Source organism: Mercenaria mercenaria, chromosome 2 (genome assembly GCF_021730395.1).
Source record: "Mercenaria mercenaria strain notata chromosome 2, MADL_Memer_1, whole genome shotgun sequence".
Classification (NCBI taxonomy): Eukaryota; Metazoa; Mollusca; class Bivalvia; order Venerida; family Veneridae; genus Mercenaria; species Mercenaria mercenaria.
The window spans coordinates 25492757-25614652 of NC_069362.1; the positions used below are offsets into that span (position 1 = coordinate 25492757).

The 121896-nt window shown below is 34.6% G+C and overlaps 2 protein-coding genes across 2 annotated transcripts; one reads left to right on the plus strand and one right to left on the minus strand.

Moving 5' to 3' along the window:
* Nucleotides 1-40261: 40261 nt before the first annotated feature.
* Nucleotides 40262-116505, minus strand: LOC123563556 (diacylglycerol kinase epsilon-like). Its single transcript, XM_045356410.2, has 10 exons — nucleotides 116339-116505; nucleotides 109347-110009; nucleotides 108814-108957; nucleotides 104815-104960; nucleotides 102986-103040; nucleotides 89077-89190; nucleotides 74719-74790; nucleotides 74045-74175; nucleotides 43710-43821; nucleotides 40262-41999 (listed from the first exon to the last, which is right to left on the minus strand). The coding sequence occupies exons 2-10, from the start codon at nucleotides 110007-110009 to the stop codon at nucleotides 41871-41873; spliced, it is 1566 nt and encodes a 521-aa protein (XP_045212345.2). The 5' UTR covers nucleotides 116339-116505; the 3' UTR covers nucleotides 40262-41870.
* Nucleotides 116506-116605: 100 nt separating this feature from the next.
* Nucleotides 116606-121615, plus strand: LOC123562623 (GTP-binding protein SAR1b-like). Its single transcript, XM_045355246.2, has 6 exons — nucleotides 116606-116763; nucleotides 118181-118297; nucleotides 118837-118902; nucleotides 119792-119895; nucleotides 120247-120378; nucleotides 120581-121615. Exons 1-6 carry the CDS (start codon nucleotides 116721-116723, stop codon nucleotides 120695-120697), a joined length of 579 nt encoding a protein of 192 aa, XP_045211181.2. The 5' UTR covers nucleotides 116606-116720; the 3' UTR covers nucleotides 120698-121615.
* The last annotated feature ends 281 nt before the right edge of the window (nucleotides 121616-121896 follow it).

A 121896-nucleotide genomic window follows, 5' to 3' on the forward strand; every position in this document is an offset into this window, starting at 1 on the left:
TATCAACATTTTAAAACTCTGAAACTTGAGCACGTGCTGTCCATGGCGCCACGTGGACCTTAGTATGGATCAGAGGTTGGGTAGGTATAAAGTTTCGGTGACAATTAGCAATAATTTAATTTCGACTGAAATTTATACAGCAAAGGGCAAACGAGTGTGACAAGATTCCACTGCTTTTTTTTCTTTTCTGTCTACCAAGCTTAACTTCGGGTTGTATTAAATGTGATAGGAGAACAAACATCTTAAAGAGTGGTGGTAACAAAATATATCAATAGGACTGTTTGGACACATCTACAAAAGCGGTGGCAACAAAAGTACTGAAAAGTCTATTTGAGTCTTCCATTTTGTTTAAAAGAACAAACATTAATCTGAGCATGCTGTCCATGGCATCAAGTGAACAAGAGAATATACAAACTTGCACATCGGTACAAATCGGTAAAGCAAGACTTTTGGCTGCTACTGCATCATTGTAAAGACGGTACATGCTAGATGACTACTTCAAAGATGAAAACAGGACCATAGTCTTCTTATCTTTCCATTCGTGTGCCATGATACAGATCAATGCAGCTAAGTTCGCATTTATTTCTTTACATTGCAAGCAGAATGTCACCTTCGTGATAGAAAATAATTGAGCCGTGCCATGAGAAAACCAACATAGTGGCTTTGCGACCAGCATGGATCAAGACCAGCCTGCGCATCCGCGCAGTCTGGTCAGGATCCATGCTGTACGTTTTCAAAGCATTTTGCATCTATAGAAACCGTTAGCGAACAACGTGGATCCTGACCAGACTGCGCGGATGCGCAGGCTGGTCTGAATCCATGCTGGTCGCAAAACCACTATGTTAGTTTTCTCATGGCACGGCTCAATTAACTTTAGTGCATCAGCAACACATTCCTGTACAAATACGAACAAAAAAAACACGATAATGTATAAAAAGGAGGACAGCTAAAGTTTTGCTCATATTTGAATTTCAAATTTCACATTGATATCTTGTGAATAATAAACAGTTACATTATAAAGTACTCTCATAACATTATCTTTATGAATAGAATATTTGTAAGGCACGCGCGTTTGACACCAGTTAAGTGCTAGACTTTCAATTGCACCCCACTTAACCTTAGCTTCATGCCGAGAATATTAATTTTAAAATGTATCATCCATCAATCAAGTTGAATAATAATCGTCATTTGACTCGACAGGGTGGCCAGGGAGGCCAGCAGCTCAGTATAATAGGACCACGTCACCTTAGCAATAATTGATATTTGAGCCGTGCCATGGGAAAACCAACATAGTGGGTGTGCGACCAGCATGGATCCAGACCAGCCTGCGCATCCGCGCAGTCTGGTCAGGCTCCATGCTGTTCGCTTTTAAAGCCTATTGGAATTGGAGAAACTGTTAGCGAACAGCATGGATCCTGACCAGACTGCGCGGATGCGCAGGCTGGTCTGGATCCATGCTGGTCGCACACCCACTATGTTGGTTTTCCCATGGCACGGCTCATTTAATTTAATATCCTCCAATTTGGTCTCCATCGTCCGTGTGTATAACACATTAAACTGCGGAAGTCCAATCCTTCTGAAAAAGATATAGCTCTTTAAGAAAAAGGCCAGAATAACTGTTTTGCAAACAAGAATTAATTATATGTCAATATAACAACTAAAGTATTAAATCATATATTGACAGCACTGTGCCAACTGGTTCATTTTCCATCCGGCTGGCGGAAGCCTTAACGAAGATATTGATGTAAATGAACAATCGCAGGGGCCTCCGTAGACGAGTGGTTATGGTTGCTTCAAATCAACTGGCCATCATCAATGTGGAATCGAACATGTGTGGAAGCCATCCGCTTGGCTTATTGAAGGTAGGTGGTTCTACCCAGGTGCCCGCCTGTGATGAAATAATGCCGGGAAGGGTACCTGGGATCTTCCTCAACCATCAAAAGCTGAAAGTCGCCATAAGACATATAACCAAGGAACAATCGATTGAATTATGAAAAAGATACATACAAATATGTGCAATTAAGAGGAAAATGGGCTATCTAATAAATCCCAAACATTGAAATTGTCTCACATATTTCACATTTTCAGCACTGGCGTGTTTGATTGCCTTTTGTATGATAACAAGCAGACATTCTAATAAAAAAAGGCTGCATTTTGTGGTTGCCAAACCTTCAATGCCATAAGACCATAAAGTTTAACCTTTCTCTCTCTACAGTGATTTAAGAATAAGGATTTTTCTCAGAAATATATATAAGGTATATACAAAAATGTATATCTAAAAAAAATCCCTTCCTTTGGCAAAGAATTTTTTTTAAAAAAACGCGGCGTTTTGCCACGTCTCAAAACTGTTTGACCTGATAGACTATTTATCAGTGCATTATGCTTGATTCCGATATTCTTTAAACATATACAATTATTTGCTGAAAATACAGTCAATTACAGACTGTTAATTCTTCTAGACAACAGGGAGGAAGAAATATTAATAATATTTTCCCAGGAACCAAGACTTTCCTTTTATCAAGCAGACATAAAATCTTAGTAATATAAATTATATTTGGAAAACACAAACAACAGAACAGCCTAATAAAACAGCATAACATAACAGCATAGCAAGAAGACAAAGTCTGAAATTGGCGACTTTTTTCTTTGAAAATGTTTTTCCATCTCTTATTCACAGGATTGACAATCCCACGGCTGCTTCTTTTTTGTTTATCAAGATCAAGAAAAAATGCAATCACTTTCGTGCTTTTGCAGCAGACGATCGCTGAACATCCCACCCTTTTCTTCATACAAAATGCGTTGGTGTGGTTTCTAGTAATTTCAAGTAGATCGTAAAAGATAACATTTCTCGTCAGTTGCTAAAGTAATCTGATTAATGTAATACGAATTCGTCATATTATTACGGAATTGCATTTAATTGGTGCAAACATTTGATACAATTTGTTTAACTTCTTCTCATTTATTACAGCAGGCAGATAAGGGCTCCAAAAATCCTAGAACACGCCGAGAAATGAAATAAATATCTCGTGAAATACTGTAAAATTATATAATAATTTGAAATAGAAATGTAAAATTTTTTGACTTGATGAAAAAATTTGATACTGCGTCAAATTATGATGTCGTCTGCATCTTTTATGGATTATCATACGGAGATTATAATTTGGATCATTATCATAAATTCCTTGCATAATTATGAAATTCTACGTGCAACAGTGTCACACAATCTCCAAATAAAAAGCCGTATGGTGGCTGGCTTACCAGAATTATTCGAAGGCGTATAACACATCCATTTCTGAATTAAAAGTTTGTTATCACAATAAGATAGTGTTAAACGAATGTATGTAAAACCAAAAGTACATATATTTGAGAAGCGTAGATCTAATGTTGTCAATGTATATTTTTAATGAATGGAGAAGAAGTTGAGCAAGTTGACAGCAGTTATGTTTATGTATACAGGTAATATGTCATATAAGACTCTACACGAACAAGCTTTGAAATTTTACACAACCAGTTGACTGATGATAAAATAAATTTGATGTTAAAACTATAAAATCATTATTTGAAGAAGTTGACAATTGCAAGCATATTCTTGGTATAAAACAACAGATTTTGAGTTAAGAAACATTCTTTAAAACTCTTTGTTGAAAATTATGAAAAAATACCAACTCTCCAGTCTATACTATGTACAGGAAGCATTTTAAGTATCATTGTAAGTTTAAAAATAGTTTTGATTTGAAAACTATCTTACTGTTGTTGAAAATGAAGATTTTAGAAAACGCTAAGCTCCCACACTAAATAAAGATTGAAACCAGTTGATATAATGGCATTGAGAGAGCAAACCGATTATGCAAATTATAAACCAAAATATGTTTGAAACTAAATTTCATTTTATGTTGTGTTGTAATAAATAAAGAAGGCTGAGGAAAATGTGTATGTTATGTATCGTGGCCTTGTATGAATATATTTAATCGTTTTATGCCAACTCAGAATAAAAAACATTATATAACTTAGCAAATTATATTAAAGATTCTTTTACCAAGAAACAATACCCTTGAAAATATCACTGTTTCTTTAAACGTGTTATACTTCTTGATTTATGCATGCATTTGTCTTTGCCATTAGTGTTTGTTTGTTTGTTTGTATATGTAAATAAGTAAATAAGTAAGTAAGTAAATAGTTGTTTATTAACGTGACTTGTGCATAGCAATATAAATAATACTTTGATTATATACCGTAGGCTAAATAAGGCACCCGGCTTCTTGTGCCTATAAGTTACCCATGTTGAAATATCATGTCAGTATACGTTTTTATATAGGAGCACATTATTTTGGATTTTATTATAGAACACAACAGTCGAACTTGACCAATGGCATTATTTTTAAAATTAAATAGTCGGTCATTTCATCGGAATAATGTCGAAACATGGATGTTCAGTTTCCTACAGGAACATCACATGACGCATGCGATGGATCTATAAAGATGTGCAAAGGAAACAAACAATCAGTATATGGTTAAAATGTGCCTGAATTTCATGTGAATGAAAATTGTGGATATGTCACTTTGCATTATTCACTTAATATAAAAAGTTGAGTTTCCAAGAAAACATTCGAATAGATGCAATAGAGACGGTTTACAGGCGTAGATCATTAAATCTACATAACGCGGACATGCATAGAACTATTTAACATGGCAATCTTTAAGCACTTTTACAGACAATACAGAGACTATTTGCAACTGCAGCACCCTGACAATAAAATGTAACCAACGTGTCGATATTTTGCGGATGATGAGTATATCATGTTAGCAATGCCCTGCCTAAAGAGTACTGACATCTAGCATGAAATTGACCTGTATAGTTAACATTGCTGGTCACAATCCATTGACCACTAACTACAGATATCTATATACCAGACAGCAGATATGCCGTATGTCTGTCTGAACTGAAATTAGCTAGAACGTGCATTTCTATGGTCAGAGTTTGGGATCGGAGATATGCCCACGATGTAAGACTTGTAGAAAGTATATATTAAATATATCCAATAGCCATCTATCGCTAAAATATTTTATCTTTAGATATTTACTTCAAAGGTATAAAATCCTAATCAAATGTATTCAACTTTACTAAATACATACAAGTTTGCATATAGAATTCACAATTAGATGCCATGCAGTAACTGCTGATTGATAAAAAACAACCATTTTTAGTGGTAGTACACATTTACACTGTGTTTATCTATACAGTGTGTACTATTTTAAACCTAATGCGTAGAACTGTTAATACACATACTATTGTTAATTTTATGTTTACATAAATTATATGAAGTAATTGTTCATGTTGTTTAAAATATGAAATTTGGATTCAAACAGCCGTCAGCCCTTTTATTGGACTTTTAAGGTTTAAGTGGAAATGTCACGAATGCAAAGAATACACGAAATAAACAGAAGCGGGTGGTGCATTGTGTGTGATTAGTAAAGCAACCAGTACACTGCTAGTACACAGCTGAGATCAAACCTGAACAACAATAACAAAACAATCCATGTGAACTAAATAACTAAATAATATGGTCAAAATAGTTACATTGGCAGTATCAAATTTACAATTCCAGGCTGAGCTTATTAGATTAATTGTCTCACCGCTGACTCTTCAGGATAACTAAACATAAAATTGTAATATATTTAGATAACGAAGATTTAACGGTTAATTAGATCTATGTGATAAATTCTATAGATAAACACATTTGTCAAGAAGGGCCATATGTTTAACATTTAATCTCTTTAATATATTTTATTTCCCGCCAACATTATACAGAGTTCATACGAAAACCTTTTTTTAAATCTATTAGAAAAGTTAAAACAGGCAAAATTTATACATTTAAAAATAGAAGGGAATTAACTTAAATCAAATGATTAGATTGGTTTAAAAGGAACATGTTTCAAGTTTCAAATTCACTGTCAATCAGCATGGTACATGCCTTTGAAAAAAAAGCATCTGTAAAACTTTACAAAATCATGACTATTTAATATCCTGTACGCTATACGTAGCGTAATGTTTATAGATGACCATGTATTTGATTATGATTTATGTTGTGTTGCAACTGAACATCCTATTCTTTACACCATATGAAATGGGACGACAATATCCTTTGCTTAAATCTAATACTGTATCTCCACCTCCGCTACGTATACCGTGAACTTTAGACCAACTCCATATCAAAACATCTTGTAATCAACCTTTTTTCTAAATTTATAAGCAATAAAATTAATGTTTACATGCATTGTGTAACAGTTTATCAAGACTGAAGATCTTAAAACGTTTTAAAAGTGTTTAACAGGGTCTGCCCACCTTCAAAAGAGTCTATCTTTTAAATTGTATTTGATAATGATTGGTCATTAAGATGTCTAGTCCCACTGCAACATTCAGTGTCGGGAGAGATTTTTAATATTCGACGGATGAAAAAAATCAGTCAGATAATGTAATACAGATTTAAATGAACAAAATGTTGCAAAGAAAAGCATTTTATCATAAAGTCACTTACGTTGTTGATATGTGTGTATCTATGACTTATTTAGTTATATCTATATTTTCTATATTCATGTTTTGTTAAGATAAAAAAAGACAAAGTTTAATTTCACCTGAATTTGTAATTGTAATTCTGGAAAGTATTCTGTAAAGCACTTTTGAGCGTGCAAATGAAAAGAGTATTATATAAATGCGGTACAATAATAATGATCATGATAATACTAATAATTTTGAAAGAACATGGTGTGTAATAAATATCAAGACTCTGGCATACTTTTAGCAGCGTTTGTTACTCCACAAGGCAAATTGTCCAAATGATGTCCCGCACTCTAAATGCTGACAAACGTTTTTCAGACATAGCAGTCAATAAATGAAACAAACACCTTAGCAGTGAATAATGCTTGAAAATAATTCACATATTCAATAAAGATTTCATCGTTTTTCACCCTTTACACATTTCAAACAACATAAAAATATTTTTGCAAAGTTTCTGTATGTTCAGTAGGAAGTCAACAAATAACTTTTGTATACAAAATAAAATTTACAAACGTACATCAAAAAATCTAATAAGAAAATAGCATTAGATAACACAATTTTATCTCAGTGGTCATCGAAACATTGACACAGCCTCTTTTAAAATTGTCAACAATGTTGTATGTGTCAATATAATTGAAGAAAAGAGTTAATAACAGGGTTGACACTAATTGACTGTTCATTAACAGTTTTAAAGTACCTTCCTTACAGACGGTCGTATTTCAACATCAAGGGTACGAACTAAATTATCTTTCCTTTATTCGTTGTCGTCATGGGCTGCTGACAATCTTGTGTATGTTCCAGACTCCTCAGAGCAGGGATCAAAGAAATGTAAACAAAAATGGGGTGGGGAAAGTAATTTACAAAATTTAGATTATTTGTCCTTTTGAGTATGTGAATGTTTGAACCGCAAGGGTCCCTTTAGGTCCATAACAAAGATGCTGTGTTTTACAAAACTGATTCCATGAGATATATAAGCACTTTTAATTAAATTCTGTTACCATTAAATGAAATAGTTATTTATGTATAAGCTCTTGCATGCCATAGTATAAAGGATGGCTGAATTTCTTAGAGCAAGAGACATGATATCCACACAAAAAGCACTTATACAATAGCTTATTTTTACACATTTTATTTTGTCTATAAATAGACGTGATCATAGAACTTACTTAAATTTGGTGCACACATTTCATTTAAACAAGAGCTGAAACTATTAGCAACAAATGCCCCCGAAGCGAGCCCAAGAATGCTACAGTTGTCTGCGCAAAATATGCCAGAATAGTTTAGGTGTAAATTTTAAGCCATAAGTATGACACTTGAAAAGGTGCAAGTGTTTCTTCCAGGAGGATGCAAAAGGATAAATATATGTGCTATGATTGAACTTAAATTTCAGTGTGGCAAAGGCAAACCCTAGCTGTGTAAGGTCAAGGCAAAAAATAAACTAGAGATGCTTTTGAGAAAAGCGAATGTCTCCCAAAATTGCCCAATGAAAAATGACCAGTTTCTCTGGATGGTTTAGACGAATGGATCCAATCAGTATTTCAAGGGCCATAATTCAAAAGTGCCCAAGCGGATTTGGCTAGTTATCGGACTTGGCCAAGGTCTTAAAGTCAAACACATCTTGTTCAAGTTTGGTGAAGATCCGATGAGAAATGTTCGACTTAGAGTGCGGACAAGCTTTTTGACAGTGCTGCCCAATGAAAAATGACTAGTTTCTCTGGATGGTCTAGACAAATGGATCCGTTTTTGGTATTTCAAGGGCCATAATTCCGAAGTGCCTAGGCCGATTTGGCTAGTTATCGAACTTGGCCGAGCACTTATTGGCAGACACATTTTATTGAAGTTTGGTGAAGATCGGATGAGAAATGTTCGACTTAGAGTGCGGACAAGCTTTGTGACAGACAGACACACACACAGACACACACACGCGGGCACACACACACACACACACACACACACACAGACAGACTTGAGTAAATCAATATGTCTCCCACACCATTGTGTGATGGGAGACATAATAAAATGAAAAATTGAATAATGACCTTAACCTTGATCCGAGAGACCCGGATCATGCACATACTTAGTAGCATATTCTCAGGCTAAAAAAGTTACTTGCACAAAATGACATCTAAAGCCATATATAAACAACAACAAAAAACAAGAGCTGTCCGTAAGACAGCGCGCTCGACTTTTCTCAGTGCTTGACTCTGAATTAGAGCTTTGCCAGTAAAAAAAAGAATATAACTCTGTCAAAATTCAAATCAGTTATGGGAATTGTGTCTCCTGGTGGAGACTTTAATAGAAAATAGCTATTTTGAGTTTCAAGTCAAAAGTTTTAACAGTAACAGAGATATTTGACTTTTAACAAAAAATTCTAAGTTAAAAAGGGGCATAATTCTGTCAAAATTCAAATCAGAGTCTTGGATATTGTTTCTCCTGGTGTAGACTTTGATGGTAAATAAGTATTTTAAGTTTCAAGTCAAAAGCTTTGATAGTAACAGAGATATTTCACTTTATCAAAAACTTTAACCAAAAATTCTAACTTAAAAAGGGGCATAACTCTGTCAAAATTCAAACAGAGTTATGGGAATTGTGTGTCTTGGTGCAGACTTTGATTGTATATAACTATTTTGAGTTTCAAGTCAAAAGCTTTAATAGTAACAGAGATATTTGACTTTATCAAAAATTTTAAGAAAATTCTGATTTAAAAAGGGGCATAATTCTGTCAAAATTCAATCAGAGTTATGGGGATTGTTTCTCCTGGTGTAGACTTTGACGGTAATTGAGTATTTTAAGTTTCAAGTCAATAGCTTTGATAGTAACGGAGATATTTGACTTTATCAAAAACTTTAACCAAAAATTCTAAGTTAAAAAGGGGCATAATTCTGTCAAAATTCAAATAAGAGTTATGGGGATTGTTTCTCCTGGTGTAGACTTTGATAGTAAATAACTATTTTAAGTTTCAAGTCAATAGCTTTGATAGTAACAGAGATATTTGACTTTATCAAAAACTTTAACCAACGGCGACGCCGACGCCGGGGCGAGTGCAATAGCTCTACTTTTTCTTCGAAAAGTCGAGCTAATGAGTGCATGCAGAAAACCGATATGTTAAATTGTAACCTTGACCTTGACCCAATAGGTCCGTGTCATTCAAAATCCCTCAATGTGCCAAAAAGATATGGACCGGACACTAAAAAAATCACACATCATTTTGTGACTTTGACCTTGGCCTGAGAGACCCGGGCCAAAAGCGCAGCACACCTTCTTAATATGGTTAACATTTGTGTCAAATTATTTTCAAATTGAAACAAGAATTTACACGGACGCGCGCACAAACACACGCGGACGGACAGTGCGATTTTAATATGCCTACCTTCGGTGACATAAAAATCGGCAGTGCAAAGGGGAGCATCATTTTACAGAAATGACAGGGTTAAACTGCAAGTGGTGCAAAACTGCTTCCCTTTGACAAAATATTTCAGAGCAGAGGGTGGAAAATGTTCATAGGCTAAGGAATTTAAATGCATCAACACCTGTTGTGATTCTCGTGATCTAAAATAAACTTGAAAGTAACCGCATTAATAGACAATAATAGATCAATGAATCATGCATAACTTCAGAGAAATGAATACAAATAAAATGAATCACTCATGATTTCATTGAAAATATAGACAATAAAAATTGTTGAAATTAATAACCTCACGAACTGATCATTTTGTAATACTTTAAGCTTTCAGCAAAAGATACATGACTTAGTTGTAATAGGAACAAAGGGAAACTATTTAGAAAATGGGAAATCTAGAATCGTCAACAGTAAGAAATAATATAATACACCACTTTCATTACAATATCAGAGTGCCATTTTTTTTAATATTAACGTTGATACCGTCATTAAATTCACCAGCCTTGAACTATATGAAAACCTAAAATCACTGACATCTCTTTCTGTAATTTTTACTTTCTTATAAAAAGTAAAGTACATCATTTTTTTTCAAAATTGTTTCATTGAAGAGAAATAAAACATGAGAAACAGTTTTCATTTTGAAAATAGCGGAGTAATTAAAGCTGCAAATTTTAATAATTCTGATTTGAAATTTAACGTTTCGTCACTCATGAATGAATTGTTAAAATTAAAAATATATAATCAAGCATTACACTTAAACCTTTGCAGTTAAAATATGCCTAACAACAATTCAAGTTTTTACCATACAAAAACAATTTGAAGAAGTTATAATATCATTTCAACCAGTAAACAAAACTTTCTTGCAAAATTCGAATAAACGCTTACTCCTTTAGTTGCAAGATAAAGAAATCTGAACCATATTGATATAGTGTGAGAAAAAACAGACTGAAAAAAAGCCTCTATGCGTATAAAAGCAATTTAAATACATTGCACATGTTTGCATTTTTATTTGCATCCAAAAGCAATGTAATACTATCACTGTGGGCTCCAGTAAGTTTGTTTTGCAAACATATGTCTATATAAAAAGTTCAAACTTGAGAAATACAAAAGCATGACATAAAGACAAAAGGGAAATGAGTGAAAAAAAGCTAGATGTATTCTTGAATTCGAAGACAAGTGGTGTTTGACTAGTTTTCTTATACCTCTCCTGTCTTAGAAGCTGTCCTATGTTAACCAGTAATTTACATTTACTCGTTGTATGACTTACGACTTTTGCATACCTAGTAAGGTACCTCCGAGAAACATCTAAACTTTTATAGATCTTGTCGTATCCTTGCTGCTAAGAAGCTGACTTGCTGAAGGAGCAGATTGTCGCCATTTTCGGTAGTTTTCCTCAATTTGACCGCCTTGCTAAAAAAACATCCAGTGTTTCACAAGTCGTGTAGCATCCTTATTAAAACAATATAATGCTCCCTTTCTTCACCATCACATTCTCTGGAACATTGCTGTCAATCGTGGTCATCTATAAAGAGAAATAAGATTCGTATCATGACAAGGTCTTTCTTATTCTTGTCTCTCTGAAAATAACACAGTTATACCCACATACAGATCACTGACCAAATTGTAACCTCAAATAAATAGGAATATATTCCACAGACTATGAAAACGATTGAGAATAGTTTGAAGTATAACAGTCATAGTTTTACATTACTTTAGCAAACATAGCATTTTACTTGCAATGGTAATGTGAACAAGAAAAATTTGGATATTTATCATATATTTAAATAAGCATATCTAAAGTGTCAAAATCAAAACTTTTGCTATTTTAAGCAATTTTCTATATCAATTATAAACATGCTTTATACAATAAACTATTAATTATTGGATATTATGTATCATCTTGCTCACTTTTTCCATGCTGATAATTTTAGAACCAACCGCACTTCCAGCTCGTGTACGTGACCATATCTCTATATTTCTCAACCTCTATCTCCACCACACTCTCATTTCTACCCTTTTTACTTCCTTCATATATCTCTTAGTCATAAACCAATGTAAAGAATACTTACTGTTTCTAAGCACGTTTAAATAAATGCAGTTATTACATTACCATTTTAAAACAAACAATATGAGATAAATAGTTGTCTAGCTTTGGTAATGTATTATTGATATGCATGTTTCATTTGCATGTTTTCCATAGTTTATAAATACTTTATTTTCTAAGTTACCAGCTATCCATGCTATCTATAAGGAACGAGTTTCTAAATAAGCTTAGCTTCCTACTCAATCCTTGATTTGTGTAAATATATGTTTGCTGTATACCTGCTGGAAAATAAATATTGTTTAAACCAAACATGCTTATACTATTGAAATCTTGCAAAATTTCTTCATTACTCAGGTGCTGGGGAAATATACTTAAAGTACTTGATTTATGTCATATTCCGTATTTGATTACATTTCAAAATGATCAGTATAATGTTATAATTGTCAAGGTGAAATATGGCTAGTACTGTAAAAGTTTGTCTATCACTGTTATCTCAGAACACAGTAATCATTATTTAAGAGATTATACATCAATTAAAACCTTAAAATTTCCACTTCCGGACACATAAAGTCACAATATCAGGTTCAGGTTGTTCACTCCTACATTACTTTTTCAGTTCGAACATGTATAAGGACACTTATTATTTTTCTTATCTTTATACTTCTGACTGTCACTGTTGTGTAGACTCCTAACACAAAAGACATCGGTTTGAGTCGCTGCTAAGAGATGCTATTTTACTGCGCTCTCTTAATACCGAAGTGAGAGCACTAAGGAAGCAGTCACTGAGCATTTTTAACATAAAATTTAAGAACTTTGTCTAAGACCGATGTAAAAGAAATTAGATTAAATTAAAATACCAGAAGTTGAACATTTTCTGCACTGATGTGAACTTTAAGCATGTCAAATTGTTCCCAACTGTTATTTTCATTTCAGTGGTCAGGTTTCACCATGTAACACATGTTGTTTGTTATCCACAGAAAAATGAGTGTAATGCATCTGCATTGCAGAAATTGAAACTTTTCTCACAGAAATTACTTATTCTCTAAATCATCAGAATAACTGATTGAGACCTGGTGAGAAAAATAAACATCACAACAATTCTAAGGCTGTCAGAATTTCTTATTTGTCTTTTGGTCTTTGTAAGATTTCCCACATGTTAACCTAAAAAATATTAATGAACCAAAATAAACCATAAGACCCCAATGACTTGATCAATGTCAAAGAAGTAACTAAATTGCCCAAGCAATTTGTACACGTTTAGCACTTGCCGTTATGAAAGATACTGTTTATTTTCCAAAGTCGCAAACGGGGCACTTGAGCACATCAATGAATCTTTATTCGATTCATCCAGTTCAGCTTAATTAAATGTTTTACATCATTATATAAACATTATATTTATAAGGAATTTACTCACTGGGACCTCAGTGTTACTAGGGACTGTGTGGCTCATGGTTAAAACTGCCCTAATTTGTAAACACTGCTTATGAAGTAGCAGTCTTTCAAGTGAACAAACAATAAAATATCATTGAACAATATAATGCATTTGTGTAAAAAGACATTTCAAAATTTATTCCGTATTTAAAATGTCGTCTGGGTCTTATCATTTCTGTTTTATTTGAATTTTTAAAACATTTATTAAAATATACTGTTATTTTTTTTTAATTAGGTGTCAAAATGCATCTGGTTAATGGTGATTGAAGAATGATAAAAATGACAAATATGTTTCTTATACCGTGTTCACACTAGCCGAACGGTTTTATTTTTATTAGGCACTAAATTGGCTATAATTGGTATTTTACATTCAAAACCCATCAAATATAATCCAGTTTGCGTCCACATAGCAAAGAAATGTGGGTTTAAATATATACATGCAATGTTGGAAGTTAACAGATATCTTGCAATAACAAAAAAGGTTACAAAGAATTGAAGCTAACAGAAACAAGAAGGGTCATCATATTAAACTTCTGTGTTCATCTAAGAATTTCTGTTCATTCCATCTATTGTCCATTTTGAGCGTCACATGACTCCATATCGCAATTTAATGTGTTTTGTTCAACAACAGTCCAATTAATTTTGCCACCACAGCATCAATTGTTTGATACAAAAGAGAAACACATGGTATTCTTCCTCCAAAAGGGAAGATCTGTGGATTTGGGATTGTAAACCAGTTATAACCCACATTTGCGTTCACATTTGTAAAATAATGTAGCATTACTTTTTAATGTAGTATTAAACCACCTCCTGAGTAGTTTAATGCTACATTACAGAAACCACTTGACCTTTACAAAATTCACGTTTTACACCACATATAGTGTGGACGCAAACTAGTTTAAAAAATAAACCCAAGTTAATGTAGGATTAAAAACGTAGTCTGAACACGGTATAAGATTAAACATTTCAAATGAAACAAATTTTTTCCGACTTTCAAAACATGTCTATAGAGTGTACGATTTTATCAGACATGTCTTTAATACATTGATAGTTGTCAGAAGACATTAATGGGCGCATTGATTAAATTATTTCCGTAGTTACTGACCATATTTCTGGTACGGCATCCATAAATTTCAATTCTAATCATCCAGTGCAGATGTGCATGTAGTTAACCAATATCTTTATGTTGTTTAATGGAAATTTAATGTATAAACATGTATTGCTTTATACCATTTTTTTTGCCTGTGATAAACTTCGAAATTAATTTTGGTGTAAGTACAAATCAGTTCCAAGCAAAACTGAAATGTTATTCAATAGAAGACTATGTAAGAAACCGTAACTTTTTTCTACCCTTAGTAATAAATATAGTTACAAATATTGTGAAATATTGAACGCATTATATATATATATAATAAGATATTTCCGTATTATAAAAATATTGGTTGAAAGTTAATGACAGTAAAAATATTATTATAAAAACTGTGTATAATCAGGCTTTGAATGATTGCAATATAGGTTATAAAAACTGAGTTACAAATTTTAAAAAATTGTTAAACAAGTATGGATTCTCGTATGTATTTGACAATCCAAATACAGTTTGTGCAAATGTGTATCAGTGAATTTAAGAGTAGAATTATTGACACATTTAAACAAGAATGGTATGGTAAACTGAATAGTAGTTCTGTTTTAGATATGTATAGAGTATTTAACACTTGTTTGGAATATGAAACATATTTAGATTTAATACCAAAGACTTTACGATTATATTTTGTAAAATTAAGGGTTTCTGGCCACCCTTTGAGTATTCAAACCGGACGATATTCACGAAACACTATTCGTAGAGAAGAAAGTTACTGTTTATGTTGTAGTCAAAGGGACATAGAAGACGAATTTCATTTTATTTGTATATGTCCTTGCTTCCGCCAAATAAGACAAAAATATATCAAAAGGGTATACTACGTCAATCCATCTGTTGTTAAATATCATTCCTTATTGATGTCAACATGTAAACTTATAAGTATTAAAAGTAGTCAAAACTACAAAAACTTTTTAAAAACAAGTCACTTTATTTTTAACCAACGTTTCGGCTACATCAGCCTTCTTCAGGGTTCAAAATAAACATAACAAAGGAAGTGACGTCAACGTCAAACGACGTCGATGACGACAACATCAAAATTAAACAAAGAGTTTGGCGTAAAAATCATAAACAGGATCATAGTATGATACATAAAAACTGGTGAAAAAATGCAGTATAAGTGCAATGATTAGGGAATGGCACCAGTAAAAACTGATTATAGAATACATACAAGTAATAAAATATACATATATAACAAGTATGTCAGAAAGGCATTAATACAGAATTTTTGAATTCATTCCTTGTGGAGACACAGTGCCCAAACGGTACATCCAGGAAGTCTCTTTTAAAAGCCTTTTCCAAGGATTAGTTACTTTATCAATGGGCATAAAAGAGAAATCCTGGATAGTATGTCCTTGAGAACTAAAATGTTCAGAAACATTAGTAGTAGTTTCTGGATAATGATTGATATCAAATCTATGACTATTCATTCTTTGTGAACATTGCTGGTGCGTTTGTCCAACATACTGTTTAAAACATTTATTACATGTTACTAAGTAAATAACATCAGTTGAATTGCATGACAGATCATGTCTAACATTATAACAAGATGAATTGGTGGAACTAGAAAATGAATTATCTTCATTAATATTTAAACAGTGTGTACAGCGACGTCTATAACATTTACTTACACTACAATTTTTGTCTTTCTTACTCAGCCTAGAATGAACTAAAACATCTTGAATATTCTTGGGTCTTTTGTAAGCAACAATAGGTTTATAGTCATATAATTGTCTAACACTCTCTGAGAATACTTTAAAAGATTCCAATATTGGTTTATTATTTTACCAATATTGGGCAAAGATGGATTGTAGGTACATACAAAAGGAATGACTTTATCCGTATTTTTGCTACTGCACGAATTAAGAGCATCTTGCATTGATAGAGAAGAGGCCTTCTTTAAACTTAAAATTGTTAATGTCTGTAAATATATAAAGGAAGCTCTTAAAATAAGAACTCGATCATTTGAAAATTAATACTAGTATTTATATCCTTACTGCCTTTGAAATAAATCTTTAACTGATAATTTTAAACATGGCAATATTTGCTTTGTTTTCTGTTTCGAAAATTCTTGTTCGCTTAATTTTTTGAATTGTAATTTGTTCTTGTAATGGATACATTGTTAAATATTGACACGTGACAATATTGTATATAAAAATGTATTTATTTTGACGATGTACATATGTATAAGTCATAAACAACTGTCTGTTCTGTTCTGTTCTTTAAAATACGACCGCACATTAGGATAATTTTGATACATGTATACCTTTTTTACCTTTAACTATAACAGTTCTGAACGTTTTACAATTATTTTTGCATTTCTGTACAGATAGCGCTGAATTTGCTGTACCAGAGAGACGAAGACTGAATATTCAAATTTTATCATTCGTAACAAGATAACTTAAATTTAAAATGTCTCTTTCACAGCTATCTATGTCACATATAGGTATGAACTTTCATTTTGCAAACTCGGTCCTTTACATGTTTTCAGCTCATTAAACATCTCAGTGAATAAATACAATCATGTGCAGGCATTTATGAGCATATGTAAAACGTTTTTCTTTTCAGTTTGATTTCATGTTATGGAATAACTTTAAACAGTCTGATAATCTTAAGTTAAGGTATGCAAATTATCTTTTATATATATATATGGAGTGTGACATGATTATTATATGTTTTATGTGAATGGATATAATCCTGCATTTATATCGAAGACGTGATAATTATTTTGGGAAACGTAAATCAGGAGGCACAAGGAATGTTTGAAGCCCGTAGTGTAAACCATGTAGAAACATTAATAGCGCGCATTTATTTACAAAAGATAAATGGTAAGGGTAGAGTTCCCGTAAGCACAGAACACCCTAAACACAGCCATACAGCCATGCATCGCAAAGTAGGCCCAACAAAAAGAAGCTGTAACGAAAAATAAGACTTAAATATTGTTATTACATGATGAAATCGATTACAAGTTTAACCTGCCCGATTTTTTTTTACTAAATTAAACGTCCTTTTGTTAAACTTAAACTCCATATTCGACTTTAATCTTTTAAAACGTATACGTTTTTTAACTGTTTTGTTGGGACGTTATATCGGTAGGTAGTGTCATCGAAATCCTACCAGACAGGCTGCGATTGAGGATTTCACGTTTGACACCATGATGAGAACGTAAATAACGTCAACGTCATCTACAGGTCAACTCAACCCTTTATCATGTATATCCGATTAAGGTAGTCGTGCATCGCGTAAGATGGACGGATAGCTCAGTGGTTTGCACACTGGCCTTCCAATTCTGAGGTCGGGGGTTCGATCCTTGGCAGCTACTCGGGAATTTTCAGAAACGCTTTTGAGTGTTTCCCACCCAACTAGAGGTGTACTGGTCATGAACCCAGGCAATCCTTGCGTGTATCAGTACTATATACTGGGCACGTTAAAGAACAAGGCTGTCAGTTAGCCGGACAAGCCTGTATCTGATTTCTGATCTCTCTGTGGGGGCTTTGTCTCACTCTGTCCCTCTGGTCAGATCGCTCTGTGTCTGTACTAGTAGAGGATGAATTATGCGTCCTGTGTGGCTGCATTTGAACTATGTAAAGCGCCTTTGAACGTGAAATTGATCATGAAAAGGGCGCTATATAATTCTGGTATAATAATAATAATAATAATAATAATAGAACAGAAAAAAATACCTTTAATATACTAACAGCCAGTTTCTACATTGTGAACGAAAAAAGTTTAACTACACGGTGGACTACACAAATGTCTAAATTTCAAATTTTGTGGTAATATGTAGTAAATAGTAAACATTTAAGAGATACTCTTGAAACATTATCTCTATCAATAAAGTGCATTATTCACACGGTACGCGCTTTCTGTGACACATTATAAAATGCATATTTCATCAATCAAGATTAATAATTACTTCTTTTAACTTGCCCGAGTACCTGGTGAAATCAGTAGCTACGTATAATAGGACCCCGTCACCGTTTCAAAATCTAATATCAGTATCTTGCAACTGACCGCCATCGGTGACATGCGGCTATATCTGTTCACAAAGATGACTGCTGAAAAAAAGACAACCAAATGAAAATATTCGCACCTAGTTTAATTAATTAAACGTAAATATAATTATCAACTTCAGTTACTTATTATATATTACCTTAAGTGAGACTATTTTTTCAACTTTTTACTGACAGAGATCTACGTTACGGAAGAAAACCTCAGTCCATACGTACCAAGGGCGGGTGGAAACATTAATTAATAAAAAATTGACGTAAACGAAAGTCTTTCTGTACAATCTGTTGAGATGGTGAGAAGACAAATAAAATACATGTTTGAAGCAGATAACGAGCGACTTTAATTATTTGCAGACTTTGAAAACTTTATTACATATTTTGAATTTTCAGCACCGGCATGTTTGGTCGGGTCGCACCGAATGTTCCAGCTTGACAAGACGGTAATGGTGTGAACGTCTGTCTTTTGCATGATAACAGCAGACATTCTCACAAAAAGCGCGCCATTTTGCGGGTACATTATGTGGTTACCACAGGAATCTCCCATGCCACAAGTGCACTGCTGTCTGTTCACACTAAAATCACGCGTATCTATCTAATTTGATTTGAAAATAGTGAATTTTTCAGAAAATAAACACGTGTCTAAAATCTTTCCCGAGGTAAATTGTTTACTTGATTGTCAATTAGAATGATTTATCAACATATATTTCAAAACAGGGTTTAATAAATCTACATCTAACTACTCTCCATCGTATATCAATTTTAATTACATGGACACCGACTTGCTGAAAATGTAGGCGGTTACTTCTTCGGAACTACGGAGAGTGAAAAAACGTTCAGAAAATAATATTGCATATTGAAAATCTTACTGATACAAAGTTCCAATAGATTTTTGAAGAAAAACAATGTAGCAGAAATTCACTAGACAAAAGAACTAAGTTTAATATTATTTCTACGGACTGACAATCCCACGGTTGCTTCTTTTTGTTCAAGAAAAAAATGCAACCACTGTGTTCATTCTTCAGCAGACTATAACAAACGTCCCGCCCTTCTCTTTGTGCAGTGAGCAGGGTTTTTTTGTGGTTTCCCCGTAAGCTCGAGCGGATCGTAAAAGATAGCATTTCTCGCCATTTGCTTAGTAATCTGATTAACTTAATATGAATTCATCATATTATGGCATATTTGATTGCTTTTAATAAATGCAGACATTTGACACAATTTGTGAAACTGATTCTAATTCATAACAGCAAGGAGATAAGGGCTCCACAAGTCCTAGAACACGCCGAGAATTGAAATGAATTATCTCATGAAATAAATGAAATAAAATAAAATTATATAATAAATTGAAATAAAAATATACAATCTTTTCACTTAATGGAAAAATTTGATACTGCATAAAATTATCCTGTCGTCTGCATCTTTTATGAAACATTATACAGAGATTATATTTTGGATCATCATCATAAATCCGTTATTTAATGTTCATGTGATATCTTGCGTAAATGTTACACAATCCTCAAAAAAAACGCATGACGCCTAGCTAACCAGAAACATTCGAGTACGAACGGAGACTTTCAGCATTTGTGAACACAAAATCTTAATTTATAATAAAAAACAGTTCATATGGATTGCCTGTTGCTGTTGTTCACCTATTATTTATACCGTGTTTGCTTTCAGTTCTTCAGCGGGATACTGGTTGTTTTACTTATCCTCCTCAAGGAATTCCAGCCTCTATCTCTTTCGCGCATTCTACACAGCTATATCATTTCTACCTAAATCTTAAAAGCACATATAAATCTGAAAAAGGTTCGGATGCCGGCTATTTGTTAGGAAACAATCTCTAATACATTATTTTCATACATTCTATATCTATCGCTCCACCACAGAATTGCATCGATCGCAAACTCCAAAATCTAGCAAATTTCAAGTCATATACAATTCGGCCCGACGTACGGCATATGTCTACGTAGATCTCTGCTGTTAGTGGCCAGTGGATTATGACCAGCAATGTGAAATATGCCGGTCAATTTCAAGCTAGATGCCAGTTCTCTTTACGCTGGTCATTTCTAAACCTGATATTCTCATCAGCCACAGGATATCGACATGTTTATATTTTATTGTCAGGATGCCACAGTAGCAAATAGTCTGTTCTGTCTGTTTTAGTCTTTATGATTGTCATGTTACATTGAACTACGCGTGTCCACGTGATGTAGAGTTAGTGACTACGCCAAGAGCTAGACCTCTGTAAACCGTCTCCATTGGACACTTTGCTTTCCTCGCTACGTTATGCCACGAGAAAAACAGCAACATTTTTATTAACGTTAAATTCAGGCTCATTTTAACCAAGTACCTTAGTTTCTCTGTATACTTGGCACACAATGTTAGGCCTACTGTTTGAACCATGCGGTGTTCCTACAAGAAACAAAACATCCATCTTTGTGTACTGATCCGATGAAATAATCGACTATTTCGTGGTAAAATATATGCCATTGATCAAGTCTGACATTCGCATTCTAAAACAAAACCCAAAAATGTGACCCGATGTGAAGAAAGGTTACTATCATAATTATCAGCTGCTTCACCCCCCCCCCCCCCCCCCCCCCCCCCCTCCCGGTATAACGAACTTGTACATTTAATACTCGTCAGTGTGACATACCATGAACTTTGGACCAGGTATAGATTACTATCTCCAGGACACTAATCTTAGGCTTTGAAATTTATGTCAAAACATCTTGTAATCAACCCCATTTTTCTACATTTATAAGTAATAAAAATCTAATGTTTTCATACATTTTGTAACAGTTTATCACAAATAAAGATCTTAAAAGTGTAATATTTTGTAAGATTAAACAGGATCTGCTCACCTTCAGAAGTGTTTATCTATTTAATTGTATTTGATAATAATTGGTCATTAAGGGATGCCTAGCCCCACTGTCGCCAAAAATGAAATTTACTGGTAAAAGATACTTAACATAATTTTTTATGTATGTAATAAAAACATGTCGAGTGTTGTTTTTTTTTTCTAGTAGACATTTTGTAACATTTGATCGTAGCAAAAAATAACATAGATAATGTACATGTATGCAGCTTTGAAATAAAGTTTTATTTGAACAAAATATTGCAAAGTAGACATACTGAATGTGAAACCATTGCCTTAAAGACTGTATAAATTATTTTAGTATGTGTTTAGACATATACCAGAGTGATAGATGATAATAATATAAAAATACAATAGCACCAGGATGTGAAAATATGATATAATAAATAAAACATTAACAGTTTTTTTCCCCATAATCATTTGAGCCGTGCCATGAGAAAACCAACATAGTGGGTGTGCGACCAGCATGGATCCAGACCAGCCTGCGCATCCGCGCAGTCTGGTCAAGATCCATGCTGTTCGCTAACAGTTTCTTCAATTCCAATAGGCTTTAAAAGCGAACAGCATGGAGCCTGACCAGACTGCGCAGATGCGCAGGCTGGTCTGGATCCATGCTGGTCGCAAACCCACTATGTTGGTTTTCCCATGGCACGGCTCATATATGTATTACTAAGACCTAATAATACCATAACTTGGATATACCTATATTTTGTTATCAAAACTCACATAGGTTTGATAATTTGAATACAGCAATATAAAACACGGTAAAACAATGCCACGCTGTTTGTCTTTAAATAATTAATTTAAAAATGCAAAACACTATAAATGAATATTCTGCAGAAATGTTATATCTGCTAAACAACAAACTTTGGAAGCTGTGCTACTGGATATGGCCAATTTTGAACATGATATCTATGAAGCCCCATGTTTTCCCTTCAAAATGTTGAAAAATGCTTGTCCTGGGATTAGCAATAAATTAAGCAAATACATAAATATATACACACACAATCATTTAACATTAATTTGATGATTTCCACCTATAAGGAATAACTAGCACAGTAAAAATGTACAAAATACAAGTTCTAAAATATTTATGATATTCAGTCCTATGAAATGAATTTAAGAGCAGAGCACTAGTACAGGAGATTTTGGATACACATAAAATACGTCCAAACATTAGGATAATTTTTATATATGTACACCTTTTTTACCTTAAACTAGAACAGGTTTTAATCTTTGCATTTCTGTACTGATAACGCTGACTTTGCTGTATCAGGGAAGCGACAAATATTCAAATTTTATGATTCCTAACAAGGTAACTTACATTTGAACAATCCCTATCTAGTCACATATAAGTATGAACTTTCATTTTGCATTCAACTCACAATAAATGCATGTACCGCCAATCGTGAGCGTATGTAAGACGTTTATCTTCTTAACTTGATTTCATGTTAATGGCGTAACTTCAGTCAGAGCCAAGAAAGATCGGCCAGAATATATAAGAGAAATTATCTTAAAAAATTAAAAAGATTATCTAGTCGGTTACCAGACTATATCGGTATGGGAGAGTCACCGAAAATCATACTCGACTGCAAGCTGCGATCTATGATTACACGTTTGACACCACGATGTGGACGTGAATTACGCCAACTTCAGCTACATTTATCATTCGAAATGCTGTCTTTTAATGGTGTAATGACTAAAATGTTCTTTTCCAACGACCGAATCTCTATATATCCAAATAAGTGGTAGTAGCACTTCGTGTAGAATAATATAATATTAAATACTAGCAGCCGGTTCCTACATTCCGAACGTTAAAAAAAAACAAACTGAAGTACATTGTAGGCTACACAAATGATTATTTCATCGAAATTTCAAATTTTATGGTAATATAAATAGTAAACAGCTACATTTTGACATTATGAATGCATTATTCGTACGGCACACACTGTTTGACATAAGTTACTGTCGGTGGCACTCGGCCCGATAAAAATAGAAATTAAAAATGCATCTTTCATCAGTCAAGTTCATTTGACTTGCAAGAGTACTGGGTGAAGTCAATAGCTACGTATAATAGGATCCCGTCACCTTTGCAAAATTAAATATTTGTATCTTTCAACTGACCACCATCGTCGGCCTGCGTTACATTGGTTCACAAACGTTATAGATTACTCAAAAAGCATAACTTCAGTCTGACTGTTGTTTCATTTTTTACTGACAGAGCTTTACGCTATAGAAAAGAAAACTCAATCCATACTGGTACTGATGATAAACCCGGACAGATGATAAAGTCGACCACCTTGGAAATATTCGATTGCAATCGGTTATTTATAAAATTGAACGCACCATCTAATAGTTTCCACTTAAAACACCAACTGGTGTAAACAAAAACAAAATTGGTAAATACTCTGTATAAATAAATGACTTACATTTATTTGTATAAAATATATTTATCCAAAATTACTGGGGAAGAGGGTGTTTTTTGCGCATGCTCACTGTCGAAACATGAAGGCCTGACATTTGGTAACTTTTCATCAGGAATGACTGTTGCGGCTTTTTGGGGGAAAGTTTCAATATAATAATACCAAGAAAATTTTGTAAATGACAAAGTGTTCGAATTTATCATCAGTCAACGTTCATACAGTCGCCATGTTACATACCCCTTTCTGGTTCTCACTTCGTGTGAGTTTGCTTATTAAATATAAATTTGAATTATGGAAAGTTTTCAGCAAAGGTTAAGCATTATTTTGATACCGACCATTGATTACAATTTGCAGAAATAAAAAAGTTACAGGTAAAAAACCTCATTTTCTGTTCGGGTTTATCATCAGTACCAGTAGGCTGGTGGAAACATAAATAATGATGTAAACGAAAGTCTTTCTGTACAATAGGTTCAGGAGGGGCAAAGAAAAAAAAAGCAGAAAATGAGCGGCTTAAACCATATCCAGACTATAAAAACTGTATTACATATTCTGAATTCTTAGCACTGACATGTTTTGGTCGGGTCGCACCGTATGATCCAGCTTGACAAGACGGTAATGATGAGAACGTCTGCATTTTGCATGGTAACAGCAGACATTCTCACAAAAAGCGCGCCATTTTGTGGATACTACCGGAGTCTCCCATGCCACAAGAGCATTGCTGTCTATTAACACTAAAATCACACGTATCTATCTAATTTGATTTGAAAATAGTGAATTTTTCAGAAAATAAACACGTGTGTCTAAAATCGTTTCCCGAAGTAAATTGTAATTTTGCCTGCTTTCTGTTACCATGCTTGATTCTGATTAGCAACTTGAATGATGTTTCAAAATAGTCAAACTAATACTTTTTTTCAAAATAGGGTTTCATAAATTTATATTTAACCAGTCTCGATCGTATTATACTAATTCTAATCATTTGCATGTACTGAAGATAATATTGCAGACTGAATATCTTGGTGAGACAAAGTTGTAATATATTTTTTTAAAAAAGCAGTAGAAATTCCGAAAACAGAACTAAGTTTCTGATTTCTCATTTTTTTTCTTTCAAAACTTTATTTTTTTTCCACGGACTGACAATCCCACGAGTGCTTCTTTAATGCAACCACTGTGTTCGTTTTGCAGCAGACGATAACACTCTCCCGCCCTATTCTTAGTGCAATTTCTGTGGTTTTCCCGTAATTTTTAATTTCAAAGCTCGGGAGGATCATAAAAGATAGCATCTCTCGCCATTTGCTTTTAAGTAATCTGATTAATTTATTACGAATTCATCGTATTATCACAGAATGTTTGATTGCTTTCAATAAATGCAATGATTTGATAAAATATGTTAATCTGCTTCTGATTCATAACAGCAAGGAGATAAGGGCTCGACAAGCCCTAGAACACGACGAGAATTGAAATGAATATCTCGTGAAATATGATAAAATTATATAATAATTTGAAATAAAAATATATAATCTTTTCACTTTATGGAAAAATTTCAAAAAACGGATACTGCATAAAATCATCCTGTCGTCTGCATCTCAAGTTTATGAATTATTATACAGAGATTATATTTTGGATCATCATCATAAATCCCTTATTTAATGTTCATGTGATATCTTGCGCAAATATTAATAAAAACCGCATGACGCCTAGCTAACCAGAAACATTCAAGTGCGAACGTAGGCGTAAAACAAGAACTTTCAGCAATTGTGAAGTGAACACAAATCTTGTTTGAAGCACTGATCAAAAGAATGTAGACTTTCAAAACCGAAGTATGGGAGATGTTTCTTTTCTGAAATATGAGATAAAAGATTAGTTAGTTTTGTTATTTCAAATGTACATTTTTGGCCTGTTGCAAAGAGATATCCTTCTAAGGAAATTTCTCTAACTGGAGATCTTTTGCATGAGCTCTGAATATCGGTATTTTGGCGGGAAATATCAAATATTTAACTATTAAATTATTAAACTACTAAACGTTTAACATTTGGCAGTTCTTGACAAATAGTTTAATCTATAATTTATCATATTATGCCTGTTTAATTCAAGTTATATTTCAATGTTAATAATCTTACTGAGAGTAAATTCAACCTGGAACTGTTCGTTGTTCTCGTCCCATTACTGTAAAAAACAGTTCATATGGGTTACTTAATTGTTGTTCGTCTTATATTTGTACCGTGTTTGATTTCAATTCTTCGGCGCGATACTGGTTGTTTTACTAATTCTCCTCAAGCTCAATGAACCTCAGTCGGCTTCTTTCTATACATTCATATCATTTCAACCTTAAAAGTACACTTTAAAGCTGAAAAAGGACCGGATGCCGTCTCTTCGGTGGAAAATATATATTTATCACTTCGCCTTAAAGACATAATACATGTATTGATATTGCATCGATCATACTTGAACTTACAAGTTCTAGCTAATTTCAAGTCATATACATTCGGCCCTATGCACGTACGGCACGTATCTGCATATATCTCGCTAGTTAGTGGCCGATGGATTGTGACCAGCAATGTGAAATATGTCGGTCAATTTCAAGCTAGTCGTCAGCTCTCTTTATGTCGGACATTTCTAAACCTGATATACCCATCATCCACAAGATATGAATATGTCAGGGTGCTACAGTAGCGTTTTAGACTCTATACTGTCTGTTATAGTGCTTAATGACTGTCAGGTTACATTGTACTATGTGTGTCCACATGATGTAAGGTTAATGATCGACGCCAAGAGCTACATCTCTGTAAACCGTCTCCATTGGACACTTCGCTTCCTCGCCGTGATATGCCAAGAGAAAAAAAATCATTTTTGTTAACAATAAATTCAGGCTCATTTTAACCATATATCGGTAGCTTGTCGCCTAGGTTTCTCCTGTATTCTGGCACACAATTTTAAGTTTACCATGTGCACCATGTGCAACAGAACATCCATTTTATGCACTGATTGGATTGTCTGATTCGATTAAATATTCAACCATTTCGTGACAATGATCAAGTCTGACACTCGCATTCTAAAACAAAACACAAAGTAATGTGTTCCGAAATGAAGAAATGTTACGATCATACCCATTGCTACACAAAAGGCCAAATAGCTCCCCCCCCCCCCCCCACACTCCATGACATAATGAACTTGTACATTTAATACCCGTCAGCTTGAAATACCGTGAATATAGATGACTATCTCCCGGACACTAATCTCTTGCCTTGAAATTAATGTCAAAACTATTGTAATTAACCCCCTTTTTCTTCATTTATAAGCAATAAAAAATAATGTTTTCATACATTTTTGTAACAGTTTATCAACAATAAAGATCTTAAATGTGTAATATTTTGTAAGATTAAACAGGGTCTGCTCACATTCAAAAGTGTCTATCTATTTAATTGTATTTGATAATAATTGGTCATTAAGAGATGCCTAGCCACACTGTCGCCAAAAATTAAATTTACTGGTAAAAGGTACTAAACATATGTATGTAATAAAAACATTTCGAATGTTATTTTTTTCTCGCTAAGAGCAATATATCCGGAGACATTTTGTAACATTTGATGGTGGTAAAAATCACATAGATAATGTAATTTAGCTTTAAAATCAAGTTTTATTTGAACAAAATATTGCAAAGAAGACATACTGAATATAAAAGCATTGACTTAAAAACTGTATAAATTATTTTAGTATGTTTTTAGACATATACCAGTGTGATAGATGATAATAATATGAAATATAATAGCATAAAGATGTGAAAATATGATATAATAAATAAAAACATGTTACAAGTTTTTGCAGTATTTATCAGATTATGAAAACAACCTCAAACTTTATTTCAAAGGCTGAGTCATTGTAAAACCTATTGCATTTCAAATATTTCAATGCTAAATCTTGCAACATGATCATTCGTTTATTATTCAGAAGTAATTACATAATACTATAATTTGGTCATATGCATTTTATTCATAATCTATACTTTTATCAAAACATACAGGTTTAATAATTTGAAAAAGCAATATAAAACACAGTTAAAACAGTGTTTTGCAGTTCACAGAATTTAAGATTTATGGTAGTTCTGCATGTTTGGGTCAAAATTTGGCCTACAAATATTGAATTTGTTTAAACCCAGAGTATATTTAGAAAGTTCCACAAATAAAAAAGATAGGGCTGTTTGTTTGATTTTTTTGTAGACTTTGAAAATTTGAACCCCACACCAGTTTTCATAATAGGTGCCTGAGGGAAAATCACAATTTTGATGATATTTTGCCAAAAAGCATTTTTTCTACAATGTAGATTATGATGAAACTTCTTATAGTCATACAAAAATACATGGCATATAATAATTATGGTGAAGTAAAATGTATAGGTTCATTTTTTTTGTGGTATTTCCCATAATCTGAGAGATTTGCACATTTCTAGCTGATTTTAAGGCATTATTTAGAATTATTTAACATGTTAACCTTTTTAATATCACATTTTATCTTTAGAAAGATATCAACTTTGCCGTTTTAGTAAATTTACTCAGTTTGCCATCAATCCATATTTTGGTATGCCTATTCGAGGCTTTATTTTATGCCATACGGATAAATGATGTTACACTATTACTTCCAATGTTTCAAATGTGCAGAACTACCTTAATACAAAATACTACAAATGAACATTTTGCAGGAAAGTTACATCTGCTAAACAACAAGACTTTGGAGAGTGTACTACAGGACATGGCAAATTTTGCACATGACACCTTGGAGACCCCATTTTTTCCCATTTAAAACATTCATAAATGCTTGAACAGGAATTAGTAATCAATAAATTAAGCAAATAAATTAATATATACACACACAATCATTTAACAATAACTTGATTTTTTCACCTATATGGTATAACTAACACATTAAAAATCTACAAAATACAAACTTAAGGAATGTTTCTTCTTTGTTTTCTTTGACAAATAAACAACAACAAATACCTTGTGTGTACAAAAAAAACATACACCCAACTTTTCTGATTAGGAAAGTAATATTAGATAAGACAAATTATCTTAGAAAACATCATAATGCTAACAAAGCCTTTTTTAAAATTGTCAACAGAAGTGCAAGTGTGTCAATACAGGAAAGAAAAGAGTTAATTACAGGTTTGGCACTAATTGACTGTTTATTAACAGTTCTAATGGGCCTTGCTCATGGTGTCCTATTTCAACATCAAGGGTACAATCTAAATTATCTTCCTTTATTTAATGTCATCATGGGCCATTGGGACATGCTCCCCACTTTCAAAGAACATAAATGTAAACTAGAAAAAAGGGCGGAGAAAGTAATTTACAAACTTTAAATTATTTTTGTCACATCTGTATGTGAACGTTTGGACATAAAATTTCTCTTCATGTCCCTAACAAAGATGCTGTGTTTTTCATGATTTGTTTCAGGAGACATAGAAAGGAAAACAATGTACAGTAAATAGGGAAAAATGTTTCAAAACAAATTTTTTGTTCAAACATTAGCTACCTTCAAAATCTTGTTATTTCAAGTTGTACATATAGCATTTCGCTATGTAATTAGTTTCAAAACGCATAAGAAACCATAGTTTCCATCTTAAATGTATGGAAATCTTATTTTTGAAATCAGAGACTGCAATCTCACTGTAAAACATAAATGTTGTAAAAAGATGGTACAAGCTATGATATGACCTAGATCTAATATCAACCAAGATAATATAAAACTTACAACTAAATATAAACATGAATATTAACTTAAAAACATTAATAAAAATATCAAAATTTGAATAAATATATAGAAACATATCTGTAACAAAAATCTACCTATCTTCAGCCATTTGAAACTTTTGGTGTTTTAATTATAAAAAAAAAAACAACCTTTCAAAAGACCATGAAGTGCAATACAGAATACACAACAAAACTAGATGTCAGTCCATAGGACACAGGTGCCCCCACTCCTGCCACTGTAACATGGTTTAATGACTCAGGTTAAACAATTTTTAAGATGTTTGCAACACAAACTTTTAAGAACCTTATGTGTATTTTTCACTTAGTTGGCCATAACTCTGGCCAAGCTGAGTAAATTCCTAAAGAGAACATTTCATAGGCTATAAAACAATCCTCTAATGTTTTATGATTCTAGGTCAAGTACATTTTAACAGACATGTTTCACAAACTTTTTTTTTTTAGTAAGTCTGGACAAGAAGTCTGGTCTTGTGTAGTGAAATAATGACTGTAAGTAAAATATTTTCGGAGCTACCCGCGACAAAACATTAAAATGACTATGTTTTCTTAAATCAGGGGCCATAACTCCTACAATACTGAATGAATCCGGACGGGAAACCCCAGGTGCACAACTGTACATGCTGAACAACATTCCTGTAAACTTTGGTGACTCTAGGTCAAATACTTTCGGAGCTAGGCGCGACACAACATTAAAATTACCAATTTTTAACTAAGTCAGGGGCCATAACTCCTACACGACTGAATGAATCCGGACGCGACACCCCAGGTGCACAACTGCACATGCTGACCAACATTCCTGTAAACTTTGAAGACTCTAGGTCAAATACTTTTGGAGCTACGCGCGACACAACATTAAAATGACCAGTTTTTTTACTAAGTCAGGGGCCATAACTCCTACATGACTGAATGAATCCTGACATGAAACCCCAGGTGCACAACAACAAATGCTGACCAATATTCCTGTAAAGTTTTGTTACTCAACGTCAAATACTTTTGGAGCTAGGCGCGGCACAACACTAAAATGACCAATTTTTACAATTGTTAGGAGCCATAACTCCTACATGACTGATGGAATCCGGATGCGAAACCCCAGGTGCACAACTACACATGCTGACCAACATTCCTGTAAAGTTTTGTGACTCTACGTCAAATACTTTTGGAGCTAGGCGCGACACAACATTCTCGGAAGGACAAGAGCAAATCTATATGCCCCACCACTCATGGGGTGGGGGGGTGGGGGGCACAAAAAAACATAATCTCTCATATTCATTTTGGCACTGCATAAACCATTTTCTACATCTCAACTGATATTTGTGTCACAGATACATCCTTTTTGGTATCTAATTCAGTATGGAGGTATTTCTATGAAAAGTTCCTTTCAATCCATTCCCACTTACTGAAACTTAGTAAATATAAATTCGATTTCAGTCTCAGAGCAACTGACATAAGCAAATGTTGTAATAATATACATCAAGATGGATTTCTTTATTATAATATAAGAGTAAGAGGCAGGTTGTCCTATAATAAAGCACTTATACAAATGGCTGATATATTCAACAGTTTGTTTCTATCTACAATCTTGATAATGGATATCATAAATAAAGCAATTTACTTTATTTCAAGGCATAAATTTCATTATCAAAAAAAGTAGCGCAGTGCAGTATGGAGCGCCATTTAACAAAAGATGAACATACTGCGTTCTTATGACAAAAACTTAAGCGAGCCGAAATAGGATCACAGAATAACAGAATTTAATGAGTTAATACCTGTAGTGAGGCTGATGGAATACTAAAAATAAACAGGAAAATAACCACATAAATGTACAAAAATAGATCACTGAATCATGCATTGCTTTAACAACATAAGTACACATCAAATGAATCACTCATGAAAATACAGACAATAAAAATTGTTGAAATAATTAAGTTTATATAGAGGATAATTGTTGGTTTCGGTGTAATATCACGTTATAATTTCATCGAGTGGGCACCAAAAGTGATATTTTCACGAGTGGCGCAGCCACGAGTGAAAATAACAACTTTTGGTGTTCACGAGTGAAATTACCGTGATATTACATCGATACCAACAATTTTTCTGTTTATTTTATGTCTAAAACTCTACTTTTGTTGTGTTTATTTCAAAAAAGTGTCGAAATCTGCGGGAAATTTTATCAGGAAGCATCGCAAAGATGACGTCATTTTAACGACGTCATCGTCATATTGTTTTCGGCTTTCAGTACGCTCGGTAAACTTTTTGACGTTAATCCGGGTATCAGATTTGATAATTTTCACTGAGTGGCCAGTGAGTTTATCAGGATATAATTCACCGTTATATTTCGATAAACCACCGAAAAACATGAAATAAAAAACCTGTTACTTTTATTATATTTCAAGCTTTCAAGAACTGACAACAAACAAAAATATGCATACCGATAGCTCAAGTTCTGTAGGCAAAGAAGGACAGATAGAGTGTGAGAAAGATGAAAATATTCATCAAGAGCTTGAAGCAACAAAATACAGCACTTTGATTGCAATATCACATTATTTGGTTTTTAGAATAATAATATAAATATAACTGTCCAGGACCTAACATGGATACGGATTTGGTACAAAACTGTCTTTTCATTGTAATCCCTGTGTTTGTCTTTGTTTTCATTTTTAATAAGAGATAATAGGCCTTGTATAACTTTTTTCTGCAATATAAACATTTATTATCATGGGATTTCAGTATTGTTTACAACAAAATTGAAATGCATCATATAAAATTAAAAACATGACAAAATTATCGTGGACATCTTGGAGAGAAATAAAAAAAGCACCATCACTTTTTTGACCCAGCTAAATCTATATATATCTTCATTAAAAAGAAACAAAAACAAGAAAAGATAGTTGCCACTTTGAAAATAGTTGCGTTATTAAAGTATAAATTTAAACAATCATTTCAATTCAGGTAATTCTATCTGCCAGATCTTTTTTTTTACAATGTAGAGTTTGATTAAAACCTGATTTTTCAAAACTTCATAATACACTAAGGAAATTCTGCAGGTCAAAAAACTGTGTTTTTGATTTGGAAAAGTTGCACCCTAGACATTACCTGGAATTAGTTCAAATGTCAAGTCAAAATTTGTGTTTATATTTTTTTCATCTTCAGAAGAAAGCAATGTTGCCATTCAGATGTATATGTGGGATGACATTTATAATTAAGATGACTTTCCTTTATACATACCTGCTCCATGGTCACAACATATTTTTTGGTTTCAGCTGAGTTTGAGACTTAAATTTTAAAAGCAAATTTTACCAGAACTTCAAGATTTAATTAACCTTTAGCCTGCTGCCGGCAAGTGATTCTGCCTCTGCGACCAGTGCAGACCAAGATCAGCCTGCACATCCGTGCAGTCTGATCATGGTCTGCACTGTTCGCTATTCAGTTAGTATATTTTCAGTTAACACCCCTTCAAATAATAAATGGTATTGCCTGAATTGAATGATGGACCAGTCCATTTTAGAAATTTAGCAGGCTAAAGGTTAAAAACTGAGACTGACAATCATTACTGAATAGTCATTTGAAAATAGTCATTAACATAAGGTAAAATTCTAAACATGCAACTTAGATATAAATGACAAATAAAGTTTCTAACTCAGCAGAGACTTAAAATCTTTTGTGAACCTAAAGCCAGGTCTAATTTTTATTCTATGTTATATGGAGAAATGAATTCCAGTTTATCAAACATGCCGAACCGGCCTTAATTAAAACAGGAACAGCAACAATATGACACAGAGTTTAAACCTGAAGTGATAAAAATGTATAATTTAAAATGTATAAATATATAATGCCATGTATTATATATAAACATATAATATTTATTATGAAATCATTAATATTCATGGGGCATTAATTTTCATGGATTTTGTGATTGCACCAATCCATAAAATTACCAGTTAATCCCAATGAACATGTAAAATTCTTATTCATTTTACCTTTAAAAGTAGCAATCTATGAATTCATATTCCCACAAAATAACCGTTTTTGCCAAAACTATAAAATTTCATACCCATGTAATTTAATAATTTCAAAGTATATTTTAAGCTCTCAAAATAATATGAAAAATAGTTTGAAGTAGTCATAAATACTATTTCAAACAATAAACAAGGTATTTCAGAACCAAGCAAAGTTATCATCAATTTTCTCTCACTGAAAACTTTACCCTTTAATAACAAGATACAGAAAACAGAATATAATTTCCACAAATACATTACCAAAGAAACCCTCAACATTGCAAGAAAGGCTTTGACTGAGTATCATTTCAGTATATGGAAAACATATCTATACAGAATACTATGATTTAAGGATATTCTGAAATGAAAAGTAGTCATAAGCTGGTGTTCCAGTGGCAGAAACTGATCAAATACTGTAAAATCATTTAATTTCGTGGGCATGAAATTTCATTGTTTTGATCAAAACAGTAATTTCATGGGGATATGAATTCGTGGATTCAACTTTTGAATATAAAATTAATGGGAATTTTACTTGTTCATTGGGATTAAATTTTGTGGACTGACACAACCACGAAAACTAGTCCCCCATGAATATTAATGATTTCACAGTAAGCAAAATATCCAAAGGCAATGACTTACAAACTGGATAGAGTGACAATCATACAGTACCATATTTGTCAGTGACAGAAAAACGTTAAAGATTGATTTGAGAGGACCAGCATGTGTGATATATACATGTTTGGATTAATAAAACGACTGCATGCTCACAACCCTGTATTTTATTTATTGACAAGATGCATGAAAATAAAAATTTAACTACAAAATAATTGCAAAACAAAACTTAATAACTTGTTGGCAAAGTTAAGCTACATGCATGGTGAATCATTTATCAAAATAAATATATTTGGCTAAATTTTAAGTGATAAATAAAGTAAATAAACAGTGTATTTAATATATAGAAATGAATTAAAGCAACCTGCACTTGCAGCAAATCTTTAGATATTGATGCTGATATGAACCATCCATTCAATCATAATTTTACTGAGGACTAATTTCACACATGACCGAACAAGAAATTAAATTTAAGATTAAAAGTATTGAAAGAATTTGTTACATAATCTCTTTTTTTCAAAATGTGTTTAAATGTATTAATCTCTTTTTTCCCTGCATATAAAAAAATATAGGATCTTGAATGTATGGTATTGCATATATGAGGGTGAATAAAAAATATGTGCACGTCACATGGTGTAACAAATGAAAATTGGGAGTTATATCTAAGTTTGTTTATTTGGTCTTTTATAAATGTTCTTAATTTTTGAGTTCCTCATACAGAAGACATAACTTATGATAATATATTAAGTACTAGTTCTATGTATGCTACAAGGGTGCAACCAAAAATCATACGAACGACAATCACTCCAACTTGTATAAATCACTATCATCTACCAACAGTCTTTCAAGTTGTGCTGAAACCTTACACACATCTACCAACAGTCTTTCAAGTTGTGCTGAAAACTTACACACATCTACCAACAGTCTTTCAAGTTGTGCTGAAACCTTACACACATCTACCAACAGTCTTTCAAGTTGTGCTGAAACCTTACACACATCTACCAACAGTCTTTCAAGTTGTGCTGAAACCTTACACACATCTACCAACAGTCTTTCAGGTTGTGCTGAAACCTTACACACATCTACCAACAGTCTTTCAAGTTGTGCCGAAACCTTACACAGGCCTTGCATGAAGTCATTTTAATGCTCAAACTAAATATTGGTGTCATTTGGCATACTCAAATTACAACTGAGTACATACAATCTGGTCTGCTTTTAAAAAAGTGCTGAGTGGTTTCACTGAGCAGTGTACTTGAATTAATTTTTGTGTCTGTTGGGAGACACCCTTTCAGAAACCATAAAGCTTTTAAAAGATGCTGATTTCATGCCTGTAGTATGCATAGCCATAATAATGTAAGTGGCATAACACTTAAATAAATGCTTAGTAATTGTGCAGTAATGATTCTAGCAAGTTGATGCATAAGATAATCAACTGGTGCCTATAAACTTTTGTCTATTCTGAACCTTAGCAAGTTTGAAATATTGGCATAGAAGAAGGCTGGCTTGAGATGAGGTGTATTTGATATACAGATTTGAGGAAATCATAAGTGTATCCTGAGTGCAGGGGAGTATTTCATGAAATTGTAACGCATTAAACATTTCTATGTTACATTTTGGCAGAAAATGTAAGGAGACCCATTGACCCTCTCTATCTTTTATAAGAGGAAATTGCTGATAATATTGCTTGAATAAATATCTAGTCTACATTGTATCTGACAGTTGTTATTACTAAAAAATCTTTATTGTGGTTTGGAATTGGACAAAAATGCTAGCTAAGCACTATCCATATTTGGGGGAAACTATTCTTAGATTCATATCGAAGAGGAATACCTGTATTTGAAGTTTTCACTGGCTAATTATTATGTAAATATATATTTTTGAAGACAACGGCCATCGCGCATGTAGCAAAAAGTCGCCTGAAGAACACAACAAATTTATACACTGAAAGTAAAAGATGCATTTTTTAGTTTGTTAAAATAGGAATTTCTAAGTTTACGAGAAAAACAGATGGCATTGTTCAGTAAGTTTGAATTTTGTTTAACTTTTGATTTCTAGTAATTTTATAATATTTTTTTCATTTTTTGTAGAAATACGACAAATAAAGGACTATAGCGAGAGTATTGACTTGTCCACATTGCTGTAAACTCTGGAACTTAGATATCAGGCTTGTATCCACGCCCAGTGTTAACGGGTATGAGGCCGTGACATTCCCTTACAGTTATTGAACAGTCATTTTGCTTAAAGTTAAATTCGACTGTGGACTGTTTATATAATCATGGCAACAGCTGAATCTACAAGTGTAAGTGACAAAAGAGCACTGATTAAACAAGAGCTGTCTGATGACAGCGCGCTCGACTATTTGAAGAATTGATTGAAGAATGGGGTCAAAATATTTCTACGGATATTCAGACAAAAGAAATAAATAGATTAGACAAACAATGTTCCTGTATTACAATGATTTCGATAAGTCTTGCACTAAATGGCAACATATGAGGCAATTTCAAAGTCCAAAAAGGGCCATAATTCAGTCAAAATAGTTATGTACTCTTGCCTACAGATAAAAATCACAATGATAAACAAGTGTTCAAAGTTTAAAAGCCATATGTCAAATAGTTTTGACAAAACATGGACTTGTATGAAAACAGAACCAATTTCAAAGTCCAAAAAGGGCCATAATTCAGCCAAAATAGATGACAGAGTTATTTTCTCTTTCCTACAGATAGAGACTATTATACTAAACAAGTGATAAAAGTTTCAAAGCCATATGTCAAACACTTTACAAAAAATATAAACCAAGATTTCTAAGTCAAAAGGGGCCATATTTCAGCCAAAATCCTTGATGGAGTTATGTACTCTTGCCTATAACTGGACATGGTGATGGTAAACAGGTGTTGAAAGTTTCAAAGCTTTATCTTAAAAGACTTTGTCAAAATATGAACTGGTACGAAATATTAACCAAGATTTCTAAGTCAAAAGGGGCCATAATTCAGCCAAAATCCTTGATGGAGTTATGTTCTCTTGCCTATAACTGGCCATGGTGATGGTAAACAAGTGTTGAAAGTTTCAAAGCTTTATCTTAAAAGACTTTGTCAAAATATGAACTGGTACAAAAAACTTAACCATGATTTCTAAGTCAAAAGGGGCCATAATTCAGCCAAAATCCTTGATGGAGTTATGTGCTCTTGCCTATAACTGGGCATGATGATGGTAAACAAGTGTTGAAAGTTTCAAAGCTTTATCTTAAAAGACTTTGTCAAAATATGAACTGGTACGAAAAACTTAACCATGATTTCTAAGTCAAAAGGGGCCATAATTCAGCCAAAATCCTTGATGGAGTTATGTGCTCTTGCCTATAACTGGCCATGATGATGGTAAACAAGTGTTGAAAGTTTCAAAGCTTTATCTTAAAAGACTTTGTCAAAATATGAACTGGTACGAAAAACTTAACCATAATTTCTAAGTCAAAAGGGGCCATAATTCAGCCAAAATCCTTGATGGAGTTATGTGCTCTTGCCTATAACTGGCCATGATGATGGTAAACAAGTGTTGAAAGTTTCAAAGCTTTATCTCAAAAGACTTTGTCAAAATGTGGACTGGTACGAAAAACTTAACCAAGGTGTGACACCGACGCCGACACTGACGCCGACGCCGACGCCGTGGTGAGTAGGATAGCTCTACTTATTCTTCGAATAGTCGAGCTAAAAATACTCTTCGAAATTGCCGAAGGCCATGAAAGCCTTCAAACTGCCTTTGATCGACACAGATGATGAAAAAATATCACAACTGAGAAGACAAGTTCTGGACATTTGGAATGTTTATGAGAAGGAACTTTGTGATATTGACGTGTTCGATCAAGAACTGCAAACTCAATTCCAACAGTTATATCGATAGAGTTGACAAGATCTGGATTCATTACTTGAGCAAGCTAGTCAGCGCATAGGAGCAATTAGCGACGCAATCTGCGATACGCTCAAAAGGTCGCCAAAGTGCTGCATCATCCTGGCGCAAACAACAGCAAGCAAAGCTCAAATTAGTTCATGTCCAGAGACATCAGAAATTAGAAAGAAGCCAACAAGAGCTGGAAAATCAGCAAGCCCAATTATGGTGTATCATGTCATGTATGATTTTAATCATTTTTGTTTCAGATCCAGTTAATCGGCACCATGCCTATGAATTGATAAGCCAGACATGGAAGACAAATCCTGATGATCTTTCAGAATACTCAACCAATAGCCACAATTTTAACTGAGAAATTTACATACAGTACATTACAGTTCAGTATAGAACCTGTTCTACATTTTACTGTTTATCAAACTTTAGACTAAATAACATACAAAAACTAATTACTGTTCTCTATCTATCATGTTGATGAAGATGGGCCTTCCTTTGCCCCTTTTCATAACCTAAATGGTCACTGTATCTCAATTGGCTTGATTCTAGTTGGCAGAAATGGTGTAAAAATGCTATCTCAAGTCTGCTATGGTAGAACAATAACTCTTTATTCATATTTACAGAGCCAGCAGTGTGTCTGACAATGTGGAACTTTGCGTCAATGTGTCAGAAGATAATGCAGGTACTGTATAAGAGGAGAGTGAAAAGTCAAATACTTGGAGTAAATCTGCAACACTCTTACTTATTAACAGGATGAAGGTGTGAAAAGAGCAAATAGACAAAGGATTTACAACAAAGAAGAGGGTTTTTCAGGATATTTCCAAAGTTATGTTTGCACACTCCCATATGTTCAATGCAGACCAAATAGCCGGATGTTGGAAAACTTTGCAAAGAGGATATCCAGAAGAGAAGCAGTGGGTCTTGGAAGAAAAATTATGAGTATGAAAGATCCCATAGTCGTCCCAGTAAAGACATTAAGCAGTCATATAGGTAATGATTCAGCAGCAGGTTGTAGTTCCTCCTTCAATGTTCCGGAAGGAAATGGAGAAGAACATATACATGTTAGGAAAAAACATAAGTTTGCATCAGCAGAAATGGTAGATGTTTTGAAGAGTTATATAGAGACCCAAGAAGAACGTCATAAAGAAGAAGTTGCTAGGAAGGAAAGAATGCAACAGGAGCGATAAGCACTTATGTCTAAATTGATAGATGCAGATTCAAAAAAAAAATTCTAAGTCCACAAAAAAATCCTTAGCAGGTACATATATTTCAAAATACACCTAAAAATTGGAGGAACCATCCATTCTGTACCAAAGAAAAGTGGTTTCGGTTTTTCCATACGGCTAATAATAAAAAAGTAGCAAAATAAGCTATTTATAGTAACATAAAAGGGAAGTAATTCAAAACAAAAATTATTTTAAGTGAACAAAAAAGGGATCTGCCAAATAAAAACAAGAACACTGCAATGCAGAGCAATATACACACGAAACAAAGTCGTATGACCTTTGACCCCTAAGAGTGACCCTGACCTTGAAGTAAGCCATCCGAAACACATGCTCTGCATGTCGTCTCGATGTGGTGTACATTTGTGCCAAGCTTTTTTTGAAATCCTTCAAGTAGCTCAAGAGTTAGAGCGGACATGAAACAAACTCAAATGACTTTTGACCCCCGATAGTGACCTTGACATTGAAGCAAGCAATCCGAAACATGTGCCATGTGTATCGTCTTGATGCGGTAAACATTTGTGTCAAGTTTCTTCGAAATCCTTCAAGGGGTTGAAGAGTTACAGAGCGGACACGAAACTGCTAACAGATGGACGGAGAGATGGACACCGAGGGTATAACATAATACGTCCCTTCAGGTGTATAAAAATCAATAAAGATATTTTAAAATATAGGTCTGAATGAATGTCTATAACTTTTCACATTTTACCTGTTTATGGGACTAATGTCTGTTTCAATGTCAAAGATGATAATCATCTAGATTACTACAATGTTTTCAACAACGGTTTTACATATTTTGTACAAATACGGTAATGAGGAAACAACATTTTTCCTATTAATTTTGACAAGTTTACATTATCCTTTGCTAGAGCCTAGAAATGTTTTCTCTTGAATCACTTCATTTTCTCAAAATTTTTTAAACTTTTCTTTTTTTTTCATTGTATGTTTATTTGTATTTGTTAAATTTTGTACTATTACTTATTATATATTATTATCAATCTGAGATAACTGTTATTGATGTAGTCTATATTATTGAAGTACGATATCAAATAAAGGACTATAACAAGTGTATTGACTTGTCCACATTGCTGTAAACCCTGGAACTTACATATCAGGCTCATATCCATGCCCAGTGTTAAATGGTACGAGGCCGTGACATTCCGTGACATTCCCTTACAGCAAAAGTATCAGAATGTAATGTATTTTGTAAAATTTTGAAAGTGTATAGTAGTGTATATATATGTGTAGAATGGATGCATTAATCAAACTTTTTCACTGCTAGAATGTATACCACATAAAATGAAACAGTTTTTCATGTTTATATTCCAATGATGGTAAGTTTTATAGATCAAAACTGAAAGATGTGGTTTAATATATGCAAACAGGAGTAAATATGCCTCATTTTTAGGGCAACAGATCACCATTGACAGGCATTTCACAAGGGAACCCTCTACTTTTTTTAGGAAAAAGTGAGGTTCTGTAAAGATTCCTAAATCAGATAAAGAAGGATTTGAATTAGTGACCCTAAACATAAATCCTTTCATACACCCGCCGTGATACAATTTACTTATATTCAATGACATGTTTTCATAAATATAAATTTAAACTTAATAAATACAAAAGTATATCATTAAGGACCATAAAAATAATCAAATAGAAAAATGAGTAGAAAAATCTATGAGCAATCTTGAATTTCATAATTCTATGAAGAAGTTTAATATCACTGAAAACTTGCACTGCCTTTTACTGTACAGATATCCTGATTATGTATAAAAATATTTCTATGTAGTTTTTTTCAATTTTCTTTAAAATATTTTTAGCCCATGAACAGTCTATGGGAGATAAAATGGCTTAATAGCAAATGTATTTTATAAACTATAATATTTTAACAGATGGTACTACTTAAATCCTTGCTATTGGTACATGTTCTTTTTTATACCTGAGGTTTTGCAAGTCTTCTGTAGTGTCCTTGTTAACAAGGAAGCATCTTTATGATACAACACATCCTGTTTTGTCTTCTTGCTAGGACAAGTATTTTCCTAAAACATCTAACATTTAACACCTGTTGATATGCTTTGCTAACAACAAACCCTCACCAATAATATCTGAAGTTTAATATCTCAAGGTACATTTCCTGATGAAGTTGTCTTTTATGGATAATTGAACTTGCTTGCTAAACATGTTTTTCTAAAACATAATTTTAAAAGATGTTGAACAAGTCTTACTGTATCCATGCTAAAATTGTAGCTTGACTATGATATTTGTTGTTTCTCAGGTTTTGTTGAGTCACTGCAGACAAGAAATCTATCCTATGATTTCTGACATTTGTATGTCTTCAGCTGTTTTTTTAACAAGATACATATCTATGTAATATCTGAAATTTTATAGATCTTGTGGTACCCTTGCAGATAAGAAGCTGTCCTTTTCCAAATTTTATCACTAATCCTTGTAGAGTCCTTGCCAATGTGCAGACTGTCAATATGACCACCTTGTTAAGCACAACAGTCTGGTGTTTCACAAGTCTTGTGGTGTCCTTGCTAACACAGTAGCTTTCCTGTGGTATCTAATGTTTATCTCTGCAGGGTGCTGCTCCCATGGTTCACCATCACACTGCATTGGAGCATTGCTACCAATTAAGGTTATCTATAAATAGAAAATAGTGACATTTAATTCTGACCTTGATAACATTTTTATATCACCTTTAGATGTAACAAAATGTTCAGACATAACTAAATTCAATCATACACAAATTCAAAACTTCAAGTAGAGGAATATATACCTTTGACTATATGAAACAAGAGGGCCCTGAAGGCCCTGTATTGCTCACCTGACCTATTGACCTAAAGATCAGATCATCAAGATTAACATTCTGACCAAGTTTCATTAAGATATGGTCATAAATGTGGCCTCTAGAGTGCTAACTAGCTTTTCCTTTGATCTGACCTAGTGACCTAGTTTTTGAATCCACATGACCCAGATTCGAAACTGACCTTAAGATCATAAGGATTAACATTCTGATCAAGTTTCATGAAGATACAATCGTAAATGTAGCCTCTAGATTGTTAACAAGCTTTACCTTTGATTTGATCTGGTGACCTAGTTTTTTACCCCACCTGACCCAGATTGGAACTTGACCTTTAGATCATTAAGATTAACATTCTGACCAAGTCTCATTAGGATAAGGTCACAAATGTGGCTTCTAGAGAGTTAACTAGCTTTTCCTTTGATTTGACCTGGTGACCTAGTTTTTGATCCCACATGACCAAGATTCGAACCTGACCTAAAGATCATCAAGGTTAACATTCTGACCAAGATTCATGAAGATAAGTCATAAATGTGACCTCTAGAGTGTTAACAAACTTCTCCTTTTATTTTTTGACCTGGTGACCTAGTTTTTGACCCCACATGATCCAGATTCGGACTTGACCTTGAGGTCATCAAGACAAACATTCTGATAAAGTTTCATAGACATACTTTGTATTGCCATAAATGTGGCCTCTAGAGTGTTAACAAGCTTTTCCTTTGATTTGACCTGGTGACCTAGTTTTTGACCTCAGATGACCCATTATTGGATTCGTCCAAGATTTTATTGAGAGTAACATTCTGACCAAGTTTCATTAAGATTGGGCCAAAATTGTGACCTCTAGAGTGTTAACAAGCTTTTCCTTTGATTTGACCTGGTGACCTAGCTTTTTAGCCCACCTGACCCAGATTGGAGTTTGACGTAAAGATCCTAAAGATTAACATTCTGACCAAGATTCATGAAGATACAGTCATAAATGTGGCCTCTAGAGTGTTAACAAGCTTTTCCTTTGATCTGACCTGGTGACCTAGCTTTTTAGCCCACCTGACCCAGATTGGAGCTTGATGTAAAGATCCTAAAGATTAACATTCTGACCAAGATTCATGAAGATATAGTCATAAATGTGTGTTAACAAGCTTTTCCTTTGATTTGACCTGGTGACCTAGTTTTTGACCCAGATAACCCAATATCAAACTTATCCAAGATTTTATTGAGGGTAATATTCTAACCAAGTTTTATTAAGATTGGGCCAAAATTGTGACCTCTAGAGTGTTAACAAGCTTTTCCTTTTACTTGACCTGGTGACCTTGTTTATGATCCCAGATGACCCAATATCAAACTGGTCCAAGACTTTATTGAGGGTAACATTCTGACCAAGTTTTATTTAGATTGGGCCAAAATTGTGACCTCTAGAGTGTTAACAGTCAAACTGTTGACGAGGGACGTTTGGCGAAAGTCGATGGACACAGGGCGATCACAAAAGCTCACACTTCGTGCTCAGGTGAGCTGAAAAGTTTACAAGAATTTGATGAAAAACAGCAATACATTACCTTAACATTTTTGGCTTGGCCTAGTGTCAGTGGTGAAGCCATGCCCACCTGTAGCTGTGCTATATGGAATGATGAGTACAGTGCCATTACCTCCAGCAGTCCATCATCATACCTGGAATAGTTAATAAAATTTATCACATGTTTGACGTCGCGGGAGTGTAATAAAGCCATTAAATAAAAATGATAATACGATAATACATATTAGTGTAATAAAGCTTTGACGTCGACGTCATTTATAGTATAGGCGGCGTTGGTCAAATTGTCTTGTTTATATAGTAAAAGAAAGTCGATTTTTTGATGTTTCGACAAGAAAGGCTAACATATGATAAAAAGAATATTACATTTGTGACTTTCCATATTAAATTTATTAAACTCGTTGAATAAAATTGATAAATTTATAATTTTATTCAACTCGTTTAATAAATTCAATATGAAAAGACACTCATGTAATATCCTCTATATATCATGTGTATATAGACAGCAATCCAAACCTAGCATAAACCATAGTGTCTACAGATAGCGAGCCAAACCTAGCATATACCACCTTGTCTATAGACAGCCAAACCTAGCATATATCATCTTGTCTGTAGCCAGCCAAACCTAGCATATATCACGGAGTCTATATAATGCCAAACTTAGCACATATCATTATGACTATAGACAGCAGAATTTAGTATATATTTTTGTGTCTACAGACAGCTTATAAGAATCTTTCACTGGTTGCAGGTAAAGATGGGAATATCAGGCACGAGGGTAACTGCTTAGGTGGTAACGAGGCTCCTGCCGAGTTACTGCCTAAACAGTTACCCAAGTGCCGGATATTCTCACCTCTAAAAGCTGCTAGTGACTGATTCTTTTTCTTGCATGCCTTATTCCTCAGTTTGTAGAAGATATAAAGAAAAACGAAGGTTTTTCTTTAAGGCGCTATTTTGTTAAATTTGTATGAATTTACGCATTCATTCGTAAATTATAACATGTGAGTCATCTTACACCCCTGGGTGTAAGATGAGTTTTTCTAGCACCGGAAAAGCATGGGAAAATCCTGTCCGGCATGCAAGAAAAACCTAGGATATATGACTGTGGCTACAGGCAACCAAATCTAGCATATATCATTGTGTCTATAGACAGCCAAACCTAGCATATATCAGTGTGACTATAGAAAGCTATACCTAGCGTATATCACCGAGTCTACAGACAGCCAAATCTAGCATACATCGGCATGTTTATAGACAAGCAAACTAGCATATATCATTGTGTCTATAGATAGCCTAACCTATCATATATCAGTGTGTCTATTGACAGCCAAACCTAGCATATATCAGTGTGACTACTGACAGCCAAATCTAGCATATATATCAGTGTGACTATTGACAGCCAAACCTTGCATATATAATTGTGTTTGTTGACTGCCAAACCTAGTATATATCACTATATTTACAAACAGCCAAACTTAGTATATATCACTGTGTTTTTAGACAACAAAACCTAGCATATATCAGTGTGACTATTGACAGCCAAACCTTGCATATATCAGTGTGACTTTTGACAGCCAAACCTTGCATATATCACTGTATTTACAAACAGCCAAACTTAGTATATATCACTGTGTCTTTTAGACAACCAAACCTAGTATATATCAGTGTGACTACTGACATATATCATCGTGTTTGTAGACAGCCAAGCCTTGCATATATCAGTGTGACTATTGACAGCCAAACCTTGCATATATCATTGTGTTTGTAGACAGCCCAAACTAGCTTTCATCAGTCCATATATGATATACAGGCATTAAAATCAAGCATAATTCTTAGCTTTACACACAGCTAAACTAAGCATAAAGCTTAGGATTACACGAGTAGTCAAATGTTTGTTTATTGAAGGTGAAACTAAGCATAAATCTTACTGTCCAGCTAGATACCTTCAAACCTAGCATTTATCACTGTATATAGACTGTCAAATAAAGCTTAGCTGAATGTGTCTGTCAGTAAGGAGAAACTTCCCATTCAGTCAAAATTATGGTCCCTTTCTCACTCAGAAAATTACAGTGATGTGTATTCAGGTTTCTCCAAAATTTTTAATGATGCATACTATTGCATAAAAAGATTTTGGGCATGCAAAATTTTAAGCAAAACAACATTTCAAACAAAAAAACAGTGCCTGTAGTTTTATTGTACAAAAAAAGCAGGCTAATCTAGCAAGAAAATGGTATTTTATTTGCAACAGCTATTTTGTACTTGTATGTGAACAAGAAAGTGTAGAATTTCATCATATTATAAATTAAGCATATTTAAAGTGGCAGAATCACAAACTGCTACTTTCAACCAACTTTTTTCTACAAATTATATGCATACTAAAGTCTTGCAAAATTTCTTAAAGTGGCATTATGTGCATCTTACTGCACATAGTGTGTTTTTGGTGAATGTTTTATAAAAGCAGTATTAGGTTGCTGTGCATTTAAATGTGTTAAATTAATGATAATGCCACATAAGTACTTGAAGTTGATGCTTTAGAAATAAAGAAATCGGACTAATAAAATAATAGTTCTTTTCTTCAATCTTGTACGCAGTGATCTCCCTTACCTATAGTAGAGATTTCTGAAGTTGAAGGGAAGCAACTCCTGCGTGCAGTTTGACCTTTTTAAAAAAGACTGCCCCAGTCAAAATAAGAAAAGTCATATTTGGAAAGTTATTATTTCGTACTGGTAACAGAAAGAGTTTGGTATATTGGGTTAAAAGCCATAATTTCCTCCACTCTTTTTACACACACATCTATTTCAGCTGGATTTTTACTTGGAAAATGCGCATATTTCCACTTTAAGGGAAATAGAGTGATATTATTGGCCTCCGCCTTAAAATCCTTGATTTATCATATCAGTCAGTTGTCACCTCTCTGTATTTGATTACATTTTAAAATGTAATAATTGTCACTGTAAAATATGGCTACTACTGTAGAATTTAGTCTATCAGTATAATCTTAGGACACAGTAATCATTATTTAAGAGATTATACATCCATTAAAACCTTACAGTTTCCACTTCTGAACAGATAACACCACAATATTAGGTGTTTGAGATTGTTTATCTCTTTTTTTCAGTGAACACTAATACTAGTGGTTACTAGTTTGTCAATGTAATGTAATAATTTAGGTATTTTTTCAAATTCTTATACCCTGAGTGACTGTGTAAGAACAGAGTGAGGACATAGTAACAATGAATCCCATTTTAAAGCTACTAGCCCATAGTTTGGGTGTTTTTTTTTCAGTAAGTTCATTTCTACAAAGTTTGGAATAGAATGTATATTATATGACACTAAAAATGATAAAATGGGTGAAAATAAAAGTTAGATATTAGTAACAAGAGATCACAGAGTGATCTTGGCGTCCACCAATGTGCCATTTTTGAGTGTTCCAAATTTCAAGACTTACTGACTACCTCAAGGTCAAATTTCATTTCCGTACACAACACTGTGCATGTGGTCCAAATTCAAAAGCTGTAGCTTGAGAAATGTGAAAGTAGGTCACCAGGTCAATGTCAAGGTCAAAGTTTGTTTCAGTACACAATCCTATGCATGTGGTCTAAATTTGAAGCCTGTAGCTACAGAAATGTGAAAGTAGGTCACTAGGTCAATCTTAAGGTCAAAGTTCATTTCGGTACACAAAACTATGCAAGTGGTCCAAATTTGAAGGCTGTAGCTTGAGAAATGCAAAAGTAGGTCACTAGGTCAAAATCGAGGTCAAATTCTATTTCGGAATACAAAACTATGCATGTGGTCCAAATTTGAAGCCTGTACCTTCAAAAATGTGAAAGTAGGTCACTAGGTCAATGTAAAGGTCAAAGTTCATTTCGGTACACAAAACTATGCATGTGGTCCAAATTTGAAGGCTATAGCTTGAGAAATGTAAAAGTAGGTCACTAGGTCAAAATCAAGGTCAAGTTTTATTTCAGAATACAAAACTATGCATGTGGTCCAAATTTGAAGCCTTTACCTTAAAAATGTGAAAGTAGGTCACTAGGTCAATGTAAAGGTCAAAGTTCATTTCGGTACACAAAACTATGCAAGTGGTCCAAATTTGAAGGCTGTAGCTTGAGAAATGTAAAAGTAGGTCACTAGGTCAAAATCAAAGTCAAATTTTATTTCAGAATACAAAACTATGCATGTGGTCCAAATTTGAAGCCTGTACCTTAAAAATGTGAAAGTAGGTCACTAGGTCAATGTAAAGGTCAAAGTTCATTTCGGTACACAAAACTATGCAAGTAGTCCAAATTTGAAGGCTGTAGCTTGAGAAATGTAAAAGTAGGTCACTAGGTCAAAATCATGGTCAAATTTCATTCCGGAATACAAAACTATGCATGTGGTCCAAATTTGAAGCCTGTACCTTAAAAATGTGAAAGTAGGTCACTAGGTCAATGTGAAGGTCAAAGTTTTTTTCGGCACACAAAACTATGCATGTGGTCCAAATTTGAAGGCTGTAGCTTGAGAAATGTGAAAGTAGGTCACTAGGGCAAAATCAATGTCAAATTTCATTTTGAAACACGGAACTACGCATATGGTCTAAATTTGACGCCTGTACCTTCAAAAATGTAAAAGTAGGTCACTAGGTCAAAATCAAGGTCAAAGTTTTTTCCAGTGCACAAAACTATGTATGTGGTCCAAATTTGAAGGCTGTAGCTACAGAAATGTGGAAGTAGGTCACTAGGTCAAAATCAAGGTCAACTCATGTCAAGGTTCATCTTGCCACTCAAAAATATACAAGTGGTCCAAATTTGAAGGCTGTAGCTACAGAAATGTGAAAGTAGGTCACTAGGTCAAAATCAAGGTTAACTTGTGTCAAGGTTCATCTTGCCACTCAAAAATATACATGTGGTCCAAATTTGAATGCTTTAGTTATTGACAAGAACATTTTAAAAGCTTTTCCCTATATAAGTCTATATGAACCATGTGACCCCCGGGGCGGGGCCATTTTTGACCCTAGGGCGATAATTTGAACAAACTTGGTAGAGAACCACTAGATGATGCTACATTACAAGTATCAAAGCCTTAGGCTTTGTGGTTCGGACAAGAAGATTTTCAAAGTTTTTCCTTATGTAAGTCTATGTAAACAATATGACCCCCAGGGCGGGGCCATATTTGACCCCAGGGGTATAATATTAACAATCTTAGTTGAAGACCACTAGATGATGTCACATACAAAATATCAAAGCCCTAGGCCCTGTGGTTTTGGACAAGGAGTTATTCAAAGTTTTTCCCTATATAAGTCATTATAAACTACGTGACCCCCAGGGCGGGGCAATATTTGACCCCAGAGAAATAATTTGAATCATCTTGGTAGAGGACCACTAGATGATGCTTCAAACCAAATATCAAAGCCCTAGTCTCTGTGGTTTTGGATAAGAAGGTTTTCAAAGTTTTTCCCTATATAAATCTATGTAAAATATAGAAATAAACAAAGGGCCATAACTCACTCATAAATTGTTGAACCAGTCTGATTTTCAGGGGGACACAACTAGGGTACCAATACATCATTCTGACAAAGTTTGGTCAAAATCCCCCCAGTAGTTTCTGAGGAGATGCGATAACGAGAAATTGTTAACGGACGGACGGACGGACCACGGACGCAGAGTGATTTTAATAGCCCACCATCTGATGATGGTGGGCTAAAAATGCAGCAACAATGTAAATTTTCTGCATTATGTCAAAACTGTTGCAACGGTTTAGTACTTTCTGCACAATATTTTTGGTTATTTTCAAGAATATCTTGCAGAAAGCATTTGTCAATACGTTTGTACCACTAGTCACTTTCTGAGTACTCACTGTCTATGGATTCATGAGAAAAATAATTTTTCGCCTAAAGTGTGTAGATTAGTCCCTGTTAGCTGAAAGTATACTGCATTCTCCTTGTCCTTGACCAATGTCACCAGGCCATACTAACACAAAGTCTCAGAACCACTGGTGTTAAACAAATATATCTAAAAAGAACACAAGAAGTGGAACTCTTTTTCTGCACTGACTTGAACTTTTAATATGTCAAATTGTTCCCAACTGTTATTTTCATCTCAGTGGTCAGGTTTCACCATGTAACACATGTGTTTGTTATCCACAGAAAAATGTGTGTGATAGAAACTGAAACTTTTCTCACAGGAATTACTTATTCTCTAAATCATCAGAATAATTGATTGAGACCTGGAGAGCAAAAATAAACACCACAACATTTCTTAGGCTGTCAGAATTTCTTATTTGTCTTTTAGTCTTTGTAAGATTTCCCACATGTTTCAAAATAAACAAACCCAAAGAATGTAAATGAAACAAAATACATAATAAATACCTACATGACCTGATATATATCCTTGAAGAAAGTAAAGCTGCCCCTAACCAAAAGTTCAATTCAGCACTTGTTTACAGTATATTTTAATGTCAAAGAAACAGCCATCTGCTTTATTTATTTTACTTTATAAAGAAATTCTTGACCATATCTATGAATCTTTATATATAAAAGATAAAGAAAACTGGCCTATCAACAGTAGTTAACAGGGGCCTTCATGTTAGTCTGGCAGTTCAAGTCACTGACTTTGAACCACTTCGCCCTCACTGCTACTGGCTAGAAACCCTGCTAGTAATAGCAGAACTTTGACATGTGAGAAATCTAACTGGGTGGCTCCCATGTCAATGGTTCTTGTGTAGGTACACAGTCTGGACCTAAAGTAATGCCAAGAAGGGAAAATTGGGGTTTCCTTAAACCATTAAACCTGAAAAAGTGCTCTGTGAACCAACAAAACAAACAAACTTACATACAAATACGAATTTGCTATAACAATGCAAAAATTGTTGTTTTCCTTTCAATTTTATCATCAAACATCTTCAGTCATTCAAATTTTACCTTGATAAATAATCGCAATATTCATTCTTTGCTTCAGAAACTATTTAACTTCTATACATGTATACATTTCTTGTAGCATCACTAAGTAAAAAAAATGTTGAATCACTGAAAAAGCACATTGCAAATTTAAGACAAAAACAAAATTGAAATTTGGAAAGAAAGGAAATAAAGTTGCAAAACAAAGATAACAAAACTGTAATCAAAGATTTATATTTTATGTAATAACAAAGAGCTGTTGACTTAATTCAAGTCATTTAATAAAGAATACAAAAAGGTGCATAATTTTGAGAAAAAGCAAAATATAATTATGGAACCTGTGCAATGCATGTCAGGGCATGACATTGAACAAGTGTGGTTACTGAGATACCAGCTTATACCAGCTTATGTAGGAAAAAAAATACTGTATACTAAGAGGGCACACAGGTCAGTGTTGCAGATTTAACTATCCTTTGAATAGTCAAGCTAAAACTTGTAATGTTAATTGCCTACTGTTACATGTTTTAAGTATCCAAAGAAATCTGGTTGTGCCGAAAATGTACCATCGTCTTCAATAAAACCCTACATTTTTTTTCCAAACAAACATTAAAATATCACCTAACAAAAAGACTTGTCAAAGGTCATATAATATTCAAAAAATCATCTTCTTGCTTTATCTAAATTCTAAACATGACTACCTGTAATAGGCCTATATTTCATTAAAAGTGTACATACAACTCGATAATGTAAGATTTGAAGAAATAAGGTGCATTATAATTGACAAGTTATATAGTGAAGAAGTTTTAAAAAAATCCTTTGGATTACCTCCCCTTATAAATTTTTTTTTTCATGAGTTATCTCCCCTGAAAATAAGAAAAAAAATGATTTTCTCTTTTTCCTATGGGGAATTTTAAGATTTCTTTTTGGTATTTGTAACAGAATCATATAATGCAGGTTTCTACCGCAAAATTTTCTCGAAACTCAAGTTCAGATTCTTATAATCAAAGAAATTATATATTTCCGATAGGCTTCAATGTTAACTTCAAAACCGATTATCTCCTCCAAAAAATGATAAAGTTTGAAAAATCTCTCAGTGAAACGTTTCTAATTTTGAATGTCTTTAAAGTGACAAAATTTCATTTAATAATTACCATCCAGTTACAATTACACCATGTTATCCTTAAGGCCTAAAAAAAAAATTCTTTGTTTCCGGTAACATGCTGAAACAAGAGCACCGCCTTGCGGGTGCTGACGCTCATCTGATTTTTTTTGTGTAATAGAAATATTGTCCTACCCATGATTTTCTAAGTCTAAAAAGGGCCATCATTCTTGCAAAAAGCAGGATAAAGTTATGTTTCTTGATGTACAGCGTCCACTTATGATGGTGAAAAACTGTTGCAAGTTTTAAAGCAATAGCTTTGATAGTTTATGAGAAAAGTTGACTTAAACATAATACTCAACCAAGAAAATGATTTTCTAAGTCCAAAAGGGGCAATAATTATTGCAAAAATCAGGATGGAGTTACGCTGCTTGCTGTACAGGGTCAGCTTATGATGGTGAACAAGTGTTGCAAGTTTCAAAGCAATAGCTTTGATAGTTTAAGAGAAAAAGTTGACCTAAACATAAAACTTAACCAAAAAATCTGATATTTTCTAAGTCCAAAAGGGGCCATAAATCTTGCAAAAAGCAGGATGGAGTTATGTTTCTTGCTGTACAGGGTCAACTTATGATGGTGAACAAGTGTTGCAAGTTTTAAAGCAATAGCTTTGATAGTTTAGGATAAAAGCTGACCTAAACATAAAACTTAACCAAGAAAACTGACTTTCTAAGTCCAAAAGGGGCAATAAATCTTGCAAAAAGCAAGATGGATTTATGTTTCTTGCTGTACAGGGTCAGCTTATGATGGTGAACAAGTATTCCAAGTTTCAAAGCAATAGCTTTGACAGTTTGGGAGAAAAGTTGACCTAAACATAAAACTTAACCAAGAAATCTGATATTTTCTAAGTACAAAAGGGGCCATAAATCTTGCAAAAAGCAAGATGGAGTTATGTTTCTTGCTATACAGGGTCAGCTTATGATGGTGAACAAGTATTCCAAGTTTCAAAGCAATAGCTTTGATAGTTTAGGAGAAAAGCTGACCTAAACATAAAACTTAACCAGGCAACGCCGACGCAGACGCCGACGCCGACGCCGACGCCGACGCCGACAACCGCTCAAGTGATGACAATAACTCATCATTTTTTTTCAAAAAATCAGATGAGCTAAAAAATTAGGGTAGGTAGGTTGGAATTTTTTTTTTTTTTTGAATTTTTTTTTATTTAGGGGGACTTTTCGGAAATTATTTTTTTGTCATAAAATGATTACTAATAAGGGGGTTATGCCTTTAGAGCATCAGTAAGTTGATTTCTAACATCACTGGCTATGTTTAAAGCATAAAAAGTGCAGTTTTGCATCTTTTTGTTAAAAAGTTGAAAAAAATATTCTCCAAGGCCATAAAAACATTTAGGGTCGGGCCAAAAATTTTGGGTAAGTCGGGATACCGGAAACAAACAATTTTTTTTCTTACGCCTAAACCATTGTGTCAGGTTAATGTAATTTATATTCATCTTTACTTGATGTTGTTAACTGATAGTGAAAATTTGAATTTTTAAAACATTAATTAAATTATACAGTTATTTCTTTTTATTACATGTCAAAATGCATTGTGTTAACAGTGACTGAAAAAAATAATTTTAAAAAATATGACCAAAATGTTTGAAAACATGTCTATATGATAAGATTTTATCAGACCTATCTTTAATACACCAAAGCTGTCTGCAGGGCACATTTGATTAACTTATTTCCATAGTTACAGACCATATTTCTGGTACTGTACCCATAAATTTCAATTATTTTCATCAACTGTGAATGTGAATGGAGTTAACACAGATCTTGATGTTGTTTAATAGAAATTTTATTTCAATTCTTTTCAAAAAAACTATTCATTTATTGCTTTACATCACTCATACAAGCTGGAAACACACCTTATCACTTTTTTACCTGCCATAAAATTCATAAATTTATTATCAAGTCAGTTTAAGGAGTAAAAATGAGAAATTCTTTTGTACATAGTGTTACCAAGTAGGAAACTTGAATAAGTATAATACATGTATGTTATATATCTTTTTAACTGACCCCTGTCTCACAATATTTGAAACATTAATTTTATGGTATTATTTTTATCTCAACATAGTACATATAGTTTCTAGCATACAGTCCTGTTACGCACCAAGACTTTTACTATCACTAACAAGAGGGGTCATATTGGCCCTTGATTGCTTACCTGAGTTACACCATGTGCTTTAACAATTTTGGTAGATGGTTACACAAGAAAAATGTCTGCGAAATCATTCTGAAATAGTGCTAGTGTCTTAAAAGTTTCTACGGGCAGGTATTGTGTGTGTTGTTTTGGGAGAGGGGCAGGGGCGGTGAGGTAAGAGGTTAGGGGAATGATGACAAAGGAAACTAAGAGACAATATCAAACAACAAGATTTTTAAAGTTTCATCTATATACATACTGGGAAAAGTGACCACACCCTCTCTGGTGGCCATGTTATTTGACAGAATGAAATAACTTGTAAATTGTCTGTAAAGGGTCACCTAAGAAACATCTGTGTAAAACTATTCTAAAATCTGGCCAGCAGTTTCAGATAAGGAGATTTTTAAAGTTTCCACAATATATACATATATGAAAAGTAACCACGTCCCCTGGGGGGCATGTTTTTGGACAATGTAGAATAAATTGAGCAATCTTCATAAAGGGTCACCAAAGGAACATTTATGTGATTAGGCCAACAGTTTCATACAAAAAGAATTTTAAAGTTACCAGTATATATATACATACACTCAGTTCCAAAAGAAATGGCACTTAGTTTTCTGTTATTTTTTCTCGGTTATTTTCATGAAAACTTATAATGTTTGGTACCAACATTTAAACAGTTCGTAAACAAATTGGTGTGCATTTTAGATTTTAAGTTATACCTGAGAGTTAGTGTATGAAAAAATGAAACAAAAACGTCCGGGAATTTTTTGAAATATTTAAACTTAAAAAGTGCACACTTTCTTTTGGAACTAAGTATATAGGGAAAAGTGACCACCCCCTCTGGTGGCGGTGCTTTTTTTGATGCATCAGAATAATTTGAACAATCTTGGTAGAGGATCACACAAGGACCTTTTGTGTGAAGTTATTTAAAAACCAGGCAGTTTCATACAAGAATATTTTTAAAGTTTCCAATATATACATATAGGGAAAACTGACCAACCCCCTAATTGCCATGTTTTGTAACAAATTGCAGTAATTTGAACAATCTTGACAGAGGGTCATATAGGACCATTTGTGTGAAAATATTTGAAAATTGGACTAGGGGTTAAGATGTTGTTTGAAGATTTTTCTATCTTTAGCTCTGGCAGCTCATATGTACAAGTAAGCGGAACCATTTGAATAATTTTGGAAAAAGACCAACAAACATCCAGACCAAGTTTCATCAATTTCCACCCACAGTTTCAGAGGTGACATTGTTTTAAGAAAAGTGTGAATGGATAACAGATGGTTAGTGATCGCAATAACTCATTTTGTGCTCAGCTGAGCTAAAAAGGCAATTTTATTTTCATATGACTTATTCAACACGAGTGCAAGCCAGAATGACTTACTTAAGACTAGCGGAAGTATCCACACAAGTTCTGTTCAACTATACTGTAAACCTTCTAATGTTCTGCAACTACAATATTGCAGAGCCACCAACACTGCTAAAGATATACATTAAAATACATGGCCACACATTGGGATAAATTTTTATATAATTTTCTGTAACCATTTTTTTACGATCATATTTTTTCATTCCTGTACTGATAGCGCTGAATTTGCTGAATGAAGGAAGCAAGTAAATATTGCAATTATATGATTTCGAACAAGATAACTTACATTTGAGCCGTGCCATGGGAAAACCAACATAGTGGGTATGCGACCAACAAGGATCCAGACCAGCCTGCACATCCGCGCAGCCTGGTCAGGATCCATGCTGTTCGCTAACAGTTTCTCTAATTGTAATAGGCTTTGAAAGCGAACAGCATGGATCCTGACCAGACTGCGCAAATGCGCAGGCTGGTCTGGATCCATGCTGGTCGCATACCCACTATGTTGGTTTTCCCATGGCACGGCTCATTTAATGTCCCTATCTCAGCCCCTATCTATGTCACATATAGGTATGAACACTCAGCCTTACAGTTACTTTTTCAGCTCATTTAATGAATTAATCAATCAATCAATTTAATGTGTCATGCATTATGAGGATATAAAAGATGTTATCTCCTCAGTTTTGATTTTATGCTAGGGAATAACTTTAAACAATCCCATAATCTTAACAAGATATGCAAATTATTATTTTCATGTTCACAATATTAAAGCACACTTTATGGGAGTGTATCCTTGTATAGTATTTTTACATACTTGCTCTGATCAGTGTTGTGGTCTTTCTGATCATTCATATATATATATAAATTTGAAGGGCTGATCCTCCAAATCAAGCAACATAGCATTATACTTTTGTCTGTGACATACTATATATTCATAATTTTGACAGCAAAATATCTTTGACATTTTGTATTTGTAGCATCTTCCCTTAAAAAAAAAAAAAAAAAAAAGAAAATATCTGTAAAATCGATGGACACTCCCCGAAATATGATTATTCCATATTAAAAGCACAAAAGCTGAATTCAACTGGGCACTTGTGTTGAATAATTAAAGAGCAATAACTCTGTAAAAAATCTCCTGACCAGAAGATGAAGATAATATGCACATCTCCTCCTGGGAATAAAGCTTCCTAAGAAGTTTCATTGAATTCTATCCAAGGGTTGCTCAGGAATACTCCTGATAAGAAATGGTGCTCTAGTATATAACCAAAGGGCAATAACTCTGTGAAAAATCATCCAACCAAAACATGAAGCTAATATTGTTAGTGAAGCTTCCTATGAAGTTCCAATGAATTCCAACCATTGGTTGTTGAGGAATACTCCAGACAAGAAATGGTCCTATAATAATACTGGTACTAATGCTGAATAATAAAAGGGCAATATCTTAGATAATATGTGCATCTTTTCTAGGAAGTGAAGCTTCCTTTGAAATTTCAATGAATACTCTAGAAAAGAAATCAGTGCTATCATACTAATGTTGAATAATCGAAGGGCAATAACTCAGAGAACAATCATCCAATAATGAGCACATCTTCTCTTAGAAGTGAAGCTTCTTATGAAGTTTAAAAGAATTCTAGCAAGTGGCTGATCAGGAATACTCCATGCAAGAAATGGTACTACAGTATACTAATGCTGAATAATCAAAAGGCAATAACTAAGTGAAAAATCATCCAATTGGAACACAAAAAGACAATATGCCTATCTCCTCTTGGGAGTGAATTTAGCTAAGTTCCAGCCAATGGTTGCTGAGAAATACTACAGACAAGAATTGCGGGAATGATGGGCACATAGACGGATGGACGCATGAAGCAGAGACTATATGATTCCCCTTAAGGGAGCATAAAAACAAAATTTTGTATGCTGTATATCGCTGGTATGAAATGTCTGAAAATACTGGCAAAGATTTAGATAAATTCTTAGTACAATACCTTAACCATTTAGCTAAAGTAAGTCAGACAAATCTGCACACAATAGAGACTATCAAATTTTTATTGTCAGAAAAAAGAGAAGCCAAATTAAATGCAAGTGTTTGTCATTCTACATGAACCTCCCTCTGAGGAGGTGAGAAAATTGCAGACAGTTTCATATTAATTTAACTCATTAACTTATATTGGCCATTCCTTTTGCCTCTTAATTTACTTTTTCTACAATAATTATCACGCCTTTGACATAAAAGAAAAAATATATTAATTCAAATAAAAATGTATTAAAATCTTATCACACTTTATTATATTATTATTAGATGCCTATAAAACAAAAAAGCTCATTTTCTTGCCTTGTAAACCATGCTATGAATGCGTACCAAAATGCACACCAATCATCAGTTTGTAATAAGTTTACATTAATATTACATTTTATGTTATATTGTATAACTCATATTCTATTAAAAATGCACTAGAAAATGTAAAACCCTTTCATTTTGTTGAACTACCGTATTTCCTCAAATAAGGGTTCAAGCCCTAAAATATTACCCTGCTACACTTAAAGAAATGGCAACGTATAAATTCTTTCAAATGGATGAAGAAAATCATAACAGCATATACTTACTGACAAACAATATGAATTGTCAGAGGACAGCAATGCTGGATTATTCAACAGCCTTGTCACTTGAATTACCTTGTTAACTGAATGAATATAAAGGTCAAAAAAGGGGCATAATTTTGTAAAGATTCTCATTTGTGGATACTGAGATATCAGCTTACATGGAAAAACTTAATAAAAAATTGCCAAGTTGAAAAGGGGGCATATTTTTTGTAAAAATGCTTTTGTTAAAATGCAAAGTAGAGTTATGGAACTAATGTATTGCATGTCTGATCATTAAGTGAATAAGTGTGTGAAGTTTCAATCCATTCCCATAACTAGGTACTGAGATACCAGCTTATATAAAACTGCAAAGCCAAAAAGGGGGCATAATTTTGTAAAATAGAAAAGTATAGTTATGGAACCTGTGCAATGCAAGTCAATTCATCACAGTGAATAAGTGTCTGCAGTTTCCAATCCATTTCTACTAGTGGTTACTGAGATACCAGCTTACATACAAAAACTTGACATAATCGGGATGCAGACTTGGATAACGACATTGTCGAATAGGTGAGTGCAACCGCTCCAACTATTCTTGGAATAGCCAAGCTAAAAATAGCTTTTAAAATGTTGCTGCTCTTATCACTTTCGAAAGATATTTCATATTGCAGTCAAACCTGTTTATAAAGATCATCTTTGGGAAATGAAAATAGCGATCTTAGTTTAACTTTACGGGTGGTCTCCCAACAAAAGTCAATGATAAACAGGAAGAACAAATAGTTCTATGGTAGTAGTTTTTATCTGGAGGCTGCTGTTAACAAAGGTCTGACTGTATTTCATACCATTTCAAATAATATTTGTATCATGTACCATAATTAATACTTTTAAAAATGATGAAATGACTTTTCATTGTGAAGTGGTCTCAAGAGTTCACTACTAATTACACTTTAAAAGCTTTTATGTTTTTATGTTTTCTAAAGTAGCATAAAAATGTAAAGTAATAAAACTGAAGACAGTTTTCTTTTTTTATTAATAATGTGTGTGGTGCATTTATAACTGACACATTATTAACTATTGTGAACAAAGCAAAGTTACTCAATTCTACAAAGGGCAATCACTCTGTCACTCTGTGATACGGTTAGATGGGAGACCGCAGAGCAAGAGCAAGAGACTATTTTAGTATGACAAGATGAAACTGACTGACATGTATTGCCATAGTGACCATTTCGTTTTTCTCTAAAATTTAGAATGTTGTGTTTATTTGTTCAAACATGGCACTTACTAACTATACAAAGATTACAGATATCTTATGTTCAATTAACATTTCACAGGAGAAAGCTGAAACTGAAAGGGTGGTCCAATCAACTTATATAATTAATAAACACAGGTTTTCTTCTCTGACATATCACATCTGTGCACAGATATACCATCCAGATGTCTTACAATAATTTCACACTAATAAGCAAAAAACCCTTTTTTTCTTGCTATTTCAATTAAAATTAATGTTATTATCAACTGAAAAAGAAAATAAACCAAACCTGTGTCAAGACTGGTTGATGGAAATTTTGAGATTTTATTAGATAATAAAATTTATACTATTTTCAGTAATAATCAAATAATGTGCGAAACCAATCATTTTCAAATTTATATGAAATACTCACATGCAAGATAGAATGTTTGAAAATGAATCTTTAATTAAAAAAGGAGAAGGGTATTCTGTGAAAGAATTTTCTATTCCCTACCCTTTTATGCTATAAAACTTTCTACTTTAGTGAAAAATGCACATTTTTCACCTCAGTGGAGAACCGTTTTATCTACTTGCTAATTTATAGACTGTTACAATACTTTTATCTTGCTGCAACAAAATGCACATGCACTCTCGTCACTCCAAACATATGCTTTATTTTAGTTTTAATTGAAAACAGGTTGATTTTATTATACAATTTCATTGTGAAAACTAACTGTACTTGAGACACAATTTATACAGCTGCATTTCCTTCTGAAAATCTTACATGATTGATTACCTCCCCTTTTGATAGTTAACTAAACAGCTGTACATGAGATGACATATAAATGTAAACTTGCTGCATTTGTTCATGCATTTAACTGTAAACAGAGATAAATTGATGGCAAGTTTTGTAAGGAGACCAATTTGGAGATGATAAATGAATTCTGTGAAGATAGATCAGGATGAATTACACCTACAACAATAAACATCTGGGGGGGGGGGGGGAGTAAATGTTCTCACTTTCTGCACCTATTCTCAAAGCATTTTCATCACATAATATGCTTGACAAGGCTTCACTATCATGTCTTTAACCCTGGTCCATCATTCAATCTGGGCAATACCATTAAATATTCAAAGGGGTGTTCACTGAAAATATACTGACTGATTAGCAAATAGTACAGACCATGATCTTGGTCTGCACTGGTCGCCAAGGCAGAATCACTTGCCGTTAGCAGGCTAAAGGATAAAATTAAGTAGATCTGTGCATAAAACACTCATTTTATGCCATATTTAGACTGAAGGGGTGAAAAAAACCTAAGGGAGGGAGTGAATCCTTTGGAAAAGTCTATTAAACAAGCTGGTATCATGTTATAATTTAATGATCAGGGCCTAAACTCATTTCTTATGAGGGAATTATTAACATGTCATTTACATTACTCTTTAGCCCACTAAATTTATAAAATGGACTGAACCATCATTCAATTTGGGCATTACCATTTATTATTTGAAGGGGTGTTTACTGAAAATTTACCCACTGAACAAATGTGCAGGCTGATCTTGGTTTGCACTGATCACTTGCTGCCAGCAGGCTAAAGGTTACACAGTAATTTCTTGTGGAACTTTGTGAAATATAATTCACACAATTTTGTCCTAAGAGTTTTATCAAAAATTAGTTCTATAATTTAGAATTGGATAATGAAGAGGACCATAGATAAGAATTTTCTCTCTCAATCAGCTTATTTATTCAAAGCAAAAATCTCCACTATCCCTAGAACAACTTCTACACATCATTTTATCAATGTTCCACCATGCATGACTCAACTTCTTTACCAGTAATTGCACAACACCTGGTACCTGCATCATAAACCATATGAGCTTCTGTTGTCTGCGATTACTCAGAAAACTTATCTCTCAGCCTGTAAAGCACTAATAATATAGTAATTATATATCTTCAGAAATGTATCAAAGTGCATACAGATTAGATATGGAAGGCCATAATAGACAAGAAGACAAATGCAGTTTATGATGACAGATGATCATGAAGTGCTGCAGGAACATTGAACACCTGGTGATAAAACATAAATACAGTCAGCTTTGATAAAATACTGTTTATAGCCTCATAAACAACTTCAAGTTTTGTTTATGACAAAAAAATGCCAAATAAATGAATAATAATATGTTAATTTATTAAAACCTGCCTGTCTTGGCAGTCTAAGAACCGGAGACATGAAAAGTGAGGCAGGTAGAACTAAATTTGTTGCTGAAAAAAAGCTTTTCTATGTTTTGGTTTCCTGCAAATACAAAATCAGAACTCTATTGCAAAATGCATTGTTTTGTAATTTTTTATCTAAATGCCAGAAAATGCATTTAAATTAGGAAGGCTGCCATACTGACAGTCAGGCTGTTGAAGAGTTCTGCCCTGAATTTATTTTGAGTTGCATATTAACTGTAATGTTCGATGGAAAATTTAGAAAATATAAAATAAAATAAGAACTGTTAAAAAACAATTCTCTATTAAAAATAAAGTGCATTGATAATGATGCCCTCTAAAAAAAAAAACCCCAAAAAACAACAAAAAAACATTTGACTTTTAACATTTGTGTCAACAATACTTGAATCCTCTAAAATTAGGCACTGGAACTAAAAATACAAACGTCATGTATGCACTATCTATTTTAGATATGTGCAGCTAACTGCACCAAGGTACAGTACAGTCCGAAACATATTTAATTTATCATTTTCTGAAAAAGAGTTAATTGAGCTGAAAAAAATGATCCTGGATAAAATATTTGAAAAAATGGAGACAACTCCAGTAAAACTTTATTGTAGGCTCAGGTGAATATGTACTAAGTATCCCATGCAAATTATGCACTTTTTACCTTAAGGCATGAAAAAATTATGCATAATTACTGCAACGGTCAGCAATTTGTAAAGAAAAAATATGTAAAGATCAAATCATTTAATGCCCATGGGAAAGTTTGACATTTTTGTGGTGAAATGTGTCAAAAACAGATGATTTCTTTTAAGAAGTTAAAAACCACAGAATTTCACAAGGTGAAATATGTTGAGAAAGAGAACAATTTCTGCTACCAATATATATGCGTCAAAGTGTGGGAGAAATATCTACAAATATGAGAAAATCAAATAAAACAATTTCAGGACTGTTAGATGCATGACTGTGTCATCCTGAATAGCAGGTAACAAAGATAGCTTACTTTTCTGTTGCATCGATATAACATGGGCAAGATTTTGATTGACAAACGGTGTTAACTCAACAATTTCACTCTATAAACAGATTGTTTCCCTTGTGTAAAGCGGGTTTAGGGTAAGACTCTACTAAAATCCTACAAATTCAGGTATCCTACCCTGGTCAGTATATAAACCTATTAACAGTTGTTACAGTGATACTAAATCAGATATAGGATCAATAGATACTACCATGTCCAATGGTCTGTATGCTCTATTGTACCTAGAGGCAGTGGACATTGTCCGTCTAGGGTCATCTGTGGTCAGGTCAGGTCAGCTGTAAGAGCTGAACAGGTGTATTCTCCCTGGTTAACAATATCAGATCTGTTCTATTAGTAAGACACTTCATCTGAATGATCTAAATCAAATATTGTCATTTTTAATGGTTTGAATTTCCATGTTAAAATAACTGTCTTTCATAGATAAAATCTTTTTTCCAAGAATAATACTACTGGTAATACTGGTGTCTCACTCACTTATAGAACGATAAATTGTGATCAGGTCCTGTTGTTTTGTAAGATATTCTGTTACAGAACAGAACAAAAGTGATTTATGCAAACCACCTACCTCTTTCATGTAATAAGATATGGCTGATGTCTTGGTCAGAAAATGGAGGCTAACTGGTCACTAATTTAAAACAATTACATGGGCTATATAGTTAATTAATAACAGTTTAAAATATCCAATTATGTGTGCCTTTAAACTTACTTAATTTAAAGAGCTGTTTTACAGTTAACAACAAAGTTAACAACAGTAGGCATCACACACAATGGCACAAAATCTGTTTTCATTTTATGCAGTTATTAAATGGAATTTTACATGTAATGCTGTTCTACATTTAAAACAATAATTTTACTGAAGGAAATCTTGTCATTCTCTGATATTGTACAGAACTTAAGAACTTATTTATGATATTGTACAGAACTGTACAGAACTTATTTATGATATTGTACAGATCTTATCTATTAAAAAACATATCATTTTGTCATTGTTGTGTTTAATGTCACTCTGACACAATTATATGTTTTATGGAGACTTTCCAGCTTTGATGGTGGAGGAAGACCCCAGGTGCACATCCCTGCATTATTCCATCAGAGGCTTGCACCTGGGTAGAACCACTGACCTTTTGAAAGCCAGCTGGAAAGCTTCCTCACATTAAGAATTCAACGCCACAGAGGCCCCTAAAAAATAAATCATAACCCTAAATAACACTGAGTCAGTAATAATTACAGGCCACCGTACAGTCTTGACTTTATTTTTAAGGCATAGCAATGAACATTTAGAGAGACCGCAACCTACATGTTGGGATATCACTTAAACCGACAGCTGTAGCCTGCATCAACACACCACTTTTTGATCTCAGATAGTAATGTGTTTTGAGCTAATCTGTTTTTGTTACAAAAGAATTATTTTCCTCTTTTTTTTTTGTTGAACTGTGAACCTGACCTTTGAGCTAGCAGACTGAGTCTTACATGCATCACCTCTTCTTATGCTGAATGTGCTTGCCAAGTGTTTTAACATCAATCCATGTGTAAGGATGTTACAGACTTAACCCTAATCATGCTGGACATGATTGCTTCTGCCTTTGCGACCAGTGTAGATCATGATCAGCCCTGCACATCCATGCAGTCTGAACAAGATCTGCACTGTTCGCCATTCAGTCCATTTCTTTTTGGTCAGCACCCCTTTAACAGTTGTTAATGGTACTGTCTAAATTAGAAGATGGACAAGTTCATTATAGAAATTTAGCAGGGTAAGGATTAACAAGAATTTATTTTAGCTCATCTTGTGACCTTGACCTCTGAGCAAGAGGTCAGAGTCTTAGATGTTATACATTGTCTTGTTATGGTGAAGGACCTTGACCTCTGAGCAAGAGGTCAGAGTCTTAGATGTAATACATTGTCTTGTTATTGTGAATGACCTTGACCTCTGAGCAAGAGGTCAGTCTCGGATGTTATACATTGTCTTGTTATTGTGAATGACTTGACCTCTGAGCAAGAGGTCAGTCTCGGATGTTATACATTGTCTTGTTATGGTGAAGGACCTTGACCTCTGAGCAAGAGGTCAGTCTCGGATGTTATACATTGTCTTGTTATGGTGAAGGACCTTGACCTCTGAGCAAGAGGTCAGTCTCGGATGTTATACATTGTCTTGTTATGGTGAATGACCTTGACCTCTGAGCAAGAGGTCAGTCTCGGATGTTATACATTGTCTGCTCAGAGGTCAGTCTCGGATGTTATACATTGTCTTGTTATGGTGAAGGACCTTGACCTCTGAACAAGAGGTCAGAGTCTTAGATGTTATACATTGTCTTGTTATTGTGAATGACCTTGACCTCTGAGCAAGAGGTCAGAGTCTTAGATGTTATACAGTTAACCTCGCTTATAAGGAACAGCTTGGGACCTCTAAAAATTGTTCCTTATAACCGAGGTTCCTTATATCCGTATAGCGAACTAGTTCCTTGTAACCGAGGTTTGTATAACGAACACAATTTGCATAGCGAACATTATTTGACTGACGTTTGAAAAGACCTATGTATTCACTTTATGTGCCGAAAATGAATCTTTATATGAGAAAGTTGCGAGTCTAGTACAGGCACTTTCCTGTAGAGATGGTAAGGTAAACACTGCCTGCATGTATATGACTGAAATAGTGTTGAAACACGACGTTAAACCTAAACTAAGCCAAAATGTACGTCGGTGAGAATGACCGTAATTTGTGTTTATTTTTGACGGTTATTTCTATCTTCTTTTTAGAGAGGGTTACATTATGACATGTTTCAGTTACTCCCCTTACCTTGCTCGACTGCATGCTATGTGAATGCATCAATACTCATATAAAATAAGTCTTCAAATTGTTAAATTAGACTACCCATTAAACTTTAAAAGTAAGGTGTTTATGACATACAGTGTATTACGACTAGGCAATGGTACCATACATACGGTTAAAGTGTTAATCATATGAATAGCTTTGCTATTGTTCATTTTAGCACCTGCTACATGTTTTACAATAATTTAATTGAAAATTTGGTAAATTGGACTGTTTGCCATTGTTAATCACGCGTAATTAACACATTTATTTAGGATAGTATTATCGTGACCGTGACCGAGACTGATTTTCGATCACTGTTGTTAACATGAAATACCTAATACATGTAGCTCTCGAACATAATCTTGAGTAAATATAAGTCTACTACCGTCTAGTAGGTAAATTTGGTAAATTTGGTTAATGCTGAAATTATATAGATCTATTTTCTTTTTATCGTGAATATCATAGCAGAGACTTCAAGTGCACGAAAACGCGTAAAAGTGCCGACGTTACTCTGACGTCATCAGCGATTCTCCTGTTTATTTCCGATTTTCAATCATTTTTATTCTTTATGGCTGTTCGCTATAACCGAGGTGTTTTCAATTGTATTTTGTACTTTGGGACTGAAAAATGTGTTCCTTATAACCGAGTGTTCCTTATAACCGAGTTCCCTATAACCGAGGATTTTTACGTTGAATAAAGAAGGAATTAGATCGGGGAATTGAAAACTGTTCCTTATAACCGAGTGTTCCTTATATCCGAGTTCCTTATAAGTGAGGTTTACTGTACATTGTCTTGTTATGGTGAATGACCTTGACCTCTGAGCAAGAGGTCAGAGTCTTAGATGTTATACATTGTCTTGTTATGGTGAAGGACCTTGACCTCTGAGCAAGAGGTCAGAGTCTTAGATGTTATACATTGTCTTGTTATGGTGAAGGACCTTGACCTCTGAGCAAGAGGTCAGTCTCGGATGTTATACATTGTCTTGTTATGGTGAATGACCTTGACCTCTGAGCAAGAGGTCAGTCTCGGATGTTATACATTGTCTTGTTTTTGTGAATGACCTTGACCTCTGAGCAAGAGGTCAGTCTCGGATGTTATACATTGTCTTGTTATTGTGAATGACCTTGACCTCTGAGCAAGAGGTCAGAGTCTTAGATGTTATACATTGTCTTGTTATGGTGAAGGACCTTGACCTCTGAGCAAGAGGTCAGAGTCTTGGATGTTATACATTGTCTTGTTATTGTGAAGGTTTATAAATAAATGCATGCAGGGCAATGTTACTGACTGAAATGGGACAGACTGGCCGACAGACAGATACAGAACAAACCAACACAAACTTCAAGTCTCTAAAACTGGTTTATTACCAGTAGTGGACTTATAATTTCATGCTTAACACGTCAAAGTAGTCTTGCATTAAAAACCTGTAATGATTTTACTTTGCAAACAAGGCAGTAAATAATTCTCATAGACTAAAAACTGGTTATTCAGTTTTATTGTTATGTTTCAGTCATTCTTTTAAGCATACAATTTACAGGGAGGGTGCTAACATCACTGTTAGTTGCCCTCATAAAAATAAAATGTTCTATCATTAGTCAATGTGTGTTTTCATAATAAACTCTAGGATATTACACTAACCAGGGCCCTGGTGTCATTATCTATATTCTAAGTGGCACTTATCCAGTCTTTGCCTCACTCCAGCAATAAAATTTAAATGCAAGAAACACGAAACCTTTCCACTTCATGTCTAATCAGTGCCAGATTGCGTTAATCATCTTTAAACAGGTGCTCTCTGCCACCAAATCATAAAAACATATACTGAAAAACTAAATAAATTTTCGGCTACTTCAATTTTTCTACATGGATCAATAACGATCAAAGGAACACTAGTGGTATATGATATGTTATTAGTTAACATTACATAAAACAAAAAAGTATTGTAACATTCAGAAATAGCACTGCATTTATAAATCAAGAGTGAAGAAATCATAAAAACTAGTTATACGCAAACATGTCAAATTTTACGTCAAGATATAATAGCCGTCTGATGAGTTTTGATGACTGTTCATTTAATTAGAAGACTTATAGAAAACATTACAAGACCTGTTTTACTAATTAAGCTCCCAGCGTGACATGATGATGGCATGCTTTTAAGAATCTGTCTAAATCGTTCCAGGTCCCTCGGTCTCTTGTCTCCAGGTGCTTGAAAAATTCAATGATATTTCAAGGTGTATAAAAAAAAAAAATCACTGAAACAAAAATGCCTTTTTTCTCCTTTCTCTTGAATTTTTTATTACTGTAATAAAATATCTACCGCCAAAAAAATCCCTGATGAAGCTTACGTCAAAAAACTCAAATACTGACAGATGTTCTACAATTCGCTTTAGGTCAAAGGGAGACAATTCAATATGTCAGTAGTAAATTGACTCAAAATCTGTAACCTCAACTAACACAGTAACATACTAACTCTGTGTTTTGTGCAGTTACATGCCAAAGTTTACATAACAATATTTTTTCTAAATACTTACATGTATTTCTAATACTTCGGTAAACACTATTTCAAATTCTATTTTTGTCCGGTATTATCATTCACATTATTATATAGGGGATTATACATACAGTCCAACCTGTACTAACGGTCACCTCCGATCAGCGGTCACCTCGGTTTAGTAGTCATTTTATGATTCCCCCCGACAGATTTTCCTCTATTTCATCACTTTATTCAGTGGCCACCTCCCGTCCGCGGCCAGCGGCCACCAAAATTGCCTCCCGACCGCCATATTTGACCCCTTTCAGCGGCCATGTTTCTTCCAAAACAAATTATTTTTAGGCGATGATCGCCGACGATACCCGATTTTTGAGAAACACGTGATTGCTTAGTCTCGCGTGACTTCACCACACAGACGCCAAAATGACATGAGCTTATCAATTAAAACTGATAATCAAAGGTGTGATCCCCTTTTTGTTCCGACCAAATGGCCAGTAATTATCGGCAATTAGCGTGTCACCTCGTGTCAATTTTGTTGTTTACAGTTTGATCTCGGTTAAAGATAATACTCGATATCTAATTAGTAGCATACTATTTGTGATTCTTTATATTTCTTTCATCAAAACGCTATTAAATTTATTCGAAATTTATTGTGTTTGAAAGAAAATAAACCACTTGATCTTTTACAGAACATAACGGCGATCTTAGATTTTAGCGTAGACAGTAAGCGCGGAGAGTAGCTTCCCTTACCAAAATGGCGAAAATTAAACAAACTTGTTTTGAAGTTGGAAAATTGTCTGTAACAGTTTTTGTTGTTAAAAATCACGCTGGAGTTTTAGATTGCATAGAAGACAATTCGTATTGTGAAGGCAAATGCACGTCAAGTTATCTTGGTAAAATAATAATAGAAACTAAACAAGAAATGGGCCTAAAGGCTAAACTGGCCGGAAGTCTGAAAAATACATATACTGGCTGCAACTCCGATCAGCGGTCACCTGTCTTCAGCGGCCAAATTGGCTGCTTCCCCTTGCTGGCTGCTTAGGTTGGACTGTATACCTATGTATTTTAGTTTCTACATTTTGCATAAAATAAACACATATCTGTAATTTTACGAAAAAAACAAGAGCACCGCCTTGCGGGTGCTGACGCTCATCTGATTTTTTTTGTGTAATAGAAATGTTGTCCTACCCATGATTTTCTAAGTCTAAAAAGGGCCATCATTCTTGCAAAAAGCAGGATAGAGTTATGTTTCTCGATGTTCAGTGTCCACTTATGATGGTGAAAAACTGCTGCAAGTTTTAAAGCAATAGCTTTGATAGTTTATGAGAAAAGTTGACTTAAACATAATACTCAACCAAGAAAATGATTTTCTAAGTCCAAAAGGGGCAATAATTATTGCAAAAAGCAAGATGGAGTTATGTTGCTTGCTGTACAGGGTCAGCTTATGATGGTCAACAAGTGTTGCAAGTTTCAAAGCAATAGCTTTGATAGTTTAAGAGAAAAAGTTGACCTAAACATAAAACTTAACCAAGAAATCTGATATTTTCTAAGTCCAAAAGGGGCCATAAATCTTGCAAAAAGCAGGATGGAGTTATGTTTCTTGCTGTACAGGGTCAACTTATGATGGTGAACAAGTGTTGCAAGTTTTAAAGCAATAGCTTTGATAGTTTAGGATAAAAGCTGACCTAAACATAAAACTTAACCAAGAAAACTGATTTTCTAAGTCCAAAAGGGGCAATAAATCTTGCAAAAAGCAAGATGGAGTTATGTTTCTTGATGTACATGGTCTGCTTATGACGGTGAACAAGTATTCCAAGTTTCAAAGCAATAGCTTTGATAGTTTAGGAGAAAAGTTGACCTAAACATAAAACTTAACCAAGAAATCTGATATTTTCTAAGTACAAAAGGGGCCATAAATCTTGCAAAAAGCAAGATGGAGTTATGTTTCTTGCTATACAGGGTCAGCTTATGATGGTGAACAAGTATTCCAAGTTTCAAAGCAATAGCTTTGATAGTTTAGGAGAAAAGCTGACCTAAACATAAAACTTAACCAGGCAACGCCGACGCAGACGCCGACGCCGACAACCGCTCAAGTGATGACAATAACTCATCATTTTTTTTTCAAAAAATCAGATGAGCTAAAAAAGAAGCAAACTTTTAAAGTTCTGATATTCAATTAACATCACTGGTAAAATGGAGGAAAAATTAATGATTATTTAAAACTAAATTATAACACTTTAATGCAAAGATGTATATATTTCAAGTATGTGATATTTTTGTAGCACTGTGTATAATGTATAAGAAGTTAATATTTTTTCCACAAACAGATGTCACAATATTAATTTTATAAAAAGTTTGAAATGCATGGAAGTCTTGTTTTTTGAACTTCAATATGGCAATTAACTATACATGTAAATCTTTTTAGTACAAGAAAAATATTGGACTGAAATAAAGATACAGTATGTGCGACTATATTAATTCTTTTCTTATAGGGTCTAATACCCAGCACATGTTTTCTAGTAAACTAGGTTCAGATTTATGGCATGTCTTGCACTGTCAACAAAACCATTTATATTTTCCAGGCACCTAGTAAATTATCAAGGAAAACATAAAGTGCTAACTTTATTTATAATCAACATAATTTCAATCAACAAATCTTATCTGTCTTTCTGGGCATATTTATCAGGTTAATGTATTTTTCTGAAGAAAGGTCTTCAACATGTGTTTAAAAGAACAGTAGTGCATTATGGGAAACTAGGTGCATTTATAGGAATTTCCAAGTAAAAAAAATCCCAATGTAAACAAACTCAAACTGTCAAGATATACAGTTATAAACAAAATTTCAATGGCAGATGAAATGTGTCCAATTTTCTTCTTATTAAAAGTACATTTTAAATTTGTTATTTACAATAAATTACTGTTGATTACATTGAAGAGTGCTTGTCTCTTCCATATATACTTGAGTATGTATAAAGAAACATTAACCACCTTTCAAACAAAGGTTATAGTGACTGCAGACATCCCTTGTACTGTAAACTGACCCCAGAATAGCGAGTGTTTCAAGACAATTCTAAGCATTATTATACAACAATTTCATTAAAAGCATCTGAAAAAATATTCTACACAGAACTTTCATATTAAGGCAGTTAAGGGACTTCTGTGCTTCACCGCTCAGACATGGGGATGGGTAGGTATAGGCTGTATGTGTATAGCACCAATACATGCGAAGATGTCTTTCATGGGAAGAACCAGTACAGGCCTCTTAGTTAGGTGGGAGACACTCAAGAGTATCTCAGAAATTTCAAGTGCCTGGACCAAGATTTGAACCCTGGACCTCTGGAGTGACAGTCAAGCGTGTTACCACTAGACCACGGACCTAGTTTTTTACCAGAGATAATACTGAGAGGAACAGTCTGAGAAATTATGACTAGACAAGAATTGTGACCTCTAGAGTATTAACAGTTCAACTGTTGATGACACAGGACAATTGCAAAAATCTCTCTTTACATCTATGAGACAGCTGTCTGTTACATACAGCATAGGTGCAGACTGTTAAGAAAAATTTCAGGTATATACAGCTATGGTGCAAACTGTTGAATTAGTTTCAGATATATACATTATTGGTACAGACTAGGATAAATTTCAGATATTGTGAAGGTGCAGACTGCATATAAACTTCAGATACATTCATCATAGGTGTAGACTAATACATTCATCACAGGTGCACATTGCAAATATACTTCAGATACATCCAGCGTAGATGCACACTGCAGATAAACTTCAGATACAGTCTGCATAGGTGCACACTGCAGATAAACTTCAGATACATACAGCATAGGTGCACACTGCAGATAAACTTCAGATGCATTCAGCATAGGAACACATTGCAGATTAACTTCAGATACATTCACTATAGGTGCAGACTGCAGACAAACTTCAGATACATTCAGCATAGGTGCAGACTGCAGACAAACTTCAGATACATTCAGCATAGGTGCAGATTGCAGATAAACTTCAGACATTCAGCATATGTGCACACTGCAGATAAACTTCAGATACATTCAGCATAGGTGCACACTGCAGACAAACTTCAGATACATTAAGCATAGATGCACACTGCAGATAAACTTCAGATACATTCAGCATAGGTGCAGACTGCAGACAAACTTCAGATGCATTCAGAATAGGTGCACATTGCAGATAAACTTCAGATACATTCAGCATAGGTGCAGACTGCAGATAAACTTCAGATGCATTCAGCATAGATGCACATTGCAGATAAACTTCAGATACATTCACTATAGGTGCAGACTGCAGATAAACTTCAGATGCATTCAGCATAGGTACACATTGCAGATAAACTTCAGATACATTCAGCATAGGTGCACACTGCAGACAAACTTAAGATGCATTCAGCATATGTGCACACTGCAGATAAACTTCTGATAAATACATCATAGGTGCAGATTGCAAATAAACTTCAGATATGTTTATTATAGGTGTAGAATGCAAACTGTAAGATGTATAAGTCTACATCAGTATTCCAATGGGTCCATATCATGCTGTGTCAGAAACTTATATCCTTGGACATTTCTTGTTAAATTAACAGTTTTAAAAGCTTAAACTTTTGATGAACAAAACAGTTCTTTGATGTCATACAACAGATTTGAAAGCATTAATCTTTTCATGCTTGCTTGTCTGCCTACATGTCAGTAGGATTATATATTACCATATGTTTACAAAAATGAGGCAATGCCTGTATTAATTATGCCTTACGTTTCTCACGGTTTCAAAAGCAAAGTAACAAAACTTCTACCTGAAACTTTTCTCTTCTTTGTTCACACTTTTTCGTTACAAATTCTTCTCCTATTTTTTTCTTCAGAAAATTAATGAAGTTGAAAACTCCAGAGAAAACAAGTGCTCTCTGAGGAGCCAGCAGGCTAAACTATTTCAATGTTTGATGGTGAAATAGGACATATCAGAGGAGACTAGAGGTATTACTGGAATGATTGACACCAGCAATGCAGATGATGATGTTGGACAACAGTTCAAAACAGAGATAGTGTGAATGTGCAAAATTTCTTAGCATAAAAGGGACATAATTCATTGACTACTTCTTCAGAGAAATGCCCTTAGTATCATATGACATGGGTAATGATGTAGAACAACTATTTTAAGTTAACAGAGATAGAGTGAATGTGCATGAAAGTGCATTTAACCTGAAATTTTAAGACAAAAGGGGTTTTAATCCATAGAATATTGGTGTTAGGATTATGACACTTTTATCATATAATGTCGGTGATGATGTTGAACTAATGTTTCAAGTTTGAAACAAATCCCTTCTGTTATAACAGAGATATAGTGAAAAAACATAAAAACTAACCTTAAATTCTTAGTAAAAAGGGGCAGAATTGCAAAAGATATAGACCTTGTGTCATATGATGTGAGTGTTGATATGAAACAACCATTTCAAGTTTGAATCAAATCCATTTCAGTATTAATGGGGACAGAGTGAAAGAGTTCCAAAACTTAACCTGAACTTCCAAATTTAAAAGGGAGGATACTTAATGAGATATTAGTAAGAGAGTTATAGCCCTTGTGTCATATGATACAGGTGATGCTGAAGAATGCTATTTTAAGTTTCAATCAAATGATAACAGACATAAAGAGAAAGTACATTAAAACTTTAACCAAGGTTTGGACGCAGATGGACAGGGAGACCGACCTGGGCCAATTAGCACTTAATAAGGTCTATCTTATAAACTTTGGTGGTAAAATTTCCAAATTTTCTATTTATTGCATAATCTTAGAATTAATGAAATCTAGATTTTTTTTCTAGGAAAGTATGTGACCCTACTCCCATTTCGAGTAAATTCTAGTGGCACTGTGATTTATCAACGCCCAGTTCATTTATTTACAATCTCTAACAATTACCTAACAGTATGGCTCAAAGATAAGAAAAAATGCAATTAAAAGGTTTGACACGATAACACTATCTCCAGGACCACATCTAAAATAGCTGTTAGCATAACTTTGCAATTGTAATTTTACACTTGTCAAAATACATTACCAAAGAGCTTTTTTGCTGTTTTTTTATGACATTTTCCATTTTGTTTTTTTCTTCTTACCTTCAATCTAACAAAAAAGAAAAACATTACTGAACCTATAACAAAACAGAACATTCCATTTCAATATGAACTGTTTTCAAAGCCAACTAAACCCTTGCCTGCTGGTGGCAAGTGATTCTGCCTTTGCGACCAGTGCAGATCAAGGTCAGCCTGCACATCCTGCAGTCTAATCATGGTCTACACTGTTTGCCATACAGTTAGTATCTTTTTGTTAAGCACCCCTTTTAACAGTTAATGGTATTGTCCAAATTGAAAGATGGACTAGTCCATTATGAAATTTAGCAGGGTAAGTGTTAAAGCCACACAAATAGAATATAGAAATGTAAGATGAAAGTTGTACCTTGCTGGGCTGAAGTCATCTTTGTTCTCGGCAAGATCCCAAGGCCTACAGCCCCCACCCCAACTTGCTATGTTGAGTACCACTAGCCCCTCTATGTCATGAAGCTCCACCTCTTCACCATCTAACTCCAGCTACACAGGTACAGAAACATTGAATGCAGAAGATAAAATTATGAAATGCAACTCATACATACAATAGTAAGATCCTGAACCTATCATTCAAGCTTGCTTACAATAGGCAATTAAAATACAAGACTATTACTCCAACCTGAGAGTGATTTCTCGTCAAGGCAAATCTTTTGTGCGACATTTGGACAGGAGACAATATGTCTGAAATTAATCGCCCTTCACCTCTAAATTTCTTTTTGGGAAACTTGTCAGTTACTTATGGAAAACAAGTGAGTGAGGGAGTGAGTTGGGTTTTACGGTTAATCGACACAAAATGGTCATATATCGCTGAATTATGGAAAACAAGGAAAATAAGTGAGTACTGGTACAGAATCCTTGAATACCGGTCAGTTAAACTGAAAGCCTTTACATAATTGAAATACTGAAAGATATTATGCTAATGGCACTATCCCTTCATTATACAGTACTTGCAATGAACAACAAAAAGATGGTCATGTTTTGGCAGAATATGTCATAGAATAAGCACTACATCAAACAGTGTTATACCTTCACTTTCTTATGAAGATTCTTGCATTCCCGTTCCAGTACATCTTTTGTACCATATGTCAGGTAGCACAACTGAAAAATACAACAAGCAGAATGAAACAATAACTGAAAGATCCAATCACCATTTACCAACACAGCATTTTTGGGGTGGATAGTATCATTCAACTTAGAGGTGGTAGGTTCAAGCACTACCTGGATTATAAACTGCCTCAATAGCCTAGTAGTGGAGCATCCGCTTTGAATGCGGGAGGCCGTTGGTTCAATCCCCGACTCTGTCATACCAAAGACGTGAAAAATGGTACCAGTAACTCCCGTGCTTGGCGCTCAACATTAAAAAGGAAACCGGTCTCTTCTCTCACACCCTCGTGGCGATGGATTCCATCAGGAATGACGTATCGAGAAAGATTAATATAAGCTGTAGAACTTCACAATCTAATTAAAATAAATTGGTATAAATTAAACCGTACTTAGTTGCTGGATTTTTCCAGGAGGCTGCCTGAAACCCACTTAAAGGAATGCTTAACCATTAACCATTAACCAATGTTACAACTCTACAACTGTATAATTTCAGATTTTAAGGATACTCGAGGGCAGACGCCTGCCACTCAACTAGGAAGTTGAAAGTTCACCCAATTGTTCTCACATCTTATATTACATCTCCTAATATGTAACCAGTGCAAGCTTTTCCCAAAAGGTTCTTTTGAGTCTAATTTAAATATATTCTGTATAAGATTTGGTGATTTCTTTTCTTTATTCTGATGACCTATCTGATTTGATAATAGTTGCCAAAAGCAGTTGACATAATTATTATGCTATTGAAGAAGGGTCAATATAATGTATACTAACAGGACCAATATCAGTCAGTCACTTAAACAGTTGTTTCAACCTGCTAACCACTGTGCTAACCAGTGCACTACTGACTCAGATGTATTGTAACCTAGCTACTAAAAGGTCTGATTGTCAGACGAGGTACAGAAGAGTAACCAGTACATAACCTTTCTACATCAGAAAGTTCAATCAAAGGTCCTCAAAATTAATGAGTTATTTTTTTGTCTGGAATATTACTTTCTTTCTAGACAAAGAAATGAAATTACTAATTTAAGATTTGTATCAAAGATAATCTAAAAATGTCTGAATGAGGCTTAATTTGTAATGGATTTGAACACAGTCCAAACTATTAACTATAAACCTCTTACCTACATTTCATTCCTCAGAACCGAGTTCATTTTAAAGTCCCACAGTGGATTTGAAATTATGTTCAAAATAGAAAGAGCTATTTTCAAATTAAAATTTCTTACAATAAGGTACAATTGTAGTTAGAAGAGTGCTTAACTGAAAAATAATTTATAACTTTACAATCAGCTCTATTAAAGGGAGGTAATAAAGAATAGTTATATTTTTCAAAAAATGTCTGATTTGCTAAAAAAAAATTAAAAGATAAGACATAACAGAAAAATTACATGACAAAAGTTCATAGCATAATTTCAACAGAAACTGATGCATCTAGGGCCTTTAATGAAAGATAACTGTGGTTTTCTGGAATGTGAATTGGCTATCATCTTGAGACTATGTGCAGGAATTTGACAAGACTCTTAATTATACATAAATCATTTTTTAAGACATTATTTGCTTCTTAATCTACATATTAGTGCCAAAAACCCAAACTATATCACTATCCATAGCAATTTTATCTTTCATAATCAGGCTACATTTCCTTGTCTGCAAAATTTCATTTTATGTAAAAAATCTTTTTAATGGAACGTGGCACAATACAATGGCTGCATTGTACCAGCTTCAAGTTTTTTGCCACTGAAATAAACTGATAAATTATGAGGTGAAGACAGTTTTGCAAGATAAAAATGTAAATGTTATTGCAGAATTCTTCATTGGAAAATGACTGAATATTAAATTTCACATAAACAAAAACTTCTTTCACTTTTAGAAGAAAGATGAAGGAATGAAGTAATCCCAATATGTCATTTGCACAGTGGGTGGGTGGAGAACACACACTCTCGTGCTTTCAAAGAATCAGCCTTACAATTATAAAATATATTGATCTATTCTTCAGTTATGACCTACAAAATGTTAAATTTGTAAAATACACACAATACAAAGACTTCAACTACGGCTCCATGCCATTATATTGTTTTCAGTCATTTTGCATGTAGTTTAGTGTAATAGGAGAAGCCGGGAAACAAAATGCAAACAAGGATGAAAATATTAGGACAACCTTATTGGTCAACGCTACTGTTTCGGTCCAATGGACGGTTCGCTTTCAACCAGGCATTTTATGAGGACAGTCCTATTCTCTGGCTATGCTGCCAATCTGCGGTCAAATTGCGGCGCATATAAAAAGAGCGATAAGATCCATACCACCTATCTTTTATATATATATCTATGTCAAACTATTTCTGGTTAATCTGTAGCAGGTTACCAAAATATCTTTTGTTTTCACTGTAAAATATTCAATCCATGTTTTATTCTGTGTGCCACAATTGAAAGAAAACATAACAAGAGCAACATGTAGCCGTAAGTCACTCACTTGACCATGACTATTTAATCTTAAATAAACTAATGACACATTGAATCATGAATGTAAATATCAGATTCTGTGTTCAGCATACAAAAACATAAGACAGGTCAAATGCCCCCATTTGAACACATCTGAGTGAGGACCTTACAATGACAATACATACCATGTTTAATGGAGATGCAACAGACCAAATTTGATGAGGCTCCATCAAGTTGTTCATGAGAAGAAGTTGTTTAAAGGTTTTTCATGTTAACATCTAGTAGCCCCTAAATGGGGCCAAGTGCCCCAATTTAAACAGAATTGACAGAGGACCTTACAATGATGCTACAGACCAAGTTTGATGAAGATCATCTAGTGGTTCATGAGAGGAAGTCATTTAAAAGGTTTTTCTATTTTTAGCTCTAGTGAAAGGAGCCAAGTGCATTTGCCACAACTGTAGGGATCACTGCTTCAGTGGGCCTCCCTGAACTAGGCTTGTCCCTCACGCTTGCCCAGCCCTCCTTTAACTGTGAAACCCAGCTATAAAAGGTTGAACAGACGGATGTACAGACAGCAGCAAACACTATATGCCCCCCACATAAATGTGTGGGGGCATAAAAAGGTTAGGTAACTGAAGAAATGCAGTTAATATACAAAAAATCACAATAAAATCACTTCTGCTGCATTCTGCAATTTCTTTAAACCTCTGCAAAATGCATCAAAGTAATCATAAACATCTTTTCAAACAGTTTTCCCACAAAACATCTATAATCAGGTCAATAAGATCAACTTGTTTCACAGAAAAGTTGTGGCGAACTCGGCTCCCATGCAGCCAAGATTACAGTTCAAACAAACGGAATAAACAAGTTAAGCCCCACATCAAGTACAGCCCTATATCCCAGGAAAATACTGCTTAACACCAGCTAAAATTGAGATTTTCCCATAAACATGGACATTTTTTCTTCCACACTTTTCCGCAATGACAAAATCAGTCGTACCAATCACATGTTAATTTCATTGTCATATGTTTATAGCAAAACTTGTTTACAAATATGACACAGATTTCTTGGGAATTGGGTCAAGCCGATACAATCAGGAGAAAAGTCTCCAGGCAGAAGGCAGAAAATTGTGAGAACGGTACTGGTATCTAACTGCTAACAGCTGGTTTTGAACTCGCTCACCCAAGTTTTACGGCAAAACATACATGCTTCGCTCAAGTGTAAATCTGCTGAATCTACATTTTTTCCTTTTTTTTCAAAAGCAATTTCAACAGAAAAAAAAATAAGCAAAATAAAAGAAAGAAAACTTGAGCCTTGTTTTTGTAATTCAAAAAGAGATGTACACTTTTTCTGAGAAAATTGTGAAAACGTCTTTTGAAGGTAACAGCATAGTGAAAAACTGGTGCAAAAAGTCCAGAATTAATCTACTTGAAAAATCTCAGGAAACTTCTGCCTCCACAGGCTTGTGAAAAAAAACTATTCCTTCTTCAAAGAACTACCACAATTTTCATCTTTTTTTTCAAATATTATCAAAATCTTCAAATGAGCTGAACAAATTTCTCTAAAATTAACATGTTTTTGTAGAGGAAAAGACTCAGTTTGCTACCAGCAATATAAAGTGTATTATAAACCATACTACTACCAGTAATAAAGAATCCTTTAAACCCATACCAACAATCAGAAGCAACTGGCATGCCATGGGTGTGTGATGTCATCTTACTTTGAGTTGTATTAAAAAGTTCATTTTCGGTTTTTCCCTACGGCCAATAATAAAAAAGTTACTAAAAATAAGCTATTTATAGTAACGTAAAAGGGAAGTAATTAAAAAAACAAATTATTGTAAGTGAACAAAATAAGGATCTGCCAAATAAATCTGTTGACATAAATCAAATTTCAGATCAGTATCTTCATTAGTTACGGAGAAATACCCATTTTAATTTGAAATAAAGGGAGGTAATTTGACATAAAATCAGTCCATAGTTATCTACCCTGATTGGCTCAGTCCAACTTATGACAATAATCAAATTTCAAATAAATCCTATAAGTTCTTACTGATATAAATCCATTTTGATTATAATCAGGGGAGGTAATCAGATATAAAATAACTCTGGAACCTACAATTGGATCTGATATGTCATGGAATTCAAGATCTATTGTTGCTGAAGATATTTTGGAAGTTTGTATCAAATAAAACCATAAATGAAGTAAATATATGGCTGCAAAAGCCAAAATAGCCAATTTTGGACCTTTCAGGGGTTTAAAAAAGGAACCGAGATCTTATGGTGACACAAGTTTTGTGCAAGTTTGATTAAATTCAAATCATAAATGAAGCTGCTATTGTGCAGACAATGTCAAAATAGCTAATTCTGGCCCTTTCAGGGGCCATAACTCTGGAACCCATAACGGAATCTGGCTGGTTTAAGAAAGGAACCAAGATCTTATGGTGATACAGGTTGTGTGCAAGTTTGGTAAAAATCATATCATAAATGAAGCTGCTATTGTGCAGACAAGGTCAAAATAGCTAAATTTGGCCCTTTCAGGGGCCATAACTCTGGAACCCATAATGGGATCTGGCCGGTTCAAGAAAGGAACCGAGATCTTATGGTGATACAAGTTGTGTGCAAGTCTGGTTAAAATAAAATCATAAATGAAACCACTATCGTGCAGACAAGAAATTGTTGACGGATGGACGGACGCACGGACGACGGATGAAGGGTGATCACAAAAGCTCACCTTGTCACTATGTGACAGGTGAGCTAAAAAACAACTTGTTAAAAAAGAAACATTGGTTCTTATGTAGTTACTAGCAATCCCTATATGCCTATATTGGCTGCTCTTAAGACTGAAAAAAATTCTGGATCCAGGACTCAGATATAGGTTGAAATTCTACAAGGTCATACTGAACCAATAAAGTCATGAGGGCTATATTACATGCATCTATATTTATGAGATGATTTCAAAGAATGTGAGGAATAAGAAAAAAAAAATTCTAAACTACAACGTCAGTGAATGCTTATAGAAACTTAGACAGAGACATATTTTTTTTTAGATTTTACTGATTTTTTGTTTTAGCACGATTAGTTAATAAACCTCATAACATCCTATCTATAACAGGTATCGGAAACCTGACATTCTCCAAGAATTCTCTTTAAAGTGCTACTATAAATGATTTTCGTATCTGACATGTTTTTGTCGGGTGTTTACAGATCGTGCATCTCAGATACTTATCTGTCACCCACTACATGCATATCTGAGAAATTCTCTGTTTCTGATACTGTGATAACTTTGCAAAAATTATTCAACACCCAATTTCACGTTTTTACAAAATGCTGCAGATAACAAAGTCTGAGTTTGGAATTTATCATTGCTGTTCTGGCAGCTGCTTAAAGACAGCAGAAGAATATTAAAACAGAATTTATTTGACAAAGAAATCATAAATTAAGTACATGGGGACAAATTGTATATATTTATTATTTTTAAAAAGGATTGTAATTGATATAAGTACCACAAATTATTAACATAACTGTCATTCAAAACAAATAAAAATTCCAAGTAGCAATTATTTTACACTTTAGGTTTCCAATGTAATTGAAACATGGATAGTTTCATCAGGGTTAGTGCATAATAATCTGGGGCTTTTTTTTCTTGCTAAGTAAACTCACCTGAAAGAAACAAAATGCAGCTTCCCTTTTACTAGGTCCGAGGTAATAAGACTGAGTTGCGGGAACATTTGTTTGTTTGTTTGTTTTGGGTTTAACGCCATTTTTCAACAGTATTTCAGTCATGTAACGGTGGGCAGTTAACCTAACCAGTGTTCCTGGATTCTGTACCAGTACAAACCTGTTCTCCGCAAGTAACTGCCAACTTCCCCACGTGAATCAGAGGTGGAAGACTAATAATTTCAGACACAATGTTGTTTATCAAATAGTCATGGAGAACATACGCCCCGTCTGAGGATCGAACTCACGACCCCGCGATCCGTAGACTGACGCTCTACCTACTGAGCTAAGCGGGTGGGCCGAGTTGTGGGAACAAGTCTCAGAATGTGGCTTCTTCATTGGTTTATTTCATGTAAAAGCTCAATGTGAACCAATCAGATGCTTCAGTTTTCAAATGTATATGGTATCCAAATACAGTTTATAGATTGGAACCAGAATTCAGACTAGAGTAAAATACTCTACTGGTGATCATATTAGCAAGTTGGTACAAAGTACCAAACTATCTGGTCAAACTGGTTTAAGTGGTGAGCTGGCTTTGTAAACGGATCTCCTTTTTTCTTCATCCAAACATACTGGTCAAAGTCATAAAGGGGCCATGAGGTAAAAACATCCTAGTCAAAGTCAGAAAGAGGCTAAGAGGTGAAAGCATCCTGGTCAAAGTCAGATAGAGGCTATGACATGAAAGCATTCTAGTCAAAGTCAGATAGAAGCTAAGAAGTGAAAGCATTCTGGTCAAAGTCAGATAGAGGCTAAGACGTGAAAGCATCCTGGTCAAAGTCAGAAAGAGGCTATGAGGTGAAAGCATTCTGGTCAAAGTCAGAAAGAGGCTATGAGGTGAAAGCATTCTGGAAGAAGTCAGGTAGAGGCTATGAGGTGAAAGCATTCTGGTCAAAGTCAGCAAGAGGATATGAGGTGAAAACTACCTGGTCAAAGTCAAATAGAGGCTATGGGGTGAAAACATCCTAGTCAAAGTCAGATAGAGGCTATGAAGAGTAATCATTCTAGTCAAAGTCAAATAGAGGCTATGGGGTGAAAACATCCTGGCCGAAGTAAGATAGAGGCTATGAGGTGAAAGCATTCTAGTCAATGTCAGATAAAGGCTATGAGGTGAAAACATTCTAGTCAAAGTCAGATAGAGGCTATGAGGTGAAAGCATCCTGGTCAAAGTCAGATAGAGGCTAGGAGGTGAAAGCATCCTAGTCAAAGTCAGATAGAGGCTATGAGGTGAAAACATCCTGGTCAAAGTCAGATAGAGGCTAGGAGGTGAAAGCATCCTGGTCAAAGTCAGATAGAGGCTATGACGTGAAAGCATTTGGTCAAAGGCGGATACAGGCTATGAGGTGAAAGCATCCTGGTCAAAGGCAGACAGATCTCGAGGCTATAAAGACTTAAAGTGAAAGCATTCTAGTCAAAGTCAGATAGAGGCTATGAGGTGAAAACATCCTGGTCAAAGTCAGATACTGGCTAGGAGGTGAAAGTATCCTAATCAAAGTCAGATAGAGGCTATGAGGTGAAAGCATTTGGTCAAAGGCGGATACAGGCTATGAGGTGAAAGCATCCTGGTCAAAGGCAGACAGATCTCGAGGCTATAAAGACTTAAAGTGAAAGCATTCTAGTCAAAGTCAGATAGAGGCTATGAAGTGAAAGCTTTCTATTCAAAGTCAGATAGAGGCTATGAGGTGAAAACATCCTGGCCGAAGTAAGATAGAAGCTACAAGGTGAAAGCATTCAGGACAAAGTCAGATAGAAGCTATGACGTGAAAGCATCCTGGTCAAAGTCAGATAGAGGCTATATAACGTGAAAGCATTCTAGTCAAAGTCAGATACAGGCTATGAGGTGAAAGCATCCTGGTCAAAGCCAGATAGAGACCATGAGGTGAAAACATCCCGGTCAAAGTCAGATAGAGGATATGAATTGAAAGCATCCTGATCAAGGTCAGATAGAGGCTATGAAGTGAAAGCATTCTAGTCAAAGTCAGATAGAAGCTATGAGGTGAAAACATCCTGGTCAAAGTCAGATACAGGCTATGAAGTGAAAGCATTCTAGTCACAGTCACATAGAGGCTATAGGGTGAAATATCCTGGTCAAGGTCAGATAGAGCCTGTGAAGTGAAAACATCCTGGCCGAGGTAAGGAAGAGGCTATGAGGTGAAAACGTCCTGGTCAAAGTCAGATAGCGGCTATGAAGTGAAAACATCCTGGCCGAGGTAAGATAGAGGCTATGAGGTGAAACCATCCTGGTCAAAGTCAGATAGTGGCTATGAAATGAAAGCATTCTGGTCAAGGTCAAATAGAGGCTGTGAAGTGAAAACATCCTGGCCAAGGTAAGATAGAGGCTATGAGGTGAAAGCATCCTGGTCAAAGTCAGATAGTGGCTATGAAGTGAAAGCATTCTGGTCAAAGTCAGACAGAGGCTATGAAGTGAAAACATCCTGGCCGAGGTAAGATAGAGGCTATGAGGTGAAAGCATCCTGGTCAAAGTCAGATAGAGGCTATGAGGTGAACGCATGCTGGTCAAAGTCAGATAGAGGCTATGAGGTGAAAGCATCCTCGTCAAAGTCAGAAAGAGGCTAGAAGGTGAAAGCATCCTGGTCAGAGTCAGATAGAGGCTATGAGGCGAAAACATCCTGGTCAAAGTCAGAGAGAGGCTGAGGTGAAAGCTTCCTGGTCAATGTCAGATGGAGGCTATGAAGTGAAAGCATTCTGGTCAAGGTCAGATAGAGGCTATGAAGTGAAAACATCCTGGTCAAAGTCAGATAGAGGCTATGAGGTGAAAATATCCTGGTCAAAGTCAGATAGAGGTTATGAAGTGAAAGCATTCTAGTCAATGTCAGATAGAGGCTATAGGGTGAAAACATCCTGGCCGAGGTAAAAAAGAGGCTATGAGGTGAAAACATCCTGGTCAATGTCAGATAGAGGCTATGAGGTGAAAGCATTATGGTCAAGGTCAGATAGAGGCTATGAAGTGAAAGCATCCTGGTCAAAGTCTGAAAGAGGCTATAAAGTGAAAGCATTCTAGTCAAAGTCAGATAGAGGCTATGAGGTGAAAGCATCCTGGTCAAAGTTAGATAGAGGCTATGAAGTGAAAGCATTCTAGTCAAAGTCAGATAGAGGCTATGAGGTGAAAGCATCCTGGTCAAAGGTAGACAGAGGCTATGAAGTGAAAGCATTCTAGTCAAAGTCAGATAGAGGCTATGAGGTGAAAGCATCCAGGTCAAAGTTAGATAGAGGCTATGAGGTGAAAGCATCCAGGTCAAAGTTAGATAGAGGCTGTGAGGTGAAAGCATCCAGGTCAAAGTTAGATAGAGGCTATGAAGTGAAAGCATTCTAGTCAAAGTCAGATAGAGGCTATGAGGTGAAAGCATCCTGGTCAAAGTTAGATAGAGGCTATGAAGTGAAAGCATTCTAGTCACAGTCAGATAGAGGCTATGAGGTGAAAGCATCCATGTCAAAGTTAGATAGAGGCTGTGAGGTGAAAGCATCCTGGTCAAAGTTAGATAGAGGCTATGAAGTGAAAGCATTCTAGTCAAAGTCAGTTAGAGGCTATGAGGTGAAAGCATCCAGTTCAAAGTTAGATAGAGGCTATGAGGTGAAAGCATCCAGGTCAAAGTTAGATAGAGGCTATGAGGTAAAAGCATCCAGGTCAAAGTCAGATAGAGGCTGTTAGGTGAAAGCATCATATTATTATTATTATCATTATTATTATTATTATTAGAAGGAGACATCAAATCTTTCTATTAGATAATGCACACTGTGCACAGAGCATCATACTTTTAAGATGTCTAACATACTAAGTTTGGTATACAAAAAAAACAAAAAAAACAGTGGAAGTGTTTTTACAGGAAGAACAAAGCAGGCTCTTAACATAGGCCACGCAATAAACTAAAAAGTTAAGATCTAAAATATTTTTATGATTATACATTTTATTCTTTCTTTAAAGTTCTAGAAATAAGTGCAAATTAAAACAGAATGAAAACTGGAATAAAAACCCTTCTCGGTACATAAAAATCACTGCCATTTTAGCTATACACCCTGCTTGAAGTTGTTTTATTGTGTTTTTGGAAGGACAAGAAGAATTCAGAAATTGTTTGTAATTCTTTGATATGGTGCTTTTGTCTATGATAAAATCTCCCCCTTCTTTTCTGCGAGCATTCCACGATTACCGTACATTAAATCATAATTAAATCAGCTCCACAGAGCCGGGTTTAAATTCTCTGTAACAATTGCTAACTAGCCTTCATATGTATTTGATTCAGAAACATGCTAAAGAGGACATTAAAGTCACCATATTTTTTCTTACGAAAGTAATCAATTACAGTCAATGTGATCATTAACATGGAAAAGGAATTTGCCAAGAATGACAGAACTTTACTCCTTCCTCCCTAAAAATAAGATCACTAATCAACTATTTATCTCCCCTTTGGACTTGAAAACAAATCTTGATTGTGTCTAATTAGAAAAAAATGTAGTAATGCAATCAAGCGTTAATCCTAAAGATCAGAATAACTTACTTTCATTATATTCTACAGACAACTATGGGAAAAATGCTAAGGACCTTAAGTTTGGTTTCTGATCTACTTTTTCCCTGTTGTTATTTAATTGTAAGGGTGTCTAATGCTCTGCTAGAACGTCGTGGATTCGAGGTCCACTGGCATCACAATTATACCTTCTCAAAATGACACTAGTACTGGCTTTTCCAGAAAGCAGACTCAAGAGCGATTAGCCTTTAGCCTGCTGGCGGCAAGAGATTCTGCCTTTGCATCCGTGCAGACTGATCACTGTCTGCACTGTTCGCTATCAGTCAGTAAATTTTCAGTGAACACCCCTTCGAATAATGAACGGTATTGCCTAAATTGAATGATAGGATTAGGTGGATCAAACAGTAGTATAAACTCATCTCCCTATAATTTTCTGTCTGCAACAAATACGGCCATTAACCCTTACCCTGCTAAATTTCTATAATGAACCTCTTTTCAATTTTAACAGTACCATTAACTGTTAAAAGACTGCACGGATGTGCAGGCTGATCAAGATCTACACTGGTCGCAAAGGCAGAATCAGTCATGTCCAGCATGATAAGGGTTAAATCTAGAATGACTTTATAATGGCAGCTGACTTTGAAATTCTTTAAATTAAAATGGCACAGCAAACAAACATGAACAAAAATGAAAACATACCTCAAGGGTTTTAATGTGGAAAAGAGCCTAAATAAGCTTATTACAGAATGAGTGAATAAAAAACACTTATGATGGACATAAAGTCTGTTGGTATCATAAAACCAATGCATGTTGCACTTTGACAAAGTACTTGAATTACTCATTGTAAAACAAAGAAGGGAATTTGCAAAAAAGCTAACAAACCTAATTTTTATATTTTAACACAATGAGACATGCATGAACTTGTCAACCATGTTATACATATTCTGACAGAAAAACAAACGGACTGACAGATACAACAGAACAATGTGCATATGCTGTACTTAGATGTTTTGAATTTTTTTCCAAGCTTGTCACATACTGACAGTAACAGATACGAACAGGTTCCAGGTCAAAGCTATGTTTGGAGATAAAAAGTACATAAAATACTTACTTTTTCAGTGTTGTGTGTGGTAAGATGTGATGTTAAAAGCATTTGAAGAAAGTGACCTTAAAGTGCAGGAGTAACCTTGACACCTTGGCATGTTAATGGTAAATCCGTGTTAAAGCTAATTTTTATTAAAGGTTGGGTTTTCACATATTTTCACCACCGTGCTTTTTATAGTTTTCACTTTCATAATCTGTAGATGTTTTTCAGACTGACATTTCATTTTTATCTTATATGTAAATCAAAACTAAATCAGTATCATATATATATATATATATATTGTGATAGTAAAACTCTTTAAATTGACCAAGATCTTGTATATCTTTTTAATACACATTTTGCATGCTGAAATCATGCAGATCAATTAAAATGATGGAACACAGTTCTTACAACACACATTGTCTGAGATCTCATCTACAAACAATGTGGCTGTTATAAATTTTGTTATTACCTCCCTTTAAAGAAAAATATTTATGTTTCAAGGGAACAATCTGTTGCATAATTGCAAAGACACAGTAAGTATAAGGAATGTAACTTAAGCTTCATTTGTTGAGAAGCCAGAAGTAAAGGCACTAAATTCAGAATATTGGAAAATATCTTGCAGTCAAAGCCCAACATACTGGGAATAAAATTTTCATGAGCTTGAAAAAAAAAACTGACATCTTGTCAAACAAGAGTCATAGGGCAGAAACTTCTAGAAGTTTTACAATAACATACATTATTTTCTTTATCAGTTAATCCTGTTTTACATTCTTCTTGTCAATATTTAATTGAAGAAAAGCTCAGTTTCAAATAAAAATGGATAAAATGTACCCCCATCTAAGATTTAATGCCCACTTAATTAGCTGAAAATTCACACAAACCATAATTTTTTAGTTTAATTTGAGCCCCTTGAAATGCTCCCGTAAGTTATGCTGTGATTGGAGAAAATGAGTACAGTTTTCAAGCGGGCATAACGAAATGTTACATGAATGCTGCTTCAAAGTATATACAAATCAATTTAAAACTCACTATGAACTAAGATATTATCTCATATAACCATCTAAGCATTTCAAGGCGATCCATACTGAAATATAAGATAAGTACAAAAAGATTCAATGTTTCCTAACAGCAAAAGTGGCTGCCTAAGTCGCTCCATACCACTATATAGCAAACTCAGATTTAACTACTTCTAGTTTCCAATAGAAAAAATCTTAAATAAGACCCACTGGAGGGTGCAATTATATAGATTTTTGTAATGGCATAAATGAATAAAAAGATAAATAATGTTATTTTGAGTCAAAACTTAACTGCAAACATGCTTTTCTTGATGTTTTATTGTAACTTTTGAATAGTAAATGGAGCTTGAAAACAAGATGTTTTATTTTATTTTTTAAATTTCACCTACATATTTGATCTACAGATAGCATAACTATTGAAAGTTAAGCGAAAAATGTAACCGAGGCTTTATACTATTAAGTGAAGATGTTAACAATAAACTGACAGTAATTATAATTACCTCAGTGCAATAACTGGATAACTGTTTCTTTACACCAATGCAGTTACCCACTTCACAATGAGCTGATGTATCAAGTTACCTTAAGAGTCTGGACAGAGGACAGGACAGTGCTTAAACTTGTCCATACATGTATATTAAACTGTTTTCTTACTTTTAGCCACAACAGGATAATGTCAAAATGCACGCGTACATTAACATGTTACCCTAAGCTTTCAAGTCTGGTGTGCTAATTGATATTTAAATATCTATCTAACTTAATGCTTCCACACTTTCATTATGGTCTAGGTGTTTTTCTTTTTAAGTATTCTTTTAACATTTTTCAATTATCATTAACACAACGAACATCTGTTACTGACCTTCAAACATCAAATTGTTATGTTTATAACATAATAATACCAGAATCAATTACAAAATCTCTGTGAAATATAGGGATGCCCACAGGTTAAGACATGTGATTTACAGTGAAAACATACTGTCTGTCAATCATGGCCTGTAACCTGTCTCCATAACACCACCATCATTCTCTTTCTTTCAGATAATATTATTTACAACATAAACACTGGAAAATCTGATTAGAAAAACGTCTTTTTGTAAACAGTTATGATAAAGAGCAGTGTGTCTAGGATGCTAGGGCCTTTTTTTGAACTGGTGTAGAGGCCTCCGAGGTAGTGTGGTAAGAGTGTTTGGAATAATGGCTCTCTCCCTCTCACTGCTGTAAGTCACAGATTCAAGACCTCTTTATTTTGTGCTGTTTGTCCACCCTGACAGTTAATGGTATATGTTGGCTTTCCTGCTTCAGTAGTAAAGGAAGATCATAGGTGCACTGTTTTCCCCTGTGAACACCTGGGTAGTTATGTCTCCCTCGTGTAAACCTAAAACATATCTGACAAAGCTTGTATAGACAGAAATATGGGGGCAAATACTTCAGTCAGTAAAGACAACAACTAGACTGTTGAGGCCCACATCAATCTAGTCAATGCAACTCCAAATCTATTTGGCCATTTTCAACAGCATGAACACCTGTAACAAATTCTGGAAGTTACATACCTTGTTTATAAGTCTGTTAGCAAACAACCACGGCCAGGACTGGCGGGACTTGTGAAAGTTTAAAGTGACCAATGCATCAACTCCAATAGACAAATAGTTGTTCATCACCATCTCCTGAAATAGGAAAACTAAGCAATTTAATTATCTGAATATCAAAACAAAGTTATGAAATACTGGGACAAAATATAAAACTGTTACTCTTCAACAAGTATTCATTATCTGTTAACTTATCTTTAACTGACCTTTTTATTAATTACTTTTATTAATTACTGAAACTACCTTTGTTTTTTTTTATTATCTTGATCAATAAATTGCACTAATTTAAATCAACCTACTTGTCTGAAATAATTCAGTTTGAGATAAAGTTATTTGAAGTTTGACCTTCCTGTGTGACCTTGACCTTACACCAAATAAGTTGATTTGTGTTATGAAAATCCCATTCCAGCGGTTGAAAAGGTATGGCGGGGACAAAAAGTTAAGATATTTTATAATAATCTTGCCAGTCTGACCTTGACCCTTGGACCATTTGTGATTATTGCCTTTTATGATGACAAACATTTATGTATAGCTTCAACCATTTCAGAGATATTCTTCTGGAGAGGAATTTGAGATGGATAGAAGGATGGACAACAAACAGACAGACAAATTGACAGATGCAGCTTACTCCAATACAGCCACCATACACTTTGTATCTGGGATATAATGAAATGTGGGTATACAGTCGACATTGTATTAAGAGACCACCCAAGGGACTGCTAAGAAAGGGTCTCTTAATGGAATGGTCTCTTAATGGATTTCAGTCAGATGAAAAGAAAAGATATTTGTAACTGTTAATGTAACTGTATTTATTATGAACATACTTGTATGGTTTAAAAATCTATTTTAACATTGTGAACACTTTTCCAAGTCCATAAACAGTATAAATTATGGCTAGATTGTTTGTCAGTTCGACTGATACAAATGTTAATTGCATTCAGTCACATGCAAAACGTACTCGCTAATTACACAGATGAAGAAATGCCCGGTAGACTATTTTACCTGTCGGGACTTCATTAATGTGGTGGCTAATCGTTTAATAAAAAAGTCGTTTAATGGAATGAATTTATGTACTGAAAACGTTTGGGAGGGATTTTGACCGGTCGTTTAATACAACTAGAGCTATCGCTAAAGGTGATGAATGTACCCCCCGCATGCACTGACACAGTACATTGCAATTTGACGCACACAAGATTGCATAATTATGTGAACTGTATGTATACAGACTGTATGTATACAGTATAGTAACAAAAAACAAAGTCCCATAACTATGCAGAATATTTATCTAAAAGAATGTAACATGCACCATGCACAACTAGGGTTGGTACTGATCACTTGTGTGAAGTTTCATTAAATTGTGTGTAAGGGTTTGGTAGATTAGGCACGCACAAGACTGCATATGCAGACTGTATGTACATAGTATGTTAACAAGAAACAATGTCCCATAACTCTGCAATTTTTGTCGCTGAAAGAACCTAACATGCCCCATGCCCCATGCACAACTACTGTTGTTACTGATCACTTGTGTGAAGTTTCATTAAATTGTGTCAAGGGGATAAGGAGGGATGGTGCGCACAAGATTGTGTCTATGTATATAGTATAGTAACAAAAAAAACAAAGTCCCATAACTCTGCGGACAGACAGACAGACAACCTGAAACCAGTATACCCCCCCTTACAACTTTGTTGTCGGGGGGTACAAAAACCGCTTAACAGAGGTGGTCGCAAGTACGAGGTCGACTGTATTGTAAAACAAAAGCTGTCGTAGGACAGCAACGCTCTACTATTCAACAATCTTGTCAATTGAATGAATATTAATGTCGAAAAAGGGAGCAGAATAATTTTGTAATATTGCAAAACAGGGTTAAGGAACCTGTACAATGCATATCAGCTCATGACAATGGACAATTGTGTGAAGTTTCAATCAATTCCCATTAGTGGGTACTGAGATACCAGGTTACATACAAAAACATAACCAAAAACAGCTATGTCGAAAAAGGGGCCTAATTTTGTAAAGATGCAAAGTAGAGATATGGAACCTATGCACTGCATGTCAGATCATCACAGTGATCAAATGTGTGAAGTTTTAATCAATTCCCATTAATTTGTACTGAGATACCAGCTTACATACAAAAACTTAACCAAACACAGCTAAGTAAAAAAAGGAGCATAATTTTGTAAAAATGCATTTAGAGTTATGGAACCTATGCACTGCATGTCAGATTATCACAGTGAACAAGTGTGTGAAGTTTCAATCCATTCCCATTGATACCAGCTTACATATAAAACCTTATTAACCAAAAATTTCTGTCGAAAAAGGGGCATAATTTTGTAACAAGAGATCACAGAGTGATCTTGGCGCCCACCAATGTGCCATTTTTGAGTGTTCCAAATTTCAAGACTTATTGACCAGCTCAAGGTCAAATTTCATTTCCGTACACAACACAAATCTATGCATGTGGTCCAAATTTGAAGCCTGTACCTTCAAAAATGTGAAAGTAGGTCACTAGGTCAATGTCAAGGTCAAAGTTTGTTTCGGTATACAAAACTATGCATGTGGTCCTAAATTTGAAGCCTGTAGCTACAGAAATGTGAAAGTAGGTCACTAGGTCAATCTTAAGGTCAAAGTTCCTTTCGGTACATAAAACTATGCAAGTGGTCCAAATTTGAAGGTTGAGTTTGAGAAATGTAAAAGTAGGTCACTAGGTCAAAATCCAGGTCAAATTTTACTTCGGAATACAAAACTATGCATGTGGTCCAAATTTGAAGCCTGTACCTTCAAAAATGTGAAAGTAGGTCACTAGGTCAATGTAAAGGTCAAAGTTTGTTTCAGTACACAAAACTATGCATGTGGTCCAAATTTGAAGGCTGTAGCTTGAGAAATGTAAAAGTAGGTCACTAGGTCAAAATCAAGGTCAAATTTTATTTCGGAATACAAAACTATGCATGTGGTCCAAATTTGAAGCCTGTACCTTAAAAATGTGAAAGTAGGTCACTAGGTCAATGTAAAGGTCAAAGGTCATTTCAGTACACAAAACTATGCAAGTGGTCCAAATTTGAAGGCTGTAGCTTGAGAAATGTAAAAGTAGGTCACTAGGTCAAAATCAAGGTCAAATTTTATTTCAGAATACAAAAACTATGCAAGTGGTCCAAATTTGAAGCCTGTACCTTCAAAAATGTGAAAGTAGGTCACTAGGTCAATGTCAAGGTCAAAGTTTTTTTCGGTACACAAAACTATGCATGTAGTCCAAATTTGAAGGCTGTAGCTTGAGAAATGTGAAAGTAGGTCACTAGGTCAAAATCAATGTCAAATTTCATTTTGAAACACGAAACTATGCATATGGTCCAAATTTGATGCTGTACCTTCAAAAATGTGAAAGTAGGTCACTAGGTCAAAATAAAGGTCAAAGTTTTTTCCAGTGCATAAAATTATGCATGTGGTCCAAATTTGAAGGCTGTAGCTACAGAAATGTGAAAGTAGGTCACTAGGTCAAAATCAAGGTCAACTCATGTCAAGGTTCATCTTGCCACTCAAAAATATACATGTGGTCCAAGTTTGAATGTTGTAGTTACTGACAAGAACATTTTAAAAGCTTTTCCCTATATAAGTCTATATGAACCATGTGACCCCCGGGGCGGGGCCATATTTAACCCTAGGAGGATAATTTGAACAAACTTGGTAGAGAACCACTAGATGATGCTACATTACAAGTATCAAAGCCCTAGGCTTTGTGGTTTGGACAAGAAGATTTTCAAAGTTTTTCCTATATAAGTCTATGTAAACCATATGACCCCCAGGGCGGGGCCATATTTGACCCTAGGGGTATAATTTGAACAATCTTAGTTGAAGACCACCAGATGATGTCACATACAAAATATCAAAGCCCTAGGCCCTGTGGTTTTGGACAAGAGGTTATTCAAAGTTTTTCCCTATATAAGTCTATATCAACCATGTGACCCCCAGGGCGGGGCCATATTTGACCCCAGAGAAATAATTTGAATCATCTTGGTAGAGGACCACTAGATGATGCTTCATACCAAATATCAAAGCCCTAGGCTCTGTGGTTTTGGACAAAAAGGTTTTCAAAGTTTTTCCCTATATAAATCTATATAAATTATAAAAATAAACAAAGGGCCATAACTCACTCATAAATTGTTGAACCAGTCTGATTTTCAGGGGGACACAACTAGGGTACCAATACATCATTCTGACAAAGTTTGGTCAAAATCCCCCCAGTAGTTTCTGAGGAGATGCGATAACGAGAAATTGTTAACGGACGGACGGACGGACGGACGGAATGACGGACGGACGGACCACGGACGCAGAGTGATTTTAATAGCCCACCATCTGATGATGGTGGGCTAAAAATGCAAAACAGAGTTATGGAACCTGTGCCAGTGAACAAGTGTGTCAAGTTTCAATCCATTCCCACATGTGGTTACTGAGATACCAGCTTACATACAAAAACTTAACCAAATCGGGATGCCGACACATACACGGATGCAGATGCCAATGCATGGGTGAGTCCAAAAGCTCTACCTATTCTTTTAATAGTCAAGCTAAAAATGGCAATAGAAATGACTGAATCATTGTTTTTACTGTATTAAGCCTATAAAACCAAAATGGCATTTACTGTGAAAACATAATATATTGAATTAAGAATACAGTTTTCTTCCACCTAATTACTTTGCACAATTTTGAAGCTACATTGAATAAGTTGATTGGTACCCACTACTGTACTCTAGGTTCATCAAATAAAGACTTTAATCTTTAACTCATCAATTCTCTACAAGATTCTGCTAGAAACAGCAAGTTTTCAACAAGGCCTCCCTCAATATGCATTCTTGTCCTACTTTTCCCTTCTTTTATAGAAAAAAAACCCCTTCTTTTTGTACATTGTACTCAATTTAAAAGTACACTCTATCAACTCTTTAACAGAGTTTTTTTTTCAAAGATGTCTGAATCCTAGAGTATATGTTTACTGATGAATTCTAGTTGGGTGGATTTTAATTACATTACACTTTCTACAACCCCCACACTAACATCTACTTTACTTTTTCCTCATCGAAAGAACTGCCTGTTATTTATTTGTATATACCATGCTGAGAAATAATGTAAAATTTTACAAAAATAAACAAAAAGTGAAATTTGAAATAATGGAACAGGGTGATAAAAGCACAGCAGTCGACCACTTGAAATAAGTAAAACCACAGACTACAAACATTGCTGTCCGGAAAAATATATCTTTCTAGATAAAGAGAGATAACTCTAAAAATTTGTTTTCACAGTTACAGTATACAGTTGTCTTTGCATGGCAAATGCTTAATGTTTTTACCCAACAAAAAATTGACTGAAATAAACCTTTAGACTTAGTACATAGTGGATTCATAAAGCAGAAATTGTGCCAGTAATGGCAGTAATATTATCCCATTCATGATAAAATTATGTTAATTAATGGTGTAACTGCCGCAAAATGTACCCATTATAATAGATGTGAACTCCATAAAACTGTGTCAATAGTATATCAATATATATGAAATCAAAATGAGATCAGTCTGGGCATTTTTTTAAATATTAACCCTCATTCAAGCGAAACTTGAAAATCTTTAAAAGACACATGAGCAAGTATATTCCTGCTATAAGTTAAACACCATTGATCAGTAAGTATCAGTAAATATGTGATCACTAATAAGCTAATTATCAGAACAACAGAAAACAGAAAGTGCAACCTTTTAAGACAAGAAAGCCCTAAAGGTCCTGTGTCGCTCACCTGACATAGTTTTCACTCCAGATAACCTAATATCTAATTTGGCCTAGGATTCATAGACCATGTTTTATATAAATCAAGTATATCATTAACAAAGTTTTTCAATGATTTGACCAATTAATATAGATTTTGACCTCAGGTATCCCACTTTTGAACTTGACCTACATTTCATACAGACAAACATTCTGAGATTAAACTGATGATCAAGTTGATAAAGTGGCCTCTTAAGTGTTAACAATGTTTAGCTATGATTTGACATAATATCCTAGTTTTTTTCCTTGACCCAGTTACAAATTTATCATAGATCTTAAACAGACACACATTCCTACCAAGTCTCATGATGATCAGGTAGAAAACGTGGCCTTTTCAGTGATAACAATGTCTATGATTTGACCTAGTTTTTGACCTAGATAATCCAGACTCAAACTTGACCTTGACTTCATACAGACAACAATCTGATAAAGTTTTATAAAAATAAAGCAGAAAATGTGGCCTGTAGCATGTTAGATTCTACCTTGTGGCCTAGTTTAAGACCTCAGTAACCAAGTTTTAACCCTGACTTAGATTTCAAAGAGACAAATATTCTGACAGAGTTTAATGAAGATCAAGTAGAAAATGTGGCCTCAAGGTTTAGAACTTGACATAGACTTTGTACAGACAAACTTTCTGACAAAGATATATAATCATCAAGTAGAAAATGTGGCCTCAATGTTTAGAACTTGACGTGACTTTGTACAGACAAACTTCTGATAAAGTTATATAATAATCAAGAGAAAATGTGGCCTCAGTGTTCTACTTGTGCGTTAGACCTTCGTAGACAATTTCTGACAAAGATATTAAACTATCAAGTTGAGAAAGTAAATGTGGCCTCAAGGTTTAGAACTTGACGTAGACTTTGTACAGACAAACTTTCTGACAAAGATATATAATCATCAAGTAGAAAATGTGGCCTCAAGGTTTAGAACTTGACATAGACTTTGTACAGACAAACTTTCTGACAAAGATATATAATCATCAAGTAGAAAATGTGGCCTAAAGGTTTAGAACTTGACATAGACTTTGTACAGACAAACTTTCTGACAAAGATATATAATCATCAAGTAGAAAATGTGGCCTCAAGGTTTAGAACTTGACGTAGACTTTGTACAGACAAACTTTCTGACAAAGATATATAATCATCAAGTAGAAAATGTGGCCTCAAGGTTTAGAACTTGACGTAGACTTTGTACAGACAAACTTTCTGACAAAGATATATAATCATCAAGTAGAAAATGTGGCCTCAAGGTTTAGAACTTGACGTAGACTTTGTACAGACAAACTTTCTGACAAAGATATATAATCATCAAGTAGAAAATGTGGCCTCAAGGTTTAGAACTTGACATAGACTTTGTACAGACAAACTTTCTGACAAAGATATATAATCATCAAGTAGAAAATGTGGCCTCAATGTTTAGAACTTGACGTAGACTTTGTACAGACAAACTTTCTGACAAAGATATATAATCATCAAGTAGAAAATGTGGTATCTAGAGTGTTAACAACCTCTTTCCTGGATTTGACCCAGTGACCTAGTTTCTGACCTTATGTAACCCAGATGTGATCTTGATATAGATTTCATAGAGACAAACATTCTGACAAAGTTTTAAGAAGACCAAACATACAATGTGGCCTCTAGAGTGTTAGCAAATCTTTCCTATGATTTAACCTAGTGACCTAGTTTTGACCTCAGGTAATCCAGTTTTAAAATAGACAGAATTTAAAAAGAAAAACATTAGGACAAAGTTTCAAGGAGACCAAACAGAAAATGTGGTCTCTAGAGTGTTAAAAAGGTTTTTCTATGGTTTAATCTTGTGTTCTAGTTTTATTTTCACTTCAACTAACCCAGTTTTAATCTTTACCTAGATTTCATTATTGAGACAAACATTCTGACAAAGTTTCAAAAAGATGAGGAAGAAAATGTGGCTTCTAGAGTATTAGCAAGGTTTTCTTATTTATTGACCTAGTTACTTAGTTTTTAACCCTAGATGATCCAGTAAAAGGACCAGATTTGAGATTTTATTAAGGGCAATATTCTGACCAAGTTTCATAAAGACTGGACTAAAATTGTGACCTCTACAGTGTTAACATTCAAATTGTTGATGATGGACGACGATGGATAGTGACAAACACAGGGTGATCACAATAGCTCACCTTGAGCACTTTGTGCTGAGGTGAGCTAAAAAGGGTTTGTGGTGAGGAATGGCAAAAAAATATATACGGCAAAAAGTTAAGGATGTTAGTAAGAAGCAAATAATTTCATTAGTCAAAATCAATTTAACAGAAAACGAATGCTTTTTTTTGGGGGGTGGGGTGGGGGGGGGGGAGGCAGGCAGCGGGGGTGAGCGTACAAAACTTCACATGTTGATTATAAATATTGATGGAAAATTAAAAATTAAAAAAAAACAAGGGTGCAGAATGTCACAATATACGCCAGTCACAGCAAATTTGTTTACACTAGCACCTGTATTTGCAAATGGAATTTTAATTTTCTAGTTGTTTACAATGTTGTTTTTTTTTAGAAATTATTGTAATTCTTTTATTTTTCTAAGTCCACAAAAAAAATCCTTACCAGGTAGAGATACCTTAAAATACACCCAAAATTTGAAAGTAACATCAATGTTGTACCACAGAAAAGTGGTCTTGGTTTTTCCCTACGGTCAATTATAAAAAAGTTACAATGTAAGTTATTTATAGTAACAACTAAGGGAAGTTAATCTTTAAAGAGAAAAAAAAAAAAAAAAAAAAAATCGAAAAAAAAAAAATTACAAGTCCACACAAAAATCCTTACCAGGTAGAGATAGCTCAAAATACACCTCAGAATTGGATGTAACATGCATGTTGTACTACAGAAAAGTGGTCTCGATTTTTCCCTACGACTTGTAATGAAAAAGTTACAATATAAGCTATTTATAGTAACAGCAAAGGGAAGTAATTCAAAAGAAGGGACCAGTGCATGACACTCCGTCTCATGATGGTGTACAATTGTGCCAAGTTACATCAAAATCCCTCCATGCATGAAGAAGAAATGCTCCAGACAAAGTCATTCTTGTATCTGACCTTTGACCTTTAAGTGTGACCTTGACCTTAGACCGAGGGACCTGGTTCTTGCGCATGACACTCCGTCTCATGCTTGTGAACATTTGTGCCAAGTTGTATCAAAATCCCTCAATGCATGAAGAAGAAATGCTCCGGACAAAGTTTTCATTCTTGTATCCTTTGACCTCTAAGTGTGACCTTGACCTTACCCCTAGGGACCTGGTTCTTGCGCATGACACTCCGTCTCATGATGGTGAACAATTTTGCCAAGCTACATCAAAGTCCTTTCATGCATGAAGAAGATATGCTCCGGACAAAGTTTTCATTCTTGTATCCTTTGACCTCTAAGTGTGACCTTGACCTTAGACCTAGGAACCTGGTTCTTGCGCATGACACTCCCTCTCATTATGGTGAACAACTGTGCCAAGCTACATCAAAATCCTTCCATGCATGAAGAAGATATGCTCCGGACAAAGTCATTCTTGAATTTTTCATTCTTGTATCCTTTGACCTCTAAGTGTGACCTTGACCTTAGACCTAGGGACCTGGTTTTTGCGCATGACACTCCGTCTCATGATGATGAACAATTGTGCCAACTTTCATCAAAATCCCTCCATACATGAAGAAGATATGCTCCGGACAAAGTCATTCTTGAATTTGACCTTTGACCTCTAAGTGTGACCTTGACCTTAGACCTAGGGACCTGGTTCTTGCGCATGACACTCCGTCTCATGATGGTGAACAACTGTGCCAAGTTTCATCAAAATCCCTCCATGCATGTAGAAGATATGCTCCGGACAAGGTCTCTGGACGCCGCCCGCCCGCCAGGGGCGTTCCCATAATACGTCCCGTTTTTCAAACGGGCGTATAAAAAAATGGTGGGGGGGGGTGGGAATGCATGATCAGGGTGGTGGGCATGACTGGGTGGAGGAGTGAGGTGGGGGAACAGTACAACTTTGCATGCTGATAAATATTCATGGAAGGTTTGAAAAAAAAATTTAAAAAGGATTGGAAAAAAAAATGTTTTTTGAGGGTGTGGGTTCACAACTTCACATGTTTATTAAAAAAGTTCATGGAAAAGAATGAAAGAAGTTTAATGAAATTCTACCAATTGGTTGGTTTGTTATGTACAAATCTGTGGATTTTTAAACAATTAAAGGGCAATACCTCTAAGGAAAATTGACCAATTAAAAAAAAAATGACGGGCATCATCAAAGTATGTTGGTTCATATTTATTTCAAGTTTCATGAAATTCTACCAGCTTGATACTGAGAAATGGCTGCTGACATGGATTTTTCATTAAATCAAGGGCAATAACTCTAAGGGAAATTAACCAATCCAAAAAAAAAACTCGACGGGCATCATCGCAGTATGTTGGTTCATATTTATTTCAAGTTTCATGAAATTCTACCTGCTAGTTACTGACAAATGGCTGCAGACAGACGGAGGGACGGACAGATGCACGCACAGACAATGCCATTTCAATACCCTCCTCCTGATTTCATCGGCGGGGGATAATTAGGTTATCAGACAAAATAAAGACCAGGACAAGTCTCATCTATTGCCATGAGATGAAAGGGTTTGTCATTTGGCTAAAATAAGAAGGTTTGCCATCAGACTATGAATTTTGTCATTAAACTATAAGGGTCATCATTACACACTGAGGTTTGTCTTTAGAATATGAGATTCACCATTACACTGTCAGATTTGTCATAAGATGATGAGTTTTGTTATTACACAACGAGGTATGTCATTAGACTATGAGGTATGTCATAAGACTATGAGGTATGTCATAAGACTTTGAGGTATGTCATTAGACTATGAGGTTTGTCATTAGACTATGAGGTTTGTCACTAGACCATGAGGTTTGCATTAAGAGCTTGGACCATGAGGTTTGTTGTTAGACAATGAGGTTTGTCATAAGACTATGAGGTATGTCATTAGACTATGAGGTTTGTCATTAGACTATGAGGTTTGTCACTAGACCATAAGGTTTGCATAAAGAGCTTGGACCATGAGGTTTGTCATTAGACAATGAGGTTTGTCATAAGACTATGAGGTATGTTATTAAACTATGAGGTTTGTCACTAGACTATGAGGTTTGCCATAAGACTATGAAGTATGTCATAAGACTATGAGGTTTGCCATTAAACTATGAGGTTTGTCATTAGACTATGAGGTTTGTCACTAGACTATGAGGTTTGTCATAAGTCTATGAAGTATGTCATAAGACTATGAGGGTGGCCATCAAACTATGGGGCTTGTCATTAGACTATGAGGTTTGTCACTAGACCATAAGGTTTGCATTATGAGCTTGGACCATCAGGTTTGTCACTAGACTTTGATGTTTGTCATAAGACTATGAAGTATGTCATAAGACTATGAGGTTTGCCATTAAACTATGAGGTTTGTCACTAGACCATAAGGTTTGCATTAAGAGCTTGGACCATGAGGTTTGTCATTAGACAATGAGGTTTGTCATAAGACTATGAGGTATGTCATTAAACTATCAGGTATGTCATTAGATTATGAGGTATGTCATTAGACTATGAGGTTTGTCATTAGACCATGAGTTTTGCAATTATACTATGAGGTTTGCCATCAGAGTTTAGACTATGAGGCTTTCCTTTAGACTTAGGTTTGCCATTAAACTGCGAGTTTTGCCATTAGACTATGAGGCATATCATAAGACTATATCGCAGTTTGTAAGCTAAGACCAGGATGTTAACAAGAGGGTCATGATGACCCTATATCGCTCACCTGCTAAACCTCTCCCTGGAATCATCAAGATAAACATTCTGACTAAGTTTCATGAAGATAGGGTCATAAATGTGGCATCTACAGTGTTAACAAGCTTTTCCTTTGATTTGAGTGGTGACCTAGTTTTTGACCCCACATGACCCAGTTTCAAAACCTGGCCTAGGAATAATCAAGGCAAACAATCTTACCAAGTTTCATAAAGATAGGGTCGTAAATATGGCCTCTAGAGTGTTAACAAGCTTTTCCTTTGATTAGAGCAGTTGACTTTTAGTTTTTGACTCCACATGACCTAGTTTCAAACTTGGTCTAGGAATCATCAAGATAAATATTCTGACCAAGTTTCATGAAGATAGGGTCATAAATGTGACCTGAAGAGTGTTAACAAGCTTTTCCTTTGATTTGACATGGGGACCTAGTTTTTGACCCAATATGACTGTTTGAAACTTGGCATAGGAATCATCAAGATAAACATTCTGACCAGGTTTTGTGAATATAGGGTCATAAATGTGGCCTCTCGGGTGTTAACAAGCTTTTCCTTTGATTTAACCTGGTGACCTAGTTTTTGACCCCACATGACCCAGTTTAGAATTTGGCCTAGAGATCATCTGTTCAAGTTTGTATCAAATCAAAGCATAAATGAAACCTCTATATGGCTGAAAGGTCCAAATTAGAAAATACTGCCCCTGAAGGGGCAGTAATTCTAGAACCCATGATGGAATCTAGCCGGTTTTCAAAAGGAACTGAGATCTTATTGTGACTTAAGTTGTGTGTAAGTGTGGTTAAAATCGAATGTAAAATGACACTTCTATTGTGTTAACAAGTGAAAATTAACAAATTTTGGCTCTTTCAGCGGTCAATCTGGGGCTGTAACTCCGAAACCTATGACTGGATCTGACAGATTCATCAAAGAATCCAAGATCTATTGTTGTTAGAGATATTTTGCAAGTTTGTATCAAATCAAACCATAATATATTATAGAGATATTTTGCAAGTTTGTATCAAATCAAACCATAAATGAAGTCTTTATATGGCTGCAAAAGCCAAAATAGCAAATTTTGGCCCTTTATGGGGCCATAACTCTGAAACCCATGAAGGGATCTGGCCAGTTTTTGAAAGAAACTGAGATATTACGCCAATACAAGTTGTGTGCAAGTTTGATTAAAATCGATTACAAAATGTGGTCTCTATCATGTTCACAAGTCAAAATAGCAAATTTTGGCCCTTTAACCAAGGGGCCATAACTCTGGAACCCATGATGGGATCTGGTCAGTTTTTAAAAGGAATTGAGATATTAATCCAATACAAGTTGTGTGCAAGTCTGATTAATATTGAATGCAAAATGTGGTCTCTATCGTGTTCCCATGCCAAAATAGCAAATTTTGGCCGTTTAATGGGCCATAACTCTGGAACCCATGACGGAATCTGGCCAGTTTTTGAAAGGAACCGAGATATTATGCAAATACAAGGTATGTGCAAGTTTGATTAAAATCATTTGCAAAATGTGTTCTCTATCGTGTTCACAAGAAATTGAGGACAGATGGACAACGGGTGATCACAAAAGCTCACCTTGTAACTAGGAAGTATTTTCTTGTGTACTGCTAAAATAATGTGAAATATGTCCAGAGAAACTGGAATATTCTTGATCAAAAAAGGCAAAAATAGCCAGAATTTCTTTCTGCTGATTAACCTTGAAGTTAGAAGCATGGTAAGTTTACACTGCACACTTGTTGTGATAAACAGTGCCCAAGTGCCAAATCTACTACCTTCTGGCTGCTCCATATGTAAACCTTGAAAATCATGAATTCTTTAAAACACATACTGTTCAAATGATGCAGTAATACCTGTACCAATACTATGTTTGGAACATAAATCATAAAGACACTTGTAAACTATCTGCTTTTTTTGTTTCCCGTCAACTTGAGCCTACCTAATTCTATTCACATGTTGCAAAATATTTTAATGCCTACTTGAAATGAATAAGAAACTGTTATGCACATCAATACTTCATTCATTGTGAAAGTGCGTACGTTCATTATGATCCTTCTTCATGTCATATTTTTTATGCAAAATGATTGAGAGAATGAAGATGACTCCTATACTTTGATAGCTTCCTCATGGAAAAGAATTCTACATCCCTAAGTTTTGAACCCACAGTTGATTCCAAGTCAACAACTGTAATCGCTGTACCATGGAAGCCGAATACTGTTTACCAAATATCTCACACAAACAATGTGTCTAATAACCTTTAAAATAATAGAAAAAATAAATTACCCTTCTTGGTCTTGAGATTCCCAAATGTTTCTTGTGGTTTATTGTTATCTTCCATCTGAAAGGAGGAAAATATACATAGGAATGTCACTTCTTCATTTGTTTTGTTTAATCTTGACACTCTTACAAAACACATTCAAAAACCTACTGCCACCTCAGCACAAAAAGGGAAAAAAAAGCAGTTATCCAGTTCTTGCATTGATGTGACGATATCTTACTTTCTGAGGGTACAGATGCCCTTTTAACAGTATGTATTATGTTTGGCTAGCAGTTTAATGACCCAAATTTCTGGATCAAGTTCTTAGTTTGAACTAATTGCCAGAGCAGAAGGTGAAACTTTGGTCTACAACTCTAATTATCTCACACAGTGCTCCCATTTTAATTAAGAAATAATGAATCTGTTCCTATATTTTACCAGTTAATAAAATATGGGCAGGAGTTTGGATGCGTAATAATTAAATAACGAGTGCATGGCACAAGTGATTTAAATATTCGCATCCAAACAACTGCCCATGTTTTATTAATTGATAAAATTATTGGAATATATTTATTATTTCGATTCTAACAACGCAAATAATTCGCATTTTACAGCACTACATTTTCAGCATAATACGTCATTCGGGTCATATGCTGTTATAATTTACCCCCTACGGTTAGAAAGTGTTGCATAGCCAATGGAACGTATAGATATTTGATTCTTTTTTATCAGAATTTTGAGAAGTATTCATAAATTAGTAATCCAAAAGCTCGCAAACTAATTATGAACAGAATCATCAAAGGCGAGTTGGCCCTGTGTTACGAGTGACGAGCTTAACTTTTATATGACGTCACATCATTATGACGTCATACTTTATGTCATACATTTATGACGTCACCACTGAATCATAATTAAGCTAACTGAATTCGCTCGTAGAGATCAGAACGTGTTTTACGGACCTAGGCTACACATAAGTCAGTATGACTTTTTATTATATTTATGTTTTTGAAATGCTGTTTTCAACCGTTTGGCCCTGAAATAATTCGTATACATAATGGAATGGAAATAGAATCTCTTATGTTACAATCATAGGGGGGTGAAATGTAACAGCCAACATATTTTATCGTAGATTCATGTATAGGCGATTTCGCTCTATGTTTATATAGCAATTGCTGCGGATTGTGTTAGAATATGATACAACATTGGCACACATACATTTTTCATCTGTAATTAAAAATACATGAAAATGCAAAATGCACATGTTTCTGTTGAAGATAACCACACCATATTTTCCAATTTAGACATATATATTTCATCAATATATAGAAAATATCTTCAGTTAAAAAAATCTGAACACCATTCATTGAAATCATTCAGTTAGCAAATTCCAATATTAAATTATAAGAATTAGGCTTATCAGTGTGGGAGGAGTACTGGGTCTGAAACAGGAAAACAGAGGATGTTTTATTCCTTATTTCAATGCTTGTGTTGCACAAGGTGAAGTAATAGTAAGATACAGACAGTGAAATTTAGTGGCATGTTTTATCTTTAATTGGTGGTGTACATGGCTAAGTTTGAGCGCCTGATGGACAGCTAAATTCTGTTCTGGAAAACTTTCAACATGTATCAAAAGTAAAGAGTATATAAACAGATATAAAATTTTGGTTAAATATTACCTGTAACCTCACTCAAGGATTTAACTTATGGTATCTAGACTGGCTAAATCCTCTCTTGTTCTGAAGTCAGAAAGGTGTATGCCTTTTTAATTCTACATTTACAGATACATGTATTTCTAATAGAAAATGACCAAGACACCCATTTAAATGACTGTTTTTGCTTCTCATAAACATTTTACCTATCTAACTGTACAGGTGTAGCTGCAATGATCTGGTCTACAACCTGATCAATATCTGCGTCTGTATCATGACCTTCACCCCAACCAAGGACACGTGCAAGATCATTGCCTGTACCAAGAGGCAGTATACCAACTTCTGGTGGAGTCTGCAACAGTTAAGCACAATTGTCAACATCATGATTATACAATTTACTTCATATCTGCAATTAAACTTTGTTGACTGGATTAATGAAACAATGTCACTGGTACCATAATTCTGCTAAATCTGGATAAAGTGCAATCATGCAACACACAGAGCTAATACAGTGAAATACTGCTGCTCGAGCATCGATGACTCGAGCACCCGGGCTCACTCGAGCAATTCATGTGGTCCCGGCTGATTTCCTTCTATTTTCTATGTGAAATTACCATGGCCGGGTCAAGCATCGATAACTCTATCGCTCGAGCATGACACCTGGTCCCTGTGTATTAATTTACTCTTTGTTGCTTCTGGCTAACTCGAGCAGAGGTGTCAAAATTTTTCGCAGCTTCAGCGATCAGAATGTATCAGTTAAATAAAAATTTTCGCACATCGTGAAAATTGCGTTGCCTATTCCCTGACTATCTTAAATGTTTGTTTGTTGGTATATTTGATCTGATAGTGAGATTAATTATTGATGAAAGGTTAAAGAAAAGTTTTATTGATCAAATATTGATCAATTACTGTTTGCTTTAGATTAAAGCAAGTATGTTATTACTTATTACATCATAGATACGTTTTTTTAAATGTCACGGGTTTGTTATTATTATGCATCACCGTTTCCTCTGCAAATGGTACCGCTGACAATTTATACAATAAAACTTCATTTTTTCTTCGTATGTTGGTCAATGTTTGGGTCGCTCGAAACCATGGATAACTCGAGCATTTTGCTCATCCCCTTGCGACCTCGAGCGAGCGGTGTTTCACTGTAAACAAGATATCTTTATATAAACGTTTTTTAAATTAAGAAAGGCTTATCAGAAAGCATTTGTGAGAGTGTTTTTGCACAGACAGGAGGATGTGGGTTTTATTCTGGCCAGGTCATACCAAAAACATGAAAAATGGTACCAGTAGCTAGCTACCTAGTTTGGCACTCAGTATTAAAACAAGAGCTGTCGGAGGACAGCAACGCTCGACTATTCAACAGCCTTGTCAATTGAATGAATATAAAAGTTGAAAAAGGGGCATAATTTTGTAAAATGCAAAGTAGAGGTATTGAACCTCTGTACTGCATGTCACATCATGACAGTGAACAAGTGTGTGAAGTTTCAATCCTTTCCAATTTGTGGATACTGAGATACCAGCTTACATACAAAAACTTAACCAAAAACTGCTAAGTCAAAGGGGCATAATTTTGTAAAAATGCCAAGTAGAGTTATGGGACCTTCACAGTGCATGTTAGATCATGACAGTGAACAAGTGTGTGAAGTTTCAATCCATTCCAATTAGTGGATACCAAGATATCAGATTACATACAAAAATTTAACCAAAAACTGCTAAGTCGAAAAAGGGGCATAATTTTGAAAAAAAAAGAGTAGAGTTATGGGACTTGCTTAGTGCATGTCAGATCATGACAGTGAACAAGTGTGTGAAGTTTCAATCCATTCCCATTAGTGAATACTGAGATACCAGCTTACATACAAAACCTTAACCAAAAATTTCTAAGTCGAAAAAGGGGCATAATTTTGTAAAAAAGCAAAATAGAGTTATGGAACCTGTGCAATATAGGTCAGTTCATCACAGTGAACAAGTGTGTGAAGTTTCAATCCATTCCCACAAGTGGTTACTGAGTTACCAGCTTACATACAAAACCTTAACCAAAAATTTCTAAGTCGAAAAAGGGGCATATTTTTGTAAAAAAGCAAAATAGAGTTATGGAACCTGTGCAATGTAAGTCAGTTTGTCACAGTGAATAAGTGTGTGAAGTTTCAATCCATTCCCACAAGTGGTTACTGAGATACCAGCTTACATACAAAACCTTAACCAAAATTGGGACACGGACGCCAACGCATGGGCGAGTCCAATATCTCTAGTATTCTATGAATAGTCGAGCTAAAAACTGGCACATCACAAGGTGAAAATGTGCATTTTTTACTATTTCAGGGGCCATAACTCTGGAAACAGGGGGCGGAGGCAGACAAACAAGAGCTGTCCGTAAGACAACCAAGCTCGACTTTTCGAAATATTGTCCCAGAAGCAGGAAAATATTACCCAAAAAGGTTAAATATCAAAAGAGTTTTAAGTTCAAAAGGGGGCATAATTTGACCAAAATGCATATCAGTTATGGGACTTGCTGCTGTCAACTAGTTTTATAACCCCGAAGGCACATGTGAAGTTTCAATTCAGTATCTGTATTAGTTTTGGAGATAGAAACTTGCATGTAAAACTTTAACCAGAATTTTCAAAGTCCAAAAGGGGGCATAATTCGCTCAAAATACATGCCAGAGTTATGGGACTTGATCCAGAGAGGTTAGTAATTGATCTAGAAAAAGAAAAAATAAGTTTCAAATCTATATGCCTTTTAGTAATAGCTGTATGTACTTGCACGCAAAACTTTAACCAGAATTTTCTAAGTCCAAAAGGGGGCATAATTTGGCCAAAATGAAGGTCAGAGTTATGGGATTTGCCGCTTTCAACTAGATTTATAACCCCAAAGACACATGTGAAGTTTCAAATCAATATCTGCATTAGTTTTGGAGATAGTAACTTGCATGTAAAACTTTAACCAAAATTTTCTAAGTCTAAAAGGGGGCATAATTTGCTCAAAATACATGTCAGAGTTATGGGTCTTGACCCAGTGAGGTTGGTAATTGATCTAGAAAAAGAAAAAATAAGTTTCAAATCTATATGCCTTTTAGAAATAGCTGTATGTACTTGCACGCAAAACTTTAACCAGAATTTTCTAAGTCCAAAAGGGGGCATAATTTGGCCAAAATGAAAGTCAGAGTTATGGGACTTGCTGCTATCAACTAGTTTTATAACCCCGAAGACACATGTGAAGTTTCAAATCAATATCTGCATTAGTTTTGGAGATAGAAACTTGCATGTAAAACTTTAACCAAAATTTTCTAAGTCCAAAAGGGGGCATAATTTGCTCAAAATACATGTCAGAGTTATGGGACTTGACCCAGAGAGGTTGGTAATTGACCTAGAAAAAGAAAAAATAAGTTTCAAAGCTATATGCCTTTAACTGATGGCTGTATGTACTTGCATGCAAAAACTTAACCAAGGTGTGACGCCGACGCCAGGGTGAGTAGAATAGCTAGACTATTCTTCGAATAGTCGAGCTAAAAATAAAATGTGCGCAAGTTGATATCATGATAAAGACTCATGCAAGGTTTAATCAATTTTTATGATATACTTTTTTAGCTAGGCGCGTCACAAGGTGAAAATGTGCATTTCTGACTATTTCAGGGGCCATAACTGTGGAAATTGGGGGCGAAGCCAGATAAAAAGTAGGAGGTGGGCAAGTTCATATCATGATTAAGACTCATGCAAGGTTTCATGAATCTATATCAAATACTTTTTGAGCTAGGCGTGTCACAAGGTGAAAATGTGCATTTTTGACTATTTCAGGGGCCATAACTGTGGAAATAGGGGGCGGAGCCAGATGAAAAATAGGAGATGGGCAAGTTCACATCATGATTAAGACTCAAGCAAGGTTTCATGAATCTATATCAAATACCATTTGAGCTAGGCGCATCACAAGGTGAAAATGTGCATTTTATACTATTTCAGGGGCCATAACTCTAGAAATAGGGGGGGGGAGAGCGAAGCCAGATAAAAAATAGGAGGTGCACAAGTTCATATCATGATAAAGACTCATGCAAGGTTTCATCAATTTATTTCAAATTAGACCAAAGCTATATGCCCCCACCACTCATGGGGTGGGGTGGGGGCACAAAAATGAAACTACCAAGCACCATATAGACAGAATAATTTTAATTTAATCCACTTATGAAATTGATGTTAAGCCTTACCTTTAGTTTGAGATTCTCTATTGCATTGAGTACCCAGCCTACTGTTCCATCTCCACCACACACTAGCACACGGAACACCACATCAGGCAACAGGTGACACCATTCCAGGGCATTCTCTGGCTGCATGTCATGTAAATCTATCACCTGTAAACAAGATATTCTAGAACATTATAACAGGACTTGCCAGTTAAATCTATCACCTGTAAGCACTTTGTAACAGGACTTGTTATCTTAATCTATCACTTGCATTAAAAATTGCAAATAGTATGTTGTGTAACATGTAAAGTTCATATGCACTAGCACTTTTTTTAATATATTTGTAAACAAATTATTCCAGAAATAGAGATACATGTATTCTAAATGGGTGTGCCATTCAAATTATGATATAGCAGAACTCTGAAACATGCTATATCATGTAAACATGTAAATATAATGTAGGACTTTCAAACAAGGCACTTCATGTAAGCCTGTCACCTGCATTTGTTATCATCATCAAGAGGAAACTATATGACTTCTGACAGCATGAAACTCACCTGTGCTGGATTAAGTATATCTCTAAATGCACAGAGCATAATTTCTCCCTCATTATTCCCACTTTTTCTATTTCCTAGAACAATTAATGGTCGCCAATTTTCAAACATTGGATGTCTCGCTTTTGAGACTATTAAATGTCTTCTTCCTTTGATTCCTACTCTTTTTAGTTCAACACAATGTGGTGGTACAATTATCTGTCTACATTTACCAAAATCACAGTCCATATCATCATGTGTACAGTAATCATGGAGTGTTCGTTTACACCACACACATCTTCTATCACAGATCCGTGGTAAAGTCGCACATTCAAGTCCACACGCATAACATATACTACACCCTGGTAAGTTTCCCTTTACCCACTGGTGTGGCGTCCCATCTCCTTTCACAGACGATGGCTTGCATGGCAGTGTTTTATTAGCTTTTTTCATGTTCTCATCTTCAACACAGATTCCGCACGTGTCACATTTTGCGCCATGTTTGATCTGTATGTTATTTATGTTACAATATGTTGTTTCATTGAACATATCCATCATAACCCATCTATGACCTTTACTAATGTCGGGAACCAGCACGTCATAGTGCATGCGCCGATACCGTCGGTATAACTGCATCAGTATAAATATGGCAAGAAACATCACTCCGACCAACACAGGAGCAGACATCTGAAAAAAAATATTGACATATAATAACTTTGTATTACTGTTACTTGAATATTGCTATTTCGGAGACTTCTAAATAGGAATTATAGCAGTGCTCAGAACAAAAGTAGGATAAATCTCATAAGAAAACCTGCTTCAAAAAGGAAAATATGTGGAAAGACTTTGAAAAAGACTTAAGGTACATTGTAGTTCTGCACGTTTGGTTCGAAATTTTTTCTACAATGTAGAATTTGATTAAACTCTGATTTTTCAAAACTTCAGAATATACCTAGAAAAATTTAGCCAATAAAAAAGATAGGGTCATGTGCTTGATTTTTTGCTGATTTGAAACAAGAGCTGTCTGTTGACAGCACGCTCAACTATTCGAAGCATTGATAGAAGTATAGGGCCAAAATATTACCTGAGATTTTCAGACAAAAGAAAAGGAACAGATAAGACAAACAATGTACCTGCATTTGTGAATTTGGATAAGTTTTGCACTATAATGCAATATGTGACCATGTTGGTAAGCAAGTGTTCAAAGTGTCAAAGCCATATATCAAACAGTTGATAGACAAAATATCGAATGGTATGCAAAACCTAACTAATTTCTATGTCCAGAAAAGGGCCATAACCGAGCTCAAGTCCTTGTCCTAGGTAAGTAGACTATGAAGGTAAACAAGTGGTTCAAAGTTTCAAAACCATATGACAAACAGGTTAGGCATAATATAGACTGGTACGAAAAACTTCACTGATTTCAAAGTCCAAAAAGGGCCATAATTTAGCCAAAATAGTTGACAGAGTTATATACTCTTGCCTACAGATGGGAATCATGGTGATAAACAAGTGTTAAAAGTTTCAAAGTCACATGTCAAATAGCTTTGACAAAACGTTGACTTGTACAAAATTGTACCAATTTCCAAGTCCAAAAAGGGCCATAATTCAGCCAAAATAGTTGACAGAGTTATGTACTCTTGTCTACAGATCGAAATCATGATGATAAAGAATTGTTCAAAGTTTCAAAGCCACATGTCAAATAGTTTTGACAAAACACAGACTTGTAGAAAAAACTGAACCAATTTCCAAGTCAAAAAAGGGTCATAATTCACCCAAAATAGTTGATAGAGTTATGTACTCTTGCCTACAGATATAAATCATGATGATGAACAATTGTTCAAACTTTCAAAGCCACATGTAAAATAGTTTTGATAAAACATGGACTTGTACACAAATTGTAGCAATTTCCAAGTCTAAAAAGGGCAATAATTCATTCAAAATAGTTGAAAGAGTTATGTACTCTTGCCTACAGATAGAGACTGTTATAATAAACAAGTGATAAAAGTTTCAAAGCCATATGTCAAACACTTTACACAAAATGTGAACTGGTACGAAAAACTTAACCAAGATTTCTACGTTAAAAGGGGGCATAATTCAGCAGTTGCCTACAACTGGACATGGTGATGGTAAACAAGTGTTGAAAGTTTCAAAGCTTTATCTCAAAAGGCTTTGTCAAAAAGTGGACTGGTACGAAAAACTTAACCAAGGTGTGACGCCGACGCCGTGGTCAGAAGGATAGCTCTACTTATTATTCGAATAGTCGAGCTAAAAATAAGACCTCACACAATTTTTCATAATGGAAGTCTATGGGAAAATCATGTTTTTCATAACATTTTCGCAAATAGATTTTTTTCTACAATGTAGAATTTCATGAAACTTCCCATAGTTGTAAATAAGCATATGGCCTATAATGTGGTGAAATAATATAAATAGGTCCATGTGCTTAATTCTGAGATATTTCACCATGATTAAAGTAAACCGCACTTTTCACGCTGATTTCATGGCATTAATTTCAAGTTTTAAGGTTTGAGATGTTTTAATATTATATTTCAACTTTAGAGGGACAGTAACAGTGCCATTGTTTGAAATTTACTCAAAGGTTGCTATTTATTCATAAAATGATTTTCATTTCCGTACGCCGAATCCAGGCTTTTATTCCACGTTTTCCAGATAAATGACGTTATGCCATCACTTCCGGTTTATCAAAAGTGCAGAACTACCTTAAAGAGGCTAAAATAACAAGAGCTGTCACAGGAGACAGCGTGCCCGACTATTTCCATGCTGGATCGTGAAACTGGGCAAATCTGAGGAAACTAGACCTGTCACTGGAGTGTTTAATGACTCCAATGGTAGATGAACTCAGAAGATATTGCACAACAGCTTTAGTCTGTGTCAAAAATATGTAATAGTTATAGTATGTGTGAGAGTGTGTTACGAGGATATATCAGAGCTAGGGGTACATCGAGGGTATTTTTCTCTGCACATATCGTCGAGGCCAGTAGGCCGAGACAGATATGTGCAGAGAAAAATACAGAGATGTACCCCTAGCTCTGATATATCCTCGTAACACACGAGCATTACATATTATAACTGTTTTATCGCATAGTTTTATCATTAAAATTTATATATTATTTTCATTTAAATTTGTTTATTATTATTTTTACTCTTTTGATTCCCTTTCTGCACCTAGCTGACTGAAACACTAAAACTTCTGTTTTAGAAAATGTGTTCCCCAGATAAAAGTATCCAACAGATTTCTGCATTGGTTTTAAATCTTTGCATTTCATTGGCCAAACATATTGTAAAACTTGTTGTTTTGTTTGTAAAAAAAAAAATCAAAGAAAAAGAAACATTATTTTGAGAAATCTCAGAATTTCATATATTTCTGAATTTGGCTATAACTATCGAGTTTTTGAAATATCCTAGTTTATTTATTCTTTTACTTTATAAATGTAGGTGTTTGTGTTAATTCTTTCTCTGTGAACTGTAAATTGGAGCTAAAATCATCTTTTCTTTGAAAGGAAAAAATTATATTCCCTCGATAGGACCTCGATAGAGAAAAAGTGTTGCGATATATATCAGAACAGTTTTATTGTGCTGATATATATCGCAACAGTTTTTTTCTAATGAAACTCTATAGATTTCTGTGTTGATATATATCGTAACAGTTTTGTAAAATATCAGCACAGATTTTGTAGTATTAATGTGTGTTACCATGTTTAACATACTGCAAAGATCAAAGGAAAACTGCTGCACTATGCGATAATAAGTAATAAGAGAGGCAGGGCTCATGCTGTCAGTCGCCATTCTCACCATTTGCGATTATTTTATTTAAATGGCGAATATTTTTTCATTTTGGTGACATGAACTGGTGATTATTTTATTTTAAAGCTACATAAATAATTATGTCACCTACGGTCAGCTAGCATAGAAAAATTGATAAAGCGGACTATTTATTGCCTCGTTTATTCCAAACACGTGTCAACTATGCCGATAACATTGCCTAAGGCAGTAGAATGCAGACATCAATTAAACCGATTATAACCGGAATGCAATCTTACTAATCTAGCATTTAAGTCACAGAAAACATATAAGTTAATATTTGTTCTTTCTAATTATAAACATTACACGCAAAAGTCCGCATCAGTTTTGGCTATTATTTTTTTATAGGTTCAAAAGTTGGCTAATATATTTCACAGGCCAGTGTGAGCCCTGGAGAAGTAAAGATAAAGTGAGCCCTGGAGAGGTAAAGATAAAGTGTATCAAAACACCATATAAGTATAATTCTAAGCAAAAGGGGGGCATAATTCATAAAATATTGTTGCAAGAGTTATGCACCTTGTGTCATATGATGTAGGTTATGATGTGGAACAACTACTTCAAGTTTGAATCAAATCCATTTCGTAATAACTGAGATATAGTGAAAATGCATCACAATTAACCTTAAATTCTAAGTAAAATGGGGCATAATTCATGAAAAATTGGTGCCAGAGTTATGCACCTTGTGTCATATGATGCGGGTAATAAGGTGGAACAACTATTTTAAGTTTTAATCAAATCCATTTAGTAATAACTGAGATATAGTTCAAGTGCATCAAAACTAACCTGAAACTAGAAGATGCTTTTGCAAAAAAGCGCATGTCTCCCCCAATGCATAGTCGTATAGGCAAGAAGTCAATAGGGGCCAGGAGCAAAAGTCAAAGAAACACTGAGGGTTGGCTGCAGAAGGGATCATCTACTTCGCATGTCCAATCATTCCACTAAGTTTCAACATTCTGGGCCTAGTGGTTCTCAAGTTATGAATTGGAAAGCATTTTCCATGTTAAGGCCCCTGTGACCTTGACCTTTGATTGAGTGACGCCTAAATCAGTAGGGGTCATCTACTATGTATGTCCAATCATCCTATTAAGTTTCAACATTCTGGGTCAAGTGGTTCTCAAGTTATTGATAGAAAAGAGTTTTCTATGCTCAGTCCCCTGTGACCTTGACGTTTGATGGAGTGACCCCAAAAACAATACGGGTCATCTACTCTGTAAGTCCTATCACCCTATGAAATTCAAAGGTTTTAGGTCAAATGGTTCTCAAGTTATTGACTGGAAATGGATTTCCATGTTCTGTCTGCTGTGACCTTGACCTTTAATAGAGTGATCCCAAAAACAATTGGGATCATTTACTCTGCATGTCCAATCATCCTATGAAGTTTCAACATACTGGGTCAAGTGGTTCTCAAGTTATTGATCAAAAAATGGCTTTCCATGTTCAGGCCCCTGTGACCTTGACCTTTGATTAAGTGATCCCAAACTCTATAGGGGTCATCTACTCTGCATGTCCAATCATCCTATGAAGTTTCAACATTCTGGGTCACGTAGTTCTCAAGTTATTGATCGGAAATGGTTTTCCATGCTCAGGCCCCTGTGACCTTGACCTTTATTAGAGTGACCCAAAATCAATAGGGGACATCTACTCTGCATGACCAATCATCCTATGAAGTTTCAACATTCTGGATCAAGTGATTGATCAGAAATGATTTTCCATGTTCCCCTGTGACCCTGACCTTTGATGGAGTGACCCCAAAAACAATAGGGGTCGTCTACTCCATAAGCCCTGCCATCCTATTAAGTTTGAAGGTTCTAGGTCAAATGGTTCTCCAGTTATTGATTGGAAATGAAGTGTGACTGACAGACGGACAGGGCAAAACACAATAGTGGGGGGAGACATAATTCTAAGTAAAAGGGAGGATAATTCATTAAATATTGGTACCAGAGTTATTGGCCTTGTGTCATGTGATGTGGAAGATGATGTGTAGCAACTACTTTGAGTTTCAGTTTGAATCAAATCCACTTAGGAATAACTGAGATAGAGTGAAAGTGCATCAAAACTTTCACCTGAAATTTTAAGTAAAAAAGGGGGATAATTCATGAAATATTGGTGTGAGAGTTATGACCCTTGTGCCAAATGATGTGGGTGATGATTAGGATTAAATATATTAAGATTAAAGCAAATCCATCTAGTAATTACAGAGTTGAGGAGAAAAAAGAGAAAGTGTTAAACAACTTTAACCAAGTTGGGGACACGGAAAGACGCCGACCCCAGGGTGAGTAGTCAAGCTAAAAATGGCACCAAGTGACCAAAGAAAGATGAAAGTTTTTAAATAGGATTATAACCATAAACATTTGTGAAATAAATTATTCTTTTAAAGAATGGGAATGGAAAGTTCATTATCAGGAAATAATATGATTTCCAGAGAAAGATCTAACATGATCGGTTTTGACTTGCCCAACAGGCAATTGACTAATACATTTGGCCTGCCAGGACTTTGCCTTACTCTTCTGGCTTATTGAGATGATTTATTTTATAATCTGATATTTTATAGTTGTCATCCCTCTAAGCCTTACCAGTATCTGCATTTTACTGTTTTAGGAAAACGAAGACATAAAGTCATAAAATACTTATTTGCACCAATAAAATATAAACATTAATATTCATGAAGAAACTTCAAATGGGTTGAATATAACTCTTAATTCATAAATACGAGACTTAAATCTAAATTGCAGAAACAAAACACAAACTATACATTCAAAAAATGTCAGCGAGGCAATTTCTGCTTTCATGTCAAACATAAATTCATTTACAGAGATGTAATACATGTACATTGTATATGCACTTGGTCAGAAAATGTTCCCAAAGGATTTCATTGAGGATTTCCTGACAGATATATGCAGAATAAGTTTGGAAGTGACGGGACAGTAGCAGTCAAAAGTTATCACGCTGTCCTGAAACGTCCTATTATTTGGACTAGCCAGGACTTTTACTTGCATGCCCAGGCAATCTGGTCCTGAAGCATCAACTATCTTGTATATAATAAAGCAACTGAATACTATAGTAAAATACTAGATATTTTAGATCTAAATTCAGTCTGTCAATGTTGGGTATAGATAAACATTTAATCTTTGGAACAACATATGGAACATTTGATTATCCAAAATATTCATGTCCGAATTTATTTCCAAGTGTACCTTTCGTCATAAAGATTTCCACCTGTATGTTAAGTACTGAAACAGCCCAGAATCATTTCGATGTGTCAAATTCTAAGATACTATTTAATTTATTTTAAGTTCAGATGAAAATTATTAGAGAAAACTGGTTCATTTCCAAAAATATGCGTGACAAATTAGTAAACATAGGGGAGAGCACTCTTTCGCACGAAATGACGTGTAAGTTGTTGCACGAATACATTGTCGTGTTTGTGCCGTCGTCATTAATGGAACGTCTCCAAAATAATACTATTTAAGTAAAGATTTGAAATAACACTTCCAAACTTTCAAATTATATCCATGTGTTATATATATTTGAATAAGATTAATAAATAGAACTTTAATAAATATAACTGCAGTTAAAATGTTCCTTTTTAACTGGATCAGATCTCTGTTGGCATACTTCGGTAAGTCAGATTTATTATTTAGATCTATAAAGTCTCAATTAATGTATACACATACTTCCTTTTTCTTAAACATTCGTTTATTTAATATAATGTAAATAAATTAGATATGTAATTCCGTAAGCTTAAATTTCTGAAGGAATTAATTAGCAAGGCGATCTTCTTCTATTTAATTGTTGCAGTAGACCTATGTTAACGGTTGAAAGGATGGATAGTGTGTTTTTCAAAAACAATATTGTAAAATATCTTAGTTGTTTGATATTTCAAATCCCTTCAACACTGGTCAGAAATGTCTCAGATATTCAGCATGTCGGCAGAGTTAGATTGTGTATGTTAAACGTATGTTAGAGGACTTCCAAACAAATTTACGATCGTAAAAAGGACCCCATTGGAAATAAAATGAAAAACTTTAATGGCTTATCCCGTGTTATATATATGTGTCTTTAAACTTATTAACTTATTAATTAGCTCGATTTCCTATAATGTGATAATATTTGTATCAAACATGTTAACTGCGTGACCTTTGTGATAACTACCTGTAATATTTTGTGATTATGACATATATATTCACGAATAAATCTTATTTTATCTTACGTATTGGCTCTGTATCTACATGATATAAATTTGTTTCCTCGACGTACTCACCACAAATAAAGCAAATTCATTTAATTATAACTTTTTAACAGTCCAAATAGATTCTTAGATAATTATCGTTTATCCGTTACATCATACACGTAAATTTCCATAACATCACACACGTAAACCGCTAATTAGCACGCACGAAAAATAAACAAACTGTAAATGAAGTAAAAGTAAATCTCAATTATAAGCAGGAAGGAATCGGTTGTTCCAGGTATATGCAAGAAACGTATCTAATCAAAAGTTTACACAGTTATATATCACCCAATTTTAATTGACAAGAAAGGTGGTCTTTTCCTTGATTGTATCACTTTCTGAAACCTTGAGGCATATACGTGTCAACTGAATGAGACTGCAACTGTATCAGTTTTAGTGTAAAAAGTAAACCATTCATTGAGTCTTATAGATGCGTGCAACTGATGCGTCTTCTAGGCATAATAAAATGTAAGAAGATCCTTTGGGAGCATAAAATGCAACCAAGCAAACCAGTAGCGGTCTGATTAAGTCTGTTCATGAGAGATAATGGCAATTTAAGTGCATCACTCCTCACGCCCCCGTCCCCCTACCACCGCCTTATGCGGAATTCTATTACACAGATATTGAATGGACTCAATGATTCCAAAGCACCAGAAAATGCAACACCACTGAATCCATAAGACAGTCATAAATCCTATGACATCAGAAGTCCAGTGCTTCACCAAATTTTATTTTGTGTTACTAAATACGATAAAAAGGCGGTAAGAGGGTTTTTGGATTGTGCATTTACCATGTGTACTTGCAGGCTTCAAGAAGGATGCCAAATTGTTGATTATAGGCCTAGACAATGCTGGTAAATCCACACTGCTAACAATGATGTCAACCGGCAGAATTGTACAGCACGCTCCAACACCGAAAGGATGTAAGTATCTCATTACGGTATCGAACATATCAATATCTCTCATCACGGTATCGAACATATCAATATCTCTCATCACGGTATCGAGCATATCAATATCTCTCATCACGGTATCGAACATATTAATGTCTATGTTGTGTTCGTTTTTATGGCTAAAGAATCAGATTGTATAACATACAGAAAACTCTAATGTCCATCTACATATCTTATACTGGTATGTGTAAGTGTTTCATCTGGACAAAATCACTCACTTGTTTGTTTGTTTTTGTTATTTGTTTTTTTTTTTCAAAATTTGTTAAATCGTTTAGTGGAATTTCTTGTAGACTTACAAAGTCTGTTGAGATCAAATAATCTGTAATAATATTAATTTCTTCAAACTGACACTGATCAGAGATAGAGGCAAGAGATATTGTAATTTTTTTTGAGAAAGTGGTATCAGAGAGGACTGATTTTATGGCCAAGTGCTTTACATTTAATGACTCTAACGACTGATGCCAGTCTAGAATTTCTTGTAACGTTAGTGTTTTTTTTTTTTACTTCAGCGTGTCAAGAAATGGACATGGGTACAATACGTTTTACAGCGTACGATCTCGGAGGTCATCCACAAGGTATACAAATTATAAATGTATTTACAGGGGGCAGGGACAGTCTTCTGGTTATATTACTCTGGAGTGTGTATGTTCCAGTAAGTAATCTGGCTTCGATCTCTGCCCGTCTGATTTCATGTGGTCTAGATTGCGTAACCTTCCATAGGTTATGTGGACTACTGAAATGATCCATTTGTATTTGGAGATATTTTGTAGATGTTTTCAATGCGAGTTCCTCTTTCCAGAAGACGCATGTTGTGTTGTGTTTTCATGGTGGCAACTTTATATGGTTTGCAATAACGGGTACATACTTTGTTTTCAAGGAGACCAAGACTGCACATGGCGTTCGATCAGCGCCTAAATGTTTTATTAATGTTTTTAAGAGTATGCACATTGCTTGATTTATGTAGTTATTAACTGACTTTTAAAGCTTCAGAATGTACCGAATAAAGATTGACCGAATAAAATTAGGTAGAAACTAGAAGATAAATTTGTGAGCCTACAACAACACAGGATAGTTCTTGAATTGTGCATCGTTTATGGTATAACAGTATTTGTACTGCATTGCCCGACTGATTCTGATAAAGTAGTCACTTTTTAGTGGTGGGTCTTTAACTAAAGCCAAGCAGATAAGACTTGTTTTGAGATTTTTTTTAACTTAAACATGTTCCCAACAGAACAAAATCATTGATTTAAGTTATGATATTACTTCTTTCCTTCCCTGTACATGTTCTACGTAAAGCTATAAACATTCACCAAGTTGTGCAGATGTTGTTTATGTTAGGCTACAGCTTCAAATGAGTCTGTAAATTTGCTCAATGCTATTCTTTGTAGTAAGCAAACTGACTTAAACATTCTTCGTCGTCAGCTTTTTAGAGTATCATAACTAGCACAACTTTCTTTATTTTAGTTCGAAGGGTTTGGAGAGACTATTACCCGGCGGTTGATGGTATTATTTTCATGGTGGATTGTGCAGATCATATGAGATTTGATGAAGCTAAAGAAGAACTTGATGTAAGAAAGATTTGATTGTCTACGGAAACTAGTATGCTAACATGTATAATCTTATATATTAATTTCTTTTCTATGAGTGAGCATACACGACTCACGTAAGGGAGGCAATATTCTAGTAATCGGAGTTAATATCTTTTTATCAGGGAGATCATGCTTGATGAATAATGTAGAATTCAGCTTAATTACAGGTTGTGTTGATTCAGAAGTATTTCTAATACTTTATATAGTAAGTTTGCAAAATTACCATTTAATAATATCATGCTGATTTAAATGAAATGTACATAGGGATTTTTCACCAATAGTTTCACGTAAGTAATTACATAGTAATAGTATTATAGTATAATTTTTCAGAGAACTATCCGAGACGACACACTACCCGACGCTCCCATCGCCGTTCTATTCAACAAAACAGACAGAAAAGAGGCTGTTGGTGAAGAGTATCTATCAGACAAACTGATGTTAGGGGTGCATAGAACTGGAAAGGTTTGTTGCTATGACAACCAATATATTATGGTATTATGACCTGAACGATATAAGAAATAATGTTCACATATATCGATAAAAATTGTAAATTGGAAAAGACATAAAACTCAGTTTAGTTAAACGTTATTCGAATATGTAAACACATGCTTGTGTTTGTGAGATATGATTCGTTCAAAAACATTTTTTTCTTTTTTAATTTCAGAAACACACACCAAGAGCAGAACTGTCAGGTCGACCTTTAGAAACGTTTCCAAGCAGTATTGTCAAACAAACAGGTTATGGCGACGCAATGAGATGGCTTGCATATTACATTGAATGAAAACAAATTTACACACTGTTCAAACTAATGAGCTTTCGGGACTGCTTTTAATAAGCATATGTTGTGATAGTGAAGAAATTTATAAAGCATGCCTTTTTTCATCGTTCTGGGAATATCACAAACACCCGAGGAACTGGGAGAATGTTCTCGAAAAATATCTTAATTGTTAATAGTTTCCATTATATATATAGAATTTTGGTGTTTAGTATTTGCTAATGTTCGATGGTATTTAATACTTGTTCAGCAGCATATCATAATATCACAACTGTTTACTATGTAAATTAGAAAACAACAAAAAAATCTAAAAGTTAACAATCATTTGCGAAGTTTAGGTTCAGAATTTATTAACTGGAAAAAAAACCCAACACAATTCTTGCTTTGGGATTGCATACAGTGCACTATACTTACACTTGTATAGGCGGGAAAAGCCCTATCAAGTTTGTGGATATGTGTTGTTGAAATCAGACAGTGCTATCTGTATCATTAATCCTAGGAGAATTCTCCAAAAAGTTTTGGTTATTATAGTATAATCATATTTTATTGTATATATATACATATTCTATACACACACATTCAACAAGCATACATAAATACATCATGTAAATATACAAAAGGGTTGGGCCAGAAGTTATAACAACATTATCGGGGGCCCTCCCCTGACATCACAGATACACATGCAAGAAAACATAGTACTAAGATGACAGATATGTTCTTGTTGTTTTTAATGTCTCTTAATACATGTAGATAACACTAGTGGGACTGATGTTTTATATATTTTTCTTATATAAAGACATACTGTGATAGTAATTTATGTGCAATTTTATATTTTGTTTTCTCTGTACTTTAAATGTTTAAGTAAAAAAAAATTCTGTCAATATTTTGCATCGTTATTTTCTTAATTAAAAATGTGTAAACGAGGTGTGTTCTTAAAGTTTTTACTTACCGGTATCATGTGTATCAATAGACGAGTCTGTCATTAACCTTTTAATGACAACGAATAACAACATGTATAATATATAGATCTAGATAAACACTGTATATGCATCTCGATGTTCTACAAATAGCGCTTCAAGAATGATACTATCAGATGCACTGGCCCTTTTGCCATTGCAAAGCTGTGAATTTCACATTTGATGTGGCTTTATGAAAAACAGGTACTGTAATTTCATACCGTTATTAAAACGTTTTTAATTTCTTTT

Coding starts and splice junctions, on each gene's coding strand:
- LOC123562623 (XM_045355246.2), top strand. CDS start 116,721: ATGTTCCTTTTTAACTGGATCAGATCTCTGTTGGCATACTTCG. Junction 118,298..118,836: donor CGCTCCAACACCGAAAGGAT/GTAAGTATCTCA, acceptor TTTTTACTTCAG/CGTGTCAAGAAATGGACATG. Junction 120,379..120,580: donor GGGTGCATAGAACTGGAAAG/GTTTGTTGCTAT, acceptor TTTTAATTTCAG/AAACACACACCAAGAGCAGA.
- LOC123563556 (XM_045356410.2), bottom strand. CDS start 110,009: ATGTCTGCTCCTGTGTTGGTCGGAGTGATGTTTCTTGCCATATTTATA. Junction 89,191..102,985: donor GAATCTCAAGACCAAGAAGG/GTAATTTATTTT, acceptor TTCCTATTTCAG/GAGATGGTGATGAACAACTA. Junction 42,000..43,709: donor GCCAAGCCAAAAATGTTAAG/GTAATGTATTGC, acceptor TTCTATTTATAG/ATAACCTTAATTGGTAGCAA.